The sequence below is a fragment of the Ammospiza caudacuta genome, chromosome 9, assembly GCF_027887145.1.
Source record: "Ammospiza caudacuta isolate bAmmCau1 chromosome 9, bAmmCau1.pri, whole genome shotgun sequence".
In the NCBI taxonomy this organism is placed as follows: Eukaryota; Metazoa; Chordata; class Aves; order Passeriformes; family Passerellidae; genus Ammospiza; species Ammospiza caudacuta.
The window spans coordinates 20,639,282-20,747,004 of NC_080601.1; the positions used below are offsets into that span (position 1 = coordinate 20,639,282).

Sequence of the window (107,723 nt, forward strand, 5' to 3'; positions counted from 1 at the left end):
CACAGAACGGGTGCGGTCCGGCTGTCCCGGGCTCAGCCCTGCCTCCCGCAGCCGCAGGCGGGGATGCTGCTGTCACTGGGCTCAGGGTAAAACGGGTCGCGCTTTAGTACATAGAATAAAGCATCTTAACTTCACAGGGTGCCATTTAACTTTTTAAAATGCAGGGATGTTGAAAGCCTGAAGATGGCTAATAGCTATCGTCGTAAGGTGTTTTGTATTCATGGCTCACCAGCACTTACTGATTTATCAGCAAAAAAAATATGTCAACGAAAAGCTTCGTGTTTGCCCCATACCCATGTCTGGGTGCCATACTCTCTTGCCATTTACACTTTTGTTAGGCAAGCAGGGTGCTTTAATCTCTTCTTCCCAAAGATATCTCCTGAGATATGCTGGAATAGGTGAGCTATACTGAGGGGAAATTTACGGGAGGAAAAAGCAAAGTGAATGAGAATAAGTCAAGGGAGAGTTTTCTGTGTTCAGACATGATGTCTATCCCACTTGGGAATAAGTGAAAAAAACCAGGAAAGTAGGCATCTTCACTGAACAGTTTCTGTCACTGAAGCACGGACAAGAAAGCAGATATTATTCAAAGAATAAAAGAGAAAACAAAGAAACCTCCTGACTTGACATGAAAATTCATTCACTAAACCTAAGTTGAAGTTTTGATCTCCTGAATCTGCACTTTTTCACAATAATTTACAGGGCTCCATGGAGATTACACGTACCCACTGAGAACAGTGCAAAAAGCGAAAGATGAGTAAGGTAACCCCTTTTCATGCAAAGATCACTCCCTACAAAAAAATGAAATGTTACATCAGGTTTGCAGAGCACCGAGAAGCTGGGCTGAAATACTCTCATTACACTGCAGAGTTGGTACCCAGCACCCCCATGTAGTGAAGGTGGGAGAAGCACCACCCAGCGTGTATAGTATGTCTTCTGGGAAGAGGAGAGTGTGCAGAACTCCAGTTTAGTCCTATGTAGATTGAAGTCAAGCAACTTAGATTGTATCCCTTCATAAAATAGGGTATGGAAACATGCATATGTGATGATAACCACTGTCCTCTTGATAGGCAGCATAGGTTTGTAAAGAGAACCAGTACTGCTGGCTTATCTTGAGGCCACTGGGATTTCTTAAGGGAGGATTTTTCCTTCCTTCATGCTCTCAATCCATTTTGTTGTGTGATTTGTTTGGGTTTTTAAACATTTTAGGAATGTATTCCACTTTGGGAACAGCATAGCTCACACTCAGTGCTGTGTACCAGGCTAGGAAAAGGGCCTGTAGACACCACTGGAATAGAAGTAGATATTATACAGAAAAATGGTTGCACAAAACAGAGCTTTTCCAGGCAAAGTAGAATAACTAAGGATTAGGCCTGAAATGAAAGAATCTGCAGTAAACCACTTTGCAGATCTAAGCTTTCCCTGTGTTTTGCAATTCTTACTCCATGGTCTCTGTTTCCCCAGAAAGTATTTTATTGTCTAGTATTTTAACACATTGTTGTTCTTGGCTTAAAGTCTCAGCAGCAGCCTCCTGAATACAGGACTGCAGAACTGAGACTAAAGCCTCGATACTGAAGGGCAAGCACTACTGTGGAATATCCTGAATGTCTCTCAGCCCTCAGTAGAAAATACAAACCTAAGCTGTTGCAAATGTTCTCCCCCTCAAACTTGCTGCTAATTTCAGAAATAGGAAAGAATGAGCAAGCTTAAGCTAAAGGCCATTAGTCAAATGGAAATATTAAATTCTTCCAGCTAGTGTTGCTGTTTGAAACCTGAGTAGAAGATACAAGGCTTTAAAAAATTACGGGAACAGAACGGAACAGTTCAATTTTGCTAATTGAATAGCTCTAGCTCAGAATTACAGAAAAAACATAGTTTGAGAATATGTGCCTAGCAATGCACATCACACTTAGCTGAAGAACTGATTGATCTGCACAGAGAGCTGCCCCAATGCCCTGCACATGAGATCTGGTCTGTGAGCACACATGTGGCCTTACTTGGCATCAACAATAAACACAATTATATTGAATTTATTTAAAAAGACAAAGCAAAATTTCTCTATGCCCAGGAGACTCCAATCCTCTCTAGAAGCAGCACAGATCTAGCATATGGTTCTAAGTCTATGTTTTTTTAGAAATACTTTTGCTCCTTTTAGCACAAAGACCTGGAAAGGGGTATGGGGCAGAAACCCTGAATAGTAACAACTGTTATATAACTGTGTCCTTTTTTCCTCCTTAGTTATTACAATACATACAGTAGTTATGTGGAAAAGCATAATTCATTTTTCCCAGATAATTATAAATGATCTTTTTAGTCTACAGTGTTGGTCTGAGCACCTGCATGTCTCCATAGCAACTCCACAATATTTCAGGGATTACTTTGTAATTCCACCGTGTTTTGGATCTAGTTTTTCTCCAAGCCAGCTCAGTTTTCTAGTTCTTTCAAGCTGCATATCCTGAGCTGTGTGTTCTCCCATCTGTTCACTCTCCTGTATGCACATTACTGGCCAAAATAAAGTGGTATTTCTCCAAAAGTTCTCCAATGACCTTATGTTTTACTGAAGGTGAGCCCAGGGTTCATTCCTTCCTGTGCTAGGTGAATAAAACAGATTCTGGTAGGAGAAGGCAAAAGTGGAGTCATTAGGAAAGGTGAACAGAACTGATGGGAATTCAAGTAGAAAGATGAAAGGATATAAAAATAAAGTTTACATCCTTCCTGACTGATTAAGGAATCAGCTTTTATCAGAAAAGCACCAGATTTCTAAGGTTAAATCACCTTTAACAAAAATGTTGCCAGAGCACCAAGAAGATGATTTTGGAGACATCTTAACAAATGCTTTTTCAAAGTGCCTGAAATTTATTAAACTTTCTTCAACCTCAGATGCAGTACTATAAATCAGCACTATAGCAAATACATGTTACCAAAATCCGGCCTTTGAAAATCACTATGATGATGTGGAACCCATCTCAGGGGCAGAGTGGCCTGAGCCATTAAGGTCTCACATGGAAAAGAGCAGGAGAAAAGAGCATCCCTGCCTGCAGAGCAAACTGCAGCTCTCTGCCAGTGCAGTGCTGAGAGGGGCACGGTGGGTGCAGCAGACAGTGGCTGCAGCCAGCCCCACACACAGCAGGTTTAATGGCATGGGGTGTGACAAACAGGCCTAGGACAACACACCCCAGCAGACTTCAGCAACTCTTCAGCAGCCATGTGAGGGTGCCTTTGAAGGCTGAAAAGACTGGATTCAGCTTTGAATCTGTCTCAGAGCAGATAAGCTTTCAAAGTAATAAAGCCTAACCCAGGCCTCAAAACCACTGTTCTCTGTAGAAGCTTTCTGAGCCTCAAAACTAAAAGCTGGCAAAAACAACAAACTGACCTTTTGAAGTGATTTGTCTAGGTAAAACTAGTCATCTGGGTATGGGTGAACTGGCTTGAGAGAAATCCAATTCATAATGTTAAGGTGTCACACTCAATTCAAGCTTATAGCCCTGCAAGTCATTGTCATTTAGTATCCAAATAAAAAAAGAGCAGAAGGTACATTGGCCCTTTCTTTGTATCCCAGTCATTTTAATGCTTATTCCAGACTGGATATGCTTTACTAGAAAAAAAGTGAAGTTCAGGGACAAGTCATGCTTCTCCAGAAGTCAGGTGGTACTGCAACTTGGTCTAGGGCTCACCATGTTCTTCCCCTGCTTTGAAAAAGACAGAAAAAACAAAGCTTTCTCCTCTACTGACAAGAATTTGGAAAAAGGATCTGGCCAGTTTGCTTCACTTTCACATTTGTTACTCGGACCATTAAGGAATGTATAGAAAGTCATTTATCTCAAATATGCAGAGGAGGAATGCCATTTTCCAAGTATACCTCTTAGCAGCCAATACTCAGCTCTGGCTCTCCCTGCTGCAATTAACAGATTGCATGCCACCGACATGCAGATGTGGTGCAGGTATAAAAATAGGCAGTGTGGTTCAGTCTAACAGTCCCCACACAGCATCTCCCTCAGCAGCACAGCTTTTGTGCTGAACTCAGCCACATGTTCCCCCCACAGTGCTTTCCTGCCCTCCTCCTCATACAAATGCTGTTTGCATCCTGTCCAGACTAGATGGAGATTAATAATCCTAAGCATTTCTATGGGACCTCCTTGGAAGAACCCTGGGCATATTTCACCTGATATTGTTTTAATCACAATTTTAGAGGCTTCCTTTGTAACAGTGCCTTGAGTAGCTTATAGCTGAACACACAATACAGGAAAATGGGAACCAGAGAACTGTAGATGACAAAGTATAATGCAAAATTAGAGGAGATTTGGAGGACAGCAAGCATAATTAAGACTCTGAAATAGTAAAGACAGTGAATTGCTACCATAAAAAAGATGAGTAAGAGGGGATGTGATTCAAAGACAGAACATACTGAATATTCAGGAGTCACCGTTCTCTCTTTCTCATAACACTGGACCAAATGAATTTCAATTTAAAAACAATAGGAAATTCAAAACTGCAGTGAAAGAAAATTCCTTTCACATCACCTATATAAATAAGTGAAAGTATGAATCTATCAAGATTCAAAAATAGTTTTAGATCTTTATGGACCTCCAAATTAATATCACACTGAGATAGGAAGTTCTTCACTATTCAGACTTGTCATTAGCATAGGATCCAGTGTCCTGTTCCTGAATACTTGGTTAGGGAATTTTTGCACCTTCTGAAGTGCCTGTTACCTCCTATTCCCAGAGACAGATGGGGGGCTGGATGATCTCAGGCTAATCCAGTCTATTTTGATGAGTCCTATGTCTCCCCAAAACAAACTATCTGTGATTGCTGGCAAGACAGGAGATGCTAAGAAGAAACTGTCACTCAACTCTCAGTCTCAAGACCACATATAAAACCAAAGGTATTTCATTATATATCTGTGTTGTAACTTGGCATCAGCCAGTGCAGGCTTTTAGTAAACAAGGCCCATTATGGGCAATGGTTCCAGCACTTAAGTACAAGATTCAAGCAAAATAAAGTTTATGAATAGAAGGGAGAGATAAAAAATTATTCACTTTTTAAAAATCATATGCATTTGCTAAAAAAACTCCTCACAAAGAGAGAAATAAGAGAGGGCATTTTGAACCCCCCAATTTTTCCTTTTAGAAAACTTCAGTGTTTTCATTTCCTGCTCATTAACACTCTTAATCACATAGCATGTAAATAATACCATTTTTGTGATTAGGTACTGTTTTGAATTTCTGGTACTGGGCAGAACACCTAATTTCAGCAATAATTCACCATCCAGATGTGATTAGAATGTAATTCTTATTGAGGTATATATATGTACTTCCTATATATATGGTACATGGTAATCAGTCTTTCTGAAGATTGGATTAAAAAGGATTGAAACAGCCTTAAAGTGTGGTTTAGAAATAAATTTCTGCCACTGTAAAGCTTTTTGAATTGCAAGGCTAGGCAAGACAGTAAAGAGTGGTCACTTGAGCAGTTACTGGCATACCTTCCTCACACACCACTGAATTTATGCTTTGATATTCTCATTCTGAACCCATAAGAACAAAAACAGCAACACTTGTCTTTTTAAAGTAAGAAATTATAGGGACATGCAGTATTTTTACCAGACATATCTGGTAAACCTAGCTAAACATACCATCCAACAGGCTTGGCTAACAGACACCTCTGAAATCCACTCTTGCAGGGTGAGTGGGAAGGGAGGAAGGTTGTCTAGTCTTCAATACATTAACATTACCTAATCAATTGCAGCATGAAACCCAGCATAGAAACAAGTTTTTGAGGTACTCTTCCATTCAGATTTTTTAAAAAAACCTTTGGAATTAGGAAAAGGAATGTATGCTATTGCTGACCTCCTCAGATCTATTCAGAGCGGGCTGAGTAAGGGTCATAAACAACTAAACACACTTTATTTCTCGTTATTGGACAAACCCAAAACTTTTTGGCATTTTTAAATGCCTCTGCTGCCCTCTGGTGTTGCTTCTTTGCAGCTTCACACACAAAACGAACGCAAGAGAAATCCAGCAAAATCTGCCTCAACGTCCCTGTGTAGGAGGAGTTATGCACGAACGAGTGGATTCTCTTCCAGATGTGGTTCTCAGCTCCATAAATGTTCTCATGTAAGCAGCTGCGGCTCAGTGCTAATGTAGATACCAGAAAAACTGTCAAATGCATCTCAAGATGAACCTGATTTACATAAAGATTGGAAAAACATGACCCAACACAAAAGCTGCAGGTGGAAGCAACTCCTTATGGGCAGAAGCAATGCCAAAGCCACAATTCACACCCAAAAGATGGTGCCCCATTATGAAAGCTGGAAGGACTTGAAAAGAAACAAAGTGCATAATTCATTGTATGCAAAAAAAATTTTGTAATATGAATTAACAATTCTGGCCTTGTCTACAACTGAAGACTGTGAGCAGAAGGCATCACTGCAATTACATCCCAGGGGACTGCAAAGTGAATAGACAGAAATTGTAAGCAGACAGGTTTTTATCACCATGGGCTTCTAGAGATTCCAGAGAAAGGAACTATTTCCAAAATAATTTCTGACACCTCTGTGGTGCCTATCAATTTGACACCAGAATCCTGGAGAGCATTCAACAAGAGACCAGCCTAGTTTTGCCTCACACATAAAAGAAACAAGCAAAAAAAAATTGGCAGAAAGGTATAGAAGAGCACACACCAAAGTAACTGTTCAACTTCCACTATGTAAACTCTTTATAATACAATAATCTAATTACATGAACACAGAAAAGCTAAACATTTGTGTTCAGCAGATGCACAGCAGCATGGTACACCAATACTCAAACCCCAAACCATTTAGGTAAGTTTACACAGTAAACAGTAATTAATCCATAGCAGAAACTAACACAGGACTTGGCAAAAGCCAATAATCTATTTCAATTAATGACTGAAACAGTTAATTTCAAATTAAAGTTCTCTTGTGGCTGTACTACTGGTTGGAAATTAATGCCTGTAACACTTCATGGGAACAAAACCAGTAGAGTTCTGAACAAGAAGTATTTGTATTAAGTATAATTAAAATGAGATATAATAAAAATGATGAGAAGCTATACACAGGGAAATTAGACTATTAGTGCATTGCATATTCTCAAAAAGCATTGATGTGCACTTCATTACACATGTGCAGAAAAGGAGAGTCAAAATTGAGATGTGACTTCCAACCACACATTTGTTGTGTAGTTGTACTAAAACTTGAGTATGGCTATTCCAATATACTGCAAAACAATTTCCTGACAATTATACTTATGCAAAATCAGATTAAGTGATCACAGACCAAAGTTTAATTCCACTTCTTACCAAATCTATACTGTACCTACAAGAAGTGCAATATCTCTGTCTCGAGAATGTTGCTGTCATTGTTGTGAAAACACTTGTGCATTTGTCATGTTCCTTATTCTCTTCTTTTGGCATCAAACACTGTCCCTTGCTGGAGATGAAAAAAGTGCAGGCAGTTCATGGTACACAGCATGGCTCAGTAACAACACGATGGTGCTATCAGGGGAACTTCCTCCAGTTATAACAAGCACAGAAGTCACAAACACAGAATGATATTTTTATCTTATCAATACCCAGAAGAATGATTGTGAACATTTTTTTCCAAGCTCATCACTCTGAAAACTTCAGGTTTAAGAAGTATGAAGTGGGCTACACAAAATGGATTTCCTCCAAAGATCAGATTCTACAAGTTACTTCTCCCTCTTTCAGTGGTCATCTTTCTTCTTTTTTTGTCCACCTTTTGACTATCATTCTTCTAAAGCTGCTACCCTTTGAATGGAATGCAGCACAGATCATTTTAATACCAACTAAGTAGCTGAGGACTTTGACAAGACAGGGACAATGACATTTGACTACCTAGATAAAATGGGGGGTATTTCTTTTGTTTTGGTGGTTTGTCATAGGATTTTTATAAATATTTTTATACTGGAACACTTAATGCAACTTATGCTTATAAAAATATTTCACAAGCATTAAGGGGATGAAAGAAGAAAGTATTTCAGTAGGTATATTCCTCCAAAAGCAGTTTCTGCAGAAGCTACATAATCTCTAGAACTGTCTCATGCATTTACTGAACTGCTGGTATACTCTATCAGCTGGAGGGGAGAAAGGTTAATACAAGCCCTTTGTTGTGCATCCCTTTAGTCTTTGCTGGTACACCTGTAAGACTTCAGGAGGTTTATTTAAAGCACACAGTGTTGGTCACACTAAAAAAGAAAATAAATATACCCTCCCAACAGAACCCAGCTTTTAATTTAGGAACACACTGTAAGAGGGAAGTTATTTTTTCCATTTATGACAGCATAAACAAGAATAAAATTTAATATTTATTAGAATTTCTTCCAGTAACAGCATTCAACATCTTAACAAAGCAAGTTGTGAAGTCTTAAAAAAATCTAGGATTACAAAAAAAGTTAAAATAAGTTGTTTCTTATATTTAATGGCAACAAACAGGGAACCTTCTATTTAAAAACAAACTTGTCATATAAACAGCATTATTTTAAGAAAATGTGATTAAGATGATATGTAATTTTCAGAATGGACACACAATGTACGAATATCAATCAGAATGAAACAGAGGGGTGGAACACACTATCCCCTTAAAATCTCAAAACAGGCTGTTTGAAGAAAGGGGAGGGAGGAGGATCTTTCTAGTGAAATAACTTAGAAGATACCACACAATGGACAAAAACAAGAGTACAGAAGACATTACGTGACACCCTCATTACAACACCCCCTCAACTCTGGTTATACAGTAAAGTTAGTAAAGTGCATCTTTAAAGACTTGTCTAGTGAAATAGCTTTTCCAAATATGAAACACAACACGTGCAGTAACAGTTAAATCATAGTGTAAGTTTTCAGAAACTAATTTTTAACCTTTCATTCACTCAAGAAGAAAAGTTTTAACTGCAGTAGTGTTCACATTATTCTTCGATGCATCCTCATGTGCTTTTGTTACTTGGCAAATCTTTAAATACGGAGCATGGCAAAATGATGCAGTTTAAGCAAGTGCTTCTCTCAATTCAGTACAATTCCTCAACAGCAGAGCGGCCACATGCAGCACAACCACGTCAAATTTTGGGAAGCTTTGGTGCACTAATGATGGGGTTGGTCTCCTGTAAATACCTCCGTCCTGCACTCTTGTAGTCATAGGTGCAAGTGTGAGTCTCTGCATAGCGGTGTGTTGCACAGAAGTTGTTTCCACATCTGAAGAATCAAGAATATCACAAGTTACAAGCTTTTAGAAGCTTTTAATACTCTGACATGCTGGGAGCCATTTTGGTTAATCATGTCTTAGATGACAGAGCTGTCTGAATTGTTACCATCCTTGACTGGTAACATTAACTGGTGGGGTACACAGAAGGACATTTTTCACACAATGTTTTAGTTTTGACCCAACATTCTCTTCAGCTGGGAAGCTAAGCAGGATCAGTGCTCCAGGAACCAGCTGGTAAGGAGTCAAATACACTTATAATTTAAGAATAATGAGCTTTGTTTTACTTTCTTTCTTTTTTAAGGACCTCACACAATATTATTTGGTAGAATTCAGAGGACAAAACCACAGACAGTTATTCCCTCAGGTGAAATCCATATAATGCATTTCAATTCAAAACTGCTGCATCACTCAGACAATCAAAACAGATGTTTTCAGCTCAATTCTGTCTGGCATAAACTCAAATTAGCCGTTTAAGATTAATAAATACAGATTTAGTCAGCTGTTAAGGCATCAGACAAACTACAGGGAACATAACTTCCTGGAGGACTTTAATAGGGTTCATCTACCCAGTATCAGTTGCAATTCTGATGAGTTAAGATCAGGATTTTTGCTTTAAACTTGACAGTTCTCCAGCTAAGAGTCTTACCAGGAGAAAAGCCTGTTCCTGACGCTTTGTGTGCCTGGAAATAAATTTGCTTTCCTCTGGTTCTTGATCCCATAGTCACAACTTTTCTCATATGACTGTATTCTTTATTTGGTTTACCCTGCTTTCTAGTAAAAGGTTCTATGATTGCTCCTTTTGAAACCAAAATAAATGCTATTCTTGGAGATGAGCCATTACCCCCTTCATTTTTAACCTTAAGCAAGCTGCTTAGTTACTTTTAGAAGAGGTTGCAGCTATTTGCTCATCAGGAAAGTGAGCAGTGTACAAAACTGTTTCAAAATCAGAGATTGAAGAGTCAGTAAGGAGACAATTCCTCACCCTGAAACTCTCTATACGATTCCCCAGTGGCAGAAGTTCTTTTTCATTTTGCTGTTGTTGGCATGAACCAAGATCAACTCCAAATGCAGCCCACACAGGGCAGCAGTTCCCAACACTGACTAGCCCATAGGAAAGAGTACTAAGAAAAAAATACCTTGTGGGCAAAAAATACTTTGAAAACTAAGATTAACAGAGAGATTTGTTTTTTTCCCTGTGGTTTTTGTTGTTGTTTTTTGTCAGTTTGGAGGTTAGTTTTCCTCGTCTGGGGATTTTTTGTTCTTTTTTTAATAGTTTCCCAAGACTACAACCAAGCACCAGTTCTCACAGTGTCATCTAGAAGTAAATATTTGGGGGACCAGCATTCTGGTGTTCTGTGCTTGAGATGCTCTAAATGCTCAAAGGTAACTGAAGTCTTGCAAAAAGCAGAGCACACATCAAAAATCTGTTGAATACAAATTCGTATAAATTCACAAACCGTGAAGATGTGCTGCAATAGGGAGAAATCAGAGGGGCATTTCTGAGAAACTATACCAAACCTGCTTTTTCCTCAAGTTGTTAAAGGTGTCATTATTGATGAGAAACTTTGCAAATGTGTATCTGTAACAAGTTCTTCTCCAACCAGTAAAGGTGTCATTGTTTTTGTTATCTAATTAATTTCCTGCTATCTTCCATTCTATTACCTTCTATTTCTTGACCTTCCTGGAAGAACATACACCTCAAGAGCAGAAGAGGGGCAACATTCCTGACTTCTAATTCCTGCAGTTTTGCTGAACTGAGAATTGCAACTTTTTTGAAGGTCGCTTTTTGATTTGCTATGCTTAAGGAATACAATGCAGGAAAGAAAACTTCTTGGTTAACTCAGCTATCAATTTTAAGTAACAGCTGGTTATATACTCAGCCTACCTGCACTCATAGCTGGTTGCCAATCCAGTTTTCTTGCCACAAAGAAAGCAGTGCTTTGAAATTTTCTTTTTTGCTTGAATTAAGCCATTCACAGGTGGAAGATGGGTTGCTTCACCTGCTTTCAGAAGTAGAAAGACAGCAAAGACATTTTAACTTATTCACAAACTAGTTAAATGTTATCTTTTGAAATGAAAATTTATTTTGCATTTCTTAGGATACTTCAGGTGGGAAACCCAAAGTCTAAAAGGAGAGGAGAAAAATAAACCCTGAAAGCCAAAACAGGAAACACACTTCAAGCCAACCCTGGAAGAGGCATCACAATGTGCAGAACTGTTATTCTGAACAAGAATTAAAAGTTCACATAAGCAAGAAGTTACAGAACAAATCAAGAAACACATCTTTTAATGGTCTTCCCAGGTGTAAAATGAACAGAGTGTCACTGGGAAAGCACTGTGCACAATGGCTTTACAAAGAATCAACGGGGCACTCCAGTACCTAGCATCCAATATATTCAGTATACTAATTTGCCAAATAAGTACTGCAACATTTTAAAATCTTGCCGGTACTCCATAATTGCAAGAAAAGTATAGTATTAGACTACAGGCCTCTACTTAGCCATATGGTTACATTAGACACTTTGCAGATGTTTGTAAAATTTCTACACTTAAAAAATTTACTTTACTTTTTGCCATGTAATTCTTGGCTGTTTTATTAACTGGAGATCATGTAAAGAAAAGGCTTCTCCTTTCTTATTCTCCTCCCTTCTTTCTGTGGAATTAAGTTCATTCTCCACAACTTGCGTAAGCATATTTCCCACATCTGGATCAGTAAAGTGAGTGATGCAGCCTCTCAAAAATTCTTTCAGTGTTTCTACTGCTCTATTGGCAAGATGTTCCCAGAAAGTTATCTCATGAATTCTCAAGTATTTTTTGTCCAGCACAGCTTTAATCCCAACAGTCATTTCTTAGCTGAAATGCAGCAGACTACACTCAATAGCAGCCCCAGGCAGTAACTACACATGACAGCCATCACTACCAACCACTCCCACCCCATTCCTATTTAGCACTGAAATTTCCAGGCAACATTTGTCCACGCTAACAATTTCTTCATCTAAAAGCACACAATTTCAGAAGCATTGGCTAGCCCAGTTTCTGAAAGAGACAGAGCTTGAGGACAGCTGGCCCTGTGGACCTACTTGGACAGGAAAAACAATACACCTGTCTTCACACTTACATCCCTATAGCAACTGCAGTGAAAAGTGATCTGTTCTTTGGCCAGTTCTAACAGATCATTACCACATCTCTCTCAAGAGCCGGCATGATATGACCACACTAACTCATATCTGGCATCTTTTGGAAAATACACTTTTGTTCAACACAAGATTGACCAGAGGAGTGTCTTCTTCACAGTCCTATCCAAAGTGACTCAGGTATTAGCAGGCTTCCCCATATGCAGACAAGGCTCTCAGGGTAGCACCTCTGGAGCAAAAGGACAGACCTGTTTACTAACTGACTGCCAAGTCCAAGCTGCACCCACAGCTGCGAAACAACAGCACAACCTACTCTGTTAGCAGCTTTTGCTCCAACATTACAATTACATAATTTTTTCTGTTGCAGATGCTATTTGAACAGCTACTGTCTAGCTCATTTTCTACACCTGGATGTGCAATACATGCCTACCTCTTCCTAAGATCATACAGAAAGAAAAAAAAATTGCTAACTGCAAGTCAAGGATACATAGAAGAAAAATTAAATGTGCTGAAAATTCTTAGCTCATTGTCTTAAGAGCTTTTAAAGCATTTAGACAATTCCTTTTCTCCCAGTAGAATTAATCACACAAGCAGTTAATATCTATGCATAACACATTCTTTTTCAGTAGATGTCAAGCATTAAGCACTCCACAGTTACCAAGGCTAGGGTGGAAAGAATGACAAGCACAAAAACCAGTAAAATTTCTGCACTGTATCAGTGTTCTGCAGCATCCATGCCCTTATTGCTTCCTCCCCACTTTTTTTGTACTAAAGACAATGCTACTGATAAATTTGGCTCTGATTTTAACAGACTCAGAAGTATTCAGAGAACTGATAATTTGGAAACTTCAGCACAGAAGCTCCCATTTAGATCTACAGATGATGTGCAGGATTCACTAAGTATTAAAAAGGAAGAATTGTAGTTATGGTCCATCTAAGATCTGGACCCCATCTGCTTGTTTAAGAAGTGCTTAAAATATTAAAAGACTAACCAAACTATAGAAGCATAATACAGCAAGGACTCCAGAACCCAAATGCCTTACAAAGATAAAATATTTTTGTCCTCTATGTGTGTGATGTACCAGGAAAAATTAAAGAGTCATTTTTAATTATTATACGTTACTTACCTACTCTTTTCCCTACAGCTGCCATATTTCCATTCATTCCAAGCCCATGCGCAGACTAAAAAAAAAAAATGTCCACAAGGAAATTACTAGGACATGGAAATTAAATGGCAAAGTAGGTAGTCTGTTATCAGCTTATTTGATATCAGTGTTTTATCAATGTGCCCACATAGAGTCCAAGACAACTTCTGTACACATAGGTACAACTCTGTAACATAAAGCCTTACAATCAATGGCTATTTAATAACCATCCCCACACTCCAAAATACACCGAAACAACAAAGTACATTAGAGAGCAGAATGGCACGTATGGTGCCAGTCACTGGGCACACTTTGGAATAAATGACAATTAGTGAGCAGCAGAAGCCAGATGATGCTTCTAACACACACACTCATAAATCTATCAGTACAGTAACTCATAATTTCAGTTGTGAACTGAATAACCACTTTAATCTTAATGAAAAATTAGTTCTAGGACCTGTTTAGACAAACAGGCTGTTTAGATACCATAAGCCATTCAGAAAACAGTTTAGGACACTCAGAGATTTAAATACACCTCCTACAATCCATCTGCCTCTCCTGACAAGACACAAACACACATACAGTAGTTTTGTAACATCAGTATCACAAAAAAACAGGTAAACTTTGATTTCTTTGGACATGTGCATACTCACTAGAATATATTCAGCAGCTTCATTTGGAGGAGCAGTTTTCCTAAAGCTTTCTTCCTGAAAATGCTGCAGGCTTGCAGGTAGTGCAATACCAGAAGTCCGAAAGCCGTCGGTCCCACAGGAACTCTGTAAACTTTCCCTGTTTGTGCTTCGGGCCAGCGAAGCCAGAAATCCTAAGTTACTTACAGAACTCGCAGGTTCTTTGGGTGCCTTGCTAGCCACATCTGTGATGTCCCTAGTCTCTGCTTTAGAAATTCCATCAGGTCTTTTGCCAAGTGACTCTACTTTCACACTACAAAATCTAGTGGTCCTAGGAAAAGAGGAGTCTGCTATACTATGTACTTCCAACGATCGAAGCACATTTGGGGAGGCTGCAGATCTCAAGTTACCAGCCTCAAAGCACCTGGGCTGCGCTTGTGGCTTCAGGGCACTGTGATGTGCCACTTGCGCTGAATACCGCAGGGGAGACAACAGCAGATTCTTCTGAGGACCTAATTCACGAGTACTGAGAAGACCAGTCTCCACTGCTGCAGTGCTCAGCACTTTGCCAAGAGGTTTGCTATGCTGCTCTACAACCTTAGAATCTTTGTCCCCATCAGGCAGTTCAAGCTCTGGGTTCACCTTTCCTATGTCATATATCTCACTACACTGTTCAGCAGTATTTCCTTCTGTTAAAAAAGCATAACCATCTGGTTCAGGTAGATGTTCTTCTTTTCCATATAGTTCCACGTTTGTTAGGTTTGGAAACAAAACAGCATCCCCCTCACTCGCTGAGGTTGGATTTTCAGGTGCTTTTTCTGAATTTGCAGGGAGGGATGAAACAGGAGTCAGAATACTATTTGTAGGTAGCTTTGCATTTTCTAGTTCAACACGAGATATTTTCGGTGGTAACCTGATGCTATTGACTGGCTGAGACCAAGAGCTGCTCTGCCAAGTGTCATCTTCCTTAAGGAAGTGATTAGCAGTGGCTGGCATTGTTCTACCAGCAGTGGCCAAGGTAGCCAGTGCTGAAAGTGCATTTTGGGGAGACTCTGACTGATGCAAATGCCCGGGAGGAGGTAGGCACGACTGTCCGATGTGGGGCAGCACTCTGAGGAAGCGGTGACGGGCAGCAGCCACCGAGCCACTCGATGGTCGAGGAGTCATGGGAGGCCGAGGCTTCACCTTGACAGTTTTCTTAGGCTATTAAAAAAAAAAGCCCAAGCAAAATCAAAAATCACAGACAAAGCAACAATTAGTATTTGAATTCCAGTTGCACTGAAAAGACCTGACTGAAAATATATTCTGAGGAATTCAGACACTGTAAGCCATTCTTTCTACTCCCTCATATGTTACTAGCCATTCAAGACTTCACCCCAACATCTGAGTAATAAAATAAAAGATTATAATCAGGAAATATTTTCATTGAATAGGTGATATATCAGAGAAACAGAAAAAGGAAACCAGAAAGCCATCAAAGTTATCCAGAGGAGCTTCAGGTCTCAAACAGAACAAAAAATGTAAGGAAGTATAATCTCTTCATTTCACATCTAGGTAACCTAGTCACATGTGAGCACCGGTTTAATGTTTTATTTTCAAGATAATATCATTCCCATATTTCACTTTATAGGCTTTTCAGTTAGAGTATATCTAATGAAATTTCATTTTAAGAGAAATATTGACTTTTACCAGAGCAGTACTGCAAAACAATGCTACTTAAAGTATTGGAAGAAAAAAACCCACAAAACCCACCCCAACCCAAAAAATCTACCCTTGCAAATAAATTCAGGACTAGTAATCAATTCTTTGAATGAAGGCAGGTAGGTTCAAGGAATGCCAATGCCCCTCAGCAAAATGTTTACACAACAGTATTTACATAAACAATAGCTGAGAAATCATCTACCCATGATAACTTGACTTCTCAGTATGGCAGAGTATCTGGTCTAGTTTTTAGAAAAGGCAGCACAAGGAAAGCCCACTCCATTTTATGACAGAAAAATTGAAATCACAATTTCACCTTTTTGCTCAGATTCATGTTCTCCATCTTTGCCTTGAGCAGTTTCATTTTGTTCATAGTAATTGAATTCTCAATAATCTGTTGGCCAGAAGGTGATGCCTCTGTCTCATCTTCATCATCAGCATATAAATTATAAACTGAACCACCGCTGAAAATAAAAGAAAGTTTGTATTCACCCTCTAATGAAGTAATTTAATTACATTTTCAATGTAGAGTATTCTCACAACTAGGAAGTCATATCCGTAGTTGATCTGTTGACAAAACATTATGTAAAACTGTATGCAAAGATATTTCAAATCCATTTCTCCACATAAGCATCCCTTATTAGGGCAAAGTCGCTGACATGTCGCTGAAATCTGTACACAGCCACGCTTCTGGGAAGTTGTTATAGCATATACAGTTGGTTCACACTCACTATATATTTTCCCCACAGAGGGGATATCCAGTTCCACAAATGTCTCCTGAAGATATGGCCAAAGCTGTTAAGTGTGTGACTCAGACAACAAGCTGATCAGTTTTCCAATTAACCAGACACTGGCATGGAAGGAAAAGTCCAAATTTCTATCCATCCTGAGGGGTGTTCTCACCATAAATGGAAATGGAGGGCTCACCCATGTGGATGTGATATTCTATTTCTCCTTTTCAAAATAAAAAAAAAAAAAAAGAAAAAAAAAGAAAAAAAAGATCAGTTTAGGTTCCCAAAGATTCCAAAGAGTCTCACATTTGGAAAAAAAAAAATAAATAGATTAGAATTGCTAGTCCCAAGACAAAATATTTTAAGTCAGTAATCACGGGAAGTTTACAGCATGATATTTCCTTCTTCCATTCCGCATTCTAACAGAATGCTAAACCTCAAGGTTAAAAAATCAGCATCTAATTGTTTCTAATTGTTTTTCCTATGAAGCAACGAAGCATTGATCAGTAACACATTCAACATATGACAGTGAAATGAAAGAACCATTAGGACTGTCCAATTCAGTACAAACTGATGCGTTTTCAACACTGTAGGCAGTACATTTCAAAGAGTGTTATAGTTCTTCCATTACATTGTCAGCACCTAGAAATCATGACAATCAGGCAATTCCCCTAATTCCCCTGTATTCATACATATGTCTTAGTAGATTTAGCTTAAGTTTCTACTCTCCAAAAGAGATCAAGGAAGAACTAAAAGTCATGTGGAAAAAGAAAATATCACTAATTAGAGCTGGCATCTTACCTGATCCTTAGAAATATTCTGCTGGCTTTAAAGCCAGCATTTTTTGCACTGACTCTCCAAATCCAGTTCCTAAAATGTAACAAAATTCCAAAGGCATTTTGGAATGGAGAGACAGTGAGACACTGGGAGATGGTGTGAAGAGCAAGAAAGCAGCAAATTCAAACCAAGAATCAGCAAAATAGACCAGACATTTCTTACCAAAACCAGAGCAATTCTAAATAGGAACAGTTAGCATATCTATTACATATACATATTTCTCCTGGTAAAAACCCAACACTAAAAAGTAATTTCAAAATTTTATTTTCACAAAGGTTTACACCACCAAGTCAAAATAATTGGTTGAACGTCCCTTCCTGCTAGGTAAGGACAGAAAGCAAAGCAGTATGTCTCATGTTTGGTTGGGTTTTGATTTTTTTAATGCAAAAATCATTGTTATCTTTTTGTTCCACTTTCTGACAAACAGGGGCCAAAAACACACACCAAAAAAAAAAAAAAAGAGTGACAAAATAAAATGCATGTGTCAAAAATTATTAGCTTGCTGAAACCCTTTTGGCACCAGTCCTCCACCAATGCTTCAATGCGCTTCTAACCCAGTGACAATGGTCACTGTATGCATTTATACTTTTGTTAAGTTTGACCCAGTAACTCAAGCACAGATAAAATAAAATTATCTGGAGAACTGTAAAAACCAAGACCAAAACCAACTTCTCATTTCTAAATTTCAGTCGAATTCTGCTCCAGGTATCAGCAATGTGAGAAAGGATGATAAACACGTGCTTCAAAATGCTTAGTCACCAATATAGCCACACATATGAACACACCTGTCAGCATGGAAAACTAGCAGTGTTCAGTAGTATTCAGAGTGACCCACAGCTTTAGTCTATAAAGATCAAACAAAAAGGTCTGATTTGCTTCCATTCTCTCTTCCCTTTGCTACTTTTCCATTTCCCACAGTCTCACCCAGCCATGGTAACCAACTCAAGAATTAGGATTTCCTTCCCCTCCAAATTACTATCTGCCTTACTAGAAAAGCTAATAAGTGAACTCCCATAGCAAGCACAGAAAAACAGAAACAACTCAAGCTGAATGTTTTCAACTCAGGTGGCTTCCAACCCAACTGGTTCACTTGACCAGAATCAGCTCATTTCTTAAACCCAATGTATTTGACTGAATGTGGGAATTCAGCTTTGGTATTTTTTTCCATTGGTAGTTTTTAAGTATAGATGTCTTATAAAAATCTTTAAGAGTAGTATCACTCTGAACACAAAAAATAAAATCCCAGCACAAAGCTCTTGCTTTCCCTTTGCGTACAGAAACAAGAATAGTCACTTAAAGAAGCTTGAGCCTTAGCCTTGCAGAAAACACAGCTAGTTTCCAGAAAAGGGACTCCTTTCCTCACAGCTGTACAAATGTTAAGTTCTTGAGTGGATAAAAGTACCTACCCAAAAAGCTGCAGTATACAAATAGAATGCAATAATTTTTAAAAGGTATCCATTTTGATAGTTTTAGGAAAAAGACTACCCAGCTGTCTACTACAATTATAACGTAGTAGGTAAAGTGATACACATGTCCTTCTGATGATAAGATCACTGGATTCTGACAGCAATTGACACAAGCTTGGCACCTCAACAGTAGCTAACCTGAGGCCTAATTACATCCAAAATCTGGCTGTATTGGTAAATACTATTTTCCTGACTAATCATTTACTCAAGTCACACTCATAGGAAAAAAAAATTGTTATGCAAACGGGGAAATGTTTAAAAAACTAAACAAATGCATTAAGATGTTAGAGAAAGTGCTTAATGGAAGTTTTTAATATCTAATAAAATATTGATTTGACTCTCCTGCAACATGTTCCTTTTCAGAAAGGGCTGGAATGTTGAGAATTGCCTGAAGTATGAAGTAAGTTTTATCTCACTATATTAATGCACACAGTGATAAGAGAACCATCAGCACAACCACTGACCACAAAGCACTACTGTGCTCTCAGACAGTTACAACAATTTAATAGCCCTTAGGGAATAATCCTTTCAGTATGCCAGATACTCTTCTGATAAAACCAACAAATACAGCTGAAAATTACACAGCAATCCACTCTTGAAGAATAATACAAAGATTAAAATGAACTTTACCTCAAAGATTCAGACAGTGGTGTTAAAGTGCCATCGCCCCGGTCAACCACACGGAAGAAATTCAAGCGATCTCCTTCGCGATACACGAGGAAGGTGACTTGTTTGTTGGGCGGCCCTTTCTCCCAGACCTTGTCTCTAGCAGGATCCATGTATTCAGCCATTTCCCTGATAGGATCTTTCACAGGAACTAAGGACATAAAAAACCCAAAATGAACCCAAAGTATTATTGTTGTTCTTTTCATCACCTCTGAGTGCTCAGCTCAGTTTATAATAGGAATTCCCAACCTAGATGATAGGCTGGGTTTTTTCCTAATTTTTCCCAAGAAAATTATCAAGGGAATTTCTTCATTTTCACTCCTATACAGATGGCCCACGTAACCAAGTCTATCATCTGACTGTAGCAAAGCCTAATTCTTATGACCATATTTTAAAAAATATTTGTATAATGACATTGCAGGATAATTTTTTCTTCAAGTGAAGAATTGCTGATTTTATGACTTGACAATTTTGTACATACAAATATACTTAATTTAAGAGTAAACAAAGTGAACTTGATATTCTAAGAGAAGATGGCAAAATAAATCCCCCCATTTTTGTTAAGTATTTTTCGATCTGGAACTGAAGTCTCATTGTCCAAAATGCTCACCTAAGAGAATGCTTACCTAAGCTCTTTACAGTTATGACACATTGCATGAAAACCACTATCTTTAACTTCCTTAACACCTACCTCTTCTGGTGTTAACAGGTCCACCTCGCATAGCCAGAACCAACTTCACAGTGCAGCCTTCTGAAATGCTATAAATTAAAACAAATAAATTTTTATAGCATTTGCTGTTGTTCATGCTAACAATTATTTAGAAACATTAATTAGAAACACAATTTTCTTCTATACTTACTTATAATCATCCAAACAATAGTCATCCTTTAGTTCCATATTGTTCCAAATTAAGTGCTGCTGAGAGACAGGAATACCTAAACAAAGGAAACAAATGACTTAAGTCTTAGCAAGAAGACTTCTGTGGAGTTTTGAAGAGTGTGGGGCTGATTGAAACTGGATTACAGGAGAAAGAAGAGAAGAAGCAGGACAAGGACAGGCACTTGAGCAGTCTTCAGCCATGACATCCAACCTCCATACAGTTATTAAAACCGAAGATTTTCAGAAGGCTTTAGCTCACACACAAAGTTCAACCTTTTGGCTTAGCACAGTGTGTAGAAGTGTTCAACTGCTTCAGGCTTACTGAACACCTGCTTTTTTCAGTCATCAGATAAGGAAGGTTTTTTCCTGTTATCTGAACTTCAGAACTTTATGTCTACTGATGGAAAAAACAGGATAAAACTCTACCTACAAAACTGCTGAATAATTTAATCACAGACTGGTATTCTGTATTACTCACAGTACAGACATAATCACATTAAGGTGACTGGTGCCAGCTCTATTACACTGGTAGGAAGTGCAAATCTGTTCTTATCCCTGCTTGGTTTGGGACCTCAAAGTTGGCATGTACAGTTTAGTACCACAGCAGTTAATTAAACTTCATCTTACAAACACTTTTGTTTTGTTCTGGGTGTTTTTTCAAGCCATCAGAATGTTATTACTAATATCCAGTAATACTCACTTTCAACTCAAATTCTGGGATGATCTGGCTATTTTTGTTAAAAGAAAGTAAGCACACTGAATATTTGTTCTTATTAAAAATCTGTGTTCTATACAAATAGAATTCAAATTCTACACAATTTTTGCCTGCATAGTCAATTCAGTTAGATACAGATGTAATACACATTAAAGATAATAAGCAAAAGCTGGTACAACTTGAGGTCTTCACATTTTTACATCCATGTTCCAAATTTTGCATAGAATAAAAATGAACACAGTTACAAAAGGATGGGACATCTCAGACCACCAAAAAAAAGTCAGCATCCAGCATCACAAGGAAGTTGCTTAATTTGTCTAGTGAAACCCAAGTAATTAAGATGTCACTGTATATTCATGACAAATATTAATTAAAATCTATATCTATAAAGATCAAGAACTACTTTTTCAAGAAGTCCTAAACACTATTTTTCATACTAAGAAACAAAATCTATAAATGTATTTTCCTAAAGGTTACATTAAAATAATCCTATCCTATATTTTTATTCATTTCATGTTCAGATACTAAAAGGAAATGCAAGTGGCAGTGCTACACAGTAAGACTTCCCTAAATACATCTGGCAGGAAGGGAACACAAAGATCAGAGTCCTTCAGGTAGTTCCCAAAAACATCTAAGCTTTTGAAGGCCTGTGAGAATGCTCAGCAAGCTGTGGCAGGGATCAGAAAAGTAGTCCCTTGCTAGGCAGAGGAAGGGCACAAAGCTCCCAATAGCCATCAATGGCAAGGAAGAAGAGGGGATCAAAGTCCAAGCACAATTAACAGACAAGTAGGAGACACCCCAGTGCAGAAGGGGGAGTGCACTTTGGAGGAACTGTCATTGTTTTTCTTTAGGCTTTACAGAAGATGACAATTTCCTCTTCTCACCACAGCTCATATCCAGATCTTCCCTGTTCTGACCAACCAAGACAACTTTACTCCCCCTGACTGCATTTAACAGGAATCTTATACCCTCTGAAGTCCACAGAACATTTGCAAGGAGAATGCTCATACAGTAGACAAACATAATTGCTACTACACTGCTGGCTATTTAGTAGCTGGTTATTGGTTATGTTTCAAGTCAGCAGTGTAAGCAAAAGAACAAGCTGGCAATAGCCAGTGAGTCTCCATTAAAGTTTTTTGTGTTGTTCTGCTCTCTTCTGATTACAAACAATCTGATTACTGTCTGCATTTGTTATGGTTTCAGCAGTCTCCAAGGAGCAATTTCCAATTACTCTGATAAACTGAGAGAGCATTTGTTAAAAAGGCTGGCTTGCAGCTGGCAGTACTGGAGTGAAACATGGTTTTGCTCATTCAACAATGACAATGTATTTTTGATGAAATGAACAGATGAAAAGAGGATACTCTGCTGTAATTGGAAACAGACACATCTTTATTACTTATTCCCTTTTATATTGCTTTCTTAGAATTCTGTATTTATACACTGAGGAAATAGTATGTGCTTTATAGCTTCAGAGGCAGAAAAATATTCATCACCCTTTTCTGGATCATAGTAAGATTTCTTGAGGAGGCATTTGCACATGAGATCATCATGTACAACTGCCAACAATAATGAGAACTGTGAGATACCCATCCACTATACCCTCTCCCTAAGCAGCACATGATGGTATCACTGGCCTGCCCCAAATCATACTGAGAGGTAAGCATGGCAATAAGCTACATCTCAATGCCCAAATGGAAATGAGCTGGCCAGCTGATGCTACAGGAGACAGAAGAGTCTGCAGACTACCTACTGAAATGGCTGCAGGTGCACTGACAATGTGACCTACTAACACAGGGGAAGGAGAGGAGAGAAGCAGCTACCCTATCCTGTCTCTGAATCAGCATATCACATACAGCCTTAAGCTTCCCTCCCTTACTCTTCTTTTTGGCATTCTAAGTAGGTTCACCACAGAAACTGATATTGTCAAGTCTGACACAGGAAAAAGAATCCCTGTAGATTTCAGAAAAAAACCCTTGATTTTATGCTGTGGGTATAAAGTTCCTATGTTTAAAAATGCCACATATATTTCACTGTAAAAATTCAAACTGCACTTATCTTTCATTCAATGCTGAAATTGATGAAGCCTCTGTTTACAGAGAGGCTGGGCTGACAGTCTTATTTCCCCCACAAACTGGCTACATTAGTAAGAGGTGCAAAAGCCCACAACTTACAGTGGCAAGACCATTTTCCTAATTGTTACATCCCCCAGCATTAACTTGAATGACAGTAACTATGGCAGCATAAACAGAGTCAGTCTGACCTACTCTTTGTCAAAGGGACTAAGAACAGACTAAAGACAGCAAATCACCAGTAACTGAATTCAGGCCAACAAAATTTCCTGACAATGGTGACCTTACTTTACAGCTTCCAGGTGCTGCTCTGGGCAGCCATTTGCTATGAGCAGTCTTGCACTCACAGAAATGTTTCCCCAGCTCAGACAAGGTACAAGCTTAAAAATGCTTCATGAACTTCTCTATCAGCACAGTAAACAGGCAAATCATAAAGCAAAGAGAAGATGTAGGGGAAAAGTAACAAACAGACAAAAGCAGGATTGGTTCCGTTAAAAATTCATGACACTTGTGCAATCCACTTACTCCAGTCCTGGCAGAAGCACAGCTATTTTCTCTAATGCAAACAGTGACAAATGTCATTATGACATACTCTGAATTCACAGAATATTGAAAGAAATTACAACATCCATATGAAGTCTGCTTGACATTCTTCTAGCTCCTTTTTTTTAACGCGAAGCTGCTGTACACAGGCAGCAAAATAATGACAGCAAAAAGACCAAAGAAAAATAACAACTGACACGATGAACTGAGTACACACATAAACAACCAAATTACTGCTGCATCTGTTCATCATTCCCTGCTGAACACAAGGGAACACCTACTGAACACTGAAATCAAGGTGTGCTCTGAAAGCTCGTTCTCTTTTTCCCCTTTACAATAATATAAGAAAAAGAGACCATCTAAATTTTCATCTAACAAGGTCAATGTTTCAATGTACATAGACCATAAAATTCATAAAATTCAGTTGCAAGTACTCACCTAACAAACCATGATCAAGTTGTTTTTTATTTTAAAGCTAACTACATAAATGAATGCCTTAATACTCCATACCAAAGAATTAAAATTCCTGCAAGCTAATAACAATAATACCACCACTGCCATTACCAAATCCAAAGTCCACCTCCTCCCTTGAGACTCAATCCTATCTTTCCCAATAAACATGCTTACAGGTATTATCTATGATTCTTTAACAGATTAATTAACCATGACTACAAATATGCCACCTGAATGCTCTGTCTACAAAACACTGTAATAACCGTGTTTCCAAATGAATACTAAACTCTGCCCAGCCCAGCAGCCACAAGGACTTGTGCAATGGAGAAAGCAAAGGGAACTCAGTTTAAAAGCCCCATTACTTCCTCTTTCAACGAAACACTGATTTTTTCAAGAAGTACCCATGTTAAAGCTCAGTCTTTCATGCCACCTTGAAAGTCAGCTACCATCCTCTCCATGTCCATCAACACTGATTAACAAGTAAAACTGATGGAGTAGGTAGCACTGCTAGCAGCACTGGGAGTGTATTCCAGCTTTTATGCCACCAGCAGAGACAAGGGGAGCTATTTCTTCTCAGGTGAACCTTTTTAAAGGGCTCAGTCAGTGAATCTGAGACTAGGAGTGATTTACCCCGGGCTCCAAAGCCAGCACTATAACAAATCTCCTGCTTACTTCACACAGGACATATCTGAGGACAAACACCTGGATCTGATATGCAATAACACTCAGATATGCTATAATCACACATCACACACATCAGATATGCTAGAACTTCAATTTATGAGTAGAAGACTTGCACTGAAATTTCAGATGTGTTAGAACCCGTTAAGTTTTATGTATATTCTTTACTGACTAAAACCATTGAAAACATGGAGCTCTTTCTTAGTAAGGTACCAATGTCTAGTACAGCTGTCTAAACAAAGCCTTTCCATATCAGATCACTAGCAGGCATCAAGAATGACAAACAGTATCTGAAGCAGACAAAATTCCTAACATGCCATCCATATTATGCTTTTTTTATTACAGTGAAGACAGTCTACATCTACTGATTTTCTAGCTGTTGGCAAAGATAATTTTGTCTTGCTTTAATTTTATTATTAGCCTCTTACAATTAGAGGCATTGGTAATATTTCAACAATTTGTTAACTTCTGACACAATTCAAGATTTTTTTTCTTGGAGCTTTCAGGTTTCAGCTCATTTTTTCAAAATGTCTTTTTTTTCCCCTAGCTTATATACTATCATATCCAACATCCAAATGTAGAAAATATGCGTAACTAGGGACCTCATGCAGTCTTTCAGCACTGTAGAAGGCATTCTCCAACCAGAAGTGCAGCTTAAATATGAGAGATTCACATCCCATGAAAGGTGAGACAATACAATAATAAAAAGTGAAAACCAGCAGCAGAAACAGGAACAGATATAAGCTTTCTCCTTCCCATGCTAAACGACAACAAAATTACTTTTGAATTTTTGCTCCATCTGGGTGATTTACTGCTTGAACTTGTGCACTATAATAGGAACTTTGTCACTGAAAAATTGTTAATTATTATTTTACATGCAATAGCAACCCCAAATGCAACATAAAATTAATTTGTCATTTGTGTATCTGTTTTGTCCAGATGTAACTGATCAATTTGTTTTCATTCTGCCTTCCACAAATCGTTAATCAGTAGAGTTAAAAATATTTTAACTCTACTATGAAGTATCAAAGTATTTCAACTGACTGCTGACAATTCAACGATAAGCACCAGTGAACACATCTTCCATGTTTAATGGAATTTACTTACTTTTAATTCTATACAGCAGGCAGTCAAACCATAATTACTTTACCATCCTATGAACTACAACATGCAAACGAAATTCCAGATAAGCATGATTATAACTTCATTACTGAGCTGTTCTTCTATTAAGAAATGAGGATACTTTTGTAAGCTGTAGGTACAACTGAATATGGCTATCACAGTCTCACATTTTGGACTGCAAGGAATTCAAATCTCTCTTCCTCACATATCCCAGTGATCTCTTAAAGCACCACTGATCCTGCCCAGACAGCCTGCCTTCTTCTGTTCTCTACTGCCTATGCTACCTATTAATTCACTGCTAGTCAGCGTTCTGCCCACGTCTCCTGCACCTCTATTCAATTACAGGCAGGAAAAACCCTTTCCTTTTCTTGTTTCACCTCGAGCCTCCAGGAACATCTTGACACATTCTCTGACTTGTGATTAATTACAGCTTTGTCCACAGCAAACAAAAGACCACCCCCAGAGCTGCACTGCTGCACCTCCACAGATGTAAGATCCAGTCACTGCACAGTGCATCCTACCAGTAAACAGTCTCCTCTGTTGTTGCAATGCTTGTGTGTTTTAACACTTGTGCCAGCTGTCTGGGGTTTTTTCCATCCACCAGAGCAGATTTCCATAAGAGGAGGAGAGTTATCTTAGATTCCAGTCAACAGTATTATATTACATCTCCCAGAGGATGGGTTCCACACAGACAGAAGGATGAAAAACACACACAGCTGGACTAGGGAAGGAGAGGATCCCTTTTCTTAAAATTAGCAACTCTGATACTCTCAGCTTCTACAGCTGTACAGTTCTTTAACCCTTCCAAAGTGAAAAAGAAGATAAGAGGATGCAACACTTAAGAGTATGAACACATAAATATTTCAAATCACATTCTCTCATGCAAGGTCATCCTCACCATAGAGGAAAAGAGGTAAGAGAGGTAACCTACACTTATTCTTCTTGCATAAGCATCAGGACTGGCCTCATGACTTAAAGGAGATTTTCACTTTGCGAAACGTGTCAAGTTCATCACTTTAAGACAAAGCATTGCTCAGCCAGATGTCTACCAGCAAAAGATCACTCACCTAAACAAAATTCAAATAAGTAACTTAAAGCTGCCTTTGGGAATTGCCTGCACTGCAGTTGCTCTTGTGACTGCAGTATCATAAAAAAACCATAAACTGACTAACCTGACCAGCAACAAACAGAGCAGCAAATCTAAAGTATGCTCAGTTACAATATACATATATTGCATGGCTCAAATCATAACCTTCCTAGTTAACAAACAACCTGGGTCAGAGAATCCACAGACTTTTTACCATTTACCTTAATAATCGTACACAAAAAAAACCCCAACCAGCCCACCGCATACATACCAACTGCAGTGAAGCCTAAGCCATGAACTTATAGCAAACAGAAAGAACAGAAAAACAACTCAACTTCAATTAAACCTAAGCACCTAGTTTTCATACATATTGCTAAACATGACATTTAAGTTTTCTGGTTTGATTTCAGCAATTATGCTTTTTAAAACAGGACTTTTTCTAAAGTGATAAAGTTTACACTGAAATAAGAGAGAATAGTACCTTCCAGTCTTTGAATTTTAGCTTTCACAGAAATAACTGTTTCAAAGGGGGAAACTCGCAGTTCAAAGCAGGTTCCTGTAAGCGTTTCAATGAAGAGCTCCATAGTTTCATAGAAAGGAAGTTTGTAGTGAAATGGTCCCATATTATCTTTATTAAAAAAAGGAGGCTCTTTCTTGTTGGCCATTAGAACGGATTTACAACTTCCTTGTAAGAAGATCTGTCAGGAAACTACATTCCACTTCTAGCCAAGGCAGCTTTGAAGACACGTGTAGTGCATTGCTGTTCATCTTTAGGATTTTTCACCTATAAAGCAAACAAATATAGTTCTGACAACATCTAAACGTAACTGCTAAAGATAATTTAAATTCACTTTGTCTAAAATGGACGTTAAGAAACATGGAGTTATTACCTAGGCAGGGCAAGATAACCTCAAATTATATTACCAACATTGTAGTTTTAGGGCTCTAGTTCCAGTCAGCATTCCAGACGCAACCCACTACCTTTGTTATTTTTGTTTCCACAAGCGACGTGACAACCAGACGCCCAATGCCTCCTGATAAGAGCTGAGCCCTCCGCAGTGTCAGAGCTCGAGTAGAACTCCAGCAAGGCGTACGAACAGGGACTGCTCCGGCCTCAGGAAAGGCAGTTGGCCAGCGGCGTCCATCGCCGCAGCGGAGCACGGCCGGGCCCCGGCAGCCGAGCGGAGCACCGGCGAACAAAGGACGGCGAGCAGCTGCCGAGCCCCCGCCGCGCCTCGGGGCGGCCTCGCACGCCGGGCTGGCCGCGGGCCCCGCCACCGCTGCCCCGGCCCCGCTTCCTCCCGGGACGCGCGCCCCGCCGGTGGGGCCGGGCCCGGGGCGCTTCGAGCACGGCCCCCTGCCCGCCGCTGCCGCCGCAGGGTCCCCGCAGCGGCGGCGCTCCAGAGGGCCCGGAACCCGCCGAGCGAAGGTGGGTCTCACCTCACCTGCCACCGCCGGGCCCGCTCGGGGGGAGACGCGGTTCCTCTCCCCCCGCGCCGCCCCGCCCGCCGCAGCTGCCGGAGCCGGCCGGGCCCGGCGGGACGCTCGGTCCGGGAGCGCAGCCGGAGCCGCCGGGGGCACGACTGGGAGGAGCCGCCCGGCAGCCTCCGCGCCGCCCCGCCCTGTGACAGCTCCTCCCGCGGACCAATGGGACGGCCGCTCTCACGAACCTCGGCCAATCAGCGCCCGCAGGGGGCGGGGCTCGCGGCGCCTCAGGGGCGGGCGCCCGCCGGGCCGCTTGTTGTGGTCGTTAAGACGCGGGGCGGCAGCGCGTGCGCAGGGAAGGACCCGGATCCGCTTCCCCATCGCCGGCAGTGTGAAAGGCCAGGCTGGACGGGGGCTCGGGCAGCCCGCTCCGGTGGGAGGTGTCCCTGCTCAGGGCCGGGGCGAACGGGATGGGCCTTCAGGTCCCTTCCGCCCCAAACCGCTCCGTGAGTCTGTGCAACGCCCCCAGCGCTACCGGTGGACACGTGATAGCGGCGGGGGCCGCGCTGCCCTCTGGGACACGGAGTGCGGCGGCGCCGGGACGCGGCCCGGGCAGGTCAAGGCTAAGGTGTCTCTGGCGGCCTCGGCTCAGGGCCGAGCCGCAGCGGCAGCAGCGAGCCCTTGCGCTCCGGCCGAGCGGCTCGCAGCCATTGCCGCTGTGTCGGAGCGCAGCGCTGGCCCCGGGCGGCAGGGACGGGGCCGACTCCCAGCCCGGGCAGCCGCCCCGCTGCTCCCGGCCAGGACACGAACACTGCCCCTGGCAGGGCCAGGCACTGCTCTGAGGCACCTTCACTGAAGGGCAGCGCTCCACTGCGCTCCCAGTTCAGCGTGAGGCGGGCCAGGCCAAGCTCCAGAAGCAGCGGGCCCGTGGATGATCACAGGCTAGAGAAAACAAGCTCATCCTATTAGCAGGTGCTAATTTCATTAACCACTTTACTTTCCATTTAGGTTTTAAAATATGCAAGACCTACCCTGACTCACTGTTCGGTTTCAGGCCCAGTTAAAATGAGGACTTTTGAGAAGCATGTAGCAGGTATGGGAACCTGTCAGAGCTTCTGGGTGCTGTAATACTGAGCCTTCAGCTCTGCCCTTCCAGAAATATGCAGCTGTGGTTTATCAAGTTTGACTAAAAAGCCAAAAACCAAACTTGAAAAGCAACATACAAAAAACCCCCAAATCACCAGAAAACCAACACAACCCAAAACCAAACCGTCTAGCCAAAACCCAGTTCAAAATTATCACCTCTCAGACCACGCCCTCCCAGAAGTGAAGTGCCTAGACCTCATTTTAATATGTGAAGAGATACAAGGAAAGGCACAAACACTCTCCGTCTGCCAGTTTAGAAAGACTAGGTGGGAACAAAGGTTCTGATCTACATCATAGAAACTTGCACTATGAAGAGCTTTTCTCTGCTGAGCTTTCACATGAAAGTTTAAGAAACACTAAGGCAGGAGCTTTTTTTTCCTACTCCAAGGGCTTTTAGTCCTCAGGGTTCTTAAGCTTGTGAACAGCCCTCTCTGCAATGTTAATGGAAGTTATTAATGTGAAGGGCCAAGAAGAAAGATGCAGAAAAGAAACTGAAGAATTTACCATCTTTTTCTTCGTCATCATATCTTTGAAGCCCTTCTAAGCACAGAAGAAAGGAGTAAAGAAGCAGTCCAGATCACATACAAGGCATATGTAGCAGATGTAATGCCTATAAATAAAAGTTCAAGTGCTTTCACTGCAGACACCCATTTGCAAATAGCCCCCACAGTCTTTTTCAAGCTGCTACTCTCAGCTTAATCCCCACTTAACATGAATCATTGCCAGGCCCACCTATGGTGCAAATCAATACATCATGTTTCTCCTTTATCCCTTCCAACCTTTCCTTCTGCTTTACCCTCATTAGTGATAGATGTTTCAGCTGTACTATTTACTGTGCCTGATAAAGGAAATTCAACTTGAGAAACAAGGGACTGAAGCAGATGTCTCAGAATGGGGACTGCAGTGCAAGTGGGAGTTGATCTCAAAGAAGTCCTCTGAGCACATGCTTTAAATTCACAGCAGAACAGTCTTAAAGAGTCCAAGATAAAATAGTCACTATCATAAAAGCAGTGAATCTAGTCAGAATTGCAGGCAGTCACTTGTACAATAAAATAAACATTTGATCCTCCTGCATGTATGCATTTGCTCTCCTTGTATGCATGCAGGAGAGCAAGTGTCTACCACTGGGTATCAAGTACAGTTAATGGCATTTGTTTCAGAAGGCAATCTAGAAAATACAGGAAGCAAAGTTAGACCAAATACATTCCATGGTTAGAGGGATTCCAGAGCAGCAACCTCCTGTATACAGCCTACACTGTGTTATGGAGGAGAGGGGAAAGCAGACCTTTAGGCACAAAAGAGTCTTTCCACAAAGTCAGCCTGTCAGCCTGGAAGTGACCAAGCGTGCTCTGGACAGATGGACTTTGTGAAAACACTTATTTGCAAAACTCTGGCAGCTCCATGCAAGTGAAAAATCTCATTTAATGGCCTACAGCTTGAACAGAAGACACTTAGGTTTCTGTTGTCTTCATGGACCGCTTGGTGCTCATTTGTAACATACTCTCCCTGGCAAAGCAGCATTAACTGTTGCTATTTTTACAACCCACATTAGCTGCCTATATGAAATACCTCATTAGAGCTGGTGTCAAGTCCTGTTCTGAGATTTCCTACTCCATCTGTAAGTCCTGCTCCATCTGTAAGAGAAGCTGTACCTGGTACTGAACGCAGCCTTACCCTCCCACTAGCTCAGTAGGTGGCAGCTGACCCAGACAAGGCACAGTAATGGTTTTGGTAGCATTCAAGTCATGATGCACGCATTCTAAGCAAGAAGTAAAGAGGAAAGTAAGACGTGCAGACAGATCAAGTTTAACAGACTGCATTTACTATTTATCAATTATTTTATCTATAGATCTGTTCAATAAAACAAACTATACTTTATATAATAGATTACTTCATTGCAGGTATTGCACAGGCTGTATACATCTCGGCACCATGGAAACATGATAGCAGGAGGTTACTGTATTTTTTAAAAAATATATAATTTAGCAGAATTAGACTAGCACAAGAGAATACTAACCATTTTAAATGGGTAATCTCTTTTAAATATCCACGTCCATCTCATTCCAGTTCTAGTGAATTAGAGAATCCAGAGTATTAGTACTGGACAGGGCTAAGGAAGGCTGCTTCTCTGCAACACATCCCCTTGACTACTGGCCTCCAAAGGCATTCAGCGGGTCATCAAATGTGCTCAGGATCTTGCTTTCAGATTTTGGTTCTGAGGCTGCTTGGGAAGATCTGGGTTTAGGAGTAGGTATCTTGACTTGGCTGCTAGAGAAGATATCATCTAAAGAGGGGAACAAAAAATAGATTTTAATGAGAAGTGACTATTAAACAGAAGCAACATTGTACACAAGAGACTCCAACACACAGCAGTGACTGCCAAGGACATTGTGTGATAAACAAATGCTTTCCTGCTACTTGCAGTTCTGAATGCATTTGTAAGGACATATGTGGGAGCTGTTAAGATTTTTTTTTTCTTCTTAGTAGACAGCATAATACTTGTATTTTATAACATGTTCGGGTTCTCATAAGCATTTGTAAAGTACTAATAAATTAAAGCTCCACAATAAATTCTATCATGCAAGTGCCAGATAACATCCCTCTTTATCTAGAACATTAGTGTCTGAGGAACCTGAGAGATCCAAGAGCTGTGAGGTTGTTGCTAAAGAAAATCCAAAGAGGAAAAGATGGTGGTTGCTAGCAACTACTGTGGTGATATTCACTAACCATGAGTCTAGTGTACAGCACAGTAAGAACATAATATAAATCCCCTGAGAACAGACCATTGCTAAGATGCAAGGAGGCAGACAGCTATAACTGCTATCCTGATGAACATTCAAGCAGTCTGTACAGTTTTGAATCAAGGTCTTGAACCGCCTCCCTCAATACAAGCATATCTGTTGTGAATAACCAGGATCACAAAGTGGACAAATATCACACTGCCATTAAGGCAGAGGACAACAATACGTAGAAATTAAATCACCCAACACAGATAGCCTGTGTCAGCTGCAGAGCTCACAGTCCTGCTGTGGCTAGAACTGATTGTGTTCAGGACTGCTCTCATGAAAGAGATGAAGCTGCTACCATACACATGCTGAGGGGTTACCATGAGGTTTCCTGAGTGTACACAACCGTGTATCTTGTACTCTAAACTAAGAAATTTAGGATAGTCAGATTATGCAGTCGGAGTACAAAACCAAAAAAATTACAAGCCTTAGATATGAGGATCACTAGTGATTCACAAGGCCAGTGTAAATAGCACATAACTGGTCTTGAATCCCTATGAAGAAAATATGGGTGTTATATAGAGGTTAATATAGCCACTGAGTCTAACTGGTCAGAACATGGCTCTAATAACAGCAAAGTTGTGGGTTTGATCCCCATATGGGCCATTCATTTAAGAGTCAGACTTGATGATCCTTGTGAGTCCCTTCCAACTCAGAATATTTTATGAATTACTAATCCAGAGTATAGAAACCCTGAGTATAGTATTTCAATCTTCAGCACGCAGCCTAATCTTGAGTAGAGGCCAAGCACAATGTGGTCTATCAAAAAGTGTTTCCCTGTCTCTTCTCACTACTTCCAATTCAGCATGTGTCTGCTACTGTGCTGATCATAGGGATTACACAGGAATAATCCAGGACTACATTTCAGCACAAGAGCAGTTTAGAAAGGCAGCAAAACAGAGTAATCCCCTACTGGCATCACTCCAAAGCAAGAAGCTATTCCATGGATTAGCTTTAGCAGAGGGGAAGTACAGAGACTGCCATAAGCTGTAGAGGTATCGCTCCTATTTTTTTTATAAAGAGGCTTAAAGAATACAAACATTTTGCCCAGGGAAAACAGTATTTGTCAGAGTGCAAGAAAGCTCAGTGACCATTTTGAAGACAGGCAGAGGTGACATCAGCTATAAGGTGATTAAGGACTCTAGTGACTGAAAGGTGTGGTAGGACGAAAGAAAAGAGCCTGCAGCCTTCATCCCCTCTCAAACTGCAGCTGAAATTTACTGTTTCATTTGCAGCAGAAAGGTTCTCCTAAGACAAACACACACAGCTCTGTAAAAGTGCTACCACCATCACTTAAGCCAGCCCATAACATGAAATGTAGGCAAGTGCCAGTTCCACAATTCTACTGCAGAACACTCACATCTTCAGGCATCTCCCTGCACTCCTGTGGGTGTGGTGGAGCTCCATGGGCATTAAGGAGCTCATACCTATGGCTGTACCACTGAATAGTCACCACTCTACAGGAAGATGAAGTCCATCAGATGCAGGTACTTTAGGTGCAATAGGCATCAAGATCGGCTAGGCATCAAACACAAAGCTCTAGCACCAGAGTTGATGACAAAAGTGGAAGTACAAACAACAGGTTCTGTTGTGGCTAACTTTCAAGTGGGACTCTACAACTGTTTTTTTCAACATTCAGTTCAGATTTTTCTCTTGAATATTTGGAAGGGGTAACTGCTTGGCAATTTTTTTTTCACTTACTACAGACTACATGAAAAAATGTAAGTTATTAAAACAAGATTAAAAAAAAATTCATCCAATATGTATTTCAAATACCTTTCTAACAAACCTTTAAGTCTTATTTTTTATAACAATCAAGAACATTTTGAAATCTCAAGATGCTCATTCTCCAGCAAGTTTTCTAGCACATTTATAGACTTCAGCCATCAGGCTAGAGTGCTTAGCAGCAGTCCAAGTAGAACAGTGGTAAGTCAGATTCAATTTGAGTAAGTCAGAGGGAATGAAGACTTGACAAGAACCAAAGCTGGGGAAGAAATTTTGTCTTCGAAAAGAAATACATGCAATCTCAAAGAGCTATGAACATGAAGAGTCTGAGAACAGACAGAGCTGAGAATCACATTACTTTCAGTATCTCTGCTGATGGAGAAGAAAGGAGCATGCTTTGTGCATCATTTCACATTACTACTCACTGTTTTTTCAACAAATTTTATATAGCAAACATTTGGTTTCAGGTGTAGTATCTGTAAATTGTCCTGGGTACATGAATGTAAACAAAAGCTTATGGGCTCCAAGGTAGTTAACACAATAGTGAAGGTGGGACAGATAGAGATGATAGTTTGCTTGTAACACTGATTCATCTGAAAATGCAATACAAAAAGCTGTGCAAATTGAAATACGGAATCTGTCTCAGAGCCATAACGTGAGATGAGTCTCTTAGAAACTTCTCTGGAGTAATTCCCTGCAGGAATTAAACTTTTTCTCAGAACAATTTTATACTCTCTCCTAAACTACTTTAATGCCATGCTAGCTCTACAAATCTAGAAAATTCTCATCCAAGATTAAAATCCAAAGATGACCAGAGATTTCAGAGAAGTTGAAAAGCAGAAGGTCCTAAAACATCTGAGATTAATGCAATTCAGGACAATAGTACAAGACTACTAGCAAGATTTTGCTTATGCATACACTTACCCATATCATCGTCAAATATGGATTTTTGTTCCACCTTCTTCTTGGTCTTCTTTTCTTTTGGTTTTGCAGTTAGATCCGCAAAAATATCAATGTTATCATCAAACAGGTTTGTCTCTGGCATCTCTTTAATTTTGGTCACTGGCTTAATTGCCTCAGTAGCAAATATATCATCCTTGAAGAAAAACAGAGAAAGATCTCATCAATCCACAACACACTTCAAGAGAATAGTCAAATTATCTGTACACAGCAGCTGAGATGTTTAGAAGGCTTGGGTTTCCTGGGCTTATCAGACAAAGGTTGAACTCAGCAATCTGAGAGGTCTTGCAATCTGTCAACCTAACTAGCAAGAAGTGTGAGACCCTTTTCCTCATGGGAGACTTGGCAAAAGTGCCTTAGTAGTGGATTGTACACAGGTCAAGTACAGCTCACAGAGGCCTGTATCAAGTGCCCAGCCCACCAATTTTATTCCTTTTTTTAAAGTGTTATTTAGTTGCTGGGAATTGAACAGACAGTTAATAAATAAGAACCAAATACCTTATTATTCTGAAAAAGGTATGCTGTCACAGCACATTCAGTGCATGCCAGCTCTGTGTTAACACTCCACCTTTTAAACTACTGGTGCTGCTAGTCAGGGGCTGAACAACCAAAGAGTTTCTATATCCCAGCAGTGGAGCAGGATTGAGAGTTTACTTCACTCCCTTATCCTGCACACCCCATCCTATTCAGCAGCCTCCATTAAGTCTAATTTAGAGGGGTCTACATATGAACCTGGGAAACAAAAAACAACGTGGCAGATTCAGACATTACCTCAAAGATATCTTGGGCAGTAGGGTCAACTGCTTGGTGGACAGCAGATTTTAACTCCTTTTTTCCAGTTTTTTGAGAGGTGAAGAGAGAATCTTCCTCTTCCTCCAAAAAAGGTATAGGGCTGCTTTTTGTTGAAGACTTTTGTTGTACAGGCTGGAAGAGATCATTGCTGTCCTGGTCACCCAGACCAGGCTTTTTCTCCCTGCCCTTTATGGGTTTGTTAGCCATACTGTCTGGCATTCCTTCCTTCAGCTTTGGTTGTGTAACTGGTCTGGATGTTGAGCTGCTTGCAAAAAGGTCTTCAGATTCAAACAGATCATCCCCATTTTCTGTGGATTCTGGAGGAAGGAGTTTGTTTGTCCCAGCAGACAAAACACTGCTGTGAGCTGGTAGTGACAAGCTAGAGAGAAAGCCATTTTCCTTGGACTCTGCTTCAGCAGCAAGAGGCTCCTTTATGCTCTCTACTGCTGACATCTGTTTTGGTAGAGAGAATTGTGGCTCTTTATTAGAGTCCATGTCCTCACTCACTTCAGCCTCTCGGGCAGCCAGACGCCGCGCCATTCTGCTCGGGGGTCTGCGCTTCCCTGGAACCCTGATCCTGGTCTGCAAGGAAGGAGAAAAGCAAAGCAGGTCATACATAAGGAAAAAGCCCCACAGGACATTCAAGCTTGGAGTAGTTAGGAGAAAGATTTAGAAATATAACCTAGGATTTCTGATTTGCTGCCCTTTCCACAGCGATGGAACTGGTGTACAAAAGCAATAGCACTTGCAAATAGAGTCACAACAGGTCAGCAAGCCACTCTAGCCCCTTGGCTTTAGGTAATACCTTAGTCAGCCTGTTACCTTGCTAATCTAGGGGCTTTTACAGTGCAGTTCAAGCCATGACTAATTGTATTTTCCACGCAATTTCATTTTATGTATAGCCTGTTGCAGTTAATTGCCGCTTTTAAGGAAGCCCCCTGCAAGTTTCCATTACAGCCTCTCCCCTATCCCACATGGACAGGAGTATTTACATGGGTAGGAAATAGATCACTACAACTTCTTCCCTTTTGTTAACTGCTTCATGCACTGTTCTTTGAAAGGGCAGAATGCTGGGCAGGTTGCTTTGTTCCAGCCGTTGGGAAAAAAGTGCATTTGACTGGATATATTTACACTCAAAGTTGAAAGGCTGAAGAAGCAATGTTATGCCAAAATTACAGCATCTAACCTGAGTCACAAAGCACATTCACTCTATAGTTACCAAGATGCTTCTTCTCAGATTACTTATGTAAAAAACATGCATCATCACTAGACTAAAAATCAGCATTCATAGTTGATAATATGCAGCTACAGGCAGTCTATTCTTTGCAGGCCTATCTATTTAAAAGTATCATAATAGAGAGCTTTGTCTGTTGAAACACACTGCTATTGGAAACAACTATGCCTACATAGTAATGCACCAGGCTGATGTACAAGCTTCAAACCCGGTCACTAAGGGGTCATGTCAGCCCTGGTTGTTGGTGGCTGCTGTATCTTTCCAAGTCATCTCTGCTACTCATCTAGTAATGAACAGCCTCATCAGCATCAGAGGAAGAAAGAATCAAAGTTAAAATCTTAAGTTATCTTACTCAAACTGCTGCTGTCAGGAAACGCCAGACTTATAAAATCATAGGCACCTAGATGAAATCTTAACTACATGGCTGACACTTCCATTTTTTAAAAGAACAACTAAGTCTCTAATTAGAATATGCCTTTTGCAGTCCATAAAGTAGAAAGTATGAGTGAAAAACAAGTGAGTCAGGAGGCAGAGATTTGCCACATCAAAAGCTGTAACACTTCATTTTGTTTTCCTTTGTGTGAAAACAAAAGTTTTCCTTGAAAAAGAGGTGAGACTTACAGTTCAGGACAGTATGACATTTTTATCCACAGAGGAGTTAAAAGTCACCCTACAGCAGTGATGTGTTCTGGATAGCTTGTGAAAGCAGCTGCCTGTAACCTGTTTTATAGTTAGCCTAGCAAGATGTCTTTTAAATATTTTTTTGGGTTGGTGTCTCCTGGGATGGGACAAGGTGTTATGCTAACATACCTTCAACCAACAGGGAAATCCAGTATTTGGAAAAGGTACTCATGTACTTCAAAAGGCACCAGGTATATTTGATGACCAAATGGCTCTGGAGGAAGCCAACGACTGCCTGAGTGAGCTGCCCAGCCCCTTTGCCTACCTGCTGACCATCCACCTGAAGGAAGGCAGGAACCTGGTTATCAGGGATCGTTGTGGTGAGCCCCACCTTCCCTCTGGCTTCCTGCAGAATTCTCACACTTTATCACTTTGTTCACTCCTTTATCACTGATCTGTTTCGCAGCAAGCTGGCTGCTTATAGAGGAGGGCAACGAGGCTTGGAGCACAAGCCATATGAAGAACAACTGAGGGAGCTGGGGTTGTTTAGCCTGGAGAAAAGGAGACTAAGGGGCGACCTCATCACTCTCTACAACTTCCTGAAGGGCGGCTGTGGTGAGCTGGGGGTCGGCCTCTTTCTCCGGGCGACAACAGATAGAACAAGAGGACACAGTCTCAAGCTGCGTCAAGGGAGATGCAAGTTAGAATTAAGAAGGAAGTTTTTTACAGAAAGAGTGGTCAGATACTGGAATCATCTACCCAGTGAGGTGGTGGAGTCATCATCCCTTCGAAGAGTTCAAAAAAAAAACTGGATGTGGCACTTGCTGCCATGATCTAGTTGAATTGTTAGAACATGGGTTGGACTTGATGATCTTATAGGTCTCTTCCAGCCTTGAATTTCTGTGATTCTGTGATTCTGTGATAAGCCCCTCACTGAGCTAAGTATAGGTGCTAAGCTAGACTTTCTCTTCAGTGATCCACGGAAGTGAGAAGGGATTAGATTTTCACAGTCCCATTTAGATTCAGATAAACCACACTGTTAGCAGAACTTGCATACCAAAACAAACTCCTGCACGAGGACAGACTGTTTATAAACCCCCTTCCTCTTATCCTAAATACCAAGGTTACCTTATTGGCGTTGTGCAAGGTGTCTGCTTGCATGGGCTGATCAAAGCTTACACCCATCTCTTCATTGCTTCCTGTGGCAGAGAAGGTTTCGCTGTTCTGCACCTCCTTGGGCTCATGTAATGGAGTGTCCAGCACTGGTAAGGGGGACTTGAGATTGGAAACCTTAGGCATTGCACCAGGTAGTAAGGCTGAAGGGTTAATAGCTAAGTTAGCCTACAAAACAGGGACAACAAAAACATACACACAGAGAGAGAGCACATTACTACTGCTCCAGAGCAGGCATTGCCCCAGAGAAGCAGAAGAACTAGTGTATCTCCAAGTTCTACTTCTAAAGTACCTGGCTTTTCTCAGACCTAAAAACTTCTGTGTCTCCCACAAGCTCAGTCTCACTAAAATTGTGGAGTGGTCAACACTATTATTCTGTGTAAGAGCTTCAGGAACAGCAGGGTCAAGTTATGTCAGACCAAACACCTACGTAGATCAATATTCTGTCTGAGGAGACAATGATTCTGACTTTGAATGGTACTGTGACATAGACAGTTATTCGTCATTTTGTGTCAGAAGAGGGACATAACCATAGTCCCCCCCTAAGAGTCTCTAAACCTACTTAATAGTGCTAAGAACAATAGCAGTTCAAAGTGGAGCCCACCCTCTGCCCCCCCAGCATGAGTAAATAGTGCTGCTTAGAGTCAGGACTGAAACAGGAGGAAATAATATTAAACATGCGATACAGAAAAAGCAATCAAAAATATGCCATCTGAAAAAAAAAAATAATGTTGCAAGAATAAGGTAAGGAAGCAATAAGATTTTGGTTCAGGGAAAGCTATCAGTGAGGCAAGGAAGATTTTCTTTTTTAGTTTGAAAGTTAAAGTGCCAGTAAAGTTAATTACTTGTAGCTTTCCAATCCGAGATGAAGGCTCTTTGGTTTTAATGGGAACAGGACCTGTAGATTTCTGCACAAAATTACATTGGATTAAACAAGTTGACAAGTTGTTATCAACCAACCATAGTTTTCATTTTAATACATGTATAGAAAGTAGCTAATTGCTTACCAATTTTTTCTGAAGATACCTTGTTATCATAACATTCTACCATTAGAGCTATAGTCACAAAGTTTTCAGCTTCAGCTTCCCACATGCAATGGCCCCATCTTCATTACATTTCATTCACCCATCCTTCTACCCAATATTACACTTTGCCATGGTAACTGAACAGCATCCATCTTCTCCAGGTCACTGCCATCACTAGGACAGTTAGGACAGCTGCCCTCAGGCAGGACAGCTACCTTCTCTCTCCTTGCTTATTCTGTCCCCTGGTGATATGAAGCCATATTGCCAGGCAATGATCTAACTTTTCTCTTTGTGACTGGCTGTAACAGGGCTACAGACTTCAATGAAGCCCACATGGAAGCCAAGAGAGCTTCAAAATTGTTCCACTCAGACTTCAAAAAAAACCAGCTTCAGAGAAGTGAGTGTTCCTCTAAAAAAACCCAGGCCAGTAGTGCTAGAAAGAAGACTAGGCTACAGGAGCAGCTGTTTGGTCTGAAGACATGGGCCAATTCTAGGACTCAAGGAATGAATCAGATCATCTAAGGTGCACTTCCCATGGCTTGCTCTCCACAAGGAGTCTGCATGGTTCTGTGAGTTAGGTAATAGTGCTGTTGGTATGACTGGGCAGTCAGAGCTCCTTCAGCTATGTTGAAGTAACTGAGACTTTGCAAGAGTTACAACACTAGCTTGAAGGGCTTGAGAGCATGACAGAGGAATCCTAGCATCTGAGGAGACTGTTCTCTACTTAACTGCATGTGGTGTTCAGCTTAACCTCAGACAGGCTGAAACCATTCCTAAGCTGGCTGTAGCTAAAGTAGCTACAAAAAACGGGAAGATGAGCGTGGTTTTAAACTTCAAGGAACACTTTACAAAAAGGGAAGACATGCTAATTACTAACCCTACAGGTGTGCTCTGTGTTCTTCAGCCCAGGGGAAAAAAAGAAACTCTCACTCCCTACAACAAAAAGTTAATCTTGTACACATGAAAATCCATCAAGCAGCTCTGGTGAGACACAGACCAGAACTCTGGTCCAGATCACCTCTCCCAGAGACTCTTGATTCTGCAAGATTAAGGACAGGTGTCTTGTTTATTCACCAAAGAGACTCCAAGATAGGAGTCTCAGCTGACACAGATTTGTGCTGCATGCCCTGATTTCCTTTCTGAGAAAGGCTGCCTTTAAAGACCACACTCACACCAACAGACACTGGCACTTCAGAGAAGAAGAAACAACTAATCTTCAGTACCTAGGGTGTAGCTCTTCACTGTCATTTCACTTTTTGAAGTGAAATGTGCATGTACAATGAATAAAACATCAATAAAATTTAAACTTCTTGCTACTAACAATGCACCTGGTGATAAGCTGAGCAGTTTGGTCACACACTGCTGCCTGGCAGCCAGTGAATCCAGGCATTACTTTTCATCTTTCCAAGACAATTAAAACAGGATTTTACATCTCCTTTTTCTTTGCATGCTGTTCAAGACACAAGATTTAAGTACTTGCCTCTGTAGTTGCTGCCTTCAGAGTCTCATCTTGCTTGGCACTTAAAGCATTTTCTAAGTTACTGCTCACTGAGGAAGGGCCAACACTGGTCTGAAGAGTTTTCTTCTCGGCCATTTTCTGAAAGCATTATGGGCACAAGTCAACATGAAAGAGGTAAAAGGCATGCTGTGCAGATCCAAAAAAAACCAAATCCAAAACCCCAAAAGAACACAAGCAAAAATGCTTTTAACTGAACAGAAAACTGGTCACATCTTTTGATCCTGCTATGCATAGTTGTATTTGGTTTGCATGGCCAGGTTTTGGTAGCGGTGGTGGGGAGCTACAGGGGTGGATTTTGTGAGAAACTGGTAGAAGCTTTTTCCATATCTAGCAGTGCCAATCCCTGGTGGCTCCAAAGATGGATGTGCTGCTGGCCTAGGCTGAGCCAATCAGGAACAGTGGTAACCCCTCCATTATAACATACTTAAGAAAAAAAAAAGTTATTGCACAGATGTAATTGCAGCCAGAAAAGAGTGGGATGAGAACACGGGAGAGGAACCGCCCTGGAGACACCAAGGTCAATGCAGAAGGAGGGAGAGAAGGTGCTCCAGGCACTGGAGCTGAGATTCCCCTGCAGCCTGTGGTGCAGACCATGGTGAGGCAGCTGTGCCCCTGTAGCCCATGGAGATCCACATGGGTGCAGAAATTCACTCACAGCCTGTGGAGGAGACCCAGCCAGAGTAGGTGGGTACCTGAGAGGAGGCTGGGAACCCAAAGGAGGTCTGGGTCCTGGCAGGGACCTGCAGAACTGTGGGAGAGGAGCCCACACTGGAGCAGGTTTCCTGATAGGACTTGTGACCCTGTGGGGGACCCAGGTTGGGCCAGGCTATGCCCAAAGGACTGCACCCCATGAAAGGGTGACCCCATGGGATGGATTTAGGCTGGGAAAGTTCATGGAGAACTGTCTCCTGTGGGAAGGACCCCATGCTGGACCAGGGGAAGGACTCCCCTCTCTGAGCAGTGGCAGAAACAAGGTGTGATGAGCTCACCTAAACTTCCATTTCCCATCTCCCTGCACAGGGGGGATAGGAGGTAGAGCTGGGAAAGAGAGACAGATGGGAGAAAGGTGTTTTTAAGGTCTTATCTTACTTCTTATTATTCCACTCTGATTTTGATAGAAATAAATTCAATTAATATCTCTAATTGAAATCTGTTTTGCCTGTGTAAGTATTTTGTGCATGATCTCTCCCAGTCCTTATCTCAACTCATTTATATAAAATATATAACTTTGTTACATTTTCTCTCCCCTGTTCAGCTGCAGAGGGGAGTGAGGGGCTTTGTGAGTGTCTGGCATCTTGCCAAGGTCAGCTGACTACAACAATAGGCATTGATTTATGGCTCTGCAAAGCAAGGGCCTTCCATTCCTCCATTCCTTTAGTCTACCTCAACCTTTGCTGTCTGTGCTAACAATTAATAATGAGAGTTTCAATAAACTCTCAAATGCATACATATTTCCTCATGAACAAAACAGCAGAGAAAATAAAAGCACAATGCTAGCTAAGGAATTGTGCTATTTTTATATTTTATGGAGCAACCAGGCTCCATATATAGTCTCCCAAGCACTAATTACTTAAGACTACTCTGTCCAGAGTCCTCAAAGAAATAGTTTTCAGGAACTATTGTCAGTTTTCTAGCCTAACTTCCAGCTATAGACATGAATATAGACTAAAGTAAAAGTTAGTTTCAATTTAATTAAGATAACTGTATTTAGAAGTAGCAGTTTAAAATGTATGTTAGGACTTTGACCTCAGATCACCAGTAACACAGTCTAGCTCATTACTGCACCTACTCGCCCTTTAAAAGCAATTGGGTGACCATGAGGATTTTAACACTGCATCATTACCTGAGATCAAACCAACCTGCAGAAACTTGAATTACACAACTCTCAGAGCACAGCTCATCAGTCATGCATAAAGCACACGGAAGTAATATCAGCAAGTTAAGCAATTAAGCAAAACAAACTCTACTACTCTGATTTCTGCTCAGGTGTGCTGTCTTACACCTAAGCCAGTCCCAGGTGTACATAAAAGGAAACAGAAACCAATTATTTCATCCCAGCTTTGAGAGACCCAAGGCATCTGTTTGCTCCCTATGTCTTCAGGGTCACAATGACCTTGTTCTCTCAAAAAGATTTGAAAAGTCACTTAATTTCTTGTGGGTATACAAATGGAGAAAATCCCTTCCCTACACTTCTTTCCCATCTCTTTTATTTATGCCATTTACAATAGAGAAACAGGTACCGGAATGTTTGTTTTAGCAGTACTGAAGAGATCATCCTCATCATCATCCCCAAACAGCCCTCCTCCAGGTGATGGCTTCAGGATACGGTTTGCAGACTAAAGAAACACAGGACAAAGAAAAGGTATGTCACAGACCCAAAGCTCATCCCTTTCAGCCCATGATGCCCGAATATAACTGACATTAGGATTTGGCCCTCCCTGGAAATCAGTGACCTGTAAGCTGTGTCCAAACAAGGAACATCAGTACACTGAACACTCCAAAGACTGTTTTTAAACAGGAGGTTCAGAGGAGGGCTTTGAACTCACCATTGACTTCTTGGGGCTGGCAAAGAGGTCAACATCTGGGTCATTGTCCTTCTGAAGTTTGTGACTGAAGAGAAGCTCTTCATCTTGAAAGACCCCAGTGCTTTTGGGCCCAGTACTTTTCTCAGAAGCCTGGAAGGAGGGGAAGGTCCACACAGTGAGAAAATCGCTCTGTGAGGAGGTTATTTGCCTCATGATAAGGCAGGTTACAATTCCCTGAGGCTACACTACAGCCCTGTACTGGTAACAAAAATACAACTTTAACTGCTGGTTGTTTTATTTTGACCAAATTTGCAAAACTTACAATGTAAATATTTGTATTTACAGTTCAATGTAATGAGAAGCCATTCACCACAATATCTGTGTCTGCTGATCTAAGATCCAGCTGCTACTATTTACTTTAAAGCTCCCTTCAAAAGGAAAACAAAAACTTTTCAGTATGTTATCACAACTGTACAGTAAGGTTTATATTCCAGTAAGACTTTTATGTCTCAAAAATTTCAGTTAAGGATGCAGGACATAGTAGCGAAAGGAAGAGAATCTCTTGGTTATCTTCCTAAGTGATATTTTCAAAGAAGAATAAAAAAATAGACTTTTTTTTAACAAAAGGCCAGTAAAGCTATTATTGTTGCTAGACTCCCCGTTCTTCTCCTGTGCAAGCAAGCAAACACCCACATGGAGGAACAGAACATCCTGCCTTTGGCAAGAACTTGTACTTTCAAATTTGCTGCTGTGGGGAAGATTGCAGTTACCCACATCACCCTGTAAGTCCTCCATTACCTGGCAAAGGTAATGAGTATCAGCTCCAGCACCAAAACCAATGCCTGTGTATGACCGTGGTCACTGCAGGCACCCAGGTGCAAAGGCAAAGCCCCACTCAAATGTCCAGGTAAAGGCCCATATCTGGGTTTTACCACTCATTTGTCCCTATTAAAACAACTCAAATTAAAGGATGCCTCTTCAGAGCACAACTGGCTGTCCAATACTATGACATCAGATAAAATCCAGGCAGCAAGAGTGGTCTTATACGAGTAAAGCCTGATTCTACCCATTCCTATTTAAGTCTCCATGAACTCCAAGGGGCTGCCTAAATTTAATTTCCAGTACACCACTTTTCATCCATACAATCTCTCCTATGATTTTTACTACTGCAATTTCTTTATTACATTCTCAGTCTCTCTCTGCCCCAGCTTTAATTTCGTATCAAAAGCCAGGTGACATTTTTAGAGCACTAGAACTACTGTTTATGCCCAGATATGTGAAAACCTAATGCAAATCTAGAATTATCCACACACAAGTTGAAATAAGCCAGAAAAGCACCTTTCAGATTTGCCTATCAAAAAGGTTAAATTCATAAATTACTGTTCTGATTTTTGCACTTCAGCACCTTAATCACTTTGTGACTATTATATGCTGAAAGATGAGAACTTTGAAGGAAAGATTTGAATAGATTTCTATTTTTCCAAATTCATAAGACAGGTGTGACTTCTTTCAATCATCTCCCAGTGTGCTCCCCACAAAAAACCAAACACAGTATTCATTCACAAGTGATAAACAAGGGCCCAAGCTTAACAATCCATTTTAACTCAGAAGCTGCTCTAAACTGATTTTTCTACAACAGTCATCTATTTCATTAAGTTCCAAGGGCTTCTGAGTAAAGTGTACATAGCTTTTAGGACTGGCTGCTTACTTTACATGGTCACACTAAGATGACAAAACCTTGTGGTACACTGTGGTATATAGTATATAACTTGTCACCCTACTTTAAACTTACAGAAAAAATTTCAGTACATTTGCATCAAGCAGAAACAAGAATATTGCCATGGATTCAAGGATATTGCTGCTGAAAATTCCAAGTGCACCTTTTGATGGTACACACTATAGCAGAAAAGCCAGGCTAATAATACGGTTGCTGGAAGCTTTTTAAAAAAATGAATACACATACCTCAAAAACAGAAGAAAACATAGGATTAAGGTAATTATTGTTGAACCTAAGTTCTGAAGGCATATACCAAGCAAGCAAACTGTGACAATGTTAAAAAAAAAGGGGGAGATAAACCATAAGGCTTAAAACTCCACATTATTTTACTTCCTAGTGCATTTGACCTTGAGGAGTAACTGAAGAGTCAGTTCTGCAAAGCAAAAATCAAGTAGCTGCACTGAAACATCTATATAGAAATGTAAATAAAACCTTGCCTAGAAAAGCAGAGATGGAAATACCATTTCTCAGTGTTCAAGAACATCCTTACACTCACCACATCAACTCCTTTCTGTGCATTTTTTATGCCATCATCATCTTCCAGTTTCTCCTCTTCTTCCTCCTCAAATAAGCTTAACACTTTCTTAGCTTGGCTTTTCACATCTTTCTCCAGAGCTGGTGGTGATGTTGCAAACAAATCTGAATTGTCAGCTGGCTCTGAAGATATTACTGTAAAAGGCTCCACCAAAGGAAAACAAAAGTAACATATCAGCCTGTTATTTATTTCTGGTTTGCCCAGAAACCCTGCTAAGCTTTCTTGGTTGAATACCACCAGTGGTCAGAGTTCTGCAATCATTACCAAGCAGGCACCTGTATTCAACTAATTTTTCCCAAGCAGACAGAAAATCAATATGCAGCTTACCAAGAGACAGTTGATAAAGAAAAGAACACACCTTTCAGCTCTGAAAGGAAGACAAATTTCCTCCTGTACCCTACCCCATGGCACTACTGATAAGCAGCTTCCTGTGTAAGGCTTTTTCCTCATCTCTATGTCAGGCTGCATGTGCACCACAAGACTGCACTAATCAGCTTTACCACTATCCCTGAGTTACCTAGCTCATACCACTTGGGATACTTCAGAGTGAACAGCACTACCAGAACCTTAAATGTGCTCAGGAAAAGTGTGAAGAGCAAGAACTGCAAGGGAAATTCATCAGCTGGTAATTCCTCAGCAATCACTCACTACGACTATGCCCAAGATCAGTTCTGCTGAAGCCTCTGCAAAAATACACTCAATACTCATCAATACTGTTCTGTAACAGTATTGCCCAGCAGAAATTCACAATCCTGAAGGCCACAATAACATTCATCACTTTATAAATCACCACTCATTATGGTGAAATAAAGTTATTGAGCTTGAAGAAAAATCTATACATTAATACAGGCTATGTTTTAAAGGAAAGCTTTGTTCATGTAAATGAAGATTACCCAACCCACTCTGGAGGGAAAATGGAAGCAGATTCTGCCTACCTCCTTCTCCACCAAAAAACTCAATCCCTCTCAAGCACATCAGTTAAGAAACAACTTTTAAATGTCATTTAATCAATTTGCTGTTTGGCTGACAAGTGATTTTTCTAAATGGAGACAAAGGAACTTTTTCCTCCAATCCAGGAAAATAATTCCGTGCCAGAGCAGCACTACTTGATTGTGGTTTTTTTTAACTGAATCTTTACCAAACTTCAGATTAATGTAAGAAAATCCCTCACTTTTTCCTTTATTTGCTGCCCTGCAACATCTGTTCCTTGAGGCACAGGAGCTGGTCCAGGCTTTTTTGAATACCACAATGTATCTTCTACCTGGTTAGATGTCACTGTTTCATCTGGCAGATCTTCCTTTTCCTCCTTTTCTTCTTCATTAAAGGTAGGTGGTGTGTGAGCTGGTTTTATTTTCTCCTGCAAAATCAGGAGAATGTTGGTGACACAGAATTGGTGGTTATACATAAAATGTGTATGTTGCTGTGGGATAGCAGAGTCTCAGTTTGCCTACTGCAGAGGTCTAGGACACTGGCAACATGCTTGACTTCTCTTACTTTCCTCCCATGGGACATTCTGGTTTGCAACTTTTAACTTCCAGTACTATGAGTTTTTGAATCTGGCTGAAGAGTGCCAGGAAGCACATGTACATGAATCCCTACTACAGATACAGCTCTACTAATCCCTTGCATCTCATACTCTCAGTTCCAAAGCACAGCCAGGCTAAGCTTGTAAGACAGAGGATGGCAGGAGTCCACAACAGGGAGGGTCAGTAAGAAGCCTGTTTACACATGTCAATCATCTTGAGATGAAAGGGTAACCCTGGCTACTGAGTCAGCAGTAATCTGTTTGTTCCTTTTAGTGTTATTTAATGTTGAGAGCTTTCAGGACATCCTTAGGAAGGGCTTTCAGCATAAACCAAACAAATTTAGGGTAAGTGGTCAAGAAAATATTGAAGTCTCCATTAGGCTAATAGCAGTATGAGTGTACATGTAAGAGTTCAGTCTTCCCTGTTCCCAATTTGCTAGTTACCATTGTGTGAAATGAGTTAGACTTATATTCAGTACCTAACAACTATGATAGACTGTAAAATGACTGAGTGTTCCATGTTAGTTTTAAAAGAATGGGGAGTTACCACTGCAACCTTGGCAGCTGAAGGGAGTAGCACTGATTGGGAGCTGAAGAGTGATTCTCCATTAATATCGTCATCTTCAAATAACAATGATGGCTTCTGTGGCTTTCTTTGGCTGCAGTGAGAGGGAAGAAAGTGGAAAATTCAGTGGCCATGCACCGCATCTGTTTAAAAGCATCACTTAGGACCATCATTTGCAGCAAGTGTTCCCAGATATAGCACTTGGCTTCCTCACTGTCCCAATAATTCTAACACACTCTTTCTTGTCTACAAAGCTTTCTGCAGCAGTAGAAATAAAAAAAGGTCAAGAGGATTTTATATCACTGGCATAGAAATGGAAAGGCCAGTTCAGTGGTGGCAAGGAGAATGACCCACCAGAGCTACAAAAGAGCCCAGCACTGCCCCTTCCTACTCACACACCCCTGCTTCCTCCTCAGCAACAGTACCAGGAACCAACACTTGCAATATGCCTGGGTCCATCTGGTTTTGGAAGGGCTGCTGGGCTGTTCTGAATAAATGCCTCCCCACTCCCCTCCCAAGGACTGTCACCTCTCTTTAGTGATTGCAAATAAATCCTCCTCATCTTCTTCCTCAAAGAGACTTGTTGTCTTCACATCTTTAGCCTGACTGACAGTGCTTGCTGGTTTTGCAGGATCTTCTTTTCGGCCATCCTCAGAAGGAGGCTTAGCTGGCTTGGAGACATTCCAATGTTCCTTAAAAAGAAGGAACAAGTTTTCTTTTGTCTTGGTCAAAGCCACTTTGCAATCTTCTTTATAAGGAACACTTTGTCATCTTGGCAGTCCTTTCATCTCTCTACTAGTTGATTTAGCTGCCTGCATTTTAGCCACTGCAATGTGACATTGCTCAGGCTTTGCAAAGGGCCTGGTCACCTTCTGGTACACAATATTAATCCAGCAAAATAGAGTACACACATTTTGTTACAGCTGCTCTTGACAACTGAGGTCAGTGTCAACTGCAGTGTCACAAGAGTAGGGCCACTCCGTACAACCTCACTGGAGCCACTTAAATATTTACCAAGTTTGATGTATGGGAAAACACAAGAAAAAAGAGAAAAACTCCACCACATATACACCCAAGACACCTTTAGTAGAGTGCTCAATGCTGCACTTACTTCCTTCACAGCAGTTCTCCCCAAGGCACCCACCTCCTCCCACATCTACCACTTATTCAAGCCTACACACTAAACAAGGTACTTCTGCTTGTTTGCTTTGCTATTCCCAGCATTTCAAGTGGTTTTCCCCAGTTTCTCACCTTTGTTTGATCTCTTTGTGAAAGGGATTACAGGCATGACAAAGTTTGAACTTGGCTTATTCTACATTAATATAAAAATGCATCTAAAGATATTACTGTTGCCTACTAAACAAGCAATTTAGGACAAGTAATAAAGTCTATACAACAGAGTAATTTTGAGAGGTAGGAGGACTAAGAAGAGTCTGGATCCTATTCATATGAACTAATTCAGAGGTTTCCAGAAAAGTTTTTAATTTTTAAGTTTTTAATTTACTTTAGTGTCCCTGGCTTTCATTTAAGATGGAGGACAATACCTAGCCCATCCCTAGAAGAGGGCTGCTCTATGGAAAGCCTAATTATTTATGTATCATTTTCCCATCCCTAGATTTAAAAAAGCAAAACATCCAAACAAAGAAAAAATCCACCAACATTTAAGCAAATAAAAATTCCAATAAACAAAACCACATACAAAAGAAACTCACGTCAAAACAAAGAAAACCTCAACACACATCTATCTAGAACTGCTAAACTTTCCTTATAGAATTTAAAGCAATAAGAACAAACTAATTTTTCCCTTTTAGTGTTTTTAAGTCAGATTTGTTGGCAACAGTCTTCATTTGCTATAAAATCTTCTATAAATTACATTGAAAATACTGATTTTCTCTTCCACATGACTTCTGTTTCCTAGATCCTGTGAAAATTTGGATCAAGGATCAGTCTCCTTAGCTGCAAACAAGTCACGGGATTGGGGCAGGCATGGCATGTGGACACAGCAGAGTTGGTCTGTGGTTCCCTTCTCAAAAGTTTTATAAAGCATAAAGCCCAGTAACTATTTTCAACCAAATCTCACTCCTCAGTACCTCCTCATCACTGCTGAACAATAAGCTGGAAGCTTTCTTGAGAGACCCTGACTGTTTTGCTCTTGCTTCTGGGTTCTTTTCCTGGTCCTTCTTGGCAGGTCCCACACCAAAGAGATCCTTAAAACAAAATAAAATATAGTATAAAAAAATCAAAAGCCAAAGCCACAATTAAAAGCTCATTGAGAAATCATCAGCACATAAGATACTGTTGCCATTCACTTCTCATGTAAGTAGGATACAGAAATGGTGTTTTTTGAAGATAAATTCAAGTTTAACACCATATTCTGGTACAAGGAATTCTACATATACTGCATTTGATAGACCAGAAGCCTGTTAGCACATAGCCTGGTTCTGGCTCACAGATTCTCCACCACAAGATGTGACCGGCAGCCAAAAACCACCACTCAGCAATTCTGTAGCACAGCAGCCAACATAATGGGGCACTGTCTCTAACATGTATAATGAAATGGAGAATGAATCTGAAGACAGGCATTAAGTGAGCTGAACAATTACCACTGGGTAAAAAGATTAAAAAAGCACACCTTAATTCAATTTTTTAAGGTTTCTTGCACAAACTTGTGCTCTGACCTCTGTTTCCATACTAGCAGTCACGATTCTTACACACTGAAGAGAAAAAAAGGAATTCAACAGCCATGACAAGAGAAGCAAGAAGTCATCTGTGTGACAGATACCAGAGGTTTAGGATAAAACAGCTTCTTGAAGCTCATATTTGTTCTACTGCTCAGTGTTCTCTAGTCCTATCAATCAGAGGGATAATATCCTTCATGTTTAGATCCAGAGATGAAATGCACTGACTGCAAACTACTTAAAAGACCTCAAGAACTTGCAGGACTTCCCACTCCCACTCTTCTCCACAGTACTGTCCACATGCTCACAACTGCTGCACAATGCAAGAGCAATTTAGTGCTCCATTTGCAAGGCCAGTGTTGTAAATTTCTCAATACTTCCTGCTGCATTTGCAACAGCCAGTGCAGGTGGGTTTCCCCACACAGGCAGTATCAGGAAGTGGTACTTACCTCTTCATCATCATCAAACAAGGAAAGTGGAGCTTTTGTCATGGACTTGCTGGTGGGGAGAGCTTTGGACTTCACAGCTTTACTTGATGAAAACAAATCCTGTGCAAACCAAACCAAAGAAATGTCACTTTGCAAAGCAAGGCCATACGTTTAAGAACTCTAAAGGGGACATTCGTGTTTTTCCTCCTGAAAAAAGATGTTTAGAATGTCTATGAAGTAGTGGATGCCTTATCTGATGTACCAATCACTTCCAACTGCACAGGAATTTTCCTCATCTTTGCTGGTTAATTGCAAGCTGAAAGCCAAAATGAAACATATGCAGTCTTTAATGATTCTTACTCTTAATTTGCTGCTCCTTCCTGTCTTCAGGCTTTTAATTTATGCCTGTGTGTACCACTAATGTTTAACTCCCTGAAGACAGGGAAAACAATCAGCTTTCACTCCTGGAGCAAGAAGGAACTTTCAGAACAGCTGGGAGTACGTACATGGATGTCAGATATCCCAATCCTACAAAATGCATAAATAGTCCCCAGATGCAAATGGACTGAAGTCAGGATGACTATGATGCCAAGGATTTCTGTAGGGATTTCTTCAAGAAATACTCACCTCAGCATCCTCCTCATCCGAGAAAAGGCCCCTCTGTTTTCTTGGAGGTGTTTCAGACAAAGGCTTGAAGTCCTCACCTGAAGACTGTTGACTCTTTAGGACAAAAAAAGACTGCATCAGCACCCATTTAGATTCTCATACATACATACACAAGTGCTCAGTATCATGTTCAGAGCTTTCTACAACTTTGAGGAGTTTTCAGCTAAAAAACAGTTTTTTAAACACCCAAAGTTTTGTAAATGCTTAGGGAGAACTGTGACACCCACCCTCCTCTCCCATAATACACACACAAGCTATGGGTTACCAGTTAAGCTGCTGTCAGTGGCTGCTGTAAGAGCAGACAGTTTCTGCAGCACTGAACTGTGACACCAAAGATTTCTAACTCAGGCTGGTTTCAGCCATGAAATTCATAAACATTTTTTATTATCAGAGGCTTTTCATTTTGCTCTCATTTCAGTCCTGCCTTAATAAGATTCTTTCAGTCACTGCCCACACCATTAAAAACTTCAAATAAACCCCAAGTTTAAAAGGAAAAAGGCATTTAAGGACCACTGAAGTACTAAATTATGGAAGACCCTATGAACCTAGTCCTATTTCATAAATATGTCACTTTAGTGTTGTATATTGAAAGACTGCTTCAACTGCACTAGAAACTTTTCCTAAAATCTCAGCCAAACAATCCATTTATAAGACATTACCTTTTTTTCCACAATTGCCTCCCTATGGCTTTCTGTTTCTTTAGCCGTGCCAGAAACCACAGAAGGAATGGCAGGTTTCTCCTTGAATAAGTCACCTTCATCATCATCAAATAGGTCAGCTGTAGATTTGACTACATAAAGAGACAAAACCAGCAGGAAATAAGGAATACAGAACAAGAAAAGATAATAGAGTCTAAAAAAAGATACCATACAGTTTAATGATGACCAACATCAGGAGTCTTTGAGAGAAAAAGCCAGACAAGCTCCCAAAGTGAAACACCACCTGCCTGAAAGCACTGGTGACAGAATATGCAGTGAAGCAGCTGAGCCAGCTGGCACCTCTAAAGGCAGTGTTTTGTATTGGTTTAGCACAGGCCTAGACCCTGCTGATAGGGAATGCTGGGCACAAAGATTCAAGGCTGTGTGAATAAAGCCTGTACCAATTCCCTGATTCAAGTCTAGATACTGCTCTAGTGGTAGAAGGAGCATCCTTAGAGAGAAGTCAGGGAGAGCATGTACAAACAGCCCCATGTCACTCTGATGAAAAGAAATACCAATGACAAAAAAACCCTCTACAGCAGAACACAAAAAATCAACCAAAACCACAACCCCTCAAAACCCAAAGAAGTCGCAGTGCTGAAGGTTTGAATTTTATAACCCATTGGTTCCTACCAGTTTGAATTTTGACGACTTTCAGTGTTTAATCTTTCACCACAAATGTTTAGAGGTACCTGGATCTGGAGGCTTTTTAGTTGCTTCCACAAAGAAGTCATCATCATCATCATTATCAAATAGAACAACTTTCCCAGGTTGTTTAGGTGTTTTTTCTGTGCTCCGTGCTGCAGATTTCTTGTCTTTTTCCCCAATTACAGTGGAACTAAACACATCACTTCCTCCTGCAGGTCAGATGGGGGCAGAATAAAAACCAAAATAACATTTCCAGAGTTACCAAAAAGCTGAATTTGTGCCACAGTAAGTGACATCAGGTACAGTTTCCATCTCAGCAACTTTTAAGGCACTCCTGCAACAATGCCACATCAAAAGCAATAGCTAGACACATTCTGATAAAGCCAAGTCACAGACAGCCCCTCACTCTCACTGCAGCCACTTCTTCCTCAAACCTGCTCATCTTCCCTAGGAACAGCAACCAGGCTCTGTGCTGAAGCTAGAAGACTCAGTAGTCCCACACTGCTGCCCCTATGGTCTTCCCAAACCAGAATCCTACTCTACTGACTAGTGCACCACACCACTGTGGCCCAGTGAGATGGTAAGGTGCTTGGGGAGAGGGAGGGACAGGTGACTGAGCTCTTCCCAGGAGGCACACTGGCCATGTGAGCCCAGCAGCCATCCTGCAGTACATGGCTGGCTTTGGCCACGAGGTCCCTGCACACACCAGCTATGGCAGTGATTGCATAGAACCAGCCAGGGCAACTGCTCCTTCTGCCTCTCTGTGGGAATGTCCAGCCTCAGTGCTGAGTGTGTGATCATCTGAAACACTCCTAATGGTCTCAGCGTGTCTTCTGGCTTCTCATGTGTAGCTTGGAAATGAGACAGAGGTAGGGAGATACTTGAAGAAAGTTTGGCAGAAAGCAGAACTACTGCTATTTGGTTAAGTCAGCAGACTGCATAAATTTTGATCAGCAGCAGGTTCTTATTAAAAAAAGTGTATTATGCAATTATAAAGTGCCTCAGTATTGACAGGAATACAGTCACAAAATGTAGTTATTTCTTAAAGATTATTGAGTCCCTAAACAAACTGTTCACTGGAATAGCAAAGAAGCCTTAATTCTTGGCTTTTCTCTGGTGACTTAAGCCTGTCTACAAGTTATGGAGAGGAAGCAACTAAAGACTAAACTCACTGCTTATACCTCCAAGAAAAAAGGATAAAAAAAGCCCACACATCAATCTGCTGTTTTGAACTCTGCTACTAAGTTTTACAATTATTTAGAAGTCCCATTGTTGACATGTATCATTGACCCTGGAGTAAAAACTCTGCATTTGTGTACTTACTTCCTACTCTAAACATTTTGCTGACTGAGGTGACAATTAACTGAAACCAGTCTTAAAATAGACCTTTATTAAGAAAGGCCAAAACTTAAAATTCGGATACCTCAATCAAGTGAAGAGCCTGCACACTGACAGAAATCTTTGTCAGTAAACTAAAAAACAACTGGTGATGATCAGCTTGGATTCTGATAAGAAACAGAGATCTTAGTACAATTCTTTTTCACTTTTAGCTCCCAGTTATAGATCTGGTTCTTCCCTATGTATGCAGATTCTTCTAATCAAAACCAGAAAAACAAGACTGGTCTTAACACAGGAACTTGATGTTTAAACTGTTCTTCTGCTAACCCAAGGCAATATGATAAAATGTGAAAGATCAAAATGCAGTTCCTTCTCAGGCTACAGGTGGAAGCTGTGACTGCATGTACAGCAGAATTAAGCTGCATGTCAGTTGAAGTGACACACATCCTTAAAAGTTCGGAGCACAACACTTGAAGCTGACAATTGCTAATATCTGCCATCAGTGACACCTACCTTCAAAACTCCTCCAGAATGTTTGATTATCCATAAAACATGCTGCAGTTTAGGCTTAGCATGGTAGAAGCATCTGTGTTTGTCATAAGCACGTGATCAAGCAATGCAGTGCTGCTGCATCTGGATAGTTTTTTCTTTAAAACCTCAGTAGGAGGTTTTAAAGAAAAGAGCATTTTGTGCATGAAGCAATTGGCTATTGAATAAATCATACCTGGAAACAGAAATACTGCACCTGCAGGAACTTTCTTTAAGGACTTTGTAGAGGATGCTGAAATCATAGGAAGTACAATACAAATGGATGCACTTATTTTATGCTGTCAAAGCCTTCAGAACTTTACCACAGAAAGAGGAATCCAAGAAGTTGTCTAAGCTGCTTTTTATTTCTTAACAGCTCAGAACTCTTTAAAACATTCTTCTTGAACTTCTGGGCTATTGCAAATATATGAAACAGTCTACTTTTTCCAATTTAAACTCCAAAGAACAGCTCTACTACACTGAAGCTTATAAACATATTACAAGTTTACATACATCATTATTTACAACAGTTCACATTCACACACTCAAAACCACTCCAATACATTCAAAACAAAATGGCTTAATCTCCCAACACATATCTGAAAATTCATCAAATACAGTGCTTCAGTAAAAGCTCTGCAATACAGAATGTGTGCTCAGAGTCCTTAAGGATATGCAGCTAGTGAGAAACTCAGGTGAATTAATCTGCAAGAAGCAATCTCTGCTCCCCTCAAACCCACAACTGGATCCTGTAAAGTACACCTGAGAAGCAGGAACCCAGCACAGAGCAGAGAGCTCTGCCAACAGCAGTAAGGACATCCTTTCAGTTCTAGGAGAGTATGTGTGTGTAACAGATCATAGCAAACAAACACATGTAAAATTTAACACAGCTGCTCTCTATTAACACTGCTGAGGAGAAGAGACTTGCTCTGTAATTGCTACACCAGGCTTTCTAGTTTGGGAACAGCCTAGCTGCTAGCAGTAATAAATCACAGCACAGACAAGACTACAGGAGGCAATGGGTGGTTCTTACCTTCACTTACTGGGGCTTGCTCCTCTCTCTCTTTTGGTTCTTCTCCTTTTGGTGCCTCAGCAAAAAGATCACTCTGTTCATAGATGAAAATGCAAAGGGAGGGAAGTGGTGAAGTTGTTTCTGTAGTTAATTACAGATGCTGATTTTTCCATATTGAATGTTCACTTCTAAGCCAAGCCAGAGGAGGAAATCACTCAAGTGTTAACTTGAGTGCATACATTCAGAAAAGCAGCACTCTTCTAAAATTCAATTTACTGATCGCTAGTCTGTCTGCTGAAGAGAAGGAATGACCTTTTATTTGCACATCTTCAAAGACTTCCACTAATTATTCTACAGCTGGTTAGATCCTGATTATACCCTTCTGAGCTTTCCTACTGAAGTTTATACACTAAGGTTTGAGGGAAAAATTCAGGTCAGGGCAAGCATAAAAATTCTCCTGAACTTCATGTAGATAAAACATAAGTGCAGGGAAATACATTACAGCTCAAAAACATTGCAGGACACTCCCACAGTTGTTCCCGTGTTCAGGTTGCAGTGCCCTGTGCCAATCTCCAACAATCACAGCCTGGATTTCCAGGAAACCTCCAGATTTTTTGAATACTGACCACTTAACTTCTTGAAAGACCCTCTTATGCAAATGGGGGTATTAGAGGTTGACTTCCTGGAGACTCAAAATGCATGGTCTTTGTATAAAACTCTAAAAAGAAGACAAAATACTTCAGAAAGAGTAGGGGTGTGGCAGAGGTGTCAGTGATCAATTGCCACTGGTAAGTTATCATTTGCCTGTTGTCACGCTGTGTCTGCCTGCTGGTCTTGCACAGCCTCCTCCAACGCACAAGTAAAGTGAAGCTAAGTCACCCTTCAGAGATGTTTAACTTCACATAACAGACACCAAGCCCAGGAGTATGCAGGCAGGCAGCAATCACAGACAGATCTGCTTGGCTGTCCTGGGTCTACAGAGATGAGGAAAGTAGTCTGAGTAGTAAGTCACCAAGAGGTAACCAGTGATGGCTTCATTCAAATTTGCACTGACACAAAACTGCCTTGCACTATCAGATTATTTTTCTTAATATCTGCAGTATTCTCACCTCTTCATCATCAAAGAGGCCTGTTCCACCACTGAAGAGGCCACCCCGTGAACCAAACGGTGTGAAGTCGTCATCAGTCAGTTTAGGAGGCTTGAAGATGTCATCATCTTCATCTAGAAAGTACAAGAGACATGAACTTTGGTAAGACTGATCAAGTTTCAGGAAAGGAAATTAGACACAACCAAAATAAAAACTACTTTGGTTCCATCTGCTCTCATAAACATGACACAGAGAGAAGCTGCTGAAGACAGACTGGGTTGTGTGGTTGCTGCAGAAGGCCACATAAAGGAAGAACTCTCACCAAGTGTGCTTCCGGCCTTGTTTACATGCACAGCCCCACCTAGATTTGTTTACACATTCACCTTAAAGGATACTCACTGATATCCCACCCAGCTTCTATAGCAAAAGCCACGATTTCTTAAGTGTTATCTTACAATCGAGCCCAAAATTCAAAAGCATGAGAGGAGGATGTCCTACCATCTGATGGAACTCTAACTTCCTTCTTCTCTTTTGGAGTTTTCCTTGTTTTGGTCTCTGATGACAGGGCTGTAAGAAGAAAGTTAGAATGAAAAACCAGTCCACCTTTACTTACAGTCTGTGATCAATCTTTGGCAAAAAGAACCTAAAAAATAGCAAACCAAGCTGACCTCTGTGCTTCCACATTAATCAGCCTGATGAATCAATTCTATGAAATACAGTTTCTAAAACTAGTACTTAAAATTGTAATAGAGTAATTCTGTTAGGCACTGGGGGTTCAACACAATTGTCTACATGCACACTAGTGTCGCCTGAGATGTCAGAAAGCAAGACAGCTTTGCACAGGTTCCGCACCTTTGCAGAACCTCCAGGCATCTCAAAAGGCTCCAGATTTATTATTGTCTTCATTCAGGTACCAAAAGCAAAGCCAGAGTTTTAGCTCCTCTGGCCTTACAGTTACTTCAATGACTGGAAGATTTTCCTGTAACTGAACAGGTTGTTAGGTTTTATATTCTTGATATCAACAGACCTAGTTTGATTGTTTGAACAGTGCAAGAACACACACACAGCTCTTGTCTGTTCATCTTCCCAATTTTACAGTTCAGCAGCAGCCTCACAAGCACTTGACAACTCAACTTCACTGAGCTATTTTCCACTGCTGCTTTGCTCCAAGACTAAATACTTGAGACATCTCTGCCTTTGAAAGCAACACAAAAGTTAAATGCATTATTTAGTCTAAAATATCAAAACTGACAGCAGCAAGGAAAGCTTCCTCAAAACACTATATTTAAGCAAAGAAAACAAACAATTCATACCACAGGAAAACACCAATCTACTGCTTGAGGTGTTTTCTATTGTAAAGCTCACTGAAAGACCACAGTGACCGGTGGCTTCCACAAACTTACTTGAAACAGGAGAACACACACGTGGTCAAACATGCAGAGGGAGAATCAGATTCGAAAGAAAACATTTCCAATATTGTGTGTTTTGAGAGTGACCTGTCTCACCTGAAAGCAATGTGTTTCCCACTGTGAATTCCAATTCAGTCCTCTGAGTTATGGGCAAAGAATTACTCAGAGCACAAAATAGTGTCTGTAATTCCTCTTGTCATGCTTTTACCTAATACATGTTCAAATAATAGACCTGTGTAACTTCATGTTTCATTACCCACAGTCTCCTGTGCCACACTTTCACAAGTCCCCCATTACTGCACAAACACTTTTCAAAACTTGGGAGATAACTCACATGAACACTCTTCATCTTGCCTGACTGGCACTTCTCCTTTGATTCGAGCTGCCAGCTCATCTGCAAATGATGTTGGCCTCTTCTTTTTCTGAGCAGCAGGGACAAGTAACAGCAGATCCAGTTAGCAACTTGATGCAATTACAATTATAAATACTGTATTCTATAGCCTCACTTGTACAGTATCTTGTCTAGACTTTGTCTGAAGCCCTCAGAAGAAGCAATACAGCTTTCTGTTAAGAAAGCAGAGATTAGGCATGCATCAGAATTTCTCAGAATTTCTAGTTCTGATGAACACATAGTTGTTAATGTCACCTTGCTTTGTAAACAGGAGAAACAAAAGGCTTTCACCTCACAAAAATGCAATCATCCATTTCTTAATATTCTTGAAAGACAGCTTTGATACTTTCTTAAGCTGTGAGAATCCCTGAGTTTAAAGGCATAACACCTGAACAATTATGTTAAAAGACTACTCAGGATTTTTGGAGGCACTTCCTACGTCATTCCATTCCAGGTACTTGAGAGCTACCATTATAATCCCTCTAAGGACAAATTTTTTTAATAAAAAGTCAGATCTCCCACTCCAGGAAAGCAGCAACTACTCACAGGCTTTGTGCTTTCATCTAAGTCTCCTTCCTCATCCTCCTCCTTTTCAGAGTCAAAGAGATCGCAGCCATCATCATCATCTTCATCACTCATTTGGGCTATCCTCTAAAAAACAATTAATATCCTGTTCACATACAAAACAAACACAAAACTTCATCTGCTTAGATAAAATATTCAAATCAAACTCACAGAAAGGATGGGAACTTACAGCCAATTTGGAGTACCTCACAGCTTTTGAAAGGTAAGGAAGGAGAGCTTATAGCCCCAAGCCAGTTGCTGCATTCTCTAGCACACCCCAACCCTGCGCTGTGTTACTGAATGCTGCAACTGAGGACACAAAGGCTCCCTCCCTCACATGGTGTGTACCACTACCATGCACAAACTAAAGGCCTGGTATTTAGTCTTAACACATGAACACTGAGTTAAGTATTCCTTAGTGTTCCTTGATCAACTAGTAAAAAGTTGTATCATCTTGCTGTGTCCTTAGGGTGCACAGCAGAATGAGAGACACTACATGCTCACATCCTGATTTTAGTCACATCAATAAGAGGGTGAAAAAGATGAAGTCAACTGGACAAGAGCTGGGGGTTGGCACAAGCAAGTGCCCAGAATTGAACTAAACCACCAACAACCCAAATATACTTGCTCATCTAAAAATACATCAGGTATACAAAGCTACCCCATGAAGGTGAGCTTAAAGTAACACCTGAGTGTTTTTGCAACACTGTTTTATTAATTAGTAGAGTAAATAAGGGTTGCTTTTTGCATCATTGCTCTTCTGGCAATAAATCACGACACATTGAGGATCTCCACCTAAAAGTCTTTTGCAGTGGCACATCTTAATATGGATAAGATTCCTTCTTATAAAACCAATTACTAAAGTCAGGCTTTAGTAATTTTTCCATCTCAACATTTCTCTTCCCTTCTCATTCATTATCCAAATGGATATACTGTTTAAATATCTAATAGTGTTCACATCTTTGATTCCATGTAATACTCAAACTGTATTGTTCCTTGCCTCCTGAACAGCAAGATTAGATTTTTAATTATAAACCAAATGAACCCACAGAAGCCTAGTTTTCCTGGGGTAGAGTCTTTGAACTCTCATGTCTCCCAACTTACTCCTGAGGAAAACATATACCAGCAATGCCATCCCACATAGGCTCTGTATCTAATGACAGCTTGCAAGCATATCCAAGACAAACCCAGGCTCATTTTCAGAACATGGTGCTATCTGCCCAGGACCTTCCCATAAAAAGTTATAAAAATCAGGCCTCACAAAGTTGCTAATAATCAACTGTCTAGAGCTCTCATCTCCTCTTTCATTCATGCTCACTGTGTCACAAATGGGAAGTCTTTCAGGTATGTTCCAGAGCGTTTAACCGTACCGTCTTTTGGTCATCTTCACTAGGGTTCCCAAATTCATCATCTGATTCCTGTAACATAAGAGACCCAGAGACAAGTATCACACATGACTTCAACCAGTGGTTAAGGGAGAGAGGTCAGAGACTGTGAGCTTGCTGAAGTTTGGACATGCAGATCTCCTCACCATGATCTGACCAAGAAATTGTTCCCCCACTGCTGACCACCCCTATGACAGGAGCTCACTAGAAAGTCATTAATTCAGCAAGGACAGCAGGCTCCATTGTGACTGCATCCAAGTAACTCAAAAGGGATTTCACTTAAAGTGAGCAAAGACACCAAAAGCAAACACCTCAGGAGAAAGGGATTGCTTCCATAGCACAGTTACAAAGCAGAGACATCCCAGCCAAAGCAGGCAAAACATCAATGCAGCAGATTTATGAGGTTAAGCCTGGAGGTGCATTACTTAAAGCTTTAAACTTGCTCCTGAGAGTCTCCATCCCATTCTTTGTGACTGTAAATTACAACAGATCTGTTCTCCATAAATGCAATTCTTTAGAAGAATCTGATTTGCTTCACAAAATTAAATAAGAGTGGAATAAAACACTTCAGTTTGAAGTATTCTACTTTAGTAACGGCTAGAGTCAATACCACATAAATGTTCCTCTGGAAAGCTGCAGAGGAAACCACTGCATAAAAACAATAACAAAGTATATTTATCCCAACCAACACTGGGAAAAAACGTTGTGCAATATAATCTTGAGAGCCAACTTTAAAAAGCAAGGTAGTTAATGGCCTCACATGCAAGGAATGTTTGTGCAAAGCAGCTGGTACTTGCCACTTACCTCCTCATCCTTCTCTTCACTGTCAATTACACTTCCACGATCACTATCTACTGATCCTTCTAATTTAAATGGAAACAAAAAAGTTAACATCAGACACAGAACAATGTAGTCACCATTTAAGCCACCTAAAGAGTCTGAGAAGAAAACTAAAATTCAGGTGGGTAGAGAGTGGTTTGAAAGAACTTTGAGAGCTGATGAAATTTTAATACTTTGCATTTCTAATACACAAAGAACAAGTAACTGAGAAATTACTGCTTTGTATACTGGAAATGTGGTAGTTACACATGATCAACATTTTTTTCCCCAGCTAATTACAGCCTGCATCTAACCACGCAAGAACAGTACACAGGATAACCAAAGCAGTGATTTAAAACAGTCAAAAATCTTGGATTAGGACCTAATTACTTGCATAGAAATAAAAGGTCATGCCAGCACATACCTTCACTAGAGAGATCCCCAAGGCCAACATCATCCTGTTCCATAAACTGCTGAGAGCCAATCAAGTAAGGTAAAGGTCTATCAACATAGAGATCCTGGAAAGAGACAACATCAGGTCTTTCTGACATCTTTGAACAGCCCTCAGAACAGAAGCCTTACATCCCTTGTTTTAACTCAAGGAAGATACAAGCTTGTTAAGAGCCCCACCAAACCTATGCTTCAAGTCAACATATGACTGGGTGGGCCAGCTGATGTTTATTTCCCTCAACACCGTCAAACAGTGGCTACTTCTGTTTGTGTAGTCCCAACTTGGTTTTTGCATGCCACGTAACAGAAGAATATCCTAGCAAAGATCTACAGGTCTTATCCCAAAACCTAGACCTTGGATTTTTAATTATTTGGATGGTAAAAACAACCCATAAGATATGGTTTGTACCTAAAAAGCATGAAATTTGTACATCCCACTCCCATACAGAACTGAGGCTTCCCCTTTGAAGTTCACTCCATTAAACTAACTTCCTTTAGGATGCCATACCTTAATGCTAACCTAACTGCAAGACAGACAGGTTACAAAAGGAGTAGCTCAGCAGAGAGCACTTCTTCAGATGCAGTCATCAAACCCTCTTTTTAGGCAACTGGTTTAGGTAACATCAGTTTTACACTAAGGTAGCAATACAGCTGACAGAAGCAAAGAGCAAGTCCAAGAAAGCAAAACAAACCCAGCAAGAATGGGTCCCTGTACCTTTGGCTCAAGTATCAGTTCCATTCTTTCATTACTTTCTTCCTCTTCTGAGTCAGAGTTCCCTGCTTTGATGTCTAGCTGTTCAAATGCACTGTCCAGAACCTGCAACCCATAATTCACTGCTTCTTGAATTTTAGGGATTAGATCAGCTTCCTTCTGTTCCCGCGTCTTTTCCTTTAGCAACAGAAAAAACACGCATGCTCGTTGCATTTCACTTAAGACTCAGTCTTACTACAACACACATTCAAAATGTTAATTGCAAATCAGCACAGTGAAAGCTTTTTCACTATGTGCATTAGAAGGACAATCAGATTTTTTTTTTTTGCTTGACTTAATTCATTTTCATCACTCCAGAAACAGAGATGTTCTAAACATCCACACAAGCACAGTATTGTTTTACTTGTGCTCCTAAGCTATTATGGGGACATTTATGGGATAATACATCTAGATTGCAATGTATATACATACATACATAGCTTTCTGAGTACTTATGCCTAGGAATTATTTCAGTCAGCTTCTGCTTCCCCAATTTACTACCTGTGAATCCAGTAATGTTGCCCAAGGCCTTCTTGCTGAAAAAATATGCATAACCACTTAAAAATCAATGCATAAGTCTCATCTGCTGGATACAGTACTGAGCTTGGGGAGGCCCTAAGAGATGATCACACACTGTAGTAGCCTCCAATATCACTGTCAGTTTTATGACAGAGTGACATACATTATCCAACAGAAAGACTTCAAGGAGAAAGGAAGGAGTTTGGTTTGTAAGCTGTAAATGTAAGCAAAGCAAGTTTGAAAACGAGAAGGTAGACAATGGCTGCAAACATACTGCCAGCACTCAAGGCAGCTGAAGTTAACTACCTGTTCAGTTTTGTCTCCAACATCAGCTTTGGGAATAGGCTCTTCCACTTCTTCATCATATACTCTCTGAAAAGTCAAGCAAAATTAATTCCTGTAAGAACAGTGTACTACTACAGGGGCTAAACCATGGGGTACCACCACAAAGTGCACTGTTAATATGTAATTAATTACACATTAGTTCATTACACATTAAAAATGGAAGCCATGGATGATGTCAAGTACCTTCATGCATTGGTACTGAAGGTACCATTGGCAGCCTCTCAATGCAACTGAGGTAATTCAAGTCTGCTAACAGACTAACCTGAACATGATAAAAAATGCACTGTTTTAACATTCCCAATGTAAAACTGCTCTAGACACCTTCAGAGTGAAACCTGTAGTTTACTTAGAGGCTGTCTACTTTGGTTTTCTGTTATTTAGTAGCTTTTCCTCCCATACTCACAGAAAGGGTTCACAACAACCCTCAACCTTCAGTTTATTCCGATGATCCCTCACATCCAGCAATCTTTTATAGGAACAAGGAGAAAAAGGGGAATAAAAGATCTCCATGAAACCTGCAAACCTAAATCCAAATCTGAAAGACAGGTGCAGTTATCCCTTGGGAAGAGACAGATCTCTTACTAACTAAAATGAAAATCAGAAATGAAGACCTATTTCTGTGCACCTTAATTTGGGAACAAACAGCTGTAAGCACATGAGATTTAAAACATTTGGTACAAACTGTTCTCACCAGAATCATTATGCTGAACAGCCAAGCTAGGTCAGAAAAGACACTGCAGCACTGACAAAACCCACTAGCAGCAAAAACCCCCAGAATATAAATCCAGTTTTCTTTCCATCTTTTCCTCTGCCACCACCTTTCCAATAATAATAATGCCATGATGAGACACCTGTGGCCCGAAATAATGCTGATCAAAACAAAACACTTGATAAAACTCACAGTGCTAAAAACCCTCCAAAATCTGAAATACTATTAAAGCTCTCCACCTTAATTAGACACATCTAGTGATACAATTCTGCAACAGGCTTTCGAGTCCAGCTTTATCTTTCAAAACAGAGATATCTATAAAGTGGCAACATTAACCAGAAAATATGCTTGTCAAGACCACATGAAGGGGACAACTACCTGCAGGCCAACACCTTTAATACCAAATGCTTTTACAGTAAAATAACACCATTAAGCAAATTTACAGCATTGTATAACATTCTTCATATTTAGATAAGTAAGGCAGACAAATGCTACATTCCTGCAACTTGTGAAGATAAACCAAGAAATCCCAGCATTCCCAACTCATTCATAGTTCTAAAACCAAAACTCTTATCTCCTGGTTACGTATCAGCAAGGAAGGAAGGTATCGCTGAAAAGGCAAAGGGAGCCTGCCAGTATTGGATAGTGCATCACTCACAAGGGAATTAGGATATCTTTTAACAAAATACAATTAAAAGTAATTTCATCCCTAAATCAGCATCAGACTTGCCAGAAAGCTAAATCACTCCTACATTAATAGACAATGACAATGTTTGAAGTACAAGTTTAATGTTGTAGTAGAGCACACTCACATTCTCTATGAACTGTGTGTTGGACAACATAAGAAAGTCATTGAAAACATTATGAAGGCGGCAGTCGGTAGCTTTTGTTTCACTGATCAAGCCGTCCACCTGTTTTTTGATTTCGTGTGTCCTGGAAATGGTTTGCTGTGAGAATTCTTGTAGAAAATGCAGAAGCTGTTGGCAACAACAAAGGAAAGCAATAGTCAGCATCCAACTCTTTTTCCTTTTGGCACCGTTTGTGAGACAGGCAGAACTGATCACGCACTTCAGCTCAGGACCAAAACACGCGCACGTTACACTGAACCGCTCCCACGCACACACAGGACAAGTCTCAGCCACTTCGTTCCGCATCTCCGTTCGAGCCAAGCCCTCACTTCAGTGTTCCTGCCCGGACCGCAGGGTTAAAGCACCGAGAGAGCGGCCGGGCCCGGGGGCTGCGCTCTTCCCGCGGCAGGCCCGTCTCCCGACCCCCGGCCCCGAGCCCGGGGAGGCCGCGGCCCCGCACCCCTCCGGTGCCGGGTCAGGCCCGCTCCCGGCCGCACCGCTCACCCCGGCGTCCGAGGCCAAGGACCAGCTCTGGCTGCTCTTGCGGATCTCGTCCAGCGACCAGGGCCGCTCCCACACCGGCGCCGGCTCCGCCACGTCCCCGTTCATCTGCGGGAGAAGGACGGTGAGCAGCGGGGCCGCCGCCGGTGCCGCGCCCGGCCCGGCCCGGCCCCGCCGCTCACCCTGGGCCGGTCCCGCCGGTGCCGCTCCCGGCCCGGTCTCGCCGCTCACCCTGGGCCGGTCCCTCCGGTGCCGCTCCCGGCCCGGCCCGGCCCGGCCCGGCCCGGTCCGGTCCCGCCGCTCACCCCGGCCCGGTCCCGCCGCTCACCCTGGGCCGGCGCCGCCGCTGCGCGCGGTCAGCTGAGCGCCGTCACGTGACCCGCCCCGCCCGTGCGCCCCGCAGCGCCGACAGGGGGCGCCAGGCGGCTCGCGCGGACCGTTGGGCGGCGCCACCGCCTCCCGTCCTGTCCCCTCCCATCACACCGCCTCCCGTCCCGGCGTGTCGCGTCCCGTTCCGTTCCGTTCCGTCCCACCCCATCCCCTCCCCTCCCCTCCCGTCCCGTCCCCTGCTACCCTCTCCGCGGGAATCCCGCGGCGGGTGCGGGTCCGGCCGCCGAAGCTCTGTCCAGGCTCTGACCCCCATCACGGAGAGACGGGACAGGAGGTACCCTGTAAGGGACATGACCTGTACGGGACAGGAGGTGCCCTGTAAGGGACGTACCCTGTACAGGACAGGAGGAGCCCTGTAAGGGACGTGCCCTGTACAGGACAGGAGGTGCCCTGTAGGGGACAGGAGGAGCCCTGTAAGGGACGTGCCCTGTACAGGACAGGAGGAGCCCTGTAAGGGACGTGCCCTGTACAGGACAGGAGGTGCCCTGTAGGGGACAGGAGGTGCCCTGTAAGGGACGTGCCCTGTACAGGACAGGAGGTGCCCTGTAGGGGACAGGAGGAGCCCTGTAAGGGACGTGCCCTGTACAGGACAGGAGGTGCCCTGTAGGGGACAGGAGGTGCCCTGTAAGGGACGTGCCCTGTACGGGACACGAGCTTGGCCGCCCTGCGCAGCCGAGCCGGAGCAGGGTGTGCGCACAGCATTCCCCGCTGGAGCGCTGCACCGGCCCCACCTGGTGCCCAGGCTTACCAGTGAAAAGGAACCCTTTCCTCCTATTTTTCTCACTGAACTAAGTGAAAGGCTTACCATGAGCCAAGTAAAATCTCCTTAGTTTTAAAACTGTGAGCCTTAGTAAACCCGTGCCGAATTCCAGGATCTGCTAGAAGAAAACACACTAACACGAACAAATACACAGTGCCAATCCCCCAACCGGTAATCAATTCTCCCTAGGCCTTTTGAGGTTAAACACCCGCCACTAGCTTCCCCTTTTCTTGCTATTTTTTTTCCAATTGATTAAAAAGCCTTGTCATACCACTGTATTTCATATGATCTTTATTACAAGTGAAATCACAAGAAAGGAAATGACAATAAAATGACCTGTTCTTCCAGGTGGTGACTAAATAATCCATTGGCATAATCAGACCTTTATATTTGCACATGGAGTTTATTTATTTCTTGAACTTGACTACATCGATACCACTCATGAGGAGCCAGGGCACTGATTGATCTTACTTGGATTCTCAAATAAGAAAAAACACGCAAGATCTCCAAGTTCTTATATATTGATCTAATGGCTACATTCAAATACTGGAAATACATTGCTAGGTAAGGGATACAGAAACTTCTAAAAGCAAAGTATCATAATACTCCTTTCAACTCTATTTTTCTGTGATTCTGGGACAAGACACCATTACTGAACTAGCTCAAATCTTCAAACCTAGTAGAATTTAAAGAATTTAAATTTTAATATACTGATAATAAAACAGGAACTAACAAAGGACAAGTAGAAAAATACTAGCCTAGCCTAGTTTCACAGAAATATAAACATAAATATAAAATTATTCTTAAAGCCTTTTAGTATTTTGCTGTAGTTCCTTCCTCCACAACATTCCATCAGCCAGAAAAGCTTGCCTTTGGTTACTTTCCATATTCACTAGCATGTGAATTCCCTTTGCTGATAATGCAACAGTTGATAATTTCACAGAAATTTGTGCATTATTAAACATGATATCTCTGTGCTCTTTGTGCACTGATGCTGCAAAATGTTGGGTCTTAGCATTGGGCAGCTTCAGGTCTGGGGGTCTTGCAGATCAGTTTCCATAAAAAACCCAGCATGGCAGCTACATAGAACCTGAGTGGTTCCTAGAGGAAGCTGTTTATTTATGATACACCAGTCTCTGAGCCAAGAGGACTATGAATAGCACAACAAAAATCTGCTTTCTAGGAGTCCTGTCCTAAACATTTCAGACAGGGTTACAAAAAGCATTTCATCCTAAAATTCCTTTTAGAGAGAAATGTAGACAGGTTCCATATATTAGAGACAAGCAGCAAGAAAAATCACTGAGGAGATCTTGCTGATCCCCTCAGAACTCTCTAAATGATTATGTGACATAAAGCTATCAAAATTCACATATGTCATCAGGGACTAATCTGCAGATTAAGAACCAGAACATGTAAGACTGTACAGGGCTGAGGTCTCTGACACCCATGAAGCCATGCCTTATTCACAAACATTTACAAGGTAAAGAGAATACCACCATGAGCTTTCCCAATAGCTAACAGAAAGTAAACATGTTTTTATAACCTTAGAACAGGATGCAAACATAAAAAAGGTCAAATTACAATTAAAAGCTAAGCTTCTGCATTCCATGGAAAACCAACACAATTTGTGCGTTGTTCTTCATTTCCCTGGACACTCCTTGCTCTCTTGCTCAGTAGTGCTGTATGTCTTGGTATAGAGGCAGAGAGATGTGGTTGTTTAGCTCTGAAATTTTCAGAATTCCTCATTCTCCAAGAGATAGTCCCAGCACCTGCATTATCTGCAGGCTGCAAAAAGTCTTGGGGGCGACAAGCAATGTCAGGGCTTGAAGATGCCTCAGACTCTGGTGCACAGTGTAGAAAGGAGTATCTATAGCTAGAAGTACATGTGCTGTCGCTGGACCAGCAGAGGAGTCTGAAATCTCCAGAGGAACTTCCCCCTCTGCCTGGTGTTCATTGCTGGTTAATGCAATGACAGAACACACTGCTTGCCTATTACTGTATTTATTCATTTCAGGGAATTCAGAATCAGTTTTCCTATAAATAAGTAATTATAATGCCCAAGAAATAAGCAACTATGATTACCCATGTCACCTAAAAAGATCTTGCTATATTGATTCAAGTTATTTACTGCAATAAGCTGTGCAAGCAGTAAACAGCACAACAGCTAACCCTATAAATGAACCTGGACTTGGACACACGGCTTCATTGATTCGCGGTTTGATCCTTCTTTGATCTGGAAAGTTCATGTCTGGTGATAAAATCATGGGCTTGGAGAACAGGCATTATTACTCTGGAGATCCTTGGTGAGGTGTAGGAATACCTACTTTGTCAGGAATAGGGAAACTTGACTTCTGTGCTGTCTCTGGTTTCTGAATTCCTCCACGTCATAAGCTCTGAAACTTGAAATCTCTGACAGTTAAAGGAGTCACCAAAAATCATGTATCAACTCAGCGTCAGAATGAAGAAATAAAAAAAAAGTTCTGAATCACAGTCCCATGGTTTTCTACTTTAGTCTTTTGTAAAGCTTGAAACTCATAGGACTGATGAAGCAGTGCTACCTTCCCACTTTTGCAAACAAATCAAGAAATGAAGCTTCTCATACTAATTGAGGTATCATAGTTGATAAAGAAGATAGAACCAGGATGGCTGTGAACTTCTGTTCCAGGTTAGACCCAGGAAAGCCTTGCACCAAGTATGTGCTTGAGAGCAAAGAGTGGCTCCACTGCAAACAATGGAACTATCCAGAGGGCTCAAACTAAGGATATACATTAGTGCTTTGCTTGACCCAAGCCCTAAGATCTAGTTTGAAGGCTGCAGAAATTAATGGGAGTTTTCCAGCTTTCTTCAAGTAGGTTCAAACCTATTTAAACTAAAGATTGTGTTTCCAACATATTGGAGGTTTAGTTATGTGCATGACTTAATGTGCAAATATTTATCTGCATGATGTATGTAAGTTCCATAGAATCAGGAGTGAACTTTGCAAAAAACTTATTCTCTCACTGAGTATTAACTTACCACAGGGACACCAGCTCTTTTGATGGAAAATAAGAACACCAAATCATAGAATGGTTTGAGTTGAAAGGCACCTTAAAGATCCTCTAGTTCCAACCTCTGGCCTTTGGCAGGGACACCTTCCACTAGGCCAGGCTGTTCAAAGCTCCATCCAGCCAGGCCTTAAACACTACCAGGGATGGGGCATCCACAAGTTCTCTAGGCAACCTGTGCCGCTGTCTGACCACACTTACAGTAAAGAACTTCTTCACAATAACAGTTCTAAACATGACCTCTTTCACTTTAGAATGATAAACCCTTGTCCTGTCACTGCCCTCCTCATTTTTCCTTTAATTCTCTGTTAAGAACTCTGCATGCTCTGGCAAAATTAGTGCAGTGCTATGGAAGCAATTATCCTGGAAAAAAAATTGTATTGAAAAGAGGAATCCACTGGAGATGTAGACAGATCTAAGACTTTAGGAAGGGACTAAATTCTTTTAAAGCAACATCTGTGTATGCTCAGGCAGGAGGTTGAAAGGCACCCAGAAGTGTCAGCCTACAGCAGACAGCCCGCAGCACAGCTGGCCGGGCCCCAGCATCTTTGGCAAGAAATCATTGGCAGAAGAATAAGGTGTTGTGCCTAACAAACACCTTGAAAGCAAAACCAGTCTTGCTTTGAGGTCTCTATCAAAAAGCCACAAAAGAACTGGCACCAAATTTCCTGTTCAGCCCAGGGTGACCTGGGGGTAGCAAAGCCTGCACACAGCAAGTGAAAGGATGGGAATGGCTTCACAGCGGTACAAGACATAGGATGGTGCACATCACCCATGATTTCTCTACATGTGTATGAAAGCTTTATATCAAGAGATACACAATCATCACGGATAGAGTTTGCAAATAATATTTAATGTGCCAAATAATAAATAAGTATGGTCATCCTAATGATGAAATAAACTGTGCTTTCTTAGTTCGTGCTTTAGGTAGTTTTTTGTGGTTTTTTTTTCATTTGGGAGAAATAGGATTTTTAAAAAACTCTGTAAAGCATAAAATTTGTATTAACTACAGTGCCCCTGAGAAGAATTTAGGGATGGAAAGCAAGTGTCTGCTATCTAGAACAATATGGTTCAGTTTAAGACAGCTGATGAAGAGCCTGGACACATATACAGGAATGGTATTATGTCCTTCATACTATCTGAGGTTGTTCCTACAACACTTACATGCTTTTACACCTTGTTTTATATTCAGATTTGAAATGAGATACTGTCAGGTTGGAGACTGTGCAGAAATGGCTGGCATGAATAAAAATAAATTTGTGCTACAGGACTAAAGATGAAAACTGCTGTACTCAGCTGAGAAAGGTTTTAAGCTGACTCAACGCACTCTAAACATGGACAAGATGAAGAGCTGGATGACAAAGTACTGTTATCTACCATGCCAGAATCAAAGGATGAGAAAGGATATTTATTCAATTTTCCAATGAAAACATGACTATCATTAAATTGAAATTTTAAAATGTCGTGATTATATCAGAAAAAAACCAAAAGTCAGGTGTTTAGTTGGACAATTGAATGCTTAGGAACTTTTCATCTTACTAAAGAATTATCAAACCTGCACAGACTTCAGATTTAGCATTTCCTCCAGGGAGCTCCAGGAATTCGGTTGTGTTGTATTTTAATTTCTTTTGCTCCTGCTGAATTCTTTGGGTCAAATTAGTTATTATTAGTATGCAGCAATATATAGTGCACAGGAAAAAATGACAATTTTTCTTGCCATCTGAAAAGCATATAACTCTCTATTTAATTTACTCTAAAAAAATAAAGTCCCAAATGATTCACCTTATTTTTTCAGTCTCTAAACTTAATAACCATAGGCTAGACTGTAGCTGATAAGTCTCCCACAGGAATGAGTTTCAAGTTGCTTGGTAGCATCTGTAATGAAGTATTTTAAATGTAGGTAGGGCCACAGGTGGATAGTTCTTTCTGAAAAGAGGTTGTAGGAACAAGAGAAAGCAGAGTACTTGATTAGCACTCCGAAGTTTATCACTTCTTGGGAAAGTGCACATTCAAAAGTGATCTAACACTCTACTGTAATTATTCAGGTCAAAGCCAGAAGAGTTCCACGGGAATAACAGCAGGGTTTTGATTTGAGAGGAATTTTTCATTATGGTGGAGAAGAAAGAGATTTTGTAATGGGATCAGCTAAGGTCTCAGTGTTCAGAGGTTTTGATCCTGGTAGAGGCCAAGCACCTTTGTTATCTTTCAGCGCACACCCCAGCACTGACAGTGAGAATGCAAAGATCTGGCAGAAGCTCCATCTGCTATTAACACCAAATGCACCACTCAGTATGTTCCAGCCCTCTGATGGCAGGCAGGATTTGGCATGCATTTCTGCCCCACCTAAAAATCACCTGGCTGGATAATGCTGTCTACAGCTTAGCTATCAATATTTGTTTCCCATCAGAAAGGCATTTTTCCTAATCATAATTCTTCCGAGGAATTCAAAGTCCTGGAGTCAGCAATTTACCCAGGTCGGTGCTCTACAAAACCAAACATTTTCCCATTGCCAGCTGGAAAAATTTCAGAGATTTATTTGGATGTTACAAAATACCTGCATTTGCATGGAGCAGGCTTTTTCCCCTCCACCTAGACTTGAATTGCACAACATACAGGCAGCATAAAGTATTTGCTCTCTGATTCCACATAAAGAACTTCAGCTTTCTCAGGAAACCTAGAGCTCGTTGGAAGCCAAGCATTCCACAATGGTAAGTCCAAGGTTTAGATTGGTTTGAGTGATTTTGTAATGGGGATACAGATAGGTATTTGATTTAAAACTGCAAAAGGAGAGCATTTAAGAGAACCATCTAGTTACCCATTTGAAATGTGGCTACACTGTATTTCAAACCTGTAAGATGCAAAGACAGGAAGACACCTCTTGGAAGATTACTGTGAATTTTGCTCTTTGCATTGGAATTCTTTGCAAGAAGCTGTACAGTCTTTCCTTGCTGTTATCCTTTCCTCAGAAATGTTTGTGAAAATATTCAGAGTTTTGCAAACATTCAGGACTATGCTTTTAAAACTTATAAATGTGAAGCACAGTCTAAAATATTGTTGTTTTGCAAAGAAAAAAAGTGTGTATATATTGTCTGTGTATTTTTTCTGTTCTTCATTTTGATCCCTCAAATTGTGTCCTCTTCTAACTCTTCGAGCCTCCAAATGTATTTGCAGAATCTAAATCAACAGTTAGGTAATGATAAATAGACCAACAAAGTCCTATGGCCTGGTTCTCCTGTGATTTGTGCTCACATAATCCCAAAGGCACAGACATCAAGAAGTGCCTTTGATGAGCATCTCAGCAATGGCATAGGTTCTACAGAGGAGGCAGCAGTGCCTGTAATATATGTTGATTCATAAGAGGGGAGAAATTTCCATTTGCTTCTTTCTGTGTTTAAGCTTTATTGCCAAGTTTCTGTAACTTAGCTGACAAATCACTTGCTTGTTGCAGCATAAAGCACATTCAGAAACCTGATTGAACACCAGAGACTTCCCCTTATGTTTGTCTTTAGTTTCAGTGGAAGGTCTTATATTTTGATCTTTAGAGAGATGAGCATGTCTGAGCTCATGTGACTGGCAGTTCTGGGTGTAGCATAAGGAAAATGCTAGAGGGAAAAAAGATAAAATATTATCATAAGGATGAGGAATTTTTTGTATTTTTTATAAAGACAGGAGTGACATGGCATGGAATATCTGTGTTCTTGCAAACACCTAACTCAGGCACCATGGAATAGCACACTTTAGGAGTTTCAGTCTTTTCCTTTATCTTCTTTCATTCTGGCTGTGGTGCTCAGCATGACATCTGTCTCTGTTCTAGCCTAAAGCATCAGGAACTCCACATCACAGAACCACAATGAAAATGAAGCATTTCCCCCTTCCCAGACCACTCCATAAACCCTCCTCTTCCTTGCTTCCACTATACCTTAAATGTCTGTCCCATAATAAAGGAGGAAATCAAGGATTAAAATATCAAGTATTTCCACAGCAGACAGAGGAGTTTCTCATTGGCTCACCTCCTCCCTGAGGCTCAGAAACTTTCAATGTCTTACGGCATTGTGATTCAAGTAAGCCAAGCCTCTCAGTGCTACTTTAAACCCTGTTTCAAGCAGCAACAGTCTCAGCAATATCTTCCAAAGTTCAGAACAGCAACTTGGAAAGCTCTACTCATTTCAAATCCTTTCCTGTTAGTCTGCAAATGCTATCAAGAAAAATTTTAATAACATCCTGCATCTCTTCTCAGTCTCTGGCTATTCTGAAACTTTTCCTTTACATTATTCAGCTGGAGCAACTCATCAAAATAAATTTGTGCTCTCTCCTGCTTCTCTAGTCCCTCTGTTTCAGTAAAACAATCATTACAAAGACATGCAGACCTTTTCTAAAGAAGTTCTGGATGTTCAGCAGGTCCCAGGGGATGTAGCTGAAATCTTTAGATGCTGTTGCCCCTGCGAGAGAAAAGGAGGTGTGTCCTGTGTCAAGTCCCAACTGTGTCTGCATGGTTTGACAAGATGGCTCAGGTGATGCTACGTACAATGTTCAGCACTCAAATTTTGCCCAAAGACATACATTTATCTCTGTCTTTCCTGACCAGCCACCTGTGCCAAAAAACCTACTGGAATAGATTTCGATCTGAGATCTCCTCTCCATTGCAAAATGTGAAGCAATTGCTGTACCCAGAAGTGAAGTAATGGGATGCTCAACAAAGATTTGCTAGAGAAAGAGCCAAAGCTGACTCAAAAGCAATAAATAAAGCACTGTCAAGAGCTTGGCAGGGCTCTCAAGTTTATAATACCACTGAAGTTTTCTGTGAGTTTGAGAGACTGTATTTTGGCAGGGAGTGATGCTGCTGACACGGTAATATCATGCCGTTTTGTATCTTCCCACCTAAATGAAAAATGCAGGGAAATATCTGGAGTGTACTTTTCCACTATTTTCATATACACATAAGGATATTTCTAATTTTGATTCAGGTTCAGTGACAGCTTTTTAAAAAGAGAGCAAATCAATGAGGATTAAAATGCATGGCATGAGACTGTGTTCTTTTACAGAAGAGCTTTCTGGCTTTCCTTGTTGCAATGGGCATCCTAGTGACCCTGGGTGATGCACACTGCTGGAGTAAAATTCACAAGCCAGGGGAGGCCAAAGACGGTAAGAACAAGGAAGATCTTCTGACCTGATTGCTCTGTGGTAACTTGGCTCTCTGTGGAACTGCCAGGAAGGGCACAAAATACAAGGGAGGGGAAAGACAGTGCAAAAACAGAAATAGGGGTATCCATCAGCAAGTTGCTAAAAGTTGGGGGAAAATAAAGTCTTCCCCTGGGCTGTGTATGGTTGCAGCAATATTAACACTGGTGGTAGGTTGCCACTGCTATTCCAGCACATGGAGCCCATTCAGGAGTTGACATCTCCTTTATGTGAAGGCTTTAAGAACCTGTTCTATTTTGCTGCTGTCTTATGCAGGCTGTGTGATTAATGGAAAACTGTATCCCTTTGGATTCATTGAGAGGACAGAAGATTGCTACGCATGCAGCTGTGGCGAAGATGGAATGGAATGTTGTTCCCTGTAAGTTTGAAATTCTTGGTACCATCATTGCCTGTATGTAGGATGACCACAGCTTTCCATTGCTGGGGATAAAGGGGTTTGTAAGGGTACAAGAGAGCTTTTTCTCACCCATGTCACAGAGCTTGTGAGTGCCACATACAGCTGTCGATTGCTTGTATGCTTAGCTGTGTTTGCCTTTCCTCATTTTCTGCTGACTGGGAGTGGACACAAGCCCTTCCAGGCACATCCAGTTGGTGATTGCCTTTAATTTTTAAGGAACTTGTGAACCTCTCTTTCACTACAGCTGTCTTTCATTATCTCAGGAAGCGAGGGCAGGTGATTTAAGTGAAGTTTCCCTAAAGAGCTTCTGGTGATCTGAATCCCTTTCCTGAAGTGCTTTTCTCCAGTGAATATGCTGAACGTAGAATGACAAGGCTCTGCTCTGAAGTATTTCTCCAGCCTTGTCCTTTCCTTCTCCTGCTTTCTCAAAAGCCCAACATACCTCAATGATAATCTTTCTCTTTATTCAGAGGGAGCAGTCTATCAGGGAGCAGCCACCACATCCTATGCAAAGTATAAGTAATGAAAAATTAAAGGAAAAAAGAGAAAGGTTGCCAAGCCCATGCTTATGTCACTGCAGAGTGCTGTGCTATAAGTGCCTTTGCTAGTTCTGAACATCCTGGAACATCTTCACAGTGCAGTGCACAGGGCATCATTTGAAGCTCTGGAAGCTGCAGCTGTGTGGTGCCCAGCAAGCTCAGCTGCCCTTAGGCACGGTTTGACCTGTCTCACTGAGCAGCAGTTCAAGCTATAATGACTGAAGTATTGAATCTTTTACTGCTCAAAAGCTAACATTTGCTTTCTCTTTGCCTCTGACAGCTTCCACACTCCTGTTGCTTACGACAAAAAGAAATGTAAAGTTGTCTTCAACAAGAAGCGCTGTGACTATGATGTGGTGCAGAAGAACGACCCCTCTAAGACATGTTTTGTCTATTCTCGTGTGGGCTAACCCCTGCTCCAAACCTATCTGCATTGTGGAATTCCTCTGCTTCCTACAGGTGTTAGCCATCACAGAGAAGCACGATGATATGGCAAAATCTCATAAAAGAGAGCACTTCAGTAGCTGCCTCCTAAGTGTTGCAATTAAGCTTACAAAATGCATAATCAGAGAGAGTACCTCATTTCTGTCCTGATTCCATTTATTGGCTACAATAAACTGAGATGAAACATCCATAAATGATTCATATTGATGTTAAGTTTTTGCAGCGACATGGGGAAACGCCACCTTCTTGGACAAAGAAATGCATTTGGCTCTCTACTCTGACATCGTGGGCACCATCACCCTGGCACAAGCCACTGTCAGGCTTTCCAGGTTCTCTTTTAGCCAGGTGTCAAAATCCATTATCATTTGGAAGTGATGCACTATTTGGGACATGCTCTACCATGGCTCCTCTTCAGTGTGCACAGACTCTTGGTAAGGCCTGTGCTGTTAACACCTCAGAAAAGTCAGTGAGGATGAGAGATCATCATCCCCTTTCTCCCATTTTTCCCTTGTTTTCATCATCATCCCCCATCACTGGCAGTGACTGCTCATGTGCATTGCCCACTGTGACCAGGCCTGTGGTTTAAAGCAATGCTAAGCTTTAAACTCTGGTACTCTGATTTGTCCTCTGCCAAGCCCTGATCCTGAATGTCTGCACACACTGTGCTGCTTTAGTGGTTCTTGTCCACTTTGAGAAAGGGATCTGGATCAGCCTGTGGAGATGTGCTTCCTCATGGCAGCAGAGGTGGAGCTACTGACAATGCAGATGCCTTCTGTCTCTTCAGTACAGCAATTCCCCACATTCACAGGGGACTGAAGCTCAGCTTCAAAGCAGGGCTTGGAAATCAGATCTCGCACCTGGTAAAATCCCTAGGGTCCTAAATCTGCCCACATATATGGGACCAGACAGCAACGCCCTGTTAAATGCTGCCTCTACATGGAGGCCTCCACTTCAGAATTGGATATTAAAAAGCCACAACAGTCTGTAGTTAACTGTTCCATGGTTTAATAAGAAACACACCTTCCAAAACAAGTGGATTGTTTAGTGAAGTTCCGTGATCACAACAAATCTGCTGTCTTGTAATAGTATGAGGTTACACACAGGAGAGCATTCTTAGTGCAGGGATCCTCATTTGGCCCCAAATCAAGAGTCAATCTACATTTATCCAGCAGGGGTATTTCCTTCACAAGACAATCAATCACAAGACAATCTGTCTCTGTGAGCATTTATTAGAATCAGAAAGGTTTAATGGGGTGTATTTTGTCTGGCTTTGGTGATTTGCTTATGAACTTTTTTTAAAGGTTTCTAAAACCTGCAAGTAACATACCTTGGATTGGGGAAAAAAATCCAAGTATTTTGCAGGCACTGGTACTACATACTTCACATTTTAAAGTTCTCTATGCTGCAGGCTGGATATCAGTCTGCATAGCTCTGTGTTTCTGTACAGCTGGTTCCTGTAAAGATGAGAAATGTGAGAGGCCAGACTGAAGAGTCAGCTCAGCTTTTCCAAGTATAAACATTCACATTTACCTTCTTAAAATCTTGACACCCATTCACTGATTCCATCCCATCATTCCTCTAAATGGAGCATGTGAATACAAATGTTCTGATGTTGCTTAACAAACTAAATTAAATCTTGCCCAAAAGAGTTTTGTGTCCTGCAGGAGAGGAACAGTTTTGAAATTTGTCCTGAATGACTTTTCTAGTTTTATACTACTTCCTGTCAAAATTAGAGAGAACACAGCCTCAGCTGATGCACCTGAAGGAAAGTTCTTGCTTAGAGAAAAAACAGCCAGAGCTTCTAAGGGAAGTTGTATTTTGAGCATGGAGGTCAAAGACTTCCTACCTAAGTAGGAACTGCATCTTGAGAAAATATGGTTTTCAGAATTTATGCGGTTTTTAAAACTTTATTTGTATAAATAAAGAATTTAATGGAATCAAAACTTGGATTTTCCTGAGAGATTACTTTTTAGTGTGAAGCAGTGAGAAGTGCAGACATCAAGATTAATATCCAGCTTGTTGTAGCCTGGAATTGTACCATGTGACATTGAAGTATTTCAGAATTCCAAATATTTTTCCTAGCAAAGCATCACAAAAAAGGAGAGAAAATATTTCTTCTAATATCTATGAAAATGAGTTTATTACCTTATATCTAATTTTGATGGAGAAGAAGGAGAGCTCTTCTAATGGGATCCAGCTTCAGCTGAGGTCTCAGTGTTCAGAGGGTTTGATCCTGGTAGAGGCCAAGCACCTTTGTTATCTTTCAGCGCACACCCCAGCACTCACAGTGAGAATGCAAAGATCTGGCAGAAGCTCCATTTGCTATTAACACCAAATGCACCACTCAGTATGTTCCAGCCCTCTGATAGCAGGCAGGATTTGGCATGCATTTCTGCCCCACCTAAAAATCACCTGGCTGAATAATGCTGTCTACAGCTTAGCTATAAATATTTGTTTCCCATAAAAAAGTATTTTTTCCTAATCATAATTCTTCCGAGGAATTCAAAGTCCTGGAGTCAGCAATTTACCCAGGTCGGTGCTCTACAAAACCAAACATTTTCCCATTTCCAGCTGGAAAAATTTCAGAGATTTATTTGGATGTTACAAAATACCTGCATTTGCATGGAGCAGGCTTTTTCCCCTCCACCTAGACTTGAATTGCACAACATACAGGCAGCATAAAGTATTTGCTCTCTGATTCCACATAAAGAACTTCAGCTTTCTCAGGAAACCTAGAGCTCTTTGGAAGCCAGGCATTCCACAATGGTAAGTCCAAGGTTTAGATTGGTTTGAGTGTTTTTGTAATGGGGATACAGATAGGTATTTGATTTAAAACTGCAAAAGGAGAGCATTTAAGAGAACCATCTAGTTACCCATTTGAAATGTGGCTACATTGTATTTCAAACCTGTAAGATGCAAAGACAGGAAGACACCTCTTGGAAGATTACTGTGAATTTTGCTCTTTGCATTGGAATTCTTTGCAAGAAGCTGTACAGTCTTTCCTTGCTGTTATCCTTTCCTCAGAAATGTTTGTGAAAATATTCAGAGTTTTTGAAACATTTAGGACCATGCTTTTAAAACTTATAATTGTGAAGCTTAGACTAATATATTGTCCTATTGCAACAAAAAACGTGCGCATATTTTGTCTGTGTATTTTTTCTGTCCTTCATTGTGATCCCTCAAATTGTGTCCTGTTTTACCTCTTCAAGTCTCCAAATGTATTTGCAGAATCTAAATCGACACTTAGGTAATGATAAATAGACCAACAAAGTCCTATGGCCTGGTTCTCCTGTGATTTGTGCTCACATAATCCCAAAGGCACAGACATCAAGAAGTGCCTTTGATGAGCATCTCAGCAATGGCATAGGTTCTACAGAGGAGGCAGCAGTGTCTGTAATATATGTTGATTCGTAAAGCGGGGAGAAATTTCCATTTGCTTCTTTCTCTCTACAGAAGAGCTTTCTGGCTTTCCTTGTTGCAGTGGGCACCATCGTGACCCTGGCTGATGCATACTGCATTACTGCACTTCAGGTTCCAGGGAGGCCCTTCAGAGGTAGAAACAAGGAAGATCCTCTGACCTGATTGCTCTGTGGTAACTTGGCTCTCTGTGGAACTGCCAGAAAGGGTTCAAAATACAAGGGAGGGGGAAGACATTGGAAAAACGTGTGCAGGGGACTCCAGCAGCAAGATGGTAAAAGTAGGGGAAAAACAAAGTCTTCCCCTGGGCTGCTTGTGGTTGCAGCAATATTCATGCAACTGGTGGAAGCTTGCCACTGCTATTCCAGCACATGGAGCCCATTCAGGAGTTGACATCTCCTTGAGGTGAAGGCTTTAAGAACCTGTTCTCTTTTGCTGCTGTCTTATGCAGGCTGTATGTGGAATGGAAAACTGTATCCCTTTGGACACATTGACAGGACAGAAGATTGCTACCGATGCGACTGTTACGAAAGTTCAATGGAATGCTGTACCATGTAAGTTTGAAATTCTTGGTATCATCATTGCCTGTAGGATGACCACAGCTTTCCATTGCTGGGGATAAATGTGTTTGTAAGGGCACAAAAGAGGCTTTATTCACCCGTGTTACAGAGCTTGTGAAAGCCACATGCAGCTGTTGATTTTTTGCATCCTTAGCTGTGTTTGCCTTTCCTCATTTTCTGCTGACTGGGAGTGGACACAAGCCCTTCCAGGCACATCCAGTTGGTGATTGCCTTTAATTTTTAAGGAACCTGTGAACCTCTCTTTGACGACAGTTGTCTTTCATTAGCTGAGGAAGTGGGGGTAGGTGACTTAAGTGAGGTTTCCCTAAAGAGCTTCTGGTGATCTGAATCCCTTTCCTGAAGTGCTTTTCTCCAGTGAATATGCTAAACATACAATGACAAGACTCTGCTCTGAAGTATTTCTCCAGCCTTCTCCTTTCCTTCTCCTGCTTTCTCAAAAGCCCAACATACCTCAATGATGATCTTTGTTTTTATTCAGATGGCACAGTCTACCAGGGAGCAGCCACCAAATTGTATGCAAAGAGGAAAAAATGAAAAAGGAAATAATGAAAAATTAAAGGAAAAAAGGAAAGATGCCAAGCCCATGCTTATGCTACTGCAGAGTGCTGTGCTACCAGTGCCTTTGCTAGTTCTGAGCATCCTGGAAGATCTTCACAGTGCAATGCACAGGGCATAATTTGAGGCTCTGTGCAGCTGTGTGGTACTCAGCAAGCTCAGCTGCCCTTAGGCATGGTTTGACCTGTCTCACTGAGCAGTATTTCAAGCTATAATGATTGAAGTATTGAATCTTTTATTGCTCTCAAGCTAACATCTGCTTTCTCTTTGCCTCTGACAGCTCTGCCACTTCTTTTGATTATGACAGTAAGAAATGTAAAGTTGTTTTCAAGAGGAAGTTCTGTCGCTATGATGTGGTGCAGAGGGACGACCCCTCACAGCCGTGTTTTGTTTTTGTCGCTGCCGGCTAACACCTGCTCCAAACCTCTCTGCATTGTGTCCTATGGATGCTTTGACACCCCAGAGAAGCACGATGATATGGGGAAATCTCATAAAACAGAGCACTTCAGTAGCTGCCTTCTGACCTCCTAAGTGTTGCAATTCAACTTATCAGATGCATAATTAGATAGAGTACCTCATTTCTCTCATTATTGCATTTATTGGCTACAATAAACTGAGATGAAACATCCATAAATGATTCAAATTGATGTTAAGTTTTTGCAGTGACATTGGGAAACGCCACCTTCTTGGACAAAGAAATGCATTTGGCTCTCTACTCTGACAAGGTGGGCACCATTACCCTGGCACAAGCCACTCTCATGGTTTTCAGGTTCTCTTTTAGCCAGATGTCAAAATCCATTATCATTTGGAAGTGATGCACTATTTGGGACATGCTCTACCATGGCTCCTCTTCAGTGTGCACAGACTCTTGGTAAGGCCTGTGCTGCTAACACCTCAGAAAAGTGACTGAGAATGAGAGATCATCGTCCCCATTCTCCCCTTTTTCCCTTGTTTTCATCATCATCCCCCATCACTGGCAGTGACTGCTCATGTGCATTGCCCACTGTGACCAGGCCTGTGGTTTAAAGCAATGCTAAGCTTTAAACTCTGGTACTCTGATTTGTCCTCTGCCAAGCCCTGATCCTGAATGTCTGCACACACTGTGCTGCTTTAGTGGTTCTTGTCCACTTTGAGAAAGGGATCTGGATCAGCCTGTGGAGATGTGCTTCCTCATGGCAGCAGAGGTGGAGCTACTGACAATGCAGATGCCTTCTGTCTCTTCAGTACAGCAATTCCCCACATTCACAGGGGACTGAAGCTCAGCTTCAAAGCAGGGCTTGGAAATCAGATCTCGCACCTGGTAAAATCCCTAGGGTCCTAAATCTGCCCACATATATGGGACCAGACAGCAACGCCCTGTTAAATGCTGCCTCTACATGGAGGCCTCCACTTCAGAATTGGATATTAAAAAGCCACAACAGTCTGTAGTTAACTGTTCCATGGTTTAATAAGAAACACACCTTCCAAAACAAGTGGATTGTTTAGTGAAGTTCCGTGATCACAACAAATCTGCTGTCTTGTAATAGTATGAGGTTACACACAGGAGAGCATTCTTAGTGCAGGGATCCTCATTTGGCCCCAAATCAAGAGTCAATCTACATTTATCCAGCAGGGGTATTTCCTTCACAAGACAATCAATCACAAGACAATCTGTCTCTGTGAGCATTTATTAGAATCAGAAAGGTTTAATGGGGTGTATTTTGTCTGGCTTTGGTGATTTGCTTATGAACTTTTTTTAAAGGTTTCTAAAACCTGCAAGTAACATACCTTGGATTGGGGAAAAAAATCCAAGTATTTTGCAGGCACTGGTACTACATACTTCACATTTTAAAGTTCTCTATGCTGCAGGCTGGATATCAGTCTGCATAGCTCTGTGTTTCTGTACAGCTGGTTCCTGTAAAGATGAGAAATGTGAGAGGCCAGACTGAAGAGTCAGCTCAGCTTTTCCAAGTATAAACATTCACATTTACCTTCTTAAAATCTTGACACCCATTCACTGATTCCATCCCATCATTCCTCTAAGTGGAGCATGTGGAAAATAAGATTTGCATGTTGATTAACATTTTAAAGCAAGTCTTGCCCAAAAGGGTTTTGTGTCCTGCAGGAGAGGAACAGTTTTGAAATTTGTCCTGAATGACTTTTCTAGTTTTATACTACTTCCTGTCAAAATTAGAGAGAACCCAGCCTCAGCTGATGCACCTGAAGGAAAGTTCTTGCTTAGAGAAAAAACAGCCAGAGCTTCTAAGGGAAGTTGTATTTTGAGCATGGAGGTCAAAGACTTCCTACCTAAGTAGCTCACAGAAATGCATCTTGAGAAAATATGGTTTTCAGAATTTAGGCATTTATTAATTTTTTTTTGTATAAAGAATTTAATGAAATAAAAAACTTGGATTATCCTGAGAGATTACTTTTTAGTGTGAAGCAGTGAGAAGTGCAGACATCAAGATTAATATCCAGCTTGTTGTAGCCTGGAACTGTGCCATGTGACATTGAAGTATTTCAGAATTCCAAATAATTTTCCTAGCAAAGCCTCACAAATAAGGAAAGAAAATATTTCTTCTAAAATCTATGAAAATGAATTTGTTTCCTTATAACTTATTTTGGCAGAAAAGAAGGAGAATTCTTGTAATGGGATCGAGCTTCAGCTGAGGTCTCAGTGTTCAGAGGTTTTGATCCTGGTAGAGGCCAAGCACCTTTGTTATCTTTCAGCGCACACCTCAGCACTGACAGTGAGGATGCAAAGATCTGGCAGAAGCTCCATCTGCTATTAACACCAAATGCACCACTCAGTATGTTCCAGCCCTCTGACGGCAGGCAGGATTTGGCATGCATTTCTGCCCCACCTAAAAATCACCTGGCTGAATAATGCTGTCTACAGCTTAGCTATCAATATTTGTTTCCCATCAGAAAGGCACTTTTTCTAATCATATTTTTTCTAAGGAATTTAAATTTCTGGAGTCAGCAATTTACCCAGGTTGGTGCTCTACAAAACCAAACATTTTCCCATTGCCAGCTGGAAAAATTTCAGAGATTTATTTGGATGTTACAAAATACCTGCATTTGCATGGAGCAGGCTTTTTCCCCTCCACCTAGACTTGAACTGCACAACATACAGGCAGCATAAAGTATTTGCTCTCTGATTCCACATAAAGAACTTCAGCTTTCTCAGGAAACCTAGAGCTCTTTGGAAGCCAGGCATTCCACAATGGTAAGTCCAAGGTTTAGATTGGTTTGAGTGTTTTTGTAATGGGGATACAGATAGGTATTTGATTTAAAACAGCAAAGGAGAGCATTTAAGAAAACCATCTAGTTACACATTTTAAATGTGGCTACATTGTATTAGAAACCTGCAAAGACAGGAAGACACCTCTTGGAAGATTACTGTGAATTTTGCTCTTTGCATTGGAATTCTTTGCAAGAAGCTGTACAGTCTTTCCTTGCTGTTATCCTTTCCTCAGAAATGTTTGTGAAAATATTCAGAGTTTTTGAAACATTTAGGACCATTCTTTTAAAACTTATAAATGTGAAGCACAGTCTAATATATTGTCCTATTGCAACAAAAAACGTGCACATATATAGTCTGTGTTTTTTTTCTGTTTTTCATTTTGATCCCTCAAATTGCGTACACTTCTAACTCTTCAAGCTTCCAAATGTGTATGCAGAATCTAAATAAACAGTTAGGTACTGATAAATAGACCAACATAGTCCTATGGCCTGGTTCTCCTGTGATTTGTGCTCACATAATCCCAAAGGTACAGACATCAAGAAGTGCCTTTGATGAGCATCTCAGCAATGGCATAGGTTCTACAGAGGAGGCAGCAGTGTCTGTAATATATGTTGATTCGTAAAGCGGGGAGAAATTTCCATTTGCTTCTTTCTCTTTACAGAAGAGCTTTCTGGCTTTCCTTGTTGCAGTGGGCACCATCGTGACCCTGGCTGATGCAGGCTGCAGAACTTCACTTCAGGTTCCAGGGAGGCCCTTCAGAGGTAGAAACAAGGAAGATCCTCTGACCTGATTGCTCTGTGGTAACTTGGCTCTCTGTGGAACTGCCAGGAAGGGCACAAAATACAAGGGAGGGGAAAGACAGTGCAAAAACAGAAATAGGGGTATCCCGCAGCAAGATGGTAAAAGCAGGGGAAAAACAAAGTCTTCCCCTGGGCTGCTTGTGGTTGCAGCAATAATCCTGCAACTGGTGGTAGCTTGCCACTGCTATTCCCGCACATGGAGCTCATTCAGGAGTTGACATCTCCTTTAGGTGAAGGCTTAAAGAACCTGTTCTGTTTTGCTGCTGTCTTATGCAGGCTGTATGTGGAATGGAAAACTGTATCCCTTTGGACACATTGACAGGACAGAAGATTGCTACCAATGCAACTGTGACGAACGTGCAATGCATTGCTGTACCATGTAAGTTTGAAATTCTTGGTATCATCATTGCCTGTAGGCTGACCACAGCTTTCCATTCCTGGGGATAAATGGGTTTGTAAGGGTACAAGAGAGCTTTTTCTCACCCATGTCACAGAGCTTGTGAGTGCCACATATAGCTGTCGATTGTTTCTATCCTTAGCTGTGTTTGCCTTTCCTCATTTTCTGCTGACTGGGAGTGGACACAAGCCCTTCCAGGCACATCCAGTTGGTGCTTGCCTTTAATTTTTAAGGAACTTGTGAACCTCTCTTTCACTACAGCTGTCTTTCATTATCTCAGGAAGCGAGGGTAGGTGACTTAAGTGAGGTTTCCCTAAAGAGCTTCTGGTGATCTGAATCCCTTTCCTGACGTGCTTTTCTCCAGTGAATATGCTGAACATAGAATGACAAGGCTCTGATCTGAAGCATTTCTCCAGCCTTCTCCTCTCCTTCTCCTGCTTTCTCAAAAGCCCAAAATACCATGATGATGATCTTTGTCTTTATTCAGAGGGAGCAGTCTATCAGGGAGCAGCCACCAAATTGTATGCAAAGTGGAAATAATGAAAAGTTAAAGGAAAATGGAAAGATGCCAAGCCCATGCTTATGTCACTGCAGAGTGCTGTGCTGAGCATCCTGGAAGATCTTCACAATGCAGTGCACAGGGCATCATTTAAGGCTCTGGAAGCTGCAGCTGTGTGGTGCCCAGCAAGCTCAGCTGCCCTTAGGCATGGTTTGACCTGTCTCTCTGAGTTGTAGTTCAAGCTATAATCACTGAAGTATTGAATCTTTTATTGCTCTCAAGCTAACATTTGCTTTCTCTTTGCCTCTGACAGCTTTTTCATTCCTGGTTCTTATGACAAAGAGAAATGTAAAGTTGTTTTCAACAAGAAGCGCTGTCGCTATGATGTCCTGCAGAGGGATGACCCCTCACAGCCGTGTTCTTCTGGCTTTTCTGGAGTGTTGTAACCCCTGCTCTAAACCTCTCTGCACTGGGGAGTTTCTCTGCTTCCTACAGATGCTTTGCCATCACAGAGAAGCACGACATGAGGAAATCTCATAAGAGAGCACTTCAGTAGCTGCCTTCTGACCTCCTAAGTGTTTTAATTTAGCTTACCAGATGCATAATCAGATAGTGTCTTATTTCTTAATATTAGTTGTGAAAACTTTTTGTTTTAACTGATTTATAGATGTTTAGTTAACTTTTTAATTAAATAGGATTTCATTCTACTAGTTTCCTTTTTTCAACCTGTATTTATTTATTTTCAAATTAGACCCTTATTACCTGTAAGGTCCCAAGAGTTTCTGTATAATCTGGGCGCCAGTTTTCTTACAGATTAAGATGACTTTCTTAGTGCAAGAAGATTTTGAATATGAACAGCTCAGCACAAACAAGAGCTGGCACTTGAGAAGAAAGAATTAATTCTCATGGGTTTACCCGGCCAAGGAAATGTAGAGCCTTGTCTCATAGACTCCAGAGTATAAACTGTATTCACTGACACCCAAAAATTGCATGTAAATGTTTTTAAAAAGACATTTTTAGTCTCAAGGTGCAATTGTATTGGTTTTTCTATTACTAGTGTAGCTGGTAATACTGAAACTTCCTTTTTTTCCCCCCTCTAAATAAAACTAATTTAGCAATGAAACTCAGGAGTCTTTCATCTCCTTTGCTCCAAGCTGGGAAATGCTCAAGAACATTGGCCACAGGTGATTTTTACTGGTTTGGGATTTTTTGTTCATGAGATTGTCCATCTGCAGGAAAGTAGATTAATACATCACTCATCCTCTGAATTTTTTATTATTTTTGCACCACCAAAAATTAATGAAATGTGTAAGGCAGAAAGAGAGAGGTACCAATTCTGTTTTCCATCCTTCACAGAAATGAGACAAAAGAAAACCTTGTTGAATTTTGCTAACTTCCTCAAAAATCCCATCAGAAATTCCTCTCCAAATGAGAAATATTTTTGTGTTGGTAAAACACTGGAGAATAAGTTTTTCCTATTTTTATATCCACAGGTTATACCATACAAAAGCTCCTTAGAAACAACCCATTATTGTCAGAGTGGGTCCAAATTTCAGATTCTAAAGATTTTATAGCACTCAAATTCAACCTGTTGACACCTATACCACACATGTATTTAATCTGCTGCATATTTCACATTTTAAGGATTTCAAAAATAAAATGCTAGCTGTCATTTTGTGAAAAAAAAAATTACATGAAACTTGTTGTATTTTCTACCCTGTTTCAGGTGGCCATTCCTTTTTGCTTTCTCAAAGAGGCGGAAAGCAATTCTCCTAGCCCCAGTTTGCTCTCAGAAAGTGATACATTACTTTCAAGAAGTACTCCAAGACATTGTGGGGGTTTTACAGCAGGGTTTCCTGGGCTTATTTTTCACACCACTGCATAGTGCATACTGTTATTACAAAAGAAACAGTCCAAGAAAAATTCTGGTAAAACCTGCCAGAGATGCAAGTCACAAAATCTCTCATGGTGTTCTGTTCTAGTTCCTGCCCATCTCAATCAGACAGGAAGGGTGTAGGACTAGAAATGGCAGGAAGCGGAATTTGACACATTACAGAGGAAAACAGCAAAGAAAAAAGAGAAGAGGTCCCAAAAGCCAAGACATTCTTTGGATTTGGCGGAAGAATTCTGTGGTTGCTCTCCCCATCCCAGTCTGTTCTGAGACCTGCAGAAATAACTTCCAACCATGGCATTTAGTCTTCGTGGAATCAGTAGCTAACAGGTTTAAAAATGGAAAAAAGAGAGCTGAAGTATAGTGTAGGAGGGATATACACAAAATTAACTGAATTTCCCCAGAAATAAGTTTAAAGGATGCTGAACTAAATAACTGTTGGTATGAAATAGAAGTTAAAACTTCTTTCATTTTGTGCATGCATGGGCAGCTTGTGGGACAGATGAGCAGATAATTTGCTACCACCTGGAGGAACAAAGGCACACTCCCAGTGCCAGAGTGGCCAGAGCAGTGCTCACTGTTGCACCACGTAAGTTCTGCAAAAGCAGAGGCACTACTGGACAGAGCTACAGCAATGCTCCAACCTGCCACCCTTCCTACATCTAACTCCGGAAGTCATGGCTCCACAAAAAGTCTTTCTCACATATATATGGTTTTCATTTGCTTAATCAGCTGCAGGGTCAAGATAACAAGCTGTGTTTGGAATCACTGTGGGTTTTTTAATTTGTGGAATACACCTTTCTCTCATTATTCTGGTTCACTGAAGACTTCTCAGAATTTTTTTACTACACATCTTGAGACGGAAGGTAGGAGTGCAGGATATTTAACTTTTCCCATAAGCTAGAGATACCTTTATTTCTGAATCTACCACTCCTATTAATTTTGATTTACTGCCTCTGGACTTTTCTTGCTGGTACAGTATCTGTGGCCATCTCCCTCAGTTCTACCCACACTTCAGAGATGGAGGTTGCCTTGTTGCAAGCATGGCCTGGTATTTGTGATTGGCCCTTTAGATCTTTTTGTCTGTCCCTATGTCCCTTGCTTAGCACTGATCCTTCGTCCTGGGATCATGATCTGACAGGATTTTCCAGGCTAGCTGAGAAATTATCACGTGTTTTAAAAATGCATTTGCACCAAGACAAAAAACTAGGTGTTTCTCATCCCACTAAAACTGCATTGAATTAAAACTGAAATTCAGCTCGGGGACGGGGACTTGGCTACACATGGAAGAAGGCAGGTGTGTTCAGATCAGAGAAGAAATGATATTATTGTCTCAATCTTGGGTCACACAGGTTGAATTGAAGTCTCAATTCAAGTTTCTGCTCGGCCATCTGTTACCTGGGACAAATTGCTCGCAGTGCCTGTGTAACTTGCTATAAAATTTATACAATTCTTTGATAATTCCTGTCCTGGGAGAGATCTGAGGGCCTAGGCTTTGAGATTTGTGGGTATATGAACCTCAGACTTAAGAAAAGTGTCTCCACCAGGATAAAACTTCCTTCTACCACCTTTACAATATGTTCTTGTGTAAACAGTGCACTGTATATTTTAGTGTTTGCATGTGCCTTTCCTTAACACAGTTATCCTTTCTCACACACAAATGTGACAGACCTTAATAAAGTAAAACCAATGTACATTATACACAACGTTGTCAGTTTAATGTCAAGAAGAGTTTATTTGTAAAATCATGTTTACTTATGATCTGTGAGCTGAAATGCTTCATGCTTCCTCTTGTTCTTCCCCTCTCAATAGTGGTGATAGTCAACATACTGGGTTTAGTGACTAGATACACAAACTGCTGTAATGGGTCCTGCACTTACTCTCCCACACAGGAACCTCACATTCTTGATCCCTCTCAAGAATCTGCCTGAGAATTTGCCTGAGAAGCAAAATATTGAATGCCAAGTACATAACATGCAAGAAGAAAAAAAATTAAATAGCTCAGTAATTTTAACAGAATAAATGCAGTGCAATTTGATGGTCCTTTTATTCCAAAATATCATGGAACATTTGTTCCAGATCACCTCTGAGGACATGGAGTGGAGGAGCCAATACCTTGAGCAGGATTCTATGCTACTTGCCACAGTATTGTCAGCCTAGAGAAAATTGTTACTTCTCAATACCTAAAGGTTACAAAGAGCCAGCATGAAAACCTAGGGCACATCCTTAGGCATCTCACAGGTGTTCATCAATTAGGTCAGGCAGCACAGGAGCAGGACTTGAGAAGGGATGCTGTGAACTCTCTCCATCTTGACTGAACCAGCACCAAAGGCAGCTTTGGCCTAGGATCAGGGATCACTGTCCTACTGTGCCTTTCCCCCTCCCCTTTAAATGGAAAATGAACAGTCTGAAACACTGACAGCATCCCAAACCACAATGCTGTTCAACTGGCTTCATACAGATTTCTGGGAGATTCAAAGGGGATATGTGGACTGTTGATTTCAATATTGAAATTCCTAGGACTGACATGTCCACTCCACTGATTAGGAGTCAAGGGTATGGTAGTTATCCTCCATTTCAGGGCAGGGTGTAAATCAGCACTGCCGAGTCTAACTTACTATGGACAGGCTGATTGTCACAGCTCCATCAAACACCTGCAAGCACTGCATCTCTTTTCTGTCATCCTGAAGAGTGATAGTCCAGTAACTTTAGGAAAACCAATTTACCCAACTTTGAGTTGAAAGCCAGCTAAGATGTCACTGGAAGTAGTGGTCTCACTGTGACCTGCTTTGCACTAATTCTGGCCTTCTCTCATGGACCTCCTGAGCTACCTCTCAGCTCTGGAGTTTGGGTAGAGGATGTGGAGTAGCCAACCCAACTTGGAGTTCTGCCTCTACTCCCAAAACCACACAAGAAGTCACCACAGTTATGCAGGCAGAGTAATTAATTCAGGTATTGCAAACTGTGCAGCTCTGGTAACAAGGGATAAACTTCATCACCAAGAAGAGCCACAAAGTTTGAAATACTTGCACCTTGTAGGTGAAAGCTAAGCAAAAGGAGACCATACTGGACCTCTTTGCTATCAAATTACTGTCCTTGGAAAGTGTGTCTGCCCCTGACATATACAGCGTCTGCAGAAAAGGAGCAGTTTCTCACTGTTTACAAGAATTAAAAAATAAAATATGTAATGCCTATTTCTTCATAGAGGACCTGAGCATGTGGCTCTTCTACATGATGGAAAGCTGAAGAAGAAAGAAAACGGTTACCTAGTTTAAAATGGTTACCCATGTTTTAAACCCTAGATGGATGAAACTAAGCATGCAATTTTGTTGTGATTGACAACCATCATGTCTCTAATGGTTTTCTCAGGGCAAGTGCTAATATTCCTTCTAGGCTTGAAAAGTGCTTCCTGTAATTGCCTCCCAACTCTGGTGTGGCACAAAAGCCACGCCTATTTTTCCAGAGTCTGTCAGAACAAACCTTTCTTCCTGTGTGTAATTGCCTTATCTTAATGCCCACCCCATGAAGTCATTTTGCAGAACCTTCATTGGTGCTGGACATGCGTGGTCAGTTTGCTCAAGGGCTGTTATCACAAATTCCCTCTCTATATAAGGTCTCTGAGAAAATGAGCTTTCCATCTCCCCTCTGGAAGTCTCATAATTCTGCAAGAATGGTGAGTCCTTACATCTTGTACTGTAAAAGACCATGGTATATTGCTATGGATTTTAAAGGAGATTCTGTTGGATTTATCTCAGTACTTGGCACATTATGAAACTTGGAGAATGTATAAATTCTGTGTTATGAGAGCAAGAGTCAAAGAGAGGCAAAGGCAGGTAAGAACTTAGGGTCAAAAATCAGGATTACATCTGAGCACTTCCCTGAACTCAAAAAAAAGGTATTTTGATTTTTACTCCTTTGTCACTCTGATGCAGGTTGGTGGGTTTTAACCTCTCTTCTGCAAAATGAAACACTAAATTTTCCTCCTCTCATCTCTCAGTAGTGACTTCTTTTTATAAGTCACCAGTCCTATTCTGTCTGAAACAACACAGTTACAGTATGTGTATGTGATTGTTTATTCCTGGTCTACCCGGAATAAACATTTCTTCTCTTGCCCTTCAAACATTTCAAACTAATATTGAAACTTCAGCTGAATTTTCAGAAACAAACCTCACTAACAAAGGTCACAGAATATAGAATTACCTAGGTTGTAAGTGACACCTGCAAGTAAGGTACAGGGCCAAGACCTGAGTATTCAACTTCAGCTAAAGTTATTTCACTTGTTCCTAATCTTTCAATATTAGGATGAAACATTCTGTAGTTCTACAGACTGCGATAAAGAAGTTTTTGCAACTGTGAAAGTAGTGGAAAAAACAGTTGATGACTGAGCCTATAGATAAAAAAAGGACTAGAAAATTTAATGGGTAATGCAAAGGAATGGAACACACATTTTTCACAAACAGTATCTGGGTCTAGCAGTCAATGCTTGATGTTAACAACTTGGAAAGACAGACATTTTCTCTGCTCCCATGTGATGCTCTGCCTCTGCTTCTTCAAAAGGTTCCGTATTCCTGATAAGTGTGTTAAAGTATCTAAACTGCAAAAGAGAATTGGATTTTAATTTGAAACCACAATGTATTTCTTGTTATTTATCATCAAGACATCTTAATAGCTACTGAAGGATTGATATGAATTCTGTTTTCTTGTTCAGAACACCATCTTGGCCTGCCTTCTTGCTCTTGCCATCAGCATGCCACTGTCTGATGCTTCTTGTTTCTATATGCCATTCAAGCCAGGGATGTCTAATGGTGTGGTTGTAGGTAAGAACTGCTCTCAACCTGACAGACATCATCAGAATCACTGCTTGATTTGTCCATTCTGTGCAATTCATCACAGTTTAGAAATAAGTGGAAACAATGGAAAGGAATCAAAGGGAAATGGGAGGGAAATGGGCTGTGGAGAGCAATATATTATAATATGTTATTAAAAGAACAAGTTATCTGGAGAGCTTCACACAGACCAAATTACTAATGATCTTTTCCCAGGGAAGTACACAGTTTTAGTTTACTCATCTGCATGAAGTAGTAAGTAATATTTTTACCATGGAATCACATCTAGAAATCAGAGAAAGGAGAAGTGTAAGTGTGTGTAGCCAGTATAAAACAGGAAACAGATATACAAGTATTCAGTACCACACAATTTACTCATGTCTTGTTTCTGTATCCCAAAACAAATTCCTAAAAGCAGAATGGCTGCATCCCTTGAGTCTGCATCTGCCCTTCCTGGACACAGCTAGTCTGTCATTCTACAGATGAGTGGAGCTGCAGGAAAAAAAAAATTCCAAAAGAGAAGCATGCAATTTTTTTTGACACAACAGGAGTTTATGTGTGCCAATATGCAAAAACCCTCTAAGTGGTCTAAAATACAGTTTTACCTGGGAAAGCTGTTGCTATTACTTGAAGAAATTAGTTAACATTGCCAAAGAAAAGAACATTTATAGGTGAAGACACAACCTAGAAGTCCCAGCACTCTCTCTTGTTCTGTTCTCATAAAATTCTGCATCCCAGATCAGTTATTTAGGAGGCCTATGGTCTATTCTGTGACTGCTGAATAGGAACTTTACATCCAACATTTGCATTCTTCCTGCAGCTGAGGAGTGGGAAAAGCTTTTTGACCAGATGTAGTCTTGCTTTAAAGGAGGAGACAACAAGAGATGGTGTTAATAGGAAAGTCAAAGCCTTTTTTAATTCTGGCCAGGTCTGTGTCTAGTTGTCTTTCTGCTGGGTTCTTCAAATTCCATACTTGAAGATGAACTGCACTAGGAAACCCCATGCTGTTAAGAACCTCAGGAGACAGAAGGACACAGGTCTCTCTTCTCCACGAATTAGGGTAGCATACCCTGCTCTGTTGGGGAACCTCTGTGTTTGGCATATGGGATGTTAATGCACAAAGCCAGCAAAGATCCCACCCATTTTGTACATCCAGCAGTCAGTGCAATGGTCTGACACTGAAGGCTGCTCATACTCTGCATTTTCAGGCTGCCTTGATGGGGAAGGAAAGGTCCATGAATTTGATTCCAGATGGAGGACCGAGGACTGCAACGATTGCTCCTGTTCCAAGACTGGAATTGACTGCTGCACCAGGTGAGTTCAGAGCAGCAGTGGGGTTTTCCCTCTGCTGCCATGACACAGCACAATCCACTTCCCTTTGCACAGGAGTTCCTGAGAAATAACAATAATCCTTCTCCCACTCATTTCCTATGACAAAGTTATGCATAAATCCAGCATCATCCTCACTGAACATGCAAGAAATTCCTCTGAAAATTAGAGGTTTTATTTAACAAATAATTCTTTATTTAAAGTAAATTGAGAATTTAATTTTTCTCAGGGCTAAAACATCAGGCAAGTTACTGATTCAAGAGAGAACATTCTAAGAAATTTCTATTGATCCTAATCCAGATATTCCCAAAGCCACACATTGCCTCACTTTCCTCTGAGAAGCAGCTCAAGGTACCTTGGCTGTAATGTTTTCCATAGTGATACCCAACCACTCATGCAATATTAGTTGCATACCGTGGATGAAGAGAAGAAGCAGTGATATTGGAATAGCAAATAAGCACAACAAACAGCCCTTGGGTGTTGACCAGAAAAATTAAAACTCTCCATCCTGATTACACAGCAGGCCAAGTAACAAACATTTGAGCTAGGACCTTTGGGCAAGTTCCCTTTTCTGCTCCCAAAACTGAGTCTCCTCAGTACAGACTCTTCATACCAAAGGTGCAGATACCACCTGAAGTGCAAGTTGCTTATTTCTTGGTCTCATCACCTCTTTTTCTTTTCCCAACCACAGCTATATGACACCAGTTGGCTATGATGAAGAGAAATGTGAACGCATTTTCAGCAAGGACACTTGCTCTTATAAAGTAGTGGAGAAAGATGATCACTCAAAAGAATGCCCAGTCCATTCATGGGTGGGGTAGCAGAAGAATGATGGATTGGGGGAATATTTCCTTTTATTGTTCTGATGGTTCCCTCACAAATTCAAAACCACTAAAAATGCGAATGTTAAGTGAAATCTACTCCTAAATCCAACATATAATGAAACTGAGTATCTACTCACAAAAATCTCCCTTGGTTTCTCTGCCTTATGCTTCACCATGAACAAAGAACTGACCTGTTCCTTCCTTGAGGTCAGACATTAAAGGTGACATTTTAAAGCATCCTTGGTAGCTGCTAATCTGTGTTCTTCTCTTGTCATGTTTCAGTGCCAAGGGGCATATTCCATAATCTGTGCACACCTGTATCTTAAAGCCAAAATAAAATCATATAAAGCATCAGAAATTCATGTGACTTCTTTTCTTCTTTAAGGATGAAAACCAAAAGAATTAAAATTTCAAAAACCAGGGGAAAAAACAAAAAGCTACTTGAAAATCTTTCTAAATGCTCTGTTTTCTATAATGTCTTACATTATTAACTTTTGTCCTCTATGGCTTCCTGGAGACCAGCCTATGGGCTGCAAGATCTACCAGCTACCCATAAAGTATAATTGAAGGCCTCTTCTAATGACACCATGCCTAGCATAGACTACAGCACTTCAGGGTTGAGGCTAGAGGACTTGAAAATAATTTCTGAGAAGCAACTCCACCCTGCTGCATTGAAACTGTAGGGTTGCTCTTTCTAATTTTGACCAAAGGAGGTGACACAGAAAGGGGAGCAGTGTGGATAGAGAGAGATGTTTTACCAGGGAAGGCAGTGATAAGTCAAGGGGCAAAGGTTTTAAACTAAAAGAGGCTACATTCAGATTAGACACAAGGGAGAAATTCTTTAATATGAGGCTAGTGAGACACTGGAAGAGGTTGCTCAGAGAACTTGCAGATGCACCATCTTTGGAAGTGTTTTATGCCAGGTTGGACAAAGCTTTGAGAAACCTGGTTTAGTGGAGGGTGTCCCTTCTCTTGGCAGGAGGGCTGGACTAGATGACCTCTAAAGGTTCCTTCCAACCCAAACCATTCTTTAGACATCTTTCTGCCTGCAACAGACTTCCAGGTGCAGTTGTAAGGCAAGTCTACAGAGAACACCAAGTCATAAGTAAGTTGCGACCAAAAATTTACTTTCCTTTTTTAAGGCTGACTAAACATATGCACCCAAATTCCAGAAAAACCATCCTGAAGCAGCACTCCTACGCAATCCAGAGCTATTTAATCACATTTTAAATCCATCCAAGCACCTTTCTCCACTATCTGCCAAGTCCTCTTAGATCTACCCTGTTTGCTATGACAAAATAGGAAAGGCTCATTTCCTGCCTGACCCAAAACATCTCACAGAACACTCTGGTCTCTTCTTGTCTGCTCCAAGTTTCAACATGGAAACAGATGATTTTACCTATTACATTTAGTTCTGGGCACCAGAATCACAGCAGGGCTCCCTTCTGTAGCAAGGAGTCTAGCAATGGCAACACAACGAAACCCTCAAATCTGAAAAAACAGAAACAGAGCATACAAAACTCTGCTTTGAACTTCCCACTTTTCCCAAGTTATGTTTTGCCTTGGTATTTCTCTACCTCAGCATTCACAGCTACAGTCCCATACAAAGAATACATGCCTCAGCCTCAAAACTTTTAGATCATACCACCACTAGATTCACAGAGTGGAAAGAAAATACTCACAGGAAAGTTTCCTCCACTATCCTGTCAGGTTAAAGGTTTAGGAGGCTCTGCAGAACCTTGAGGGGCAAATCCCAGGTAGAGCAGGACAGGTTTTGTGCTCTCTTACCCCCAATTTCCCTTTCATCTCCTGAAAGTGCACAGCTTTCCTGCAAGAAGGAGAGGGAGTTTTGGACAGCTGGCCCTCCTCATCCAGTACTTCTTTTTAAGGCAAATATTTTAAATATTGGAAAGGTGTTCTTGTCCTAGAAATAAAATCTAGTGCTTAGTCTACCAAAGCTTTTAAATCAAACACCAGAAAACGGATATAAATCTGATGCAAGTTTTCATATTAAACAATGCTTATCACCTGAAGCTTAATAGCTTGGTACCCATTCATGTTTTGTGTCCAATAAGATTTTTGCCCTAATCTTAAAATGAAAATCCAACTTAAACAAGGAAAACACATATCTCATTTACATTATGCATACCAAGGAAGCCATAGATTTTCAGTTCACATTGTGCTCTGTGCCAGTTTTAAATCTCAGATAAATTCAGTTCATGAGAACTTTGCTTGTTCACTTTGCTCTTAGTTAACTCTTCTGCTGGTAGGCAGGAAAGTTTGCATTAGCACCTTTTCAAAGCCTGAAAGTTTCTTTTAGAAACTATTGTGTGCATGTTTCCTTGGATCAAGCTGTGGTTTATTTAAGGGTGAAACTGATTGGAATTGATTTGCTTTATGACAGGTATATACATGAAACTGTAGAATACACAAGTCATATGACCAATCTAAAACATACAGCAAGCCTGGGTTACTTTAACCTTCTTCCCCATACTCAAAATTCTGTTTTCACATTTTATTTGTTGCAGGAGGTCTCAAGCACTGACCCATGTTCTTTACACTTCTCCATGGCTTCAGTGCTTTTTCACAGCCAGTGCTTCCAGTGGATCTCTATTAAGGACTGCTGATAAACTGCAGTGTGCTTTTTGCATAATGTAAAAGCATCAGGAAGTCAATCTTGAATCCTTTGCACAGAGGGAAGACAGTATCACCCAGCACAAGTGGTGGCCAGACTGCTGCTGCAGCACCCCTAAGAAGTAGCAAACCATCTTCTCACTGAAAAAGGCCATGTCACTCAGGTAGTAGTTTTAGGGAAAATATTAAATTTCATTTGATTTCCCAGGAGCTGCATGAGCATTAGGTGTAGGGTTCTCCTCATGACTCCCTCCCCTGAGTTTAGCTAAAAATGGAGTCAGCCAGTTGTCAGAGCCAGCAGGAATATCAGTTTCCCTGATTAACTTCTCTAAAACAGATTGACATGAACCATTTTGAAGTCAGGTCAGATTTATTTTTGTGCTTTAACCCCATTTTGAGGCCCACCATAGTGTTTAGTAATTAAGCAATACATTCAGGTAGTTTTGAAACACAAGGTAAAGCAATAGACATCCAGCAGATCATGTCTAAAGCCACTAATGTCTTCCAAAGAAATGTTTTCAATGTGGGCAAGTTGCAATAAAACTATGGAGTTGCCCCTATTCAGAGCCTTGGTGACATGGAGCCACCATCTCACCACCCCTCTGATTCCTGGGGGAATCACAGAGCCCAATCCCACCAGCTCCAGGCCTCTCCTCAGAAAACACGGGATCCCTCCAATTGTCAAAATCTTCCCAGGGCAGAATTGCCTCTTTGGCTGTGCTCTGAGTCCCTGTTTTAGCCAAACCACTCCATGACTTGACCAGTTTACTTTGGCACCTGCCCTGACAGATGCAGGAGCGAGACAAACAGGGAAAGGAGTGCTGCATGTTCTTCTCATTGCTTCACAGAGCTCAGGCAGGGGAGGCACATTAACTGTTGCTGTTCCCCCACAAGCCAGTAAAGGAAGTTGTTTGACCTAAGTCAGAGTGTCTAGAGCTGGGCTCTGAGCACTTCCAGCACAACAGAGCCCAAGGGAGAAGGTACAGAGGGAAAGCAGCAAACTGACACAGTCACAGTGTCTCGAGGTACTCAGCCTCCCAGCCATCACCTAGGCTGAGAGAACTCAGCCTTCCCTTAAAAGAGGATCTGTGCTTAACATTGCAGCCCCAGAAGACAACTTCATTTACAGCTGCACAACAGAGAATCCACTCTCCTCCTTGTTTTAATCATTTGGCATGGAAAACCTTGTTTGTCTCAAGAGGAAATGTCCAAGCAGGTCAGCAAGAAGATGAACAGAGTTAGGTTCAGCCTCTTCTCTGCTCCAGATCCCACAGACAATTCACTCAATGTTTTGGGCTTCCATAAGCATTTGGGGTTTTTTATTCTCAATTCATCCAAGATGATTATTATTTTTTTTTTTAGGGCACAGTGCACACAGAATACTTGAATACAACACACTTCAGCTTCAGGAGGTAGCTAACAGGCACCTCTGGAAGCAATAGCCTTGGTCACACTTCAGTTTCTTGTGTGTATATTTTATACATATAAATGTATTTGCCTATCTGAGAGCAAAAATGATATGAAAGTTATTAATACAGTTATTTCTCTCCAAGGAGAGAAGGATAACCATCTAATTTAAAAATAATTTTGAGTAAGAGAATAATTTGGAACCCATCATGCTCTTCAAGTCAGAATTGCTTATTAAATTTTCCTGCAACTATATTCTCACTGGAGATATTATCCACTGTAACACTTATTTCTCTTCAAGACACAGCACAAGATTTGTCAAGAATTATAGCTGGGACAGAAAAGAAGTGGGTCTGGCCTCTTGCTATACTAGACCCCAATCAATTGGTTTCAATTAAAATAAAACCAAATTCACAGTAGTATAAGAGCTTTGTTATGTTTTCACCTTGTTGCCTTTGCTAACAAGTTACTTTGAGTAGATGATTCCTGTCAAAGAGAAATTCATTTAAAGACTACCAGAGAAAGAGTATTTCCTCAAAACACTTCATTACACACCACAACTGTTTCCTGCTGCAGAACTGCACACAGAGAGCATGATCTACCAACATCATAAGGTTAACACAAAACTTGACAGCTGTACTGCAAAGCTAAAAGCAAAGTGCAACAGAAGCTCTAAAGTCTCTTGCTAAGTTCATGCAAACAGATAAAGAATGATTCAGATCCTCTGTCACAACAAACAGTGGCCACCTCCTCCATATCTGTTAGTTGATTCCAAATCCCTGAGGAGACCACACTTGTTCTGCCATCTCCCCTTCTGTCCCAAAACCACATTCAGTGCAGCTTTGCTTCCTCTAGCTGTTTGTCAATCAGTGGAAGCTAACGAGTTCAGGCATACCAATCAAGTGCCCAGTTAAAGCCAGGTGTGCTAAAAGAGCCACACTAATGGAATTAATGCAACTCATTAGGCTGGGAATGCTCTGGCAACTTTTGAAACTTGTTATGCCTATGCTCCAGTTCAGTACAGCACTGAATCCCTGCAGCCCTAATGTAGCCGCAGTGATATGTGCCAATTTTCCTGGCTGGTTCTGAGAGGAAGCCTCACATGCTGCGTGTTTTAACAGTCTAATGTCACAAAGACCTGGACACCTCTGGCAAGATATGTATTGAAGGAAATGTCCTCATTTTGCTGTTGCAGAAACAACGCTGCCTTTGGTGATTCCTGCTGTGTTTTGAAATAAAACTGGAACTTGTTCTTTCTTTGCCTTCCTCAGTCCTTAGCATTGCTTCTGGACTGAGACAATACCCATCTCATCTCATTTTTGCTGCCAAAAAGGTGCTACCTGGTCGTGCTGATCTGCCTCTAGTCCCCAGGCCTGGCTTTGCTTCAGCAGCTGAGAGATACATAACTACAGCTAGTTCCTGCTAAGTATGGACATAATGTATCTTGTATAAAATAATTGAAAATATAATCAATCAGGCTGACAACAGTGCACTTTCCACATCACTGCACTGTATGAAAGACCTGTCCTGTGCCTCCTCACAGCAGGTCAGTTGAACAATAGTGTCCTTTCCCCGCTGGTCCTTGATGGCCTGCCAGCTCTGGAGGCACTGCTTTCTGGTGGTCAGATTTCACCCCTGACACCAGTGCTGATGCAGAGCAGCCAGTGTATCTGCTGGAGTTTCTTCTGATTTACACCAGCACAATGGAGTTCAAGATGCCAAAGTATGCCAGTGCACAAAAGGAGCCTTTGCAAGGCCTTTTGAGGTGGCACCTTCTGATCGATGATCGGAACAGGTTAGAGCGTCCATTGGGAGCACATTTACTTTGCCTCCCTTTGCACTGAGCATTGTTTCCTCACTGTGTATAAATAGACACTACTCCTCATTATTATATGTGAGCAGCCCATGCAAGTATGGTAAGTTACCAGCTTTGTGTGTGTGTGTATGTAATGTTTTTACACTGGAAGTACTTCTATATTTTATTTTATTTGGACGAGTAGGACTATCCCATAACTCTGTGCTAGACCTTTGAAAAAAAAAAACCCTTAATTTTAAAAAAAATTCTTGTTTTCTTTCTAGAAATTCTTGCTTGTTTTTTGCTTGATCCTTCTCTTCTCAAGAACTCTGTGTGTTCCTGCTCGCTGTTACCTTAGACCAGCCAGAAAATATGGTAAGAATGGCAAATATATTAGACATCCCTGAAACATTAATTCAGAGATTCAAAGGGTTTTTTTTCTTAGAAATGTTGGAATAGCATAACATGCTCTTTGCTGAGGAATGATCCAAACAGCTGCTTACTCAGGAATCAACCCACACAGAGGTATCTCTGGACTGAGATTCAATAATTGCACTCTGGGCTAATGTATGACTGAGGTACTTGCCTATGTGGGAAAAACTCATGTACTTTTAAGTGACTTGAATAATCTGAAGGGGGCACTTGACACTAAAATCAAAGCAAAGACAGCTGTTGTTTAAATTGCATTTAGTAGTGCAAGTTGAAATATAGTAAGAATTGGGGAGGAGGAAGGAATGAGAAAACAAAATCAAAACCTGTGTGTTGACTATAAGAAAGGGCAGAAATATCCTGCAGTACCCATAAGCTAAGGTGTTTTTCAGATCCATTGCTACAGCAGAATAACATGCATCTGATATGTGGTTGCAGCATTTGATCATGCTGTGCCATACACTCATGCACACCACAGGAGCAAACACAGGGTAACTTTTGGGCAAAGCACAGGGTTAGGCTCTTCCCTGGTGTGATTCTACAGAAATCAGTGCTTTGATTTCCACAAACATAAGATCATGGCCTACATCTGCTGATTTACTGACTATTATTTTCTGGTGTGTACATTCAGGGTGCCTTTCAGACAGAAACCTCTATGTTTTTGGTGCGGTGTGGAAGAATGAAGATTGTTTCCAGTGCAGGTGTAAGATGAGTTCAATGACTTGCTGCAGCTTGTAAGTTTACCCAAATTATTGTTTGTTTATTCATAAGCTGATTGAAATATTCAGACTTAAATCCCTCATGGAAAGCATGTACTGAAATGTCATACCCATGAGAGCAAAACTCCTTTTCCTGTTTCTCTGTTAGCTCTAATCACGACCAGCAGAATAATCAATAAGTCACAAAGACTTTTTGGGGAAGAAACATAATGAAACACAGGGTGTTCCTAGCACACAACTCCTCCTCATCACCTAGTCCTTCTTTAGATTCAGACAGTAACTGGGTGTGTAGTTCCCTTTAGCCTCTGTTTCCTTGCTCCTTCTATTCACCAGCTTTTCTCCAGATACCTAAACACCTCACAGCACATGAACTTGTGGGTTTCTGTAGCTCTGCACCACTGGCCTGCCTGCAAACATCTATTCAGATATTCTAATGTTCTTGCCATGCTGTGCAGAGCCTACATTTCCTCCTCATCAAAACTGGACATACATGCTGGTAATTTGCTTTCTTGTGTGTTCTTGTGTGTCTATGGATGTCAAGGAGAATTGTGTCTTCCTGAATAGTGATGTGAACTGATTATCTCACCAGAAGACTAGGAAAATCCTTCTTTTAAGGGAAGGGAGAAAGAGTCCCATAAAAATGAGGAAGACTACAATCCAAGGAACTTTTGTAGGGAAATGTTCCCAGCTTTTCTCAGTCATTAGAGGGAGGGAGCTGGCCTGTGCTAAGAAGAGGCCCAGCTGGGAGTCATTCATGCTGAGATGATTCAGCACTCTGCAAATTGTTTTTATTACCCAGAAAGTTTTAGTTTGAATGGAGAAGACAGAATTAATCCGTATTTTGCCTTTGTGTGGGAATTTATACTAATCTCTAACAGAATGACCAATGAGAACTGCATTTAAAGAACAAACATTGGGAAACCACTTCATCTGTTAAAAGCCACAATTTTTAAAAGCCACTTCATCTGTTAAAAGCCTGGCTGCTCCAGGAGGGCTGTAGCTCAGTGAGTATCTTTCTCAAACCGTGCCTCAGCTGCTGATTTTCTCTTTGCCTTTCTCAATAACAGGGTTGTACTCCCCAAGAAGTATGATAGGGTGAACTGTGTTGGCCTATTCCACAAGAAGAGCTGTTCCATCCGAGTGGTGAAGAAGACTAATCCTGAGATAAGTTGCAGAGTCTACAATGGAGTTGGATAAGAGCAGAAGATGAATTTCTCCTCTTTCACACCTACCCCAGAAGCTGAACCTCTCCTTTAGAGGAAAGCAGCAAGCAGCATGGCTTCAAGAGAAATGAGTTTTCCTCATGCCTTTCACAGCTCTAATTGTGCCTTATCTATCTCATTTCCGATGGTTTGTCAAACTAGGTGGTTTGTCTTATACACATTTGTAACCAAACTTTATCATGGGCTTTTTTCCTGTTGGGATCCAGAGTTAAATACATTTTCAAATACATCAAATCACTGTAGTCACTGATTTGTCTCCTTGAAAACAAAAGAATTTGTGGTGTCTATAAATGTTTGTAAATCTAATTACTGATTTGGAAATAATATAGCTTTTAAAGTAACAGGTATTATATAAGTTGTTGCCAGACACACAGACTCATTATGCAATTACACTTATTGACATTCCCCCAATGACATGTGTGCTAGAAAAATGGGATGAAACAAACCAGGAAAACAGCCCCTTGAAAGCCTCCCCTCACCTTGGTGCCTTGTGCAGGTCAATAAATGCAGATGCACAAGGAACATATTCTCCAGGAGATGACTGGTACATTACAAAAATGGCAATCCCATGCCTGAGAGTTCAACATACTGCAAAGAAGTGCCATATAAATAGCTCTGTAGCCTTCCATACCAGGGTAGAATTTCCTGCAATAATCTTATTTGGATCAAAGTCCACTGACAAAGAACCCCATGAAAGCTGTTTTTATAGGAAACCTAGACTATAAATCATGTTTAGCCTGTAGACTTCAGGCATTACACTGTACCTGGTGCAAAGTCCATAAAAGTAGTTAATATGAGAAATATCCTATAAAATCTATTTATACAATATTAAGAGCAATTACAAAAGAGTGCTGTACAGCTTAAAAGGCCCAGACAAATAATTTGAGTGTGTTCAGTTTATTTAACACTGACATTATAGTGCTTTTCCTCATCTGCCTTTCCTCTACCTTCCTGAAGTTTAGTACAATTAAATATTTCATCTGATGTAAACAACAACTTCTTTCCATATCTGCTGTGGAAAACCACAATCATTAATTAAAGTGTGGTGCTGAGAACACACAAGTAGAAAACCCGCATATAATAAGGAAAACAGCTTACTAATTATCAGAAAAATCCCATCTATGGCAGTCAATAAAGTGATTCCAGAAAGCAGATAAAATGAGAAATACATTTTATCTTTTACAATTTTTGGAGGCTCAGGAACAAGAGCAAATTAGAACAAGAAGCAACTCCCTTGGATGATATCTCCCTGTGCCTTCTTGGTACCAATGCCATGGACATCCCTGCAGCTGGCTATGACCAGTCTGGGAGGAACAGACATCAGAGGGGCCCTCACTTCTCTGCTTGAGGAGGATGAATCAGAGGATTTAATCCAGTTATATATAAATATATAGATATACTTGTGTATTTATATCTATGGAGGTAGATTTAGATACAGATATATACAAGTGGTTATGCTTTCCTCTTCCTAAATGCTAGATTCATCTATAAGAGCCTGCTAGATTCATCTATAGGGACCCCTGAGTAACAGGCCTACTTTTCTGAACATCATTTAAGCAGTTCAGAAAAATTCCTGTACAGATACACCAGTTTCATAGCTCCCCCCATGGAATGAAGGTTATGAACAAATTGAGGGTGGCTGATAATGGTGGAAATAGCAATTCTGCTTCAGAAAGAGGTAGAGATACTCACAAAATGAAGCCAAACCAAACTTCTGTGAAATATCTACAAGGATGCCATGTAGCCCTGATAAACTTAGCATACACCTGGACTATGTATTATTCCATGGTACATTTTCTCCACATGCTTTTGTCATTAAGTGCCTAGTACTATTCTTTATGGATATTGTTTGCTCACTGTTCAGCAGTGCCAGAGAGAGCAGGACTCCAGATGCTGGAACACAATTAGATTTGCTAAATGTACTGTAGCAGAATTGGCCTCTGAAATTTCATGCTCAGAGGAAAGAAGGAGACAGAGTATCAGGGCTGCATCAAGGAAGGCTGATGTGGCTGGAGATCTGACACAGGAATGCTGGAGGAGACCCCCAAAGCATCCAGAGTGCAGCTGTAGTCCCACTGCTGTGACAATGCTGTCACTGCAGGGAAATGCTCAATTGCAGCCAGTGTTGGTTGGTAGAGGCCTTGCTGCCACCATAACCCCTTGCAGGAAGGAGTTATTTGGCCAGAGCAGAAGGATTATTTCTTCATGCACTGTACCCCCTTGAAAGGCTTTGTCTCCGTGGAGCCCAGCTGTTTTGTAACCAGCTGCAGAGCAAGCAGCACAGTTCTCCTGTGCCTTCTCATAACAGGAGCATGGGCTGTGGGTGGGGAATGGGGACAAGGCTTCTTATTGCTCTCTGGGAGCTGGGACAGCCCCATGACGTGCCAGCTACAGTTTCTTTACCCTATCCCCTATCAACAACAAATGGGACTGGCCCATTGACAGCACTTTACTAGCAAAAGTTGGGACTACAGTACTTCCACACTGCTTCCCAATGTGGAATTTCCATTATTATGCACACCATACAAATATCCTTCTTCATTTCTCAAGACTTAATGGGCTGGGATCCTCACAGAGACTCTACAGACTATTGGTCAGTAGTTCCCACTGGGAAGTGAACCATGGCCAGATACAAACCAGCCAGCTCAAGCACCAGAACGCCTTTTAGTGAGGTGCTGAACCCAGACCACCTGAGGGAATTTGCATTGGCATCTTTGTCTTGCCGCTGCTGTGCTCACTCCAGGGTAGCTGCAGCACTGTCCCCTCTGTGCTGCAGTCTGGGCAGCTGCTGCTTAGCAGTTCCAGCCCCACTGCACCTCTGGGCTTACATGCAACAGCAGGCACTGAGTGTAAGCCCAGATCCATGAATGTCTGCAGGGTTGGAATAGCCCAAGTCTGCTCCCACATCAGCTTACTAATAGTGAGCATTTTCATCCTGCAGTTTGGATACCATGTGGAAAAAATACGTGTGTAACAGGGCTCTAATGCAGCCCCATTCACCTCACCAAAATGGCCAGGACCTGGCTAGAGAAGTTCATCATAAAAATCTGTCAAGTCCCAGATGACATAGCAAGATACTGGTAGCTGTCATTTCCTGATCCCTGGGCAGCAGAGCCCTGAGCAGTGTTTCAGAAGCTGTGATACAGCTGTTCTCTACTGATTTGAAGAAGAGAGCAGATGTTTATTTGCTAGCTTGCAAGCTCTGCCCAAACATTTGAATTGAGAGAACAAAAGTGGCCCAATATATCTTTAAATGTTTGGAAGGTGTGGAGGCAAGGCTGGCAAAGGAACGCTGCAGCTGAGGGGAACAGAACAGCTTCACAAATCCAAATATCCCTCAGGAAAAGGCCTGTCTGTTTCCTAATGGTTTTCCTCCTCTTTCTTTAATGCTTTGAACAGCACTACAAATAAACATATGATAAATAAATTAAGGAAAAAACAGAAGGGTACAAGCCAGCCAAATAAATAATTTCAGCTTCTCTGTCTCCAGTAAGATAGGAAGAATCTTCTACTTCCTGCAAAGCTGGCCAGAAGCTCAAGATTTGTGTGGGCTGGTGCTTTCTCATGCCAAGCACAGCCTGCATGTCCTTTTCCATTGCCAGATTGGAAAGCCTGTCTCCTTCAGGGGTGCCTGGGTGCAGGGGAAATGTTGGGATATGGGTGCTGGTTCAAACTCGTTGGTAAATACAGCCTCTGCAAAGGAGGCTGGAAAAAAATAAGCAACACAAAACAAGAAGCAGCTCAAGCAACCCCTGATTTAAAAATCATTTACTGTGCACAACTGTCCAGCTTACACCATTCACTATACACATTCCAGTTCTATGTTTCTCTGCACCACAAGACATGAGAAATGCCAAAAGATCCTATGTCCCTACTTCTGCTTTGCTTATTTCTCTAATGATGAAAGCTGTCTGCTAAGCTCTTGTAGATCACATCTGTAACAGCTGTTACCAGAAAAAAATGAAAGAAACTGTACAGTATAAATGAAAAACTGTTTTCACATTTAGTTCACATGAGCTTGCACTTATTTTGATATTTAAACATTTTGTTTCTGTTAAGATAGTACATGCCTGCAAATAAACATACCTTTTTGCTCCCACTGCTTATCACAACTTAAGAAAGGCTCCAGAACAGCATTAGCCACTGGACTAATTATGTAGCCGACCATAGCTTAAAACCAATTTTTATATAAAAGA

At 41.1% G+C, this 107,723-nt stretch overlaps 6 protein-coding genes across 13 annotated transcripts; 4 read left to right on the plus strand and 2 right to left on the minus strand.

The window, feature by feature from the left end:
- Positions 1–8,364: 8,364 nt before the first annotated feature.
- Positions 8,365–28,670, minus strand: ZFAND4 (zinc finger AN1-type containing 4). The gene is made up of 11 exons (XM_058810972.1): positions 28,540–28,670; positions 27,576–27,878; positions 20,405–20,480; positions 20,236–20,303; positions 19,509–19,695; positions 18,819–18,826; positions 16,161–16,339; positions 14,168–15,346; positions 13,497–13,551; positions 11,121–11,235; positions 8,365–9,225 (listed from the first exon to the last, which is right to left on the minus strand). The coding sequence occupies exons 2-11, from the start codon at positions 27,757–27,759 to the stop codon at positions 9,090–9,092; spliced, it is 2,187 nt and encodes a 728-aa protein (XP_058666955.1). The 5' UTR covers positions 27,760–27,878; positions 28,540–28,670; the 3' UTR covers positions 8,365–9,089.
- Positions 28,671–31,467: 2,797 nt separating this feature from the next.
- LOC131561453 (WASH complex subunit 2-like) lies at positions 31,468–66,548 on the minus strand. Of its 8 annotated transcripts, none has more exons than XM_058810753.1 (31): positions 66,434–66,548; positions 66,206–66,310; positions 65,666–65,830; positions 64,106–64,171; positions 63,245–63,418; positions 62,504–62,597; positions 62,065–62,123; positions 61,246–61,293; positions 59,858–59,962; positions 59,255–59,342; positions 58,010–58,078; positions 57,533–57,645; positions 56,445–56,517; positions 55,608–55,664; positions 53,590–53,754; positions 52,859–52,989; positions 52,161–52,253; positions 51,555–51,653; positions 50,518–50,634; positions 48,956–49,119; positions 48,410–48,521; positions 47,509–47,694; positions 46,299–46,481; positions 44,047–44,175; positions 43,741–43,836; positions 41,462–41,578; positions 39,802–39,864; positions 38,912–39,124; positions 35,908–36,510; positions 35,101–35,272; positions 31,468–31,949 (listed from the first exon to the last, which is right to left on the minus strand). In XM_058810753.1, the coding sequence occupies exons 2-31, from the start codon at positions 66,308–66,310 to the stop codon at positions 31,813–31,815; spliced, it is 3,996 nt and encodes a 1,331-aa protein (XP_058666736.1). In that variant the 5' UTR covers positions 66,434–66,548; the 3' UTR covers positions 31,468–31,812. The 8 variants fall into 8 exon arrangements, with proteins under 8 accessions (XP_058666736.1, XP_058666737.1, XP_058666735.1 ...); XM_058810754.1 differs by having other exon boundaries at positions 66,531–66,536; XM_058810752.1 differs by having other exon boundaries at positions 66,385–66,530.
- A 6,436-nt stretch (positions 66,549–72,984) lies between these two features.
- LOC131561522 (beta-microseminoprotein-like) lies at positions 72,985–77,182 on the plus strand. The gene is made up of 4 exons (XM_058810840.1): positions 72,985–73,104; positions 75,439–75,538; positions 75,851–75,953; positions 76,812–77,182. Exons 1-4 carry the CDS (start codon positions 73,102–73,104, stop codon positions 76,939–76,941), a joined length of 336 nt encoding a protein of 111 aa, XP_058666823.1. The 5' UTR covers positions 72,985–73,101; the 3' UTR covers positions 76,942–77,182.
- A 2,454-nt stretch (positions 77,183–79,636) lies between these two features.
- Positions 79,637–82,147, plus strand: LOC131561530 (beta-microseminoprotein-like). Its single transcript, XM_058810850.1, has 4 exons — positions 79,637–79,741; positions 80,429–80,528; positions 80,844–80,946; positions 81,809–82,147. The coding sequence occupies exons 1-4, from the start codon at positions 79,739–79,741 to the stop codon at positions 81,936–81,938; spliced, it is 336 nt and encodes a 111-aa protein (XP_058666833.1). The 5' UTR covers positions 79,637–79,738; the 3' UTR covers positions 81,939–82,147.
- Positions 82,148–84,541: 2,394 nt separating this feature from the next.
- LOC131561225 (beta-microseminoprotein-like) lies at positions 84,542–87,567 on the plus strand. The gene is made up of 4 exons (XM_058810442.1): positions 84,542–84,736; positions 85,416–85,515; positions 85,831–85,933; positions 86,764–87,567. The coding sequence occupies exons 1-4, from the start codon at positions 84,734–84,736 to the stop codon at positions 86,894–86,896; spliced, it is 339 nt and encodes a 112-aa protein (XP_058666425.1). The 5' UTR covers positions 84,542–84,733; the 3' UTR covers positions 86,897–87,567.
- A 4,318-nt stretch (positions 87,568–91,885) lies between these two features.
- LOC131561224 (beta-microseminoprotein-like) lies at positions 91,886–95,557 on the plus strand. Its single transcript, XM_058810441.1, has 4 exons — positions 91,886–92,014; positions 93,050–93,158; positions 94,376–94,481; positions 95,188–95,557. Exons 1-4 carry the CDS (start codon positions 91,901–91,903, stop codon positions 95,315–95,317), a joined length of 459 nt encoding a protein of 152 aa, XP_058666424.1. The 5' UTR covers positions 91,886–91,900; the 3' UTR covers positions 95,318–95,557.
- Positions 95,558–107,723: the final 12,166 nt, after the last annotated feature.

What these genes read in the sequence shown, in the direction of transcription:
- LOC131561530 (XM_058810850.1), top strand. An exon ending in TCCAGGGAGGCCCTTCAGAG is followed by an intron (nt 80,529 to 80,843) that starts GTAGAAACAAGG and finishes TGTCTTATGCAG; the next exon opens with GCTGTATGTGGAATGGAAAA. An exon ending in TCAATGGAATGCTGTACCAT is followed by an intron (nt 80,947 to 81,808) that starts GTAAGTTTGAAA and finishes TGCCTCTGACAG; the next exon opens with CTCTGCCACTTCTTTTGATT.
- ZFAND4 (XM_058810972.1), bottom strand. Translation starts at nt 27,759, where the DNA reads ATGGCCAACAAGAAAGAGCCTCCTTTTTTTAATAAAGATAATATGGGA. An exon ending in ACCTGTTAACACCAGAAGAG is followed by an intron (nt 19,696 to 20,235) that starts GTAGGTGTTAAG and finishes TTATGTCCTTAG; the next exon opens with TTCCTGTGAAAGATCCTATC. An exon ending in AGCTGTAGGGAAAAGAGTAG is followed by an intron (nt 11,236 to 13,496) that starts GTAAGTAACGTA and finishes TTCTGAAAGCAG; the next exon opens with GTGAAGCAACCCATCTTCCA.
- LOC131561225 (XM_058810442.1), top strand. An exon ending in TCCAGGGAGGCCCTTCAGAG is followed by an intron (nt 85,516 to 85,830) that starts GTAGAAACAAGG and finishes TGTCTTATGCAG; the next exon opens with GCTGTATGTGGAATGGAAAA. An exon ending in GCAATGCATTGCTGTACCAT is followed by an intron (nt 85,934 to 86,763) that starts GTAAGTTTGAAA and finishes TGCCTCTGACAG; the next exon opens with CTTTTTCATTCCTGGTTCTT.
- LOC131561224 (XM_058810441.1), top strand. Translation starts at nt 91,901, where the DNA reads ATGCGTGGTCAGTTTGCTCAAGGGCTGTTATCACAAATTCCCTCTCTA. An exon ending in CTCATAATTCTGCAAGAATG is followed by an intron (nt 92,015 to 93,049) that starts GTGAGTCCTTAC and finishes TTTCTTGTTCAG; the next exon opens with AACACCATCTTGGCCTGCCT. An exon ending in GTCTAATGGTGTGGTTGTAG is followed by an intron (nt 93,159 to 94,375) that starts GTAAGAACTGCT and finishes CTGCATTTTCAG; the next exon opens with GCTGCCTTGATGGGGAAGGA.
- LOC131561453 (XM_058810753.1), bottom strand. Translation starts at nt 66,310, where the DNA reads ATGAACGGGGACGTGGCGGAGCCGGCGCCGGTGTGGGAGCGGCCCTGG. An exon ending in TGGGGATCTCTCTAGTGAAG is followed by an intron (nt 62,124 to 62,503) that starts GTATGTGCTGGC and finishes CATTTAAATTAG; the next exon opens with AAGGATCAGTAGATAGTGAT. An exon ending in TGAAGGCAGCAACTACAGAG is followed by an intron (nt 39,865 to 41,461) that starts GCAAGTACTTAA and finishes AATTTTGTGCAG; the next exon opens with AAATCTACAGGTCCTGTTCC.
- LOC131561522 (XM_058810840.1), top strand. An exon ending in GCCAGGGGAGGCCAAAGACG is followed by an intron (nt 75,539 to 75,850) that starts GTAAGAACAAGG and finishes TGTCTTATGCAG; the next exon opens with GCTGTGTGATTAATGGAAAA. An exon ending in GGAATGGAATGTTGTTCCCT is followed by an intron (nt 75,954 to 76,811) that starts GTAAGTTTGAAA and finishes TGCCTCTGACAG; the next exon opens with CTTCCACACTCCTGTTGCTT.